At 40.3% G+C, this 144,179-nt stretch overlaps 2 protein-coding genes across 7 annotated transcripts; one reads left to right on the forward strand and one right to left on the reverse strand.

Annotated features, from left to right (window-relative positions):
• The first annotated feature begins 32,091 nt into the window (after window positions 1-32,091).
• On the forward strand, window positions 32,092-82,629 carry RHOBTB1 (Rho related BTB domain containing 1). Of its 4 annotated transcripts, none has more exons than XM_075026873.1 (10): window positions 32,092-32,165; window positions 56,743-56,944; window positions 57,302-57,405; window positions 70,349-70,534; window positions 72,271-73,238; window positions 73,667-73,785; window positions 76,176-76,326; window positions 78,091-78,179; window positions 79,689-79,794; window positions 80,316-82,629. In XM_075026873.1, the coding sequence occupies exons 2-10, from the start codon at window positions 56,753-56,755 to the stop codon at window positions 80,483-80,485; spliced, it is 2,085 nt and encodes a 694-aa protein (XP_074882974.1). In that variant the 5' UTR covers window positions 32,092-32,165; window positions 56,743-56,752; the 3' UTR covers window positions 80,486-82,629. The 4 variants fall into 4 exon arrangements, with proteins under 4 accessions (XP_074882974.1, XP_074882973.1, XP_074882975.1 ...); XM_075026872.1 differs by lacking the exon at window positions 32,092-32,165 and adding an exon at window positions 45,189-45,364; XM_075026874.1 differs by lacking the exons at window positions 32,092-32,165; window positions 79,689-79,794 and adding an exon at window positions 45,189-45,364.
• Window positions 82,630-107,486: 24,857 nt separating this feature from the next.
• On the reverse strand, window positions 107,487-116,931 carry CDK1 (cyclin dependent kinase 1). 3 transcript variants are annotated; one of them, XM_075026877.1, is made up of 9 exons: window positions 116,851-116,910; window positions 115,704-115,829; window positions 115,522-115,572; window positions 113,906-114,062; window positions 112,650-112,773; window positions 112,095-112,265; window positions 111,367-111,530; window positions 111,095-111,236; window positions 107,487-107,855 (listed from the first exon to the last, which is right to left on the reverse strand). In XM_075026877.1, the coding sequence occupies exons 3-9, from the start codon at window positions 115,556-115,558 to the stop codon at window positions 107,742-107,744; spliced, it is 909 nt and encodes a 302-aa protein (XP_074882978.1). In that variant the 5' UTR covers window positions 115,559-115,572; window positions 115,704-115,829; window positions 116,851-116,910; the 3' UTR covers window positions 107,487-107,741. The 3 variants fall into 3 exon arrangements, with proteins under 3 accessions (XP_074882978.1, XP_074882980.1, XP_074882977.1); XM_075026879.1 differs by lacking the exon at window positions 116,851-116,910 and adding an exon at window positions 115,987-116,270; XM_075026876.1 differs by lacking the exon at window positions 115,704-115,829 and having other exon boundaries at window positions 116,851-116,931.
• Between the last annotated feature and the right edge of the window lie 27,248 nt (window positions 116,932-144,179).

Below are 144,179 nucleotides of genomic sequence, written 5' to 3' on the forward strand. Positions count from 1 at the left end.
ACGCAAGCATCTCAGGCAGGTGCAGCCACAAACCTTCAGCCGACATAGCTGTCACTGGAAAAGTTCAGCTTCCCCAGTGAGTGGCAAGAAAAACAAAACAGAGAATACACTAGAATTTAAGAAACAAAAGCCAAAAATGGGATACAAAGAGCTATCTGAAGTCTGCCTGAACAGTGTTTACCTCATCGGCAATGCCATGAAGGCCAACAGCCACTAAACTACCCATGCCACCATGAAAAAGAACTTCTCTGGAAAAACTGGATCTGCACAAATCATACACAAATGAACAAGACATAGCTTTTGCTAGAACAAGGCCAGTAGCCTAGCAGTTGGCATTAAGCATATGAAAGTTTTGATGAAGGCAGACTGAGAACATGTTTGCTGTTTGTAGAAAATGAACAGCTTTGATGCTACCTTTCATATTTCATAAGTTTTAGATAAAGTATTACATACAGTCTTGCCTTCCATGTCACAATCTATTACTTTTCACCTAAACACAGCATTGCTGACACCTCCAGCACATCAAAAAAACCTGTTATTCTGGTGGTGGTGAAGATGACCAATTTGTACCTTCTTTTATTTTGTGCTGGCTATATGGTAGCTGCTATGATGCAAACAACCACTTATCTTGCAGAGCTAAATGGAGAGGATGTGACTTACATGCTCTGATACAGGTTGTTTGTTAGTCATGACCACAACACCATGGTTTTGTGCTATGATAAGCCCTGACTCCTGCTATTCCTATTATGCCCATGAGTTTGTGATGATGATATATGGGAACATTCAGTTGTGAACGAGAACAAGGTGCCCTGTACTGTGATATTATCTGCTGAACTACCGTGCATTTTTACAGATGCTGGTGGATTTCCAGGAGCAACTGAGCAAACAAACCCAGCGCTGTGATCAAATTTGCGCTGCATATGCAGCTGCCCCATTTCTAAGCCATGCAGAATTGTCTGAATGTGGATTTCAGTACCTTTTTTTAAGGCAAAAAGGATAGTTGGATGTTTTACAACTTTTTCATCCTACTTTCAGCCAGTGATTCTCCAGCCACAGTTTTTAAGGCTGTCATTGCTACAGTTGATGACATTTTCAAGCAAGGAGATGGACCTCATGACTTACCAATGCCACTGTCAAATCCATCTTTTATCTTCTGTAGTCTGCAAAGGGAACTAGAGACAGCAAGCAATTACACAGCTTCCATGAACCTGGCATGGGACTGCTGCCCATCAGACTACAAAGAGTCAGATATGTAATGGTTTAAGACAAACATACCATAAACACAAATGGCTACTCTGAAAATGTAAGGCCTGAGAGTGGTTTGTAAATCCTGAGCTGTAAGATTTTATCACTGACGGTTCACCACTCCAGGTTATCCAGAACCTACAGAATCTTCAAGTGTATAAGGCAGATCTGTATTTGGGGCATGAGTTCCAACTCACACCCATCCCTGAGCTTAAGCTCTTCTCCCACCCATGTTATTTCAGTGAGTTCCGAGGCGTGCTATGTCCTGTTCTACTCTGGACATGAGCCCAGATGCACACTTCTATACAGTGTGAATGAACAGGCACACTGTGCCCAGTCCCATTTCTCATATCTACCCTTGCTGCATTGTGCATGGTCACTGGCAGGCACCTGAGTCTGCCACAGAACTCTTCACTGAAGACGTGGTGGGGTTTTGAAGGCTTTCGGCGCTTTTATAGTTTTATGGCCTTGAATCACTAAGTCACAAGCATTTTAATGTAGCAATATAGATAAAAATAGCCACATGAATTTTAACTTGTTCTTTGACCTGATGCATATAATGTTCATGACTGCAGGAGTCAAAGATCATTTAATATGGTCTCTGAAATAAACATTATATATTTCCCCATCCTACCTCTATATTGCTGACAACACTGGTGGCTGTCCAAATATTTTCCAGAGGGCATCCAGACTGGATTAAATATACCAAGAGGTAGAGAATCCATCACTTTACTTAGTATTTTACTATAATTGGCTCACTTTGATTTTTAAAGTTTTTTTCCAGCTCACCAAGTCATTGATTCTTACATCTTCCCTCATCAGACTTGGACGAAGATGGTGGATAACAATAGCTTCAGTGTCACTGTTGAGTTATCTTCTACTGTCAGCAGATCAGAGAAATACATTTGTTCTCATCTTCCAGGAGCAGAACCTTGTTGAAGACTCCTAGGTTTTAATTGATACATTTATTATCAAGAAATTGCAATAAGAGATAAAGATCTTATTTGTGCCAACAGATATTTATGACATAAAAAGTATTAGTCACCACTATATTTATATCAGTTATCATACATTTCAAGCATTCTAAAATGTAAAATAACTTACGTGTGTGTATATATATATGAGTGTAAATACATATATATGAAAAACATATTAGTTGCATGATAAAGGCCTGATTCTACAGAAACTTCAACTTTCTGCTCAACTTTACCCTTTGTAAACAGGACCATGGATTAGAAAGAAAGTGCATTAGATCAAGTGCTCACATAGTTCTTTAGGGGCTATGAGCAGATAATGTGTTAGGATCATTTGGCCATTGGTCTAATTTATTAACTTCTCCCAAAGACAGCAAATTAACATTACCTAAGCAATACACAACCCATGTCAAAACTTTTGCAGATTTCACTGTATTGTCTGACTGAGGTCACTGGGCAATGAAAATCTGTTGTTCCAATTGTTTGTAACTTGCTTGAACTGCTAGTTTAACACATTCAGATACAAGTAACAGATTTTCCAGAGTTATGCTATATATATAGCCATATAATGCAAATGGTCCTACCATCCTTGGATCAAAACTTATTATCTTTCATAAGATAAACTGTATGAGCACAGTCACAACTTGGTTTGACCTCTTCCTGCCACAGCAAGTCTGCACTAGAGTTGCTCTCCAGGTATGCTACAGAGAGGCTATTCTGAAGTGGCCTTTTAGAGTGGCTGTATATAAATTCTCATGCCCTGATATAGTTTCTCCTGACATCTTGAAGCAGTACAGCTACATGCTCAAGGAAAGACTTCACCAGAAAGGCAACATTCTTTGAAAAATCAGTGAGATCAGATGTCCTGACTTGAGAAAGCAAGGAAGTAATAACAAGACCAGAAAACTTAACGTCATTATTTTATTATTCAAAATACTACATATTATTGCACCTAAGCCATTTTTGTATGTTACTGTTTTTAATGAATTTTTAAGACTTTTCAGATGCACAGCACTGATCCCACCTGAAAAGTTTACATGTTAAAGATATATAACTTTTATCAATTTTTTTCCACAGCGGGGATTATTCTCTAAGGGTTGTACTTGAGATATGGTGACAAGCTCTCTTCTATGGAAACAGCAATATAAATAAATATAAATAGCCATGTTAACAGAACAGCCAGATAAAAAATAATAAACAATGTTTTATTTTATGGCATATTTTAGGGAAGTAATATTTCTTTAACTTGCCATATGTTGTCCTCTCAATTGTGTATTTCTACTGCCCTCAAAGATACAGTTCATAAGGCATACTCATACCTTCCATGTATTATTTAAAATGGAAATTATGGCTTTTAATACTTTTCTAAGCAATCTCTGAATTTCTCCATCCCACAGAACTAAACCAATTTTATAATTGATCTGTTATCTAAACAATTAACCTTTTAATACATACAAATATTAATCTGACCCTAGCCTTAACCAAATCAATCTACCAGGCCCAAGTTTGCTTATGTGTGGAAAAGTCTTTCAGCTGCAGCATTTGCATATAGGAATTGACAGAAGAAATTCTTCAAATGATAATAATCTGAAAGAACTAGGATATGAAGAACGAGAATGAGATCATAAAACATTTGGTCTTGTTCTAACCCAAGATTTCTCAAGTCTGCAAACATGTTCTACTGAATCTCTCAGGACATAACAGTCCTCAAATAATCCATATCCACATTTTCATGAAGTTAGAATTTTCTAAAACATAAACCTTTCTTTAAGGGCGTAGCTGAATCAGACTAGGATAATTTTATTGACTGAAATTAAAAATTAAAGTCAGGTATTTGGGAGCTCTGAATAAAATAAATTTCAACTTTTTAATTTTAACTATTTGTTTCCAGAAGAAGTTACGTCAAATAGTTTATCATCCGTTAATTTTTGCAAACTTGGCTTTCAAGGAATGTGGAATGTCATAAATAGCACATGCAGTATCAGATTATTCTAATCTTATGATCATCATAAAAAAATTAGCACATTGTGAAACAGAAACTAAGCAATTCATACCTAATGTACAAAATTACTTTGTGAGGACATGCCTCAACATTTCTATGTATTCATAGCTGACAAAACAAACATCTGTACTTTTTGAAAACATTGGTAGCTAAGGAAAAGTGAGTGATTAAAAGTTTTTTTCAAGATGGCATGACATACCTTATCAGTAACATACATTGTTGGATCATGCATTATAGAAGTCCTTCAGATTGAGGTCTATAATGGAAACAAACATTAATCAGCAGTTACTTTGCTTAGTATGGCTCGGAACATTATGTTGCCTTGAAAATTAATTAATTCATTATCCCCAGGGGAACCTTTAAAATAAGGAACTATGGCTAACCTTCTCTCTGTAATAGTCATTTAAGTACACAGAATCCCGGGATGCCAAACTGCCTATTGAAAGAGTGGTCCTGTGCAGTCACTGACGTCTCTCACACACTGGCTGCTATAGCCCAGCTCTGAAGTGAGTTCCAGGGGATTCTGCAGACCTTTCATTCCTATCTGTTCGGACCCTACAGTCTGTGCAATAGCAGATCTCTTATACAGAGAGGTATACAGATCTTATGCAGATCTCTCTGTACCTCAACAGAAGAATATGGCATGAAATCCTCAAAGAAGTCTTCACATGAGACATTTTCAGCAGACTGTATCCTATCATCTCATCTGTTAATTACCTTACACACTTTGACACTTTATTAATAAATCCTAGTATTAGTTGACTATGATTTTTCAACAGCAAATAATGTCATAAGTTCACTTTAACAAAACAAATTATGTTTTCCAGCCTTTCCACAGCACATAGATTACTGTGTTCAAGGCTCAAAATGTTCTTCACCCTGTGGTCCAGACATCATTGGCAGACCACAACCCATCATAAAGTAGTCTGTGAAAATAATACAAAAGAAATCCAACAAAGAAACTACGCATACATATTCCCACATGTGCAAGGAAGCAAGCAAAGAAGTATAGGGAAGAAACAAACATAATAAATATTCAGAGTTCAGCAGGTTGTGGCCATTATACACAAGATTTTCCAGTACAAAGGAAATAACATTATCATTGCATATATTTAAAATACCAAAGTCAAAATACCAATGTTAAAATGACCAAGGGGCAGGAAATCACTTTAGATTCCAAACCCAACATACAGTTATTAAGCCACTTACACACTGATTAAACCTCATTTTAATGTCTAATATCCTACAGATGGCTTTTTACAGGCTTTTTTCACTGTTGTAGGCTAAGCCTCACCAGATAATACCTTCAGTCTCGTCAGTGGCAAATTCTTTATTGGCAGCTCTAACCCAAAAGCTGGTCACTTATTTCCTATAAAATTTATTTAAAATATGGTCCCCAAGTTTTTAAATTCAAATCCAAGAAATATATTTGCTTCCACTCTCATTTTGTTTCAAAGTGCCAGAATACCCTAAAACTACCATGAGGGATTCTGTATCAGTAATGATGCCTGAATATTTACAAGGGGAAGCAAAGGTGATATAAAATTAAGCAAGGACTTATATTTGTAAAATTGGGAAAGTTCCAGTTTGGGACTTTATTATGTTTTGCACTCCACAGGCCTCCACTTGCACCATAAGTCAGTGTAGGGACTGTTCTCTGGGATGCGTGTGTTCACCCTGCATCCTGTGTGAATCTGTTGGGATATATGACAGTGACATAAATAGTCCTTTTCTCCCTCTTGGAGCTTTGTGCTAAATAATTTGGCCAAACCTCAGAATCATGCTGTTGGCATTCAAATGGCACTGGAAACTGTATCACACTAAACTGCACTGCTGTGTTTCCTGTGCTGCTTTAGAATGTCAAAGGAATCTTTTTATCATTTTGAGTCTAATTGAAGTGAGACAGGGACAACTCTAAAGGTTATATCTTGTGTTCTGTTCACAATCCTGACCTCCTTACCTCATTTCCACTATTAATAGATTTGCATTCCTTAAGACAGCAATAAATGAGGCTAGTCTTGTAAGGGGAGTAGTATCTTTTAATAGCTGCACTGAAATAATGGAAGAAAACAGAGAAGCTTGCAGAACCTAAAGGAGTGGTTTGTGTGCTGAATGCTATTCTGTTTTCTCCTGCTAGAGTAGCAGGTCTAATAAAAGATAATATCATATTACTTCTCACAAATAATGCTTTGTTTGTACCCCCAGATCATCACAATTGCAACAAATCTACTCTAGACAGGTGACAGTTAATAAACCAGTTTAAAACTGAAAGGAATGGTTTAATATGAAAAGATACATGTATATCTTCCAGTAACACTGTGGAGTGAAGTTCCCCTGGTTGATTAAACAAATAAAAGCCTTTCTGTATTTCTTTAAATACCAACTAATTCTAGGAAAAAAGTTATAATTCAGGTTTCCATTTGCACCTTTAATTCACGTGAGTTTTAGCTAGTTTCATCCTCAGGACTTCCCACAGTTCATCTGAAAGTGATAAATCTCAGCAACACTATTATATCAAACTCTTTATATTAAAAAGCATAATTTCCAATTTTTTTTGTTCACAAAGGACAAGATTTACAATAACTAACTTCTGCCACAAATTAGAATCCTAAACTTACGTTGTCCCCTCGGCTCCCCAGTAGAAGAAGAGACAAATACTTTGAGGGGATGACTGACTTGCCTAAGATGTCTAAGACAGACAGGCATACACAACCATCTTCTGAAAGAGCCAGGCTCTCTCTTCTCTGACCACATGAGAAGCCAAGATAATTTGTTTAGGCTATGGACTAAATGCAAGTCCTATGTGAGATGCCCTAGCATAACCACTGCTGCTCCAGAAGAGCAAAGATTTGCCTTAAGTCCTCTGTCATACCTGCCAGCCCTATGTCAGTATCTTACAAAATGTAGGGCATCTCAAATGACACTGTAGGGCATCCGAAATGGCACTATATGTCTTTGTTTAGGCAACTGATTCCTGCTATAGATGTCTAACTAGAAGCAGCTAAAATTAAGTGAGAGAAATTTCAGTCACTGGAAAAATAGTGAACTATGCAATGTTAAGAGATTTTCAGGTTAACGGTGTAAAGATGAGACAGAGAGAAGGACATAAAGCAATGAAGGTAACCCCTTTTTTTCTGCTAAGGCAAAAAGTGGCCTTTTTCCCCTACCACTTCTATGCTTAAACCTGCCTTTCTCCCCAGCATTCCCTATTTCAGATGCTAAGGAAAGAGCTTGCCCTGTTTCAATCTACTTTAACCAGGGTCAAAGCAAACATGTTAAAGCTGAGGAATGCATTTATTTTCACAGGGTTAAATCATAATTTGTGTTTGTGTCCTTCAGCAGTCTCACTGTCACTAAAAGTGGTTTCAAACACTTTGCATTTGGAGATACACAAAGCCAGACAAAGCCTTGGTGAGGCTTGACTCTCCACCACAATCAAAAGCATGTTTATAATTACTCATAATCAGCTGACTTGATGTGAATGGATAGCACATGAGATGGCACGTTTGCCTCTGCACTTGCAATAGCTTTCAATGTTTACTTTTAAAGTAGGATTTTGAAAAACACAGCATTTGCATACTGTTAGAATCTTAAATATCTCACATTTTCTCTGCCCATTAAGAGGAAGAAACCTGGGATGTACATTGCTTTATTTGAGAGCTTCATGGATGTGCAGTTCTTGAATGCAGGAATTCGGGTTCAGAATAGATTTCATTCCATACTTTGGACATACATCTTGATTAGATTATTCTGCATCTACCTCATTTTTAAAGAGGTGTTAAAAAACACTATCAGATTTCCAAATCTGGTTCACACCCTTTGGTATGCTAAGAATTTTAATATGTCTCACAGTCTACACTTTACTGTAAAAGTTATGAATTTCGCATTCACAATCTATGCTTGTTACTAAGTATGTGATTTAATAGTTCAAAAAGAGAACTGCTCTATATCATTTTATACAATATGAGCCATGTAACAACCATTTCTGCCCTGCAAAATGAATCAGGAAAGTCTGCTTTTATTCATTGCAACATAAGTGTTTGAAGGCTCTGGAATTATAATCCCATTTTAAAACCACATGTTTGTCTGAAGATATGTTTGTTTCCTAATATGTGATAAGAATGCAGTAAATCTAACAGACAGTAAATAAAGCAGATGTGAACCATGAACACTTGCTTAGAAAATGTGGGATGAAGTAGGATGAGATGATGGTGTCTTTCAAGCTTCGTGGATACTTGCCCCAGCTCAAGAATAGATGTTTTAAAATGCAAGTATTTATTCTAAATTAGTTGGTCCTCCTTGACCCTCAGACACACTCAGCTGCAGTACAAGCCTTTCATATGCCTCCATATGCTCATTTTAAGTCAGTTTTGCATCTGATTAATGGTACAAAACAGCTCCATTTGCATAGTTGGAACTCCTTAAATGTGAAGATCCACGTTCAAAGGTAACAGGACATGCAAGCTACCCATGAAAGAATATGTCCATTTTGCCAATAACAAGGGGAGTCTTATTTGAAATAACTCATGTGATAAAAGTGTGACAGAAAGGCACACCACACCAGTTTAGCCAGGCCACATTTTCCTCCCAGAATCACATCTCTCAAGGTGAAATCAGAGCAGATTGGTCTAGACCATAACTGCGCTCTAGAAGCAATAACAAGTACAGACCAAATTGACATTGGCAACACACATATGGGTTGTTATCTTGTCAGCGAATATATTCAAAGCTAGCGCCAATCCATCAAATACCTTCAGGGTCCATTACCCTTTTCTTTCACCCAGCTGCTGTTTACAGACAAAAGGAATTCATTGTGTTTTGCTGAGCAGATCAAAGTGTAACAGGCTATATATGGCCTGTAGTGCAGGAAAACAGCGTGGCATGCCATACTACTACAATGACGTAAGGCAATTACAGGCATCAACAGTGACACATGGACTTTTGCACCTACTGCAATATTTTAAGCCTCTTTCCACCATGTCATCAAGTACAGAGTTCAGCCACCAGCAGCCCCAGGCAAAATGTGCCAGTGCCAACCAAAGCGGGCTGGGACACAGAAGGCAACTCTAGATACGGACTTGCAACCTAAGGTCTGACTCAGCACTGCCTAAGCCTCCTGGGCAAGTGACTGACAGGTAAGGGTGTGCTAGCAAAGAAGACTCAATACCCAGCAGGAGACAGAAAGGAGAAATAGCAAGTTTCAACCACAGTTAACTTGATTGAAAACTTGTGGAAGCTGCTCACCTTGCTAATGGATTCTTAAAACATTTTTATTGCACAAGAGTTTTTAAATACTCTCTAAAATCCTTGATTTCTGAATTTAGATAGTTTGGGTACTGCCAGCATAAAGAGAGAACTGTGTTCAACTCTCTGCCAGGCTATGAGAGCACAGAGGAGGAGGAGGTGGTTTATCCCACTCCCCATATCCTTATCCTGAAAGCAGAGACAAGAATTCCAGGCTCTCTATCAGGCCTTGCAAAGCACAGGAACAGACATGTGGTTCTTCATGAAGAATCTACTGCTCCATCAGCTATTGCTAGTCTCCTTCAGAGAAATACAGCCAGAGAGATTTTGTCCATGGACTACTTCAAACCAGTTCCTGTAGTCCTGTGGGATAAACAGCACAGCTTGGGAGGACCTGCTGTGGAAAGTGAAGTGACATTTTAGAAAATTCACAGTAGCAAAGAATTTTGACCTGCAGCCTTTCTGTCATCAAAGCATCATGAAGCATCTGGACTGGAGAACCTGGCCCCTACACAGTATAAACTCCGTAGGGGTGGGTTCACGTCTTTGCCTATTCTGTAACTCAAAGCTGGCACAGTAATCAAAAATGAAGAATCATTACATTGCAAAATGGAATTCTCCTCTTCCTTTCTTAAGGCGTTATGCCAATCACTGAGACATGTGACATTCATTCCCTTCAGTATAATTCTGTGCATGAATTATGGAAACAGTTTGGTCGTAGTCATGAGTATCATTAAAATAAAAGTATAACTGTTTGGCACTTCATTTCCTTTTCACTGGCAAGCTCCAGTACCTGGGGTCTTCAGATTTAATGAAATGTTATTTTGTTCATCCAGTCCTTTTTTTTTTCTCCACATCCGACACTTCTTGTCTTATAAGGTGATAACAGAATATCATAATATGAAGCTTTCTTTAACAGTCGAACCTATTAGTCCTCCACTCAGCCTACTGTACAGGTTTAGCATGATGCACAATACAAATCTTGCTCCTCATCTGACGATGGCAGAAAGTATGCACAGCCACTGTCCATAAAGAGAGTACACTGTACTATTCTTTTGCAATTACACTTGGTCCCTTCCTGACCAGCACAAAGAAAAGTATTGCTGGCTCTGAAGAAGCCCAAATATGTATAAAGGGGTAGCACTATATCAATAAGGGTGAACCAGTATGTACAGATCTGCCTAGAAATGCCTGAAAGACTTTAAACCACTTCAAACTTACCTAAAAAATTTTTTGCGTAAGCACTGAATCTAAGAAGAAGAAAAGACTTTTGATCATGATATTAGTAAATATAGAAACAGCTACTATCTAACAAGGTTCACATCAGCACACACAGGTTGTTAGGAACTGACCCAGACCACTCCTATGTACTTCTCATGATTCCCTATATTGTAAGGCACTGTCCTATCATGCTATAACATGCGTGGTAGTTTGTAACAGTACACAGTTTGTTCATTTGCCTTCCATAAATATGGTATAACAGTTACCTACAGTAGGACAAAAATGTCAAAAGAGCAGAAAAAAGATGCAATAAAACGTGTGATAAACACACCTCTTGGAATTAAATAGGCATTACTTGAAGATTTATATCACTGGAGGACCTAAGCTAGGCTAAAAACAGTGAAATTGCAAGCTAGTTAACGTACCCCATGCAGAGAAACAGCATTGTTTTATAACTGGCTTATGATTAATAACATTATGGGAATGGTACAGTCCTCCAGCTGACATGCGCAACTTTGGTTTAAAAGATTACCTTTTTTTCCAGTCATTGGTACAGTAAAAGTTTGTGTTAGTCAAGCTAACAAAAAGGAAAGAGGATTTGTTTTAAGGGAAAAAACATCTCTCACAATGAATGTTTAAGAACATTTTAGCTTTCTGGTTTTGATCTACATGTCTGGTTTATAAACTGCTTTTAAAACTAACATAGCAAACAAATCTTGTCAGAGAATAACAACACACCACTAAGCTGTAGCAAATGATTTCCCTTAGGGTTAGATTTTTGCCATGTGTCCAGAAAAGACCAAATAAAAACATGTCCTTGCTAAAATAAAGTAGTTTTTCAAAATTCAGCATCCTTCCCATCCGCAAATCTTTTATTTTTGAAGCAAGGTTTTGCTCTCTTCTTGGTTTACGTGCAGAGTATGGCTTTCAACAAATGTCAGTAAGAACAGAGCAACTTCACCAGACTCCTTGGACGATGTTTCATCTGGCTGTATAACAGCTGTATATGCTATTTAAAGCTGAGAAGCCCTAGGTTTATGATTAACAATTTAATGTAAGTTACATCATGAGAGAGGCACCTTGTGCAATCTTCTTACATAATTTACTGTACATGGTATTCATTCCAGTGTGAGTTATAAGTCATCCATGAGTAAGTCCTGAAGAATTAGAGGAAGCTGTAAGCAATACACAGGGAAGCCTGACAACAATGAGCATTTGTGATTTGTTAATAACTTGGTATTAACCTTTAAGTTTGAGGTTTCCAACTGTTAAGTGCGATCATCAGAAACCTCCAGACTGATGTCATCTCTCACATTCCTAAAATGCAGAATGGGCCTTTCAGCCAAATCTCTTCCAAACTGCTGTCTGTCTTTGTTAGTGCTTGCTGCAGAAAATTACTATGGATGCATTCATAGTTTTTGATGGCAGAACAATGAACTTCTGACAAAGCTGGGGTTGTACATGATCATGATCACGTTCACTTTATATGTATGAATGACCTCACTAGACTCTTATCTTTTATGACTTCTTATTTTCACTCAACTGGGACTACTTTTATCTTGTATACATAAAGTTGCTAATGCATTTGAATGATTGAGGTTTTCATTGAAATGAGTAGTTTCCAGTAACATTCATAATACTGTAGTGACTTCCTAAGCATACCAGCAACAGTCTACACTCAGTGGAGTTAAGTGTTAGGGAACAGTACAAATAGAGATAGAGAAAAGAAAAACAAAATTTTCCAAGTGCAGCAGTTGTGTCAGGCTTTCGGGGGCCCTTTTAAATGGAGGGTTGTTAATGAACTGAGGGAAAATGAAACATGCTTGGGGGCTACAGTAACAAGACACAAATATTTGCCATCAGAAATAAACCCAGAAAATGTACTGTTCAATAAATACGTGCCTCACTAATACAAGTGCAAAGCTTTATCATTCAACTCATATGAAAAAAAAGAAAAATTCTCAAATCCCATCCCATGTGTGAAGGGGACACTCCTACAGCTACTTTCCACTCATAGGCCTGCAAATTTGTTTTTGCTCTTAGTTTTTGTACACTCTTTGAATTACAAGGCTGATGGGAGTAGGAACTTCCTTTATTTAGCTCTGCATACAAAAGGTGATTTACACATAACAGTATCAGCAATGTATTGTATGCCTACTATATATTATGTATTAAATGTTACACTACAGCAGAGAGAGGGTATCTTTCCATTTAAAACCTGCAGGCAGACTCCAAGTATCACCGCAGTTTCCTGATGAAGCAGGAATAGCTGAAGTTGTTTTGAATTGTTGTGCCCTCTACATCCATAAAGTGCTTAATTCAAACATCTCTTTTCACACCAAATTTATCAGGCCCCAGGGATTCCCTTGGCATCAGGAATTCTGGCTCAATAAAGCAAGCAAATGGAATGGAAGTACTGGATCACTGATCAATTTGTTCACTGGGATGCTCAAAGCATTCTTAAGTCTGCTGAATTTGACCATGTGAGTGAACTTTGTTGCACAGAGGAAATTCTCAGAGGGCATGGAGCTGCCAGAGAAGCTTCCTTCACCGTCTCCTCCAATGGGCCTCTTTTATTGCAAGAGGCACAGATAGGAGAAGGCAATGTGCACTCTCTGCTGGTACAGATCCCAAGGGCCAAGGCTGTTATCATTTGTGCTAGAGACCAGCTGGACATTGGATGGCCGCAGCTCTGCAGCCCAAGAGTGGAGCTTTCTACCAGCCTCAACCAGACTGTGCACTACTCTGCTGCAATGTTTGTGCAAGTTGCCAAATAACCAGTTCTCCTTTATACTCAGTTGACATTAATCATAGTAGGTGGGATTGTCAGGAATGATTTATGGCACACCTGCACAGCCAGAGTACAGTGATAGAAATCTGCACATGAAAAGTGTGGCATTGCTGGTGGTTTTTTCCAGGAAGCAATTGATTCTTTGTGTGTGGATATATTTTTCTTTTACATAATTACTTTAAATGTAGTTTTTTTGGCTGAAGTTGCCATCTGTAGCTACACGCTATATTTCACAAAACCCTAATTCTGATCTGATAATTTAGCTTAATTTTCCACTGCCTGTTCACTGACCTATTTTCTTCCCTACTGTTTCCCTTAAAGGCTTAATGTAATTGTGATCTTATGGTATGTCTACTTCTACATAACAGTGTATGTAGTGGAACCACAAATGAATATAGCATGATATTCCATACAGGCATACATAGAACATGTATGTGCATACAGAAAGACTGACAGAGCCAGACATAAAGGATAAACCCTAAGAATCACAGCCAGGAATTAGTGATTGTATCAGTATCAAGAGATCACACAGCCAGGCTTTGTGGTGGAGCAAAATTATAATACCACATTCAGTGTTCTTCTTTCAAATGGCCTGTTCACTATGGCAGAGATAGAAGATGGTAATCTTATGTCCTAACAGAATTAGATGCAAGACCTGCATCTTGAGGAAAGTATAAGCTGTCATCTTCTCAGTCTGCCATTCCTGTTTCTGGATCCCAAAGACCATAGTTTATTGGAGTAGGACTTTTTTTCCACTCATTCCGCCCCGGGCTCAAATTCATTCCCTATTTTGCATAAAAATGGTCTTTGTGAGTCTGAAGCATTATACTTTAGTATCAGTAATTAAGCAAGTGAGGAGCTATGTAAGCCTACTAAAGGTACAAGTCATATGTGTGTTCTATATATCTCCAGTGCATCTAAGATATTTAATTAGCTTTGTCCAGATTAATAACGCTGAGAAAAAATAAGGCTGATAAGAGATTCCCACAGCCACAAGTGTTTTCTGACCTATTACTGCAAGAGTTCCTTTCCTCATTATTCTGAAGTAGGTTCTTTCCAGGTAATGTTATTTCTGCCCGGGATCACAGAGTACAAAATGTGTAAGTAAGGAAATTACATGCTGTTTTATAGAGTACCGTTTAGGAAAAATTGGTTTTGGAATGTAATTTCAAGCTTATGGAGTCAACTTGCCATGTTCATTCTGGATTTGTGAGCTCTGCCTTAGGTTTGGCTAATGTGGTTTTGTATTTTAATATGGAAAAGAACAATAATAACAGCTCTGCCTGAGAGAGATTTAAGACTTAAACAGAAATTCATGATAAGGAAATTCTCCACGGTGCAATATAGGGTCACCTGAGCTGAGTAAAGATAATAGCCAGGATTCTGAAGAGTGCCTTAATTTTGGGATGTAAAATTTGAGACATCTTGAAAAGCCTGGGTTTTCAAAGGACAGGTGTTTCACAGTTTTCAGAAAGAAGGCAGCAGGATTGCCAATAAAAGCAAAAACCAGTAAATCTTGGGAAAAGTGCTTTATTCCAAGAAGAAAGATTCTTTATATTAAGGGCAAATGTCCTTTTTCCATTTTCCATTAGGCATTTGAAAACCCTGCCAGCATCTGCAAAACATATGCATTTTAATGATTGTGAGGGAAGAGGCAGCTGTAAGGAAACTGATGGCTATGAAATCCTAAATCAAATTCTACGTAAGATACCTTTATTAGTGGCTGGAAGCTTCTGTAGTTAGAGGAAACTCTTTGCCTTGCTTTGTCCATTGGAGTAGACAGAACCTTTAACAAAGCTTCCTTAGAATCACAATACAGCAACAACTAGCAGACGTCACTAGAGCTATACAGAAGAGGATAATGTTATTCCCCTAGCTTATATCTGCATTCTGCTGTGCTGCACCCAGTTACTGTGTGCAACTAAATAAAAAAATTGAATCAAAGACCTCCCTCTGTGATAGTACCTGGTGCTAAAAAGTTATGTGGTTTATTGGAGGGTGGGCAGGGGCAGGGCAGGTTGAGCCGTGCAAGCCACCTTTAATGTCTTTCTAAGACAAATTGTATTTACATTTCCCCCGAGTCTGGTATGCAATGACCTTGGAGCCCGACTATTCTGTCTGTCTGTCAGGTGTGATGGCAAAAGTATTCAGGTAGCTGCACTCCCTGCTGCAGCAAGCTAGAAACCAAAGGACAACACAGGCTATCTTTCACTTTTAGGAGGATAATGTACCAGATTATACATCCCTTTGCCTCTGTGCCTTTCTTTTTGTATCTCTTTCTCCTTGTACAGAACTGCAGAACTGCTTAGGAATGCATTGCCATCCACAGCTGCCTCTGTGTCCCACCTCTCCTCAGATTCTAAATCACTCTTGGAATCCCTCTAAAGGCCTCTGGAGACATGAAGTTCCAAGTGCCATGCCCCTTCTATTAACACCCTCCATTACCTCCTCACGCTCAGAAAGATTTTTTTTTTTTTCCCAATCAGGTATACATTTGTAAACATTAGTTGTACAAAACTACTTGGTCTGCTCCTTTCTACCACGTTGGTTTTAATGTGTAACTGCCAGGTTGCACAAATATCATATATCCCAGATGTCCAAAAGAAAGAATTTATACCTAGGTATCTTCTGTATAATGACACGACATGCAATTCCTGCCCCCTGATAACAGGCATTCCTTTATCATATGAAGTAGCCTAGACATTCAAGACTTCGAATATCACTAATATCACTAACTCAGATAACAGAAATTGGCATTCACCTATATACGTTGGATGTACAAGACTACAAAAATGGATATTGCTTCCCAATTTTACATGAAGGGCAGACAGAACAGAAGTTGGGTGAAGCCCAGCCATTTCAGGAAAACCAATGTTCTAGCACTGCAACAAAACCTCGAGAGTGAGCCAGCAAATGTGGTTTGTGGATGAACCTGTAATTAGAAGTGCACTTGACTCAGTGCTTCTCAGGAGCATCATATACAAAATAAAAAAATATTTCCAATCATAATGGTAAAAATATGAACTTTGTGCAAACCATTAAGTGGCTACCAATATGCTGAGAGTACTTCACTGAAACAGGAACTGGAAAAGAATGCAAAGAGATTCTCTGCCTCTCAGCTTAAGGTTTAAACTAATTTCTTTTAGCTACTGTACAACGATACCTGTATGGATACCATTGCTAGAACTGGCCCATTAAATCCTGAGCTCCATGCTGAAAAGAATCTCTAAATCATCCTTATCATAATCTTTGGACTATCTAAACATTGGCTATCTTATGTTTTTATGAACATCAAAATCTTTGACACATTTCAGCATCTTACTGCAGAAAAAGGACCAGATTTTCTTTCTTGTTAAACTCTGTTGCAAAGCAAAAGAGTACAAAATGCATAAAGCAAATATATCTGGTCCTTCTATGACCATGCAAGGAAACAGTCACTATTTTATAGGATACAGCCAACGTCCTAGCTCTTCCCCTCTGCCTGCCACCTCAGGAAGAACGTGAACAGAGGGGTTCTGGGTTCCAGGCCTTTCCCTTGCGTTCCTGAACACTTGGGCAAGCATACAGCACATCCTCATACCTGTTAGGGAACCAGCTGCATCCAAGAATCAAAGCCCAGGTCTTCTTTTTTAATGCAGCATTGGAAGACATATTCAAGAGCCTCCCCTCCACCTTCCTCCCTTTTCTTCTCCCCATGACTGTCAACTCTTTTGAGTGAGTATTGTATCAGTGGGATTGACTGCACAAGAGTCACCTGAACACCAGTCAAAATGTTTAACCTTCCATTCACCCACACACTCAGAGACACATGATCTTCTTCAAACAGTCACCCTATGATCTGCAGGTAGGGAAAAAGCGAACAGTGGGGCAGCAAAGTAAGTACAGGGCTTAAAATGAACTGAACTGAAATGTTGCATATATGCAGGCATTGCTAAACAGCAAAGTCCTTGTTTATGATACACCTTATTTTACCTTCAACCCACAGTGACTTTGTCACACCTCATTTGTAAAGTCTGGATATGAATTCTTACAAACCCAATGTATTTCATTTATTCATATTGGTAAATGTTTCCTTAAGGAAGCTGTCCTGCTAAATCTGTTAGGGCTGAGAAAATTGCCTGTAATTGTGCATCAGCATAACTAAAGGCCCTAAGAATGGGCCAGTTATTCCCACAGAACACGGACAGCAGATCAGCACCACACATACCCAGGAAGCTTATGCTGCCCCAGAACCAAAAGCAATGTAACTATATTGGCCCAAGACAGCATTTGAGCTAACGGCAATTTGGTCCTATGGCAATGCCCTTATTGATACCTAAACTACTTGCCAGGCTGCTGCTGCTGCATTATAACAGGGGACAAAAAAAAAAAAAAAAAAAAGGACTTTAGCTCAGAAGCTCCAATCCATTGCACAGCAGAGAAGCAAGACACAGCATATTTTACAGAAAACCAGGCTAGTAAGAAAAGAACCCCTTAAAAAACACTCACTCTTATGGCATGACACTTTATATGTACACACCCAGTCACATCCTAATATGTAGCCAATTTCAGCTAATGAATATCCCAAATGTGGGGAAAATTTTGGTCATTGTGCAGACACTATTAGATCCCCAGAAGATGCAAACGTGTAATTGGATCCTCCTCAGTTCTACTACTTGCAGAACTATTTCTAATTCAAGAGACACAAACTAGACAAGGTGCCCTGGCAGATCCACCAAAATGCTCACTTACTTTCTTCCCTGGTAGCCTTCTAGTTGCAAAAATTACAGCTCTGTTCTCCAGGCATGTGATACAACAACTACTGAAGACATTGAGTTTATCAAAGATGATACTCATTCCAGACAAAAAAATCCCCATGCTGCAGAATTTCTCAGATTTCCACCAATTTGTGCCATGGGATTTTTCACTTTCATTGCCTCATTCTGCCACTAAAAAGTAGATAGGAATCCATATTATTCTCACTATCCAGTTAGCAGTGCTCTTTGCTTTTAATTCCCAGCAGGATCAACTATCAATGAATAATTAACAAGAGTGCTTGATAGCTCAGCCTAAGAACTAAAATGTTTTCAGATGAAGGCATGTGCTTCATTAATCAATTTTACAGTGGCCAATCTCAAACTACTTCTTAGTTCTCTTTCTAATGGCCCAGATTAATACCAAAATACAAATGCCCTTGCCAAATAATTCAGAAAGCCAATCATGTCACTGAGGCTACACCTTTTTTTTACCTCAGAGATCAACTTCAGCCTAAGAAAAGAAAAAGTCATATATTTAAAAAAAAAAAAACAAATCCAAAATTTAAAACCCTGGCTTTTAACTATGGAGTTTGTCAAGTTTTTCCACTGTATTTTCTGTTCTTGGGAGCCACGATATGTAACAGTACAAGTGATGTGATAGAACAGATGAAACAGATGACAGGACAGACTGCCATGTTACCTTTCAAAGAGCCAAAATAGATTTGGGGTGGAAAGGAAGGAAAATTTCTATAGCCTTTCTAAGGCTGAGAGAGTTGGTGTTGTTCAGCCCAGAGAAGAGAAGGCTCCGGGGAGACCTTATTGTGGCCTTTCAATACTTAGAGGGGGCTTATAAGAAAGATGGGGACAGATTTTTTAGTAGGGGCTGTAGTGATAGGAAAAGGGGTAATAGTTTTAAACTAAAAGAGGGTAGATTTAGACTAGATATAAGGAAGAATTTTTTTAGAATGAGGGTGGTGAAACACTGGAACAGGTTGCCCAGAGAGGTGGTAGGTACCCCATCCCTAGAAACATTCAAGGTCAGGTTGGATGGAGCTCTGGGCAACCTGATCTATTTGAAGATGCCCCTGCTTATTGCAGGGGTGGGGGTTGGACTAGATGACCTTTAAAGGTCCCTTCCAACCCAAACTATTCTATGATTATTTTGCTATTTCAGTATTTGTGGCTGGATTTAATCTATATCTTCTGTGTATTGGCTAGCAGCTATGTATACAGTCCCAACTGAATAAAATGGTGCATACTTGTGTTGAGAAATGCAAGCATCCATTGATCCTTTTAGTGCTAGCGGACTGTGTTAACCCTAACCACTGACAAGTTCCAGGGTACAAATAGTGAGTCACATTTTCAGAACATGGAAATACTGTCAAGAATTTTTTTCCAAAGTTGTCGAGAAGTTTTCAAAACTCAGATTGGTGAGACATTAGGAAATATTTCTAAACTGTGTATGTCAGTCAAATGGCAACACTTGTGCTTGGAGGTCTATTGGACAAGGAACAGAGAAATTAAAGGTGGTGTTCTTCATAATAGACTATAATTGAAGGGGCAAAAATACTTCAGAAATTTATCACTAAAGTTATAGAATCCTTAAAAGAAAACCAAAATAGTTCATAGTTTCTGAACTATATAGAAATACAAATATAATATTCAAAAGTTCATTGAATGATTAGTATATGTATTAAGCATGTAAAGGACAAAAAGTATTATCAATAGTTATAATTGTAATGGCTGAATCAAAATATTAAGTACTTATAAACATGTATATTAACTCTACGAACTGTTCAAAGTTTACTTCAGTGACCTGCTTAAGAGCTGGTAGTCAAATAACAAGTAACAACATTGCCTGCAGCAACTGGTCTGTATCTTTCTCAGATTTCAAAGCATCTGAATTTTCCTGGAATATTTCAAACTGATTCTTCAAACATTCATGTTTCCTGAGAGTTCTAACGGAGTAGTAATCAATATCTAGAAACGCTGATGGAGTTTTGACAGTGATTGATCTCATTACAGACATTGGAAAACTTTCTTGAGTTGAGTGGCATATGCACTCAGTCTGAAAAGAGTAAGTACTTGGTAACAAAATACAGGACGTTGCCAAAATTTTCTATCTGTACTAAAAATGTCTTCATGCCTTTTTTTTTTTTTAATCTACAAGTACAGTATGCAATGTTTACAGGAGCTAGTTATGTATTCAGAAAACAACCTTTCTATGGCTATCAAAACCTATAGACCTCCAGCCCAAGTGAAGTGCTCTGCAGATGAAGTACTAGTTTGGCATTATTTACTTAATTATTTCCATTAAAATGTAAATCTGAAAATCTGAAATACTCAGTTTTCCCTTTCTGTTTCTCCGTGCTTTCAAATATTTTTAATGGGTTCATTTAAATATATCTGGCATCTTTTCAATGTCTCTCCTGTTGGAAAATGCAGAGAGAAAGTTTTCTCATGCAGTATACCACAATCTTCAAATGTAGAGGTAACACAAGAATCATAACTCTTTCTTGATCCTCCTTTGCTCTCCAGTTCCACAATCAATTAAAATCCAGACCATTTAGAGGCATTCATCTGATCCAACATCTTGCTAGAACAGTGAGGTCAAAATCTGAATCCAGACACAGAGACTGTTTACTGAAGCTGCCATTGTAGTAGACGTCTCTTATTTACAGTGAGAAAAGTCTGGTCTCCACTGGTCATAGCCTGGTGAAACACTGCAAGGTGATTTCTCAACCAAAGGCTTCTGTTAGGGTCTCATAAGCTAATAGCAAATTAGGGATTCCAACTGCACAAGCAGCAAAGGAGAAAGCCTACCCAACACTCAGGTCCTCTGAGATGCCTTCTCAGAGATGGCTTTGTGCTGTGTTGGCTTTGGCTTCTGAGAGAACACCAATGCTTACAGCCCATGAAAGAAGGTAGTACATAAACCTGAGGTTTTGGGTTGGGTCTTTTTAAAAGCAAAAAACTTTTGATGAAAAATTTTATATAAACACATACATTTTATTTTAGCTGATAAATGGGAGACAGAACAAAGAAGTGAAAAAAGACAGTAAGTAGATTAAACAGCGTGAAGAAATACTATTTATAGTTAAAATTCCTTTTACGGATGGTAGCCTATCACAAGGTCTGGAAAAGGATGTTTACATGAGGTTCAAACATTCAACAACTAAACATAATTACAGCAACATATTGTGCCAACTTGAGAACTATCAAAATTGCCAGTGTTGCCATTTAGATACGTGTGTATCCATTTTTGCATGCACATCGTAATCTGAGATATCAGAAGGCACTGTTTTTCCTGTAATTATACATACTGGCTTGTTTTGGCCGAAGTCTTTTGGTACTCTGAACAGTAGTTGAGAGGACAGAAATGAAATCATCATTCATATCCTTAACTGCTTGTTCTAGCTTACAAATAGGATAAATGGGGGGTGGGAGGAAGCAAGCATGGCAGCTCCAATATGTATTCCAGAGTTCTTTTACAGCAACTAGCATTTGAACTGACGTATGCAGTCGCTACAAAAATTATGCTTATGCGAGAGTAATTCTTACAAGAGACTCCCACACATACTACACAAGAGGAGTTTGGCCATAGATGATAAGGGTTGGAAGTAGTGTGCTCATTCTCATCTTACTCACTGGTCCCATACTTCAAAATCAGGAGTGAAGGAAGGCACACAAAACAATTTGATATTTGAATTGTGCTAAACAAAGGAAGGGAGATAAAATTGTATCTTTTTCTTGGAAACTGATGGTCATCAAAAGAATCTGTGCTGGCAAACAAGTAATTTGATTAATCCAACATACATGTTCAGCTAAACAGCATTTAAATCACAATGGGCCTGCTCTCTGTTACCTCTGATCACTTATGCTTTCCAAAGCAGAGTAAAACTGTGCTGTTCTACTTTGGTAGCATTCCACATTCACTGCATGGTGAAAGGTTATGATGAAAGGTTGCTGAGGACTAAGTCTAGGTGGTATCACAGGCCTTCGTTTGTTATAACAGAGGATTTGCTAGGAATGCAGCTACATTGGTGCAAATCCCCTGTACTGGCAGAGTAAACAACTGCGCACACTATGCATTGTTGCAATCCACCTTGGTTTCAAGCGGGGATTAAATTCTGCAACTCAGGCTAGGCAAGAAGAAGACTATATGGACACAATCCTTCTACCAAATGTTACAGGAGCACACAGCCCCACACAAATGGAGGGACTTAGTCCCTTCTCCTTCCCCATAGCAAATCCCTCCCTGAGCTCTGTAGTTACAGTGTAGAAAAAGAATAGGATACGAATTTTTGGTCAGTTCTTGCTCTGTCTCCATTTTACATCTGAACACAAGGATGGATAAGCTTCAGACAGTTTAACATTCTACATTAGTTTAGGATCCCTTTTTGCCTGGATCAATTTTGTTTAATTATAAAGTCATATAAGCTTTCCTTGCTGAATTTTGTACTTTCCAAAAGACTAGTTGGGTGTGGCTAAATGTATTCCCTGACTATGTTTAATGAAACTGCAGAAATTAAAGAGGGAAAAGGTTTGTCTTTATCCTCCTGCCATAGCACTACTGTTCTTTGGAGTGTATTCTTCATAGATTTGTCCAACCTGGCTACAAGCTTTTTTATTTAAAAAGAAGGAGCTGTATGAGGACACCATTTTGAGTGATGCTGGATAAACAGAAACTGTCCATCAAAGCAGAGTTAACAAAAATGTATTTGTTAGACCCACTAGACCTCAGGAATTCTGCTGTCATTCCACTCCTGCTATTTCTGAGCTCCAAAGCGATGGGAGATTTATACAGGTTTGCCAAAAGTAGGAATGGATTCCCTCTGCATGACTTTTGTATGTTATAGATTTGGCATTGCCACAACCTAAGTAGCGTTTCTGCTCAGGCTAAAATATTTCACTGTTAGAACAAACTGCTGGTGAAATCCTTTCTCTCTCATGTAGTTTTCAAGCTAGTATCTTTACCCAGACAAACCTCAGCCAGTCTTATGTAGAAGATTTGTCTAGTACGAACACAAAGGGATTCACAGTGGTGATTCCTTCAGTGTTTAGAATTTTATTTTTATAATAGCCTATAAAGATGATGTAAACCTTCAGCAAAGGGTTATAGCATGCCTTCTGAAGTTTTATTCAGCTGTTGCTCTGCTCACAACTCCCACTGAACTATGTATCATGGTTTAGGTGTTGGCTTGCCAAAACTTTGTCAGAAAGAACTAAAACCTCTCAGTACTCTGGAATGATTTGTTGTATTACAGCTTAAAGCCGTAATAAGGCCTTCTAAGAAAGGCTCTGAAAGCCCTCAGTAGCTAAATCACTGTGATTCTGATGTCTCTTGGGACAAAGAAGCTGCCACAAGGCCAGTACAATCTTTGCCACGCAGAGATATGGAGAACAGGAGTTCCACCTGCCCTAACACCAAATGACAGGGAATAGGAATGTAAGCCACAGCTGGCTACAGCCTGCTAGAGGCTGTGGGCAGAGTCAGAGTATACTCAGTGATAGAATGCCACTATCTGAAGCCTGTTCCTGTCTGACATGGCAGTAAAGAGCTACAGTAACCACAGCCATAATCCTAAGACAATAGAGACTGAAATATTAAAAGCATCTATTTGTGACTATAGAGGGTAAAATATTAAAAACATCTCAATAAATTGTAGCAAAATGAGCCATTGGCTTCCAGGCCTATCTGGAAAGGCCAGACACCTGCTCATTGCCACCTCCCATATGACCTCCCTTGTCACCACAGCTCAGTTAGCAGAACTGAGTGCACAAACACTCCCTATACCACCATGGCACAAAGGCCTATGCTCTATTAACTGTCAGTGAGACCTAACGTTTCGAGGCACTGTTTGAAAAAAGGTGTTAGGACTTTCAGAAAGTTCAGGCAGTCTAGCTCCATCCTGTATGTTTAGTGGGTGCTGAAGAGCACAAATGCACCAACCATCACAGAACAGACTTTGTATCACTTTTCTGCAGAACAAAAACCTCTCCCAAATCTATTGTCCTTTAAGAACTCAGACATATAATGGAAGACATGAGTTATCTGGAGCTACTATAGTCAGAATAATGTAACTGCAGCTCATCTACAATGGTGCAACAATGAAAAGACTCACAACCATAAATATTTTTGTACCACAGTATCTTCTGTGAATGGGGAGCAATGTAATCACAATCTTGACATCATGACTGGTATCAGACTGTCTTATGACTGGGTTCAAGATATGTTGTCATAAAAGTTACACAACTGTCAGCCAACAATTATTCTTAACAGCAAATTTAGTAAAATGCTTTGGCATCCATTCCTGGAAGCCTAGAACTTACACAGCTTCTCCTCATCTATTCCATGTGCACTTTGAAGGATAATATCACACTCTCCATCTCTACTTATAGCTTCAACACCTGCAATTTTGCACAAAAAGAAGCTGCATCTTAAAAACACAAATGAATTTGTTTGCAAAAATCAATAAAGACAATAAATGACAGTTGGTGAAAAGAGGGCAAGTGTGCTGTAAAGACCATTAGCTTTCCATACTACTACCTAACTAATTTAAGGCTGAAACAGAATAATCATATTTTAAAAAGCAGATGACTTACTAAATACTTGCTGTTTTCTGAATTAAACACACAGCCTTCATATCCAAGGCATAGTTCTAATGTAACAAAAACATCCCAGACCCAGTAACTACAGGGCAGTGAAGAAACAGGAAATCCTGCCTTTGCTGGCATGAGAAAGTAAGTGAATGGGACTATCTTCAGCCTAGTGAAGTTTCCTCCCTGGTAGCATTAAGAAGCTTCCTTGTGCTGGACCCAGTCTGGGATTATACATAGGAGTTCGGTTTCCAAAACTGTTAGTCAAGAACCTTTCACACAACCTAAATTCATTTTGAAGTGCTAAAGCAAATACATGAAATAGAAGCAACTCATTCAGTGATCACAAAACCCAGCTGATTTAAAGCAAACTATATAACCTGTTGCATGGGTTGACTTTTATCTCATGTGGGTTTAGTTAGCAGAGCTAAGAATGTTAGCTAACACAAGGTTTGAGGCCATCTTCTGAACAGATGCAGATGATAACCTTGGGAGCTCAGCTGCCTGCTCCAATAGTCTTGCAAATGATGTTTGTTTCCAAAAGTGTGTTTCCAGCACAGGTTACAGGAATTTAGACTGTTTGTACCAGTTGAAATTGCACAACTATATGCTTCTGCATGCAAATGCTGTGGAAGCACTGTGGAGGCTTCCTCACTGGGGCTCTAAATACGAGCTACCAGAACTCTGAATAAACTCTTCCCAAACAAAATAATCCCTCCATTCCTAGGGAGTAACTGTGGCCCAGCAATCTTTCTTTGCTCTTGGTACCACACATGCAACAAAGGTCATTCTTTTTCAGGATTTATTCAAAATCCTAAAATTTAGCCAAGTTGTTAACACTTTTTCTTTTTGTTCCCTTAACAAGGGGCTCACAATACCAAGTGTCATTTACTTTAAAGGCCCAGCTCCTGGAATCCTGTGATTATCCTCCCACATTTCTTTTACAAAGTTAAAGCACGGGGTATGCTGGTGCTTGACATTACTCTGAAGTGATGATTTATGTGCTGAAGGCAGTCTATCCACGGCAGCATGGAGTTCCACACAGGCTAATTCACTCTGCTGCACAGTTCAGCATATTGATACAGCACTGTATTGATACAGTATGCATGTATACAGCAGTACTGATACAGTATACAGCAGGTAAATTTCAGGTCTTCGTGAATCCACAGGAAACCACATGAAATAAAAATGATCAAAAGAAGAAAGTAAATTCAAGGAACCCCCCTTTTGTTCTGGTTTTCATGATCTGGGGGCTAGATTCATTAGTTCTAAACAGGATGCCTGATCTCTGCCGTTCAAATAGGAGAGCATTTTGACAGCAAGCGTAGCCTGTCTCTACCTTCCATACTGCCAGCTCCTGCTGTCTTTAGGCCCTATATCACTTCTTCTTTAGCCTAGAAGAGCTATGTTGTCAGAAACCCTCCATAACCAACATTAAATGTCACTGCTGAGTGACATGAAGCACTGACAACCACACAAAGGCTGAGTACCTGGTCTCCACAGTCCTCCAAACTCCTCCTGAACCCACAAACAGAAAGACCTAGGGCAGAAAATCAAGCCCGAGACATGGAGTAAGAAGGGACTTCCTTTAATACCAGGCTACTGAGCCATTCCCCAAAGTTTGCCTAAGCATTTCAGCAATATGCTTTACAACCCTTTTAAATACCATACAGCGCTGACTTATTTACGATGTCCCACCGTTGCTCTCTTTAAAGAGTCCTGTTAGCATTTTATTGATAGAGAGGTCAGACACCCTGAGGACAGTGTAAATGGGAAGCATCCTGGCAGGAAAATGGACTTAATGCTGCTTTTTAGCTACAATCCGGCATGAATATTCTTTGTGGGGAAACTGAGGTGAACAGTGCAGTGTAGTTGACTCAGCAGATAGAAATGTTAAATGCAGAAGTATACCCACTCCAAAGAAACGCCCAGACCCCGGTCCCGCAATCCGATTCAACGTTTCATCACGCGTGCGCTTACACAGAGCGCGGGTGTCCTCGCTCGTCATACCGAAGCGGGGGACAGGGGACCTCCCCACCGCGGGGACGTCCGAGCCCGGCCCCGCCAGCGCGGCCGCTCCCCCCGCAGGATTTCCTGCCCCGGCAGCCCCTCAATCCCTGGAAGCGATTTCTCCCGAGGAGCAGGAAGGGCGGCGGGCGAGGGAGCGAAGAGCCCCGCGGGGGCCACGGCTACACGCGCGCCGGGGCCGCCGGAGCCGTCGCACCTCACCTGAGCGGCAGCGCGCGGCACCACAGAGAGCAGCCCCGCCCCGCCCCTTCCCCCCCTCCCCCGCCTTTCCCGCCCCGCGCCGCTGTAACGGCCGTAACGGCTGTAACGGCCGTAACGGCACCGCGTGCTCGAGCGCGCTCACGTGACGGCCCGGCGCAGCCCGCCCCGGGGCGGGCGGCTGGCTGGCTGGTTGGTTGGCTTGGGCGTGCCGGCCGCTCCGCTCCCCGCCGGCCGGGCCGGGCAGGATAGGGCAGGGCGGGCCGGGCCCCACCGCACCGCACCGCACCGCACCGCACCGCACCGCACCGCTGAGGAGGCGGGCCGCCCCGGGCAGAGCGCTGCGGGCGGCGCCGGCGGCTGGCAGTTCTACCCTGTCTGTCCCCCCCAGCGGGTCCTGCTCCGCGCTCAGGTGAGATGCGCGGCCCCGGTCGCGCTCCCGCGGGGCGGGCGGGCGGGCGGACGTCAGGCGGGGAGGGAGGGAGGGAGGCAGGCGCCGCTGTCAGGCGCTGCCCGAGTCTCTCCAGGGTGCTCGCCGGGCCGGGCGCGTCGGGACGCGGGTGACCCAGCGGGGCCGGAGCCGGGCGCGGTGGCAAGCTCCGCTGGACCCGAAGGGAGAGGGAAGCTGCGGCGGAGGAAGGAGTGGCGGGCGGCTGAGGCACCGCGGGGCTCGGGGCGGTGTTGTTGCCGGGGGGCGCCGGCCGCCGCCGCCCTTCTTCGAGGGCAGATCCTGACAGGAGCTCCCGGCTCCTCCGGGCTGCTGAGCGGGGCCGCCGCGTCTGGCTTCCGCCCCTGGAGGAGACCCGGCACCTGCCTGGCCCGACCTGGTGTCCCGTTCCCTTCCCCGGTAAGGCTAAAAATGCTGACAGCTCCCTTGGGTGTGCGGGCGGTCCCGCTGCAACGCTATTGAGCTATTAGATACCGTTAGACGTATTTATTATTTCTCTGGTTGAACACGGTGTAAATAGTGTGCTGGGGGCACTACACGTGATAACGACTTTTCCTTGTTTGTGCAGGGGGCTTCTTTATACGATTTATTCTGGCTGCCCCCTCTCTTTGAAAATTCGATGGACAAAACTAAAATCTGTCCGTATTTCTCATTCTGGATATTGATCTAGCACATTCACCATAAAAATTAAACTTTCCTCTCATACAGATTCTCCAAGCACTTTCTGAATGCACTGTGTTTGAAAAGCAATTTACTGAATTAACGTAGCATGCACAAAGATAACTTGAGTTGACGTACTAGCAAAGTAACATCTATTGCATGAGCAAAAATGGAATATTCCTGCCCTTGGGTTCCTTTTTAATCTTAAATTATTAATGGGTCTCTGCATTACATGAATGAAATTTGCAATCAGTACAGAGTGCAAATGCATGTAGAAAACCGGATCCGAGAGGAGCTGGTTACGAAGAAGGACGTGTGTCCAAAAAGACTAGCAGGAGGATGAAGTTAGAGAGCCCCTTCTGTTCCTTACAGTTGTTGAGGACCTCTGGGGGAGAAGCAGCAGGCTGTACCCAGCCCAGTTCTTTTGCAGCTCTCAGAAAAGAGGAATGAAAAAAGAGCAAAACTTTTCCCTACTTGGGGAGCGTAGGAAATTAGAGCTTTAATACATACGCTTTTGTTTAACTGACTCGTCATGGATCCTCTTAAGGCAGGGTTAGTGGCAATCATAGTATCCTATCTTCTTTTAGAACCCGATTGCCAGCTTCTCACCAAATACCATCATTTGTACGTAGTTAAATAAAGGTATTTACATCACATGTCATGGGTTGCTTTTGTCTATATAATCAATAGAGGAAAAAATTCCTTTATCTCTAAGGGACACCCCAGAAAAAACACAATTGTCTAACTGAAGTAGGAAGGGCAAAACGCTTGCATCTACCATGGATTCTGGAACATTAAAGGTTTGAAAATATGTTGAGGGGAAATGTTAGTTTAGGTATCAATGGGAAGTAAAATTTCTACTGTCTGTTCAACCATGTAATGTACAGTAAGTGAGGTGTGTCATAGTAAAGATTACAACAGTGAACTAAGGTTCTGCCCTTTCTTTTACTTGAACTTCTTCCAGTATTTGAACTTTTATAGGCAAAAGTTTGAAGTAAAACCATATTAAACAAAGCAGAAACATCATACTTATAAGCAGTTACTTTACTTCTACATAATCACTCAAAGTTTGTTCAGAGATTTTGGGCAGATGTACTGAAAATGTGTGACATTACAGACATATGAAAGCAATATATAGGGATGATAGGCTGGTAAATGGAAGCTCTTAAGTAGGTTGAGAGGATAAAATTCTGCAATATTGTTAGTTTGGTAATAATCTAAAAACCAACCAAACAAAAAAAAGCCCAACAAAAAACTGGGGAAGAAAAAAAGACTGCATCAACTTAGGCTACTGAACAACCCAAAGGTGGACCTGGGGTGGATTTGAGCAGAAAATTGGGCTGAGTTTTCCCTGAGTTTTCTCTAGTGTCATTGTGTTAGAGGAGCGACTTGTCCATAGCAGAAGAGGCTCCTAGGCCAGATCACGCATGACTGGTTATGCGTTGGCCCCAAGGAGCCATCCAGGGAGCCCAGTGTTCCACATGGTCTCGTCTGCATTCCTTCTGGGCCTGGTTTGCACTGTGCTTGTATCACCTGCCAACCTGTGGCAACAACCACCTGCTCGTCCCCTTCCTGCCCGTTCAAAGGAAGTTCCCCACCTTGGAGAATTAGACCATATAAGTACATCCCTCACTGAATTACTCTTTGTTCCAGCTGGCTTTAGTTTCCCTCAGCTTATCATGACCTTACTGCATGTCCTGCAGACAGCACCAAGTGCGGTTGCAGTTGTGGGTGAGCATTAGTTCAGGTAATGCCTGCCCGGGTGAGGAGTGGATGGGAGAGAGAAGGAATTGCACTGCCATGGCCAAAACTGATGCTCTCTAGTGCAGGCACACAGGATAAGAGTCACATAAAGCCAGCTGTCTTTTCAGCTGTGAGTTCCTGAAGACTCAGATGAAGAAGTTGCACATAAGGTTTAGCTGCTCTATTCCTCTGAGCGCAGATTGCCGTCACAGAAATGGAAGATCTGCCTCTGCCACCATGGTAGGGAAGATGTTTACAATTTGGAGTTGTAATCAGGCAGCACAATGCTAATTAGGATTAGAACCTTTCTTTTGTGGTCCCAGCTATCTTCAAAACCAGAAAGCCGAACCGAGGTTGAGAGGCAGGGGATAGAGGCCAGGAACTTTATTTCTGTGAAGTGGAACTTTTAGGCTTATGCTTTAGTAATGATGAAAATCAGGTTTAACTACATTTCTATCTTTTTACACTCTTCAAACAACTGGTCTGACTTTACAGTGTAACAATTACAAAAATCTCTCAGCAAGCAGAAGAGTCTCAATGTGGCCTTTAATAGGACAAAAATGTAAATAATTAATGATTTCTGAAAAAGAATTATGAATGAGCTAGTGGAAGGGCTTTACATGTCTGTTTGAGAGTGAGAAGGATCTTGATGTATCAGTGGAGGCCATGTCTGTGGATTTTAATGAGGGCAAAGCAGAGAAAGGCTGGTTGAAATGTATGAGATCTTGGTGAAATAAAACCAGGGAAACCTCTGAGTTTATGATCAGTTAAACCAGATCCCTTTTTTTCTGAAAAGGGATGTTCTGAAAGAAGCTGCAGATAACTTCTAATCTACCATCAGTACTGAGGAAACAAATGAACAGTTATGAATGGTACAGTATCACATAAATAGGTATTTAAATAGTTTGAAAGCCCTGGGTGTGCTAATGCCACTACTTAATTTATTATTTGGTGTTTTGTTTCATTGTGGAATAAGGCTGTTATTTGTAGGGCTCACAAAGGGAGCTATGTGTGGAGGCTCTAAGGGCCTGCCTTGGAGAAAGTCAGGGTGAAGACAATAGAAAAGATGGTAAGTTTCTCAGCAGTCATAGCGCCATAAAACATGGTAGCTAAGGAAGACTGATATGGTCTTTGCTACTAAAATGCTTACGGATAAGTAGCAAAGGTGCTTCTATGGAAGGGAAGGACTTCTAGAAGGATATAAATATCATACCTCTAGCTCTAGTGTCAATTCCAGTGGCTTGTCTATTCAAAGGTGGAATGAGGTGTTACTTCAGTTTCTATGTTCACCCTCACTGTTGTCTTGTGCATGCTATCTACAGAAGGTGGGAATTTCTGTGAAAAACTAACTTCAGTCCTAAATTCAACTCTGAAATGTTGCTGATAAGGAGGGAGAAATACCTAGAAAAGCTAAGCAGGCCGCTAGTCCCTTCAACTGAAGAATCTGCATTTCACTTCTGCTTTTCAAGCTAGCATGAAAATTCTGAAAGCTACTTGTGTCATTGAGCATTGCTTTTAGGGCAGCATCTGAGGTGAAACCAATGTTGCTCCCACCTTAGGTTCTTGGAAAACCTCAGCCTTGCTCCTGGATGGGACCCAATTGACAATAATGCAGACATTTACCAAACCCAATGAAGCACTTCTATAATTAATTTCATTTGGGACCAAAGGTGGAAGCAAGACAGAAGTCCCAGTTCACCTGTCATCAGGCTGTCAGCTCATATTTTAGGGTCTTGTCATCTTCTTGAAGGTGGGCAAAATCCCCATCCTTAGACCCTGTTAACTAACCTATGAAGAGCTGGTTAACTGTGATACAGCGATGTTTGGTTCTGACACATAAGCTGTTTTGTTGGGTTTTTTTAAATCTAAATCCAGAGGAAAATTGTTCAAGAACAAGCTTTATTTGACAAAGCTGTGTCAATCTCCAGTTATGCTCAAAAGCTCATCTATCTACCCATGATTTCTTCAGTGCATTGGAGTGAACAGTTAATACTTTACTGCAGATATTCAATTTACCTGTTTGAAGCTTTGAAAGACTGTTTTGTTGACCAAGCAGTCTGTTTTACAATATAAAATAGATCATAAGAGATGTCTTTGGTCTTGCATGTGTTACAATTTTAGATTGAAAATAGTAAGGTTTATTCTCTCTCTTTTTTTTTTCTTTCTTTTTTCTCCTTCAGGAGTGCCACAGTAGGAGAAATGAAATATCTTTAATGGAATTCTGCTTTTGATCAAGCTGTTAAAAATGGATATGAATGTTATTTTCTCCTGTGAGGTAAGTATTCCCAAGGAGAAATAAAACAAACCCAAACAAAACAAAAAACCCTGACTCTTTTCACTTAGTGTTGCCTGTCACTGCTGCTGTTCTGTCCAGCAGCTTTTGGTCAGGTATTTTAAAGTTATAACATCTGTGACTTGGAGAACTTTGTACTGAAAGTCTTAACTGAAAAGTTCTAGAATTAATGTTTTCACTTACAGGATTAGTCAGCTTTGTTCTGATATTCCAGTAGACAAAAACAAATATATAAAGGATCAGCATTGTTGAGGAGTTAGTGTAATGTGTGGCTTCTGCACATAGTAGCTTTTGACCAAATGTCAAGCTTTTCTTCAAAGCATAAAAGAAATGGAAGCTGCTAAGTCTAATTTTCAAGAGTGAATACTTACACAGACTAACTCCAGATGCAGGAAATGAGTGAGATCCTGGGATGAAGAAAGAGTTTGTACCATAAATACGCAGGCAGTCTTTCATGCAACCAGGCAGCTTGCTTTTTGCCTGCTCTGTGCAGCCTAGGGAAAAGGTGGAGCTGTTGTCAGCCTGAATTACAGGTGCATATTACTAATGCTTTTGCCAAGTCCCCCACCCAGATCTTCACAGGTTCATACAGTAAGCATGTAAGTTAGAAAAAAAAAAAAAAATCTCCTTAATTTAGGATCACAGGAAAATTAAGGTTGTAAGGAAACTTGGGAAGTCATACAGTCCAGCCCCCTGCTCAAATTTTGGAGTAGTCAGTGAAATTAGGTTGTTATCACCCATTGGCCTTCCCAGTCTGTTATATGTTCAGAAGCATTAACAAAAGGTGGTTTTATATCTTGCCATATGTGTTAAATGTACTTTATAGTAATGCAGCTAGGAACATAATATGCTACTAAAATTTGTCAGAAGGGAAAATATTTTAATTAAGACAGGATTGTACAAGAATGGTCTGTTTCTCTGAACAAAGGAAACGATAAATCTCTGATGTATTTATTTCTTGCAATTACAAATGAAACCTCTACAGGTCATCTAACACAGTGACATGCTGCCAATATTTTCAAGACAGGTTCCCTGCAAGAATGACTCCTTCCCAGGCATCTCTAGAGAATCTATTTATTTACTTTCTCATGTAAGCAAAATTGCTCTCTCATAATAAAGGGAAGGGAAGTGAACATGTTTCTTATCCTGCCTGTTACATGTTACTGAAACATTTCCTCTGAAGTATAAATATTTGTTCATGGGAAAACATAGTGACAATGTGAATAAAAATAAGCATCTTGTCAGGAAGCTTAAGGAGCAATCTCTCCCCCGGGATCTCAAAGCAAACACAAACCAAGCGTTCCACCCCCCCATCATTATGTACTACCAAACAGAATGTTTTGTGACCCCTAGGAATAACTACTTCAGTGTTTTGGCCAGGGAGGGTCATACAAAGAACAGGTTAATGCTGTCAGGAGAAAGAGATTTCAGCATTCAGAGCCTCACAGGAGGGTCACTGAAGTGAAGAGACACTTGGTTTGCTTTGGATTTATGCTTATCTCAATGTGCTTTGAATTGATCCCTCAAAATTGGTAATTTAATAGCTTTAATAGTTACATTAGTAATTTAATGAGCCCCCTTGACAGACAAACATATACTTTGTGAACAAAAATAGAAGTCATTTTATAGGTAATGCAGTTCCTGAAAGCCAGTATATAATATTACATGTATGCAAGTTGTGATGCTATGAATTATTTAATGTACACTGAGTGATCTCAGCATCACAAAGTACTTATTAAGGCAAATGGCACACCTAAGAACTGCAATCTCTCTCTTCACCTCTGCTCCCAGTGTCAAGTCTCACTTCCCAGCCTGATTTTCTGTCTCTAAATGAATTTCTGAGTAACATGTGTAGCTTATGTAATTAAGTTAGAGAATAATTTTCTTGGAAACTTGCCGTTTCCACACCAGTTTATGTTGCTTCTGTGATTGGGTCTCACTTCTTGAAGAGAACATATCAGCAGGTCTGGACAAAAGTTAACTTATGTATTGTCATGTGCTTGAGTCAGAAAATGCTATATCTGTGGAAGGCATGTCTTTGTAGAGGTGTTATTTGCTCCTTAACATCCCGGTCACAGCTTATTTGCTTATGGGCTTCTGTGTCACTTGAGGCATTATGAGACAAGTCGTAGTAAATTTAGCTCTTGGGTTAAAGAATCTACTGCCCTCTCAGAGATTACTTTCTCCACAGTCAGTGGAATAAAATAGGTACATGTATGTTAGCCACTACAGGAGAGAATCTGGCAATTTAATTTAGCTGACAATTCAGACAGGTAAAAACAAAGTTCTGGACTGTGCAAAACCAGCTGAGGTGGGGGTGTGTGAAAGAGTAAACTTCAGTAGAATTAAATGTAGCAGAGCAAATTTTAAATGTTAAAACTGCTTGATCTAGTTCTTCACACGCTTATGATTGCTTGTGACTAGAGATTAGAAAATTGGGGAACTGTTGTGTTTCTGTGGTTGGGATGTCAGGGAAGGGGCAGTGTTGCTGTTTGTTGCTTTTAATCTTTGTAATTAAATTTATGTTCTCTATAACTGTCTATCACACACTGTTGAAATCCTGTACTAAGCACATTTCTAACTTCATCATGGGATTTCCTGTGCTTTTAATAAAGGAGAACGAATGATTCTCACAACATCTATGCAGAATTGGGAAACAATTCTTTGTTATTGTTAGGTGGGAAATGAAAAAGAAATTATGCAGTTCTGAAATGTCCATTTATTCAGGGAGCTTAAGCGACAAGGTATCCAACACAAGAAGTCCAAGTTGTGATATAAAAGTAGTACTGTCACCCGAGTATCCTCTTGCCAACTGGAATTACCTGTGTCTCACACTTTTGGGCCTAGCACTCAAGATGAGGATTTGCAACTATAAAAACATACGTAGTATGGTAATGGTACCTGAGCTTTAGATACTTGCTTGTTTTCACCACTTTGTCAGTGGTGAAATGTGCTTCTACACAGGCTCCTAAGTAGGCAGAAGTTCCAATAATTGTCCTGAGCAACAGGTACTGTTTATACTTGAGACAGATATATATGTTGTGGCTCTTATGACTATCCACATTTCAGTTCTTGATTTATGGCTATTGCTTAACACTTGAACTCCTTAAATTTGGCTCTTCTATTTCAGATACATGTTTTCAACTGTTGTACGTGCTTAGGCATATATGTAGATTATTGGTCACTAAATAAAGAGGAACATTTCAAAAAATGCTTCCCAGTCTTCTAAGGAAAATACCTGTAGGTCAGGCTCTTCTTGAGGTGATGCAACTGCCTCCATTGGAATTTTTCCAGGGGTGAATTTGGTTCTTTTAATCCTCCTTTCTTTGTGTGTTTGCAACAGTGGTTCTCACTGGTAACACTATAATTAAGGAACTCTCAATATTTCTCTTACAATAACAGTACAATAACACTTTAGCTGTAGTTCTGAATTTCAGCTAGAAGCCTAATGTAAAAAATAAGTGCTGTTCATCTATTTTAAATTGGAATGGTGGAGAAATATTTATCTTCTGTAACAGATATAGTTTCACAAAATTTTATAGGCAGTTGCCTCTGTCAATAATTCATATCTTTTCCTGCAAAAATATTTTGGAGATGAGATGGGGGAGGCATTCAGTTCACTTGAGGCTTCTATAATGCTACAAAATGCGCCCTGCTCTAGCACTTTTGCCAATATGTATGGGAGCAAGTAAGATTAATATCTTTGTAGTTATTCTCTTCTACCCTTACCCAGGAAAAGGACTCTTGCCTGACTCAGAAAAGACTGTAAAGGGTTCTTTAAAAATAAAAAGCTATGTGCCTTGCTACTTTATTGAAAAAGAAAAAAACTGTTAGTAGAATTCGTGATGCTTTGGCAATATGACTTCCAAGCAATGAGTGCATGAGAAATTTCAAGGCACTGGAATACTTCTGATTTTGTTAAAGCTCCCTGAGTGACTGATTATGTTCCAAACCACTGCTGGTAGTTCTAGTTTGGTTTTAATTTTTCAAAGGTAAATTCTGCTCCTGACATATTTAAATGCTGCAGTTATCTGTTTGTATATGTATAATTGGAAAGTGATGGGTTTTTCTCCACACTTTGCAAATCACACAGTATACATAGTAACTTGAATCCTTTAAGCTCTCTGTCTTTTGCTTAATCTGTACTTCAAGCCTGTAACAATACTTTGACAGCTCTTGAAGGTACTATGTTCCGCACCCTCAGTAAAAACTGCAAATATGTGCAAGAAAGATGTGCTTTCATGGTTGATGGCTTTTGAATGGTAGCATTAAAAAAGAACAGAATCCTTTTGTGTAACTATTGCTATAAAACATCATTTGGGAAAGCCTTATCAAACAGCCTGCAGTGAAACATACAAACTGTCTTCATTCCCTGCTTCTTAGACATGGAATCACTTGTGTACCTTCACTTGGATGGATCACTTGTGTGCATTCCTCTGCAATTTCTGCAGTTACCATTATCCTTCAGCTACACATCTTTGCTAGAATTTACAGAAAGTGTTTCAGGGGGAGAAAGATGTCCATCAGAACCAACCCTGCTAATTTTCTTTCTGCATATGATCTAAGGCCTTGACTCAACGGCGAAACAAAAACCTGGTAACTAGATTTGCTTAGACATATTGAAGTAAACTGCTAAAATAGCTAAGCAGTGTTTGGACAGTGGAAACCTTGTGTTGATATAATCCTGTCTAACCCAGTGAATTTAAGTTTGTGTTGCAAAAGTGCAGTCTTTGAAGGCAATCTGTGCTAGTGTAACTAACTCATGTCATGAAACTGGGGTAAATGGTTGTAAGAGGCACAAGGTCTTACCTTCCTGGAAAAGCTTTCTCTTTCAAAAAATGTGTGGTTCAAAAGTAGAAAATGTGCAGAATATAACAGGTGTTTGAGACTTTGAATTTGGATCTTGAATGGTTAAAGCCACAGTGTTGCTACTATGCAGAATCACACTATTCAAAATAAATGAAGACTCGTACTGTAAACTTGGAGGGGAGGAGAAGGAATTGTAACCCAAACCAGTACATTCTTTGAACAACCTAGTGGAAAAAATATTAAAGTGATAGGTGTTTCATTCGGTGTTGTTTTGCTTCAGCTACTTTAAGTTATATGTCTTCATCTTTCTAAGACAGGCATGTTGCAACTAATTTGATGGATTTTTTCTTCTTGATTACCACCTGAATTGAAGCCCAGAGGAGTCAGTGGAAGCTTTTCCCCATCAGTTTCAGTAGGATTTATATCAGGTTCTTAAACCATAATTGGGGTCTTTTACTTTCGTGTCTAGCTAACTATGGGACAGAGGTGCAGAAGAGTAAGTTGTAGGTAATAAGGCTGTTTCTCAAAGATTAACGGTGGTGAGATTAAGTTGCCCTTGATTTTAGTATTTAATACTGCTCTGTTGGTTTGACACCCTATAAAGATCAGAATATGGCTGCTGTTCTTGTATATAAGCAGTGATTCAGAGACCAATAATACTAGTCTTTGGCAACTGTGAAAAAAGAGAGAAAATCCACTTTGTTTCTCTTCCTCTCATCAACCCTACCCTACACCTTCCCATTCCTGTAATTAGAGATCTGTGTTCAAGACTTCTCCTTGTGATCTCTTTATAGCACCAGTATAAGCAAATCTGAGCAGTAACAGCATGTCGTTGCAGAGATCTCTATTTATGTATTGCTCCTGTAGAATTTGTGCAATCTCTGACCAATATTTCAGCTTCTAAAATTTGGTCTACCTTTTGTATCCTTCTGCATATAAAGCTACTAGGCTTTTAATACGTTAGGTGATTTTCACAAGCCTCAAAAGGGAGAACATTTATAATGCTTTAAAGAATGAGAGCTGATCCATTTATATACGGCTTTTAAAGCTCAATACCTCGGATCAAAAGTGAGAAGCAAAGACTGTGTTTGCCATTGAAAACCTCCTCTTGTAGTATACAGGGCTTCCAAGATACCACTGTCTTTGAAACTCAGTACTCAGACAGAAGTGCATTTTGTCTGATCTACATAGAGGAGGGACAGAGACCGACAGCTAGCCAGAAGGTCAGACGGACATAAAATCTTCCCCAGCTGACTGTTTGCTATGACTCTCATTTCATTCCACAAAGAAGTTCTTTCCATTCCATTAACATCTGATTAGATGGCAGAAACATTTTAAGAAACTCTTAAACAGTTATACAGATGCTAGCACTACAGGTGAGATAATTGTATAACATAGTACAGACATGAAATCAGTTCTTCAAGGTGAGGCTTTGCTCCTGGGATTAGCATTTCATATATGTGTGAATGTTGTCCTGTGAAGTGGAAATAAAGGGTTATTCTGGTATGTCCCAGTCTGCGAAAAGAGGAAGTAGCTAGGGACAGTATTGTCAAGAAATTAGAATAATTCTTCTCATATTAGTCAAATTTTCACTGCTGCATTAAGCATAGCATTACCCTTAATTTTGGTTAGTGAGCTTTATAAAATATAACACTCTAATAGATTGCCGTAAAGGGCAAACCATTGATTTTGAAGGTGAATCTCCTGTACCTTGGAAAACACTGGAAAATAAATACTGGAAATAGCTGATGAAACAGGCATGCTTTGAATAGTTGGGAAAAAGTCTTATGAAATTTTGGTGCATTCACTTCCAGTTTCATTCCCTTGCCAAACAGCGAAATGACACACATTCAAGAAGAAATCCTCCTACTAGTCAGTTCCTCCCATTTAGCTTCTGTTTGGAACTGTTTTTATAAGCTAATTAAATCTTTCTTACACATGTTGTAGTTCTGAGGATCTAGAAGCATGGAATATAGCAAATACAAGCTGTTGCAAACTTGTTGCCGCTAAAAAAAATTACACATCTAATACAAAACTGTGCTGTACAACAAATACTTAATACAGCCTTGTCCTCTCTGGGCTGTGAATGCAACGAGCCATAACTGCCACTTCTTCCCTTGGGGATTCTTACATAACTACTCAGCTGTTTCTCTTGCTGTTCTTCATATTAAGCCAAAATTTTATTTTGCTTAATTGTATCCTGGTACACCTAACTTTGCAAAGAGGGACTACTCAAACGAATCCACTCCCTTTTAAGACAAAACTATGCAGCCTGTAGGAAAAGAAGTGCAGCAGCAAAGGCAGTAATAGAGTTTTGTAAGGTTTCACGAGAAAGACCGACAGCGCAAGTGAACAGGCTGAGATGTACCTGAGTCAGTAGAGTGCCCTTCCAGCAACAAAGGCTAACCACGTACTGGGCTGCATTAGGATGAGTGTAGCAAGGAGGTCAATGGCAGTGATTACTCCCCTCTACTTGGCACTTGTGTGGCTGCATCTGAAGTACTGTGTCCAGTTTCAGGCTTCACAGCACTGAAGAGAGATTGACCAGCTGAAGAGAGTGCAGTGAAGGGCCACTAATATGGTTAGGGGACTGAAACATAGGATATAGACAGAGAGACTGAGGGAGCTTTTTATCTGGCCTGGAGAAGAGAAGTCTAAGAGGGCATCTAATTACTATCTCAGGGACCTAACAAGCTGTTGTAGGGGAAACTAGACTCTTCTCACAGTTGCACAACAAAAGGACAAGAGGCAGCAGTCACAGGTAGCAGCAAGGTAAATTCTGACTGGATGTAAAGAAAAACATTTTCATAGCGAGTGGCTAAGCAATGGAACAGGCAGGTTGGAGACTGTGGACTTACCATCCTTGACATGATCAGGCTTTGAAGTTAACTGTGCATTGAGGAGGAGGTTGGACTAGATGACCTGCAGAGGCCCCTTCCCACCTAAACTGTGATTCTGTTGTGGTGTGAGGTGAGGAGAGCAGGGTTAAATATGGAAGCAGGGGAAGGCAAAAGCCAACATCCTACATGAGATTAGACTAAAAACTAAAGCATTGTTGAAATATAACCCTCTGAAAAAGTGGTAGGTATCTAATTTTTATTTCAAATTATAAGTATTGGCATTTTCCTTCTCTAGACAGTCCCTTTCTTGTTTACCCAGCTGTTTAAAATGCATGCATATATCCCTCTTCTAGTGAAAAAGAATGTGGAAATACAATTTATAAGGCAAACAACTGGTGCTATATGTCATTCACAGAATGCTCTAACAAAATCTGGTGCACTGCAGGCTTCTTAACTGATGATGGTCTTGCACTATATTTAGCATTCAGTGAGTAACTGAAAAAAACCCTAACAAATAGATGCATAATAGTCTATGTTGATGTCTAATGCACACAGTGAAGATATCATTGTATATGTTACATGTCTCCATCTCTGAGAATTGAGACAGTTGTGTGGGATAGTATCAAAAGGGATGGAACTGGCCTAAGCAATTTGCACAGTTGGCTGAGAATAGATGTTGACATCACTAAATAGAAGCACCTTACGTCAAATGCTAAACTCTGTCCTTATTACACCAAAGAGAATAAAGGACTGCATACAATAGATAACAGTTTTGAAAAGAAAGCTAATTGTGAATGCATAAGCATTTGGCATGGGTACATTACAGTTCTGAATGCAAACACATTAATACAAAAATTGCATTGTCAGGAAATGACTTGAATTTTATTTCAATGTGTATAGAATATACATTAACATAGTTTTTTCAAGGCACTTATTCTCTTTATGAATTTTTTTTTATAAAATCTAATGAAATATATCCTAATCCATTACAGAATTAGTTAGAAATTATTTTGATCTACCCACATAATTAAAGCCTCTAAAACTAATTGTGGGGAAAAAGTAGATTTCAATAACAGGAACTGGGTAATTCTGATATTTTCATTCACATGCTGCCAGTTGGCTGAGATTATGTATATCACATACAATGGGTCAATGGTGAAGTCCACAACTGAAGTACCACATGTCTCCTTATTTTGGCTGTACAACAGTCATTCTTGTTCCTTTGAATTGTTGAAAGCAGGTTTCACGGACTGTACAGAGTACCTTCTGTCCCTGTGAGATTGCCATATGCAACATGGAGCCCATATGGGATAATTTAACTTACTTTGTTTTACTTAATTCCTTGTGCATTTAAGCTTATTTCCACCAACAGATCTTTTAATCTTAACATGCTCTTAAAGTCTTCTAATATGAAGGGCCCTTGCATTCAGGGATAAGGGATAGAGAGGAACATTAGTTTGTCCTGTACAATAGATAACAGTTTTGAAAAGAAAGCTAATTGTGAATGCATAAGCATTTGGCATGGGTACATTACAGTTCTGAATGCAAACACATTAATACAAAAATTGCATTGTCAGGAAATGACTTGAATTTTATTTCAATGTGTATAGAATATACATTAACATAGTAATGTCCAAAAGTTTCATTTTTGGACTGTCCTAGGCTGCCTCTGCAATGTCAGATCCGTGTTCTCTCAGTGCATACTCAAGCCCAGGTCTGTAACTGTCCATGCTGACTGTTATCAGTGTGTATAACTTGTCTTAGGAAACTGTGTTCATGCTTGGGCATTACTACATAAAACAGAGGGGAAATAATCTCAGTTGTATTGTATTAAAAGTTTGAGTGGGTCCTCAGAGGTAGCAAGGGGCCACATGACTAGATTTTATTTTTTTTTAAGCAGGCATCCGTGATAGACCCTACCTAGACCTCTTAATACAGGGAAGAATCCCTTGCTTCCACATGATCTTGAGTCTGGGATGTAGACTTTTTCAGAAGGCTGGTAAACAATATAAAAATTAAACTCCAGACTTACTTACCATGCTTAGACTATCATTCTTCTGCAGATACAGCAGACTTAGATTATGATGGGGTGGTAAGAAGCATAGACTAGTCCATTTCCTCCTCTTCCAGAAGAGTTTTGACAAAGAAACTGAAGTAAATGCTTGCAGTCCCTCTTCCTGCACCTCCTGTTATCCTTGACTGGTATTTTTTCAACCCATCTACTCCTGAGCCTTTCTCTGGTGTCTCAGGGGTGCAGAGGATGAAAGGGCCTAAGGGTACTGAACTTCAGCATTTCTGAGCTGGTAGAAAGCTCCTTGAGGAGTTCTGCTAACACTGCATGTTGGAGCAGCCTCTGAACTTTAACTCTCCAGATTCAGGAGTAGAAAGGTTATTTGTAAATTCAGTTACAGTTTGATGTTCTCTCCTGATGTTTTTTAATCATCTGAGAAACATATTCTCAAAAACAAAAGGTTAATTTAGCCCCAGAGTAACAAATAAGATGTTGGAGCATATGGGAATATACCTTTACATTTGTACTTCCAAATGCATTTTGTGATTTAGCAAAACTAAAATAATTCTAAGTAAGTAGAATTCTCCATGGGTGTGAATGCATGTTTTAATTTAATATTTATTTTTTTTTAATCCATTTGTTCTCTAAGTTGTGTGATAGTGTTAAAAGCACATAATGGAGATGCAACAATGGGCACACTTGGCAGCCCATAATCATGTTTTGGAGAACTGTACATACATGGCAAAAGCAGACTCTAGTTAAATGCTAGTCATCATCCAATGCCATGTCCTTTAGGATTGCTTGCAAAGATGGAACTTATTTCCTTCTCCCTTTCCCTCTAGCTGTCATTCTCCCCTGAAAACAAATTAAAAAAAGAAAAATCCAAGCTGGCTATCTGGAATACTTAAACATCTAATTGAGTAAAGCTTTACCATTACTACTCATATATTTTTAATGCTTATGCAAAGTCAGTGGGAATGCTCGTGATTTATTACTGTGCTTTCTTGTATCAAAGCCTTGAACCTGTTGGTTGATCTACACCCTATTAGAGATGCATTTCAGCCACTTCTCAAGGTGTGTCACTCAAGTTTATGGTCAAAACTCAACCGTTTGTTTAAAAATTTGGAAAAACATAAATACGGTTCAATAGGATTATGTGTCAGAGAACAGAGTGCTTCTAGCTCTCCTGGAGTTTTATTTTATACTTTGATGGAAAAGCTGCAATCTGAATTATATAAGAAGTTACATGTTTGTGGTGGGGAAGGACTGAATGGTAAAAGTTGCTGTAGGTGGTCATTAAAGTGGAAACTACATAGTAGCACGTAGCTGTTTCCACAGCTGCGGAAGCCTTTAGGTTCTGGGTACCCTTTGATGAAACAGAAAAAAGAGAGAGAAACTTGAGACCTTTTCTTTATCCCCATCAAAAGCAAAGCCCTGTTTCTCTTTTTCCCATTTTAACCACCTGACTAATCTTTGTCATTGCTGTATTCTGCTAAATTTACTGTTGTGCACTAAAAAAACATTCTCTCTTTCCTGCCCTCTTCCTTTATTCCTGTAGAAAAGCTCTGTAACAAGCTTGCAAGCAGATCTAAAGGTGGTGGTGGCGTTTATTGCAGTCCAATACTTCTTGAGTCAGTATCAGAGCAAGTCTGGTTGCTTTGTATCAATTTTCTCCCACATGATGCTAACTTACCTGTTCTGGCAATAACATTTACTCTGTTTGCAGCAGTGACAGTCTAGGTGTGTTTAATAGAGACATGGGGTTCTAGCTCTGTGATTTGTCTTCAGAAAGTGATCATTTAGACTGTAAAACAAAAGTACCAATAAGGAATTAAGATTTGCCATATGGAAACAGTCCAGTAAAAGGAATACCCTTTTTATCACCCTGCCAATTTTTATCAGCCTGCTTTGCTCAGCCCCCTGAATTAAGTGGGATGAACCTGGGTCTTATTGTTTTCTGAAAAGTTGCATGACCTAGAAACAAATGAATACACACGGATTGTTGTTCTTGCATAGAATGAAATTTTTTAGCCCTCATTTGTGGAGAAAAAATAGTTCATGTAGAGTTTGAAACTTATCTGTTGACTTTTTTTACTTTTTGTTGCCTTCATTATCAATTTGATATTTCTTTGATTGCAAGCAGATGTCTGAGTGAGGGCTGGTTTAGTTTTTGATGCATTTGTCTTGCCCATCCAAACACTGTGCAAAGCTAGGAAAGTAACAATATTTGCAATGATGCACATTGTTCTTCTGCACCTAAAAGCGTCCTGTGATATGAAGTTGCAAACTGTAATTTTTCCTGAAGCAGATGTACTCAATTGAAAATTGTTGCAGTCTGACCTGGTTAATGCAAGTTTGGCTTCTGGGAATTTGAACAGTGTAAGTAATGGACTATAACCAAACGCAGTTGGATGCTGTTAACCTATTATTGGAACTGTTAACTGTTATTGGAAGTGGTGTTTTTAAAACAACTTTATAACATGTTTTCCAAAAAAAGGACTGTATTATTGCTACAAGACTGTGCAATGCATGAGTCCAGGTTTCTGTAAGAGAATATTTTGTTTCCAATAGTCACAACTGTGTCAAAAAAGTTCCCTTAGCTGCAGCAGTTGTGCCCATGCACCTTACTGGTTAGTTACATTTTTGTCGATGTCAAGTGGTAAATAGAAGAGCAGGAGAGCAGTGTTTTAGCAGGGAGCCTGGTCTGAATTGTGGGTGCTTTTCCCTGTTACAGACAGGGACTTGAGCCATCTTCAGTGGTTAGAAAACTTCAAGTCTAGAATGTCAGCTTAAGAGAAGGGGGAGTTGTGGTTTAATTGTGCGTGTCTGTTTTACATAAAGGGTTCAAATGTTAGTGAAAATGGAGTATCCAGGGAGGCCTTCAGGACCTTTGCATGGTGTGGATACACGGTATTTACAGGGTGTGTATGCGTACGGGGCGGGGTGGGGGGGAGGGCGGTATTCATTTATTTTCGACCAGTTTCGTGTCCGACCTTTTCCCGTGCGGGGCCGTGGCAGAAAGCCCCCGCATTGTGGTGGTGCCGGAATGGAGGAGGAGGAGGAGGAGAAGGAGGAGAAGGAGGAGGAGGCTGCCCCCCCGGGCTGCCCCCGGCTCACGGTTGCGACGGGCCGGGCCGGGCCGAGGCGGCGGCCGGCGCGGCTCCAGCCGCCGCCCCTTTACGCGCGGCGGCCCCGGTTTCATGAATGAAATCCAATCGCCGCGCTAAAAATAGGACGCGGGGCTGCAGACGTCACGGTGCGCGCGGCTCCCGCCGGCCTTGCCGCCGCCCGACTCAGCGCCGCGGGGCGGGCCGGGCCGGGCCGGGCCGGGCGGGGAGCCGGCGGCATGCTGCCTCCCTGCCGAGTCGGGCTGGCTGCTGGCACTGCCCCGCCGCTGTAAGGAGCAGCGGGAAGGGGGAGCGGCGGCGGCGGCCACCCCCCCGCCCCCCTCCCGTCCCGCCGGGGCCGGGGGGCCGGCCCCGCTGCGTGCACCCCGGCTGCCGGGCATCCCGCCCTCCCGGGTAGGTCCCGCGTCGCCCGGGCGCGATCGTGCTCCAACCTGCCGGCGCAGCCTCCGCGGCTGCGTGTGCGGGGACCGGGTCGGGCTGGCAGCCAGTGGCTCCGCAGGGCGCGGGTGGCGGTGCCCTGCGCGTCCCGTCTGGCCGCAGGTGCGCTCCCGCCTCGTCGGGAGAGAGAGGGAGAGGCATCGTCCCCTTCCCCCAGGACGGGGAGGGCCGAGTCCTGGATGAAGCAGATCTGCCTGGCTTCCTCTTCCAGTGAGGCCACAAGGCGCAAGGCAAAAATAGAGGGGTGCGATGCGTGCGAGGAGCAGAAACCTCCTGGCGCTTGGTACTTCTGAGTGTCATTTACTAAAAACCTGAAGGATTTCTCTTTCTCCCTCTTTTCCCCCCCCTTCATTCCCCCTGCTGCGTCTGTGGAGTCTGTTGTGGGTTGCTGTGACAACAGCCAGAGGCTGCTGGGGGGTCTTGCAGCACACCTTATCAGGTATCTGTGTCGGGACCTGTTGGGGGGCCTTAGAAAGGGGCTGTAGAGACAAACCGTAGTAGACTTTAATTTGTTAAGTCAACCTTCAGTGGGTGTTGGGGCATCCAACATCTACAGCAAAGAGAAATCAGTCACTGTACAGACTGAGGCGCACTAGTTGGAGAGCTCCGAGTTGCCTTCTATTGGTCAAGGGACTACTCAGTTTTCTGAAGGCAGCAATATACTTGTTTAAAAAAATGATAATAATAAAAGAAAGCCCTTGAAACTCTGCATATGGTCACAGTGAGAGCAAGGAAGTGATGCCAGAATATTCTCAATGACTTTGTTCATCCTCAGTTTGTGTACTATTTCAGGACACACAGCTGACTCAAAGCCAAATGTTCAGCTTGAGCTGTAATAGAAGCTGAGGTGGAAATTAGTTTGTTCAGTGTGCTCGAGGGGAGTTCTTAAGCTACTGGTCTTTCTAGGCAAAAATAAAGCATGAGGGGAGAAAACCACCATTGTTAGGACTACATTAAAGAGTTGCAACATGACTGCTCAGTCTAAGTAGCAGTTGAATGGCACACATCTCTGTACAGGCTGTATTTCAGGATTGAGAGTCAAAGTACATGGAAACAGAACAGCTTAATTTCTTTTCAATATTTTTCTGAGGTCCTTTCTCATTAGTTTATGCTTTTCTTCTATATGCACATTGGACTTGTATGCCTGATTCTATGTCTCGGGTATACAATGTATCTATACACTATTAACAGGAAAAAAAAAAATTTAAAAAAAACAACCAAACTTGGTGACTTCAGTATTTGTACTAGGGTTCTTTATCTAAGTGACATAATACTTAAGGAACATAAGATCTGGGGCAGGCTGATATGCGTAGAAGTATTTTTATACAAGAAGAAATAAACATCAATTTTAGCTCTGGGGAGCTTTCTTAAACTCCTGCAGTTTCAAAACTCCCAGCTTCACAAATACTGTAGAGCATTAGGCTGAGAGGAAGAGCTGATCACTTGACCAGTAAATCCTGATGTTTGATTCTTTGTTAATACATTTTATTCGCTGGAAAAAAATGCTTAAGTCCTGCATCCAGATGTTGCCCTGTGCTGAAGGAGATGAAAGGACAGAGAAGCCTAGAAGTAGGAGAAGCAAAGGAGCAACAGGTGTTTGACATGCTCCTCTCTTGCTTCCATCTATCCTGCCAGAAGAGTACCCAAATGTTGTAGAATGAAGTATGTGCTTGGGATGGAGGGAAAGGAAAGGCTGAGCAGTCCTTGCTGCATGCAGCAGACTTGCAGAGCAGCTCATAGCAAGGCTAGTCCGACTGGTGTGAATGTACCCTTGGATCATTGATTGGGTTTCCATAAAAGAGCTCAAAACCTTGTGCTGAAGAAGTGAATGGTGGCAAGGTGCATGACCTAGAATTGGTGCAGCCTGCAGTACATGTGGTGATATTTGGGCCCTTTGTTACTAGGGGTAGGTTCATGAAATAAAGGTATGGATTGCCTTTGGTTCCCATCCAGCACCATCCTACTTTTCTGTTTTCCTCTCCTTTCTGTCTGACATGAAAGATGCAAGATGGCAATTTCTCTCTTCTTTTTAAATTTTTTTTTTCTTTGCAAATGAGTCTCTGTGTGGTGCTAGGCATTACAAGTAAACTCCACATTTACTCGTCTCCTGCACAATTCAGTTAATGTCACTGGATTTGCATTTGGGACATAAATGCAGAACTTGACCCAAGATCTGAAAGTACCATTTATCTGAAGTCTGCCATCCTGAAGTATTTACTATTCTAGTCAGTGTTTAGGTATTTGGGGGGTTTTTACCTGCTGTCATTATGAGATCTCACTCTCCTTGTGTAATTTCCTTGTAGCAATCACATGTGGGAGTGAATAAAATCACATATAATATCTTTCTAAAATCACTGATTAACAAAGAGGAGAATGCATGGGAAATATCACATAAAGTTCAAGAAACAAGAGCCTGACTCGGTCTTTTGGAAGGAAAACAGCACAGAAAGTGAATTCAACAGCGCTCTGTGCTAGAAGGTCACCAGTGTCTCTGGAATATTTTTCTTTGTAGCTCTAGCAAAACTTGATATGTATTTTCCCCACAGAAATGCGCAAAAGTTGGGAGAATGCCTTGTTTGGTGGTTATTGTTGTATTTTTCCTTCTGTACTGTCGGGAACACTGCTCAGAATAACGTCCTTGCCAAACAGAGCATACAATGCCAACACCTGTCTTTATAAATGGGTAAAATCAGTAACAACCTATGCAACAGTTTCAGTAGTTTAATGCTGTACCAACTTCTGATGCTCTTAACCACATAAGAGTAAAATCAGGGATTTCATGGAGTTTATTACCATGAAACCCAGTAGTGTTGAATCAGGCTTTTCCGGTGATCCTTCTCCCTTTAATCTTGAGTTTTACATGTTATTTCAGATACTCTTGAGCATCACAGTCACGAAGGATTCAGCTGCAGCTTTGTCCCAGTTATGTTGATCCAAACCACAAACCAGGAGCCAGAGCATCTCATGCGCTATCTGCATTAGCAGGTCATGTGATGTGGTAGCAGGGGACCTGGGGATGAAAAAGTTGGTGCTGAGAACCCAGTGTCCACACTGCACACGTTTCAGGGGCAAAGGTTGTTACTTCAGATTACCTTTAATCTGGCCCTATGGACTGAACGCTCACTCATTAGTGGTGGGTGGAGCATCTTTTACTTCAGATTCATCTGAAAGGAATTTGGTTTGTGCACTCTGCAGCTGCACCATGTGAACCAAAGCATGGTAAGTGGTGATGACTGGGATATTTGCTTCAAAAATGTATTATTGATCTGAACTAAAATGCTAGTGGAGGTGCACCCTTAATCCACTCCTGCAGTGTGACCTTTTGTTGCAGAAGGAGGACTAATCTAAGGACTCAGTGTACAATGACATTTTATGGGTGGCTGCTTTCTAAAGTACCAGCTGTTTGGTGATGGTTATCACCATCAATGGGTATTGTCTGTTCTTCAGTTACTTGGTTCTCAGCCACTTTTATTAATGTCAGCCACAGTTAATTTCCGTTTGTGATGATATGACAGATTATGACCCACAGCAATGCCAGATCTTGGTCACTGCCTTCTCCCCTGTGTCTGCTGTGGTCATCTCTGGTAAATGGAAAGAGCAGTCAGTTGTAGCCAGGTGTATCCGGAATCCTAACAAAATGCATCTACAAACCCAAAGTGTGAGCCTTAAATCAGTCATGTACCAGCTATGGATTATTTCCCTTTTTCTAGGTATGGGCCCAGTGTGGTCACCCTTCCTCGCATCTCTCTGCACAGTAAGAAGAAACAAAAGGAGGCACAAGGGACTGCCCTGTGTTGTGGCCTGTTCTTGAGGTAGACTCTGAAGAATTAGTGAAGGGAGGGCTGGCAGTGTTGCAGGCCTTCTTACCATATAGAAAACGCTCATCCCAGATTCTCACATACAAGGTTCTGAAATGGTTAAATGTCCTTCACCTGCTGTATGGATTAATTTCTAGAGAGGTGATCTCATCACAAAGGATATCGCAATGTATGTCACAGGTCAAAATAATACCTAAGCGGCTCAGTGTAATCAGCTTCTTGATTTCTGCCCTTCAGGTCTTCCAGAACTTGTCAGAAAATTGACATAGTTCAAGTCTAATGCTGAGCTTTGCATTTGGATCTCTCTTTGGTCTGGTAGACTGTGAGTGTGTATAGCACAAAGACAGGTCCTTGTGGACTGCACATTTTCAGGAGGTTCAAGAGAATCAGTTATTGTACCTAAAACTGGATGTTATCATGCTCAGCTATTGAGCTTCAGGGCAGTCTGTTTTATACAGTAATGTGGGAAGAATTTGTATTTTGCTAGTATCTCTGACTTTTGGTCATCTAAGGAAGTGCTCCTTCTTACTGATCAAAAGGTGTTGTGTCATCACAGAGGTAGATTGGGCTTGACAAAGGGTCCTAATAACTAGCCTTTAGAAACAAACAAATCTGGAGTCAAGCAGGCTCAGAAAGAGCAGACTGACAGGCTTCTGATACTACAAGCCATGAATTATTATCCCTGTCTCTACAGTTTCTGCAAAGGTTGTGGCGATGATATGACTGAGAAGTTTTCTAGGTAAACATAGAGATGTCTGTTCTGTCTTCAACTTTACATCTTCCTTAGAGGCTGCTCCTTTCATTTCTGTGTGTGGCCATGGTCAATTTTTTGCTTCCTTTTAAACTTGATGGATAGAGCAGGGATTATAGCAGCTGAATGGAGGCTTTTGAGAACTTCTTTCTTCCAGCAGGTAATACAAAGTAAGGTGTAGCATCCAGGAGTAAATCTGATGCTTGTTGGCCGAAAGCTGTCATGAAAAAAGCTCGTTCAGGCAAGCCAAGTAGAGTCTGTCTTGATGACAACCTCAGTACCTACCTTTTCCAGCTATATCAAATTTTAGCAGCATTCTGTGGGATTTATTTCTTTGTTGATACTGGCTCTAAGATGAAACCCCCAACTATCCCAGAACAGCTGAGAAAGGGTAGAACCAGGTTCTGCCATTGTGGAAGATAAAGGCATCCCTGCTGACCTGTGCTCTCCTTTTGTGGGCAGCAACAGCCAGGGTTATCTCATTTATCACCTCATGCAGTGAAGCAACATTTCAGTCAGCTACCCTTCTCTTTCTACCCATGGTAGATCCAAGTATCTCATGTTTAAGATCGGGTTAACTTCAGAATATAAGGGCTTTTCTCCCATTCCCAGTCATTGGCTGTATCTGTTGTGTTCTGTTGATGGGCCAGGTAGTTGATAAATTCCAGGGTTGATCTTGAATTTCTTCTTCCTGTGTCAGTCTCTTCCTTTTCAGTCTTTTTCTGTAAACTGCCAGAACTTTAAATAATGGCAATAGGGCAATGCTTCTTCATCCTGGGATGAGAATCCAGCCTGATATGCATCATGCCCATCTTTGTCTCCTGGTGACCTAGTGATCTGATCCCACCTTGCGTCTTATTACCCTTTGTCACCAGCTGGTTCTTTGATGCTGACAAGTAATAGTTTTTCTTCTTAAAGCAATCTTCCCATCAGCCCTCCTGCAATTTAATAAAACACTAATATTAGTTTAAACCTTGTGAAAAATGTTTTGTGATGATCTTTCAGCAGCTGATATAGTTTATCTGTTACTTGATACCATGTTGTGATTTATTTCACAAATATACTTGGTGGGGCCCTAAATTCGTTGATTAAATTGAGCCAAACCACAAAGCAGCCTTTTGTTCCTTAACCTTTTCCCAAATTAGAGCTGTCTGTGAATTCTATGCTCTTGCACAAATGAACAGTAAGTCCCCTTGCTTTTTCCCCTGGCATATATGTGTTAATCCATTAAGATTCTGCAACAACACATGGCAGGTTATATATTGAGAATGAACATTTCACAAGCTTGTTCTGGCTCATGTGCTCTTTGGTCCTTGCCAGCATGCTGGTGCCTTGGGATTCTGCAGTATAAGGTAGTGACTTCAGTGCCTGAAGAACTTGGCATTTTGCATCTCCTTTTCCAGTTTCCATAGTTGCAAGCAGTAATTTTGCAACTTGGGGATGGAGGCAAGAGCATTGCGTAGTCTTGTAAATTTTCTTATACTGCTTTTGATATCTTGTTGCGTAATGGTTCTCTGAAGGAGTCACTCCAAAACTATACTCAAAAATACATCTCCAGAATAGATTGAAATGTGGAATACCAACAAATGGTCTTTCATATAGTTTCAAAAAAGTGTGCTTTTCAGGGATAAATGTTGATGGTCTTACCACCTTACTGGCAGCCTGAGTCTTAAAAATAATTCCCACTTACACCATTCATATTAAATAACAGTAGATTTTGGTGTCTCTTTCCATTCGATTCCTTTAATAAAATTGTGACGACGTAATTGTGGTTGGCAATCTGTTTGTTTTAAGGACTTCCAGGTTTGCATGTTTGGTCAGATTACTTGAGACAGGTTGGAATTATTAAATTTTTTTCCATGGAATAACTTAAAGAAAAACTTTACTGAGCTGGCAAGGTTCTTACATGCTGTCATGCTGAACCCTCAGCTGAAGAGTTTGCTCTTAACACAAGAACTAAGTGACATCCTTGCTTGTTTTCATGCTAAGAGGTGCTATGTCAGTCTTACAGGGCGTGTTTAAGTACTGAGCTAAGAAGTAAATGCCTGCAGGATCACTCCATAATCACTGATTAATGTAGACACTCTTAGTGATTTGTTTGTGGTGTTTTGCTGAAGAGAAAAGGGTTGAATAATTAGCTACTGCTCTTTGAAAAAAATCTTCATTATGTTTGTATATGCTAAGTGATGATTTAAAATATCTGGAAATTCCAAAATGGGCAGTTAGTGGCATAGGCAGTGAGATCCATAGGGGTGGATTCCTGATCCTGCACAGGAAACTCACTGTAGGGTTTGGATCTTCATCCACTTTCTTTCCAGCAGAGAAAAATGCAATTATAGCTTTAAATATATTAAACTGCATTCTTAAAACAAGACAAGTTCATGGTTAGGATCTGGTTATCTTTTCTTTATGAATACACCTACATTAATACAGAGAGAGAGAGAGAGAGATTGTGTGTGTGTATTGTGTTTAATCTGTGTAGCAGTGGACTAGATCATCAAGTGGTATGCTTCAGCTACAGATCTTTTGGAAAATTTAGAAAGGCAGTGTTTCATTACTGAGGCTGACTAACCAGAAGGATCTGCATGCTATGGCAACCACAACTGTTTTTTAGTGATAATAATAACAACTCATTCATCAATGAGGAAAAACTAAACAAATAACCAAGCACTCTACAGCAATTTGAGGTGAAGCAACAGAGAAAGAAATCAGTGACCGTAACAATCTGCAAGCCATGGTTCAGAACAGTAACTTTATACTTCTTTGGAAATAAATCAGCTTTATTTGGAATAGTTCTTTTCTGTTAATCAAGTCGATTAATTAAATGGCTTTATCTTAGATCTTGAGTCTACTCACATCTCCTGATTTTTGGCTGCCTCTTTCTCCTCTTCATCTGCAAACAATCACAGGTGACAGTGTAAAAATAGAAACATCCTAAGAGATTTTTGAGATCCTGTGTTATTCTTGTGGGTATCTTTTTTCATTTCCATCCATCTGCTCATCTTTCTTTAGAACTGGATTAAGCAGCTGAATCTTTTGCTGCTTTCTTTTGGGAACAACCATATTTGACCAGGTCTTTCCCCTAGCAGGTTTCTCACTGCTCTTCACTTGATGGTCTTTCAGTCTTTTTCTGGCTCTTGTGGCAGTGTCCTCTCTGACGCTGGTCACACTTCCAGTAACTTTCCTCTTACTTTACCCTATTTTGTTTTGTTGGTAGACTAAACTATTGCAGGTTTTAGGTTGGTTTTAGCAAGTTTTTCATTGGTCTTGGAATTTTATACTGTTTTTTTCATTAAGCTTTATATACACTGGTTTGCTCTTGTCTAACCAGTTTTGTTTCAGTTTCAGTTGGTCTTCCCAGATGTTACTAGACTTTCAGAGCTCAAATCTAGATTTTTTTTTTTTAATTTAAGTTTTGTAAACACATGTTTAGCATTTTTAATCAGTGTGATTATATAATAGGTTTAGCACAAGCTTAACCTAGAGGCTACCTTATAAAAAACTAACTGTGGCTGTATTTTTAAGATCTTGTACATATTCCTGGCTTTAATCATTCCAGTAGCCAGAAGGCTTCTGGCTACATTTGTAAGCATTTAATCCACACATTTTGATAATTGTTTATACCGCAATTTGTTGTTAGCATCTGGTTTTATTTGAGGTGTCTAAATATCTGCCCAGGCTTCTGTCTGTCAGTCTCTTCAGGAGCTATTTCTGTTTTAATCCCTTTCTGAAAACTAGTGAACAATATTAAAATGATCTGCTCTTTTAATACATAGATACTCTATATATACCTGGAGTGGATTTAAGAACTTTCCTTAACATAGCCAAAAAGTTCTAGTTTTGTTTTTATTCCCAATTTATTTTAATCTCTGTCCTGTGCAGTATTGAGTCATGCAAAAAATATCTTCCTTAGACTGCCATTGATCTACAACAGGGCATTTGGGCATGCTGTGTCTGAGTTCTGTGATAACTTTGCTTTAATTAAGTTAGTAAGTATATCAGAAATTTAAAAAAAAAAATTAAATTTTATTTTCATGTGTTCCTTTTCTAGGATTCTCAGATAACTGCATTGATTTATCTTACCACTTGTATTTAGATTTGCCTATTAATTTTAAACTCTGTTATCCTCTTGGAAATTTTTTTAAGATTCCAGACTCTGTGCTTAATACATATTTTGTGACGGACTGAAATGCATTTTTGCAGAACTAACATTTAAGAACTTTTGAAGACTTTTAAAATCAGTTTTTTATATAAAACCTCATCTAATCTGTGTAACAGCTTTTTAATGGAATATTGGGTTAGAAGAAAAATTGGTTTGGCATCTCTCTGCTTGGTAGTTTAAAACCAACCAGACACACTGGCTAGCCACGCTCCTTCATTTTGTTTTCCAGCCTTGTAAACATTTCCACATTCCATCTGTGATGTCTAGTCCATGCATGAATAAAATATGAAGTAATTTAATACCACATATTATGTCAGGGGGTTGCTGTTTATTCTCAGACTTGAAATGAAACTTTTTTAGATCACATACTGAAACCCCTTGGGTTTTTGCCACTCATTCAAGGCCCTGCCTTTGAGGCCGTGGCGTACAAATATGTCTCATTCTCTGTACTGTGGAAAAAAACATATTGTTTTTGTACTTTTTTTTCTATAATGACTGTATTCTTGGAAAGGATGCGGAGGAGGAAAGAGGAGTTAGCTCTCATTTCTCTTCTTGTATTTGGACACATGAAGATGGTATAGAGCCCATGGGCCAAGGTATCAGCCTTGTGGGAGCTTGCATCCAACAAGAAGCTGTGGTTGGATCGCAGACAGGTAACTGGAAGTCTCTGTAGTCCTTTACCTCAATACTAGTAACATTTCAGCATGCCAGTTACAACTCAGGTGAAGGGATAAAGGCAATATCTTAATAGCTTTGTTTCCTTAACAGCTAAAACCTCTGTGCCGACATAGCAGGTTAGTATCACAAGGCCATTAGGCTTTACAAGTGGTATATACTATGCATGTATGTTTGAAGCCATGCTGTTTGCTCTACGTTTGGCAGATTGCAAAGCTCTACTTGTGCAACCATGTACTTGTGCCAGGATGAAGAGTTTCTGGGCCCATGTCTCAGTCTAGTGTAGGACAACTCTCTAAAATGTATTCTTACATCCTAGTCTGTCCTGTAGCATTTCCAGAATCATTCAATGTCTGTGAAAAGATATTGGTGTGACACAGTAGTGGTATAAACTCACCCTTGCACCTTGCTGTCTATGTGGTCCCTACCTCCTCCCGTCTACACATGAAAAAAGATTATAACTGCACCTGAGCCATTATAGCTATTAGCATGCACTCCATGCGCAAAATTTTAAATAAATGGGTAGCATTTAGTTCTAACACTGACTTTTGTTTCTTGGTTTACATCACTTTAAATAATGAAAGAATGCAGTTAAAATTAGTGTTTGGCTAGTAATTACTAAACATGCCTTTTCTTAAATCAGAACATAGTGCCTCTGACAGTGAAAAATGGACACCAAAACAGCTTGTATCTATTATTTTAAACAGCCTGACAGTTAATATATATTCTATGTTTATGTGTGAATGAGATGTGAATATTAAAAAAGATATTAAAACAAATAATTTTGTTTCTTTATCTGTAGTGCTTTCTTCTCAGGAAAAGTATACCATCACTCCAGATGATGACCTGTGTTTTGTCAATTAAATTGCTGCAGGTTTCCTTGCCAAAATAATTATTAGGCAAGCCTTCCTGAACATGTTTGTGCCTTGCATTTTCCCTTTTCTTCCTCCTTGATTACAATTCCCTGGCAGAGACCAGATTGCTCAGCAGACTACTAGACATTAGAAAACCAAAATCAGATATATCAAACTATGATTCCACATTCCTTTATAGGAAAATCCCACATTTCTTTATATGAAAATGACAGGCTGTAGTAAACATGCAGGAGTTGGTTTTAGTTTTTCAAATATCCATTTTTTCCAGCTTTCATTCATATCCAGGCAGTTGTTCAATATGTTGCCAAAGAATATGTAAATAAATAGTTTCAATAATAACTTTCCATGAGGTTAGTATCTTCAAAAATCTCCTTCTCTTCACTTTGCATTGTCATGTCAAAAAGAATTTGTAGGTATAGGTAAGTATATTTGCAAGTTCCTGCTGGACTGTTTGGTTTCATTTTAGTCAATGATCTGTACAAACTTCTTGGAAAATTAACGGTGTGTGATACATGCAGGATACAATGGGAGTTGTGGTTTGTAGAGAGCAGAGTCTCTGGAGTCATCTTACAAGTCAGTTTTATTGTGTGCATATAACGAAAACCATCTGCGTGACTTGCTGTTAGCAATATTGTTTGGACAGCCCTAAATCAAATCCTGAATAGGCAAGATTACAGAAGGCAGGTTTATACTGGTATCCTTCAGGTTAAACCCACTGATGTCCAGTCTTTTTTCCTTCTTGGCATAAAAAGTATTAGCAAGAGGTAAGTTTGTGCTAGCTGTCCTTGTTTCACCAAGATCTATCTTCTGCAAACAGGCTTGTGTTTACAGAAACCAAAGTGAAAATAGCATGTGAACAACCTAAACCCACTGTGGTCAAAAGAGTTGTGCATTTGCATAACTGTACGGTATTTAAAGGAACGGCTAGCTTACTTTGGTACAGTTTACTACAAGCTTTTCCTTATGAGTTTGTCCTCTTCAGGTATCTCTCAAGAAGTGGAAGTAGAAGGCTGTAATTCTAGTAGAAAACAAGTTTAACTGTCTTGTTACAGTTTTTGATAAATGGACACTGACATGGACTACGAAAGACCCAACGTTGAAACTATCAAGTGTGTGGTGGTTGGAGATAATGCAGTGGGAAAGACTCGTCTAATTTGTGCAAGAGCATGCAATACAACCTTGACTCAGTATCAGCTGCTGGCAACTCACGTACCAACTGTCTGGGCCATTGATCAGTACCGTGTCTGCCAAGAGGTAAGGACTGCAGGTGTACAAAATATGGAGCACATGCTGTGAGGTTGTACTATTATTTATTGGCAAGCCTTTCTTTGTCAGGATGCAGCAATGAGCTCACAAGTATTTTATGCATGGTCTCTACTGCAGCCATGGTCTGATACGCATCTGCCTGAGTCTCTCATTCCAAAGTATTTTTTTTTTTATCAAACCTACTCTTAGGAAGATGGATATTCTGCCTGTTTTATAAAATACATTCGCTGAAAACTATATGTGAGAGACTCTTGATCTAGTATGCTTTGGACCTCTTTAGGGGGCAAAATAGAAATGTACTTGTTTGATAGAGGGAAAGAGAATGTCTTGTGTGTTCTGTTCTAGGTCCTTGAACGCTCAAGAGATGTTGTGGATGAAGTGAGTGTGTCTCTCAGGCTGTGGGATACTTTTGGGGACCACCACAAAGACAGACGCTTTGCTTATGGAAGGTAAATTGATCCAAGCAAAATTTTAAGTAATACTTGTAGTAAAATTTTAGGGCAGAAAAAATTTGCAAATCTTAATTTTGAAAAGCAAGGACTTAAAAACAATAAAGGGTATTCATTTTCCTGCCTACTGCAAAGAGGATTATCTGCTGCAAGGATTAAAAAGATATAAATATTTTAAAAGCAGCATAGTTTTACTATGCTACATTTCCTTGAACAGTCTGCAAAGCTCTGTCAACAACTGCTGTCCTATTTTGAATTGTAAAGAACATTCCCCAAAATCAGATTGTATTTTTACAAAATTGAACATCAGCATTCCCCGCCTGTATAAGCAGACTATGATATTATTGCCTAACAAGCAACTAACAAGAAGAGATGTTGGGAAACATCACTCAATTAAATATTTATTTTATTAAAGCCTGTGATGTTGAATGGGCAGCTAACCTTTTGAGAGCAGAGCTGATTTCATGAAAGGTGAGGTTCTTCTGTATTTTCTTAATTAAAGCTGAGGAAAGGAAAGGTTTCTCTTCTATAAATGTCAAGTATCTGCTAGTGAATTGATTAACCCTGGAAATTCTAAAAAAGAAAAAAAAAATTAAAATGAATGTAAGCTAGATTTTTCCAGCATGTATAATATGACTTCAGCATAGTCTCAACAAGGACTGAAGCCAGTGATAGTCTTTCTGTTTTCTTTAATGGTAATTAGAGGCCTTGTGGCAGTACAGGCAGCAGAACAACTGAGTAACAGGCATTTGAATACACATATAATGAGAACAGATTACCTGTACCGGGCGAATACTGAGCTGAAGATGGATTTTGAACAGATATTTTCATAACTGATATTTGAGCAAGATCTCAGTCCTCACTGTCTTACTGTTTTCCTTCTCTCCGTGCTACCTGATGAAACAAGTGACTTTGAAGGATGACAGTCTTTTCTAGTGTCTGCCTCTTAGAACCGCTCGAGAGGGTTCTGTTGGTGGAATCCACCAGTTAAATTTTCACACTGTAAAACTCCATATGCAGTTTGTAAAAACCTACCTTTGTATACAGCACTGTGTTAGTTGTGTTTTCAGAGTGAGTCATGAATTACCCTGAATTTTGTGTCAGGAGCTAAAGCAGCAACACATCTGGGCTACACAACCAGTACCATTTGTAAAAAAGCTTTGTGAGTGAGGGTACTGACTCTAAGGTAATATTGACCTTAATATTTAGTGCTACTTGAGTATGTGAACAGATACTGTTTTACCTTTTGGCAGCATATGGAGCCTACTTTGATAAATATGGATGTAACTTAACGTTTCCACAAACTGTTCCACTTTGATATGGCTGCCTGATATTCTGCAGCAGATCCTGTGTCACTGAGAAGATTACTAGAGATTAGGAGAACAAAATCAGGCATGTTCTGAACTCTGATCCCACATTTACTGACAGGACGGGAGAGGGGGGAAGCAACATACTTAGATTCTAATCCTGCAAACACCAAGGAGGACATGAATAACTTGACATCTCGTGGGATTAAGCATATGAACACAGCAATTCATTTGTGATGCTAGCAGAACTGAACCTGTGTAGAATCAGGCTTGCTATGTGCTGATTAACTTAAAAAGGCTGTTCTGGAAACCTGCTGTTCTGTTAGTGGTTATTCTGTAAGTCTGTTAATGCAGAAAGTAACTGGAAACTAAGAAGAAACTATTTTATACACAGAATTTCAGTTGTAAAATTTCCTAATTGTAAGCACTGATTAGGTACTTCATTGTTTTGAAAGGTATTAAAGTTTCATTTAAAACCAACTGGTTAGTATTTTATCTATTTTAGCATTTTAGAAAGAGATTTCCAATATTGAATGTTCACATCTATAGGAATTGATTTTAAATCACGTCTGTACATTGAACTATACTCTACTCATAGCTGAGTCAAATCTTGCAGTACAGCAAAAGGCATAGTTTATGCCAAACTGCTCAAGGCTACACCTACAAGTGCCCCATGTTTCTGATTGTCTGAAGGATCATATAATAATATAACCCTCTGATTCCCTTCAAAATTTTTTATGTATATGCCTCTTGTGCAGGGGAAGGCTTATTTCAGCCAAACACTCAGCCAAGACCTCTAATTGTCCTAAATGTGGTGTAACAATAACTAGCAGGTCATTATTTCACCTGCTGCTCATTGGAAAAGATTGTTCCATACAGTTGTACAAAATGTTACATAAATAGATTATGCTATAGGTGACAGGGTGAACAGTTAATAGGACTTGCAGTAGAGATAAATCCTTCTTCATTCCTTATTTTTCACAGATAGAAACATGAAAGGAGAAGGGCAAAAGGAATGTGTTTTGCACTATTTTTGTGTGACAGAAAGAGAGAAACATATTTGAATGCCACTGAGGATGGAATAGTTAATGTTTCTACTGCCATCCTTTAAAATGGGAGTATGGAGAATGAGATCCAGCTTGCATTCTATTGTGTGGTGTTTAGTTTAATAATCACAGTCCTCCGGCAGCTTTGGGAAACAGTTCCTAACAGCTTAAGGGAGGGAGGGGGATGTGGCTGGAGGGACTTATGGAAATATTTGTTGCAGTTTTATAGCATTACATGTTGGGGTTTTTTTTCCTTAAACTAGCACGTGTGCTTTAGTTTTGGAAGTATCCTGTTCAGTTCAGCTTAGGCACTATGTGATGCCAAACAGTCATTTGTTGATATTGTCCCACAGGGTTTCATTTGATGCAAAATCACTCCAAAATGTTGTAAAATGGCAATGTCTTTGTTATGATTAGCGTATTGATTTCCAGCTCCTAGTCACCTCTTTGTTTAATAACAATCTAGTCTCAATGCTATTCTATTCTCTAAGTCTGCAAGTAAGGTGGGGACTTCATATAAAAGTTGTTGTTATGTACCAGTTTCCCTGGGAGGCACAAAATTGCATGTGCAGAGACATGAAAACATCTTAATTTACGTTTCAACTTGTCAGGATTCACTATCCTCTATCCTCCTGTCCAATCTGGTTTTGAATGAGAGTGTCAACATATGTTTGTGTTCAAACTAATTCTAAAAGCAAAATGGGGAAAAGACTGGCTTGCTTTTTTTTTTTTTTTTTGCATACTTTTCTTTTTATTTTTTTCAGGTAAACATGTTTGACTACAATTTGATTAATATCCTACGTATCCTGGTTTTTTATACATGCAGCTCTAGTATGTGCAAACATGAGCACAAATCTGCAAAGAGTTAATTCAGTCCCAATCAAATATTTATTCTCAATACCATGGATGTGGTTTGTCAGCTAATTCAGCCAGGATAATTTATTTGCTTGCAACTTAAATATGAGCTGTAGACCAAACAAAATCTGTTCATACAGCATGGACAGAAAACAGCTTTTTCCTTGTGACTTACGAATGTGAATGAGTCTTGCTGTGAGACTGCTGACAGAGCCTCTTAAAATGTTTAGAATATTTCCTCTGTTGTGAATGGATTTCATAAGCCTTGTGGGTGTTTCATGTACACAGAGGAACACATGCATTTGTCTTTTTCTGTGTGATTACAATTCCCTTAACCAGTTACTTCAATGTAATCGAATCCATAGAAATATACCTTCTGAACACTGCTGAAGAGTCCATGAGAAGAGGGGTTTATCACTGATATTTGAAGAATTCCACCGATCTTTTTAGGGTTGTTTTGTTTTCAGTTTCTTTTTCATAAAGGACAGTGATGATGATATTTCTATAAAAACAAAACCCAGTTAGCTTTGATGTAAAATGGTATTTGCATTCAGCAAATTCAGTGAGATTAGGGCAAGGTGGGTGTCTTCACAGAGTTACTCAGTTTGCCTTTAGTTAGGTCGGTGCCCTCTGTCACTCACCACCTGTGCCTAAGCTGAGAGTGGGCCAGCAGCTCCTCTCCTTTCTTCAGAGAAGGTCCAAGGTTTCAGAAGTGCTTGCCCACACTTTCCCCTGAAGTCTTGCTATCCTTGTTTTTATGTCATGATAATTCTCCACCTTCCACGTGCCTTATGACCCATCTACTGGCGTGGGTTAGAGAGCATCATCAGAGATGTGTCTTCACAGCAGTAGCATTTAACAGACACAAGAAAGTCTTTTGCTTTGTTAGCAAAGGGTCAGCTGATGGGGAATCCAGTTGTTTTCAGTTGTCTCTCACCTTGGTTGCTTCCTTTTGCTATGTTTTGCTGCCACAAAAAGTGATATGCAGTATCTTGGAATCATCTTCAAATGCCAAAATTTGTGAGTCTCCCCATCTACTTTACAGTGGTTTATAAGCTATTCAGGTTCTTCATTAAGCAATCCTGAAGAACTCCTGTAAAAAGACATTTTTTTATATATTTATTATGATTTTTTTTCTCTTTTGTGTTTGGCTTGGATCAGCCCCAAGAAAGACTAGAGTAAGCAGAGAGGTTCACAGAGAGATAGCTTTCTCAAGTAATTTTATTCTGATATGGTGTGTGTATGCACTGTAGTGTTTTCTTCTTTTGTTATCTACATTAACATTTGAGGCTTTTTACTCAGTCAATGAGAAAGTATATGCTTTATATACTTAAAACTGTGAAATTAATGTAGATCTACTGCTTTTCATCTCTACATCCCACCATGGCTCCATATTGTGAGTAGAAGGAGGTTGCTATGGAATTGCTATTGGGAATCCTTCTTTCTCTAAAAAGGCAAGTGCTAAATGACTGTTGGTGGGATCTGAGGCTCTACTTGATGTATGTGTAGTCTATCCATAATAGAGAGACACCTGTAATGCTCTAAGCCTTCCTGGACTGGAGTGAAAAATTATTTATCAAATGTTATCTGTGGTATTACATAATTTTTCATTTTTCCTTGCTCTCCTAAGTCAGTGGCTGAGTGCCTGGGTGGGAAGAGGGCATTTGGGCTCTATCCTAAAAGGTTGCAAGACAACATTAAAATCTTTTGGATATACTAAACCTGGGAAGTGACTTTCCATGAAAATCTTGATCTTGGTGAATTATTTCTTTGTGAATAGGTGCTAGGTGGATTTCTTGAGCTGTTTTCTACTCCAAGGGTCTCAGAATCTCAGTCTGGACTCCCTCATACATATGTCAGAATATGGAAACCACTCTGCACAACCAGATATAACTGTTTTAAACTGAGTTCTTATCAATAACTTTGTGGCATCAACTTGTCAGTTAAAATTTCTCGACAGTTTTTTTTAAATAAAATAGAGGAGGCGGCTGGTTTTGGTGATAGCCCAAAGAAAGCAAAAAATATGAAAGTCCATATTTTCTCCCCAGAGAAAGAGATGCATCTAGCATCTGTTACTGTTCAGTTTTCATGTCTTCTGTGACTTCAGAAGTCACTGTCATACTGGATGCAAACCAAACCCTATCATTCTTCCATCTTCTCTGGATTTTTACCTCCCTCCTCTCTCTGGCTTCCTGTCTGTGTTCTTCAACAGTACTTACAAGGAATCATGCTTTTACTGAATTTTGGAACCTAGCTTTGGCTCTTCCTTCTTCTTTTTTTTTTCTTTTCTTTTCCATCCTTACATCCCTCCCCTACCTTGAAATAATTTTTTTCTTCTAAACATGTTGCTTCAAATGATGTTTTAACTAAATCTCTTCTTAGTCCTTTTAAACTCAATATGTTTTTCTGCTTGATCATTGGTTCCTGAGTTTTTTTAGAGGATAGGGCCAGGAGTAAAGAAAGGATTCATTTCTTATTTTGTTTATTCTTCTGCAGTATCTTTGATGAAAGTTAGTTGGTTCTCTGAAGAGAGATAGCATATAGTTCTCATATGTAAGCTGCCTCCTTACAATAACAGAAAATAAGCTCGAAATTACCTTTCCCTACATTTCTGGCTTCTCCATTGTTTTGTGAATTTATTTCTCATTATTTTATTTTCTGACTGCTATCTAGAGACAGCAGTCAGCTGATATGTCTTACAAAAGCATTTTTAGCTATATTCTTATCAGTCCCTTTTTATGATATTGAGAGTTTTGGTGTTTGCCCCGGGTTGATTAAATGTGTTCCAGCTAGCCCTGTACCTTCTCTTGCTTTTTCATTTTCTTTCGTCCTTCTCCATTTTTTGGCGTTCAGGCTTTGTGTCTTACTTTTATAAACCCCAACTTTGCACATGATACACAGAATATTTCAGTATTTCAGCCTCAATTAACTATCACTAGAATTCTATTTATCACAGAATTTTTGTTCCTGCATTAGAAATGCAGTAATCAAGCTCTCTGCTCCAGCAAAGGGGAAAAGGCATGTATTGGTATGTTACAGGGGATGTGTATACTGCAAACATACCTCACTCCAAAGAGAGTTTTACTGAGTCTACTGGCAAAATTTGGCCCAGAGTCATTCTAGGGTACCTTGCAGGCAGCCTGTTTTAACTACAAAGTTCTATTTAGCACTAAGATGGAATTTTTCACATGTAAATGCTGAACCGGAATTATGGGTGAATTTACTTCTTATAGCCAGCAATGAAATTAACCAAATTCCAAGACTGTGTAAGCAGTCCTTTAAATTAAAAAGAAAATTGTTTTCCTCTTGTTACATAGTTCCACACAACACTGCCATTCTTTTTAGCACTATTGCTGGTCAGGGATTTGTACAGTAAGAGTAGCTCTTACATGTTTCTGCAATGGAAATTTAGATATTTTAATCATTCTTTGTGATATCAAAACATTTTTTGTCATTCTCTGTAAATGCGCCACTGTTTTCCCATAAGTACCTCAAAGGAAATAGAAGACATTTTAAAATGCTTAGCTTTTAATAATGATGTATTGTTTGTAAGGAACATATGGGAAAATTCTTTGCACTTTTGAAGCACAGTCTTGAAATATGCAATTTTCTTAAAGGTAGCTTTATCTTTTTTTAATTACTGTTGTTTCCTACTAAAAATGACGTTACAGAAATTTTAGAAATAGATCTCCATGTTACTCACCACAAAATCTGAATATATTTCAGGGCATTTTGACAGTTTCGCACATTACACCAGTACTTAAGAAGCTTCACTGCTGTCGGTAAAGTATAGAACTAATTGATTCTCCTGCTCACATCCAGGGCACTGCATGGTCTTGCCCTGCCTTACCTGGATATCTTCAGTTCTTCACATGCCAGGCACCCCCTGCATTTTAGTTTTCCTAGCCTCATCTGTTTTGAGTGTGTGCACGTAAGTCCTGTGTCTTCAGGTCATTTTGTTATGCTCACCAGTCACTTAATGAATTTCTTCTCATTTCATGTGATGGCTGCAATTGCGTTTACTAAAAACTGAGTCCACTTAAAACATTATCAGCCTTGCTTATCTGCACAGTTTTTTTTTCAGCTCAGTGAGATGCATGCATGAAAAATGTTGTATAACTGAGTGAATTTCTCTCTTCAAAATGTATCTGGATTGACATCAAGATGTAGCAGGGTTTTGTTCAGCCATAAATGAGATTCTTAACTGAATTCTTAGATAGCCTTCTACTGCCTGAACCTACTGCGTTTGGGAACTTGGGAGCTGGTATTTGCACTCAGGCTGCTGCCCTGCACAGTCTTTCCTTTCAGATGGTTGAAGGACTATGCAGGTGGACACTAGAGATAGCTCTTGTCAAATTCTGGTCTCAACTGGGGATAAGTTCAGCTGTGATGCAGATCTCTGAGGAATCTTGGGAAAATTATGGGAAGTGTGTAGGGAAAAATATGAGGGCAGAAGGAGTAAAAGCAAAACAACTTTTTACTGGTAAATAAACATCTAAGGATTGGCTGTTGAGGTAAAGTCAAGATAGTCTAACAATTTGGATGAATTTCTACCAAATTGTTTGCTCTGTAAAATTCTAATAGACTCCCTTACTTCAACCTCGCTTCTGAGAGAAAGCTGATATCTAAAAACAGGGAAAAATAAAAACTATAATAGGAGAATCCACTGGGGTTCCTCCCCGCCCCCCCAAGTCTATTCTTAAAGTTTGATTTGATTAAATATGTGCAACAGACTTCTTGTCAACCAAACTATAATTTGTCTATCCTTAAACTGATCCTGTCAGATTTAACTCTTGGGTCTCGTTCAAGCTCTCTGAAACAAAATATGTACTTTTGACTTAGCCTCTAGAAAGAAGAGAAGATAGCATGGCAATACAGTTCAGTCTTCCTCCTTTTCCTCTTTCCCACTCCCTGCATTTATTTCCAGGTCAGAGAGATCTCCTTTTCACGTTCTGTATTCCTCACAGCTTTATTTCTCCCCCTTTCCAAACCCAACAGTATTATCCCATGACTGTATGGCAAATGATATCCCTTACACATGACCAGCAATTCTTGTGTGCAGCAGTTTTTCCCAGTAACTTGTAAATTATAAACTAGAGGGAACAACTTCTTCCTAGGTAATGCAGTGTGTACATTTCAGAAGGCAGCCTGTTTCTTTAATGAGATATAAACCCATGTTAGCGTATCTGCAGCCAGCTCTACAGTTTATAACTCTAGATTCAGACTATGAAACATGAAACTTTTAAACACCCTTGCCATGGAATATATGAGATATCATTTAATATTGCTGTCTCCTTGAAGTTCTGTCTAAAATAAGAATATTAGGGAAGATGGAAAATATGTAGCAGTTTCGCATTGAGAGATGGATCAGCAGTGTGGTGTGTAGGTACATCTGCAGTGCAGCTCATTACACCAGTTCTGGAACACACATAGCATGTAAGCAGATGAGTCAAAATCTCAGTCCCAAACCAATGCAGTGCTCTGTTACACAAAACAGCTCAGTTAGAAAACTTTAACTTCTCTGCTGTTTCTAAGAGCTCCTCCATCAGAAAGGCTTGTTACATAGCTAATATACTGCTTTTTCTCCCACACCTCCTGAGTTTCTTATTGCAGCAACTGCAGAGTAACTTCCAGATGGTTACAGTGGTTACCTGTAGCTTGACTACAACTGAAGCCTGAGGTTGATAATTTAAAGTTGTCTTGTCTTCATCAGTGCTATACTGCTTGCTTTTCAGCAGCGACTTGGACTACTCTCTGTACATCTGATACAGTTCATAACTCACACACTAGGAGCTCACAGGGTGGCAGCATACCATGTGCTGATTCCTGCCAGAGATTTGGTTGTCTGGAGGGTTTCCTTTCATTCTCTGAAGTCTAAAAAGGGTTAGTTGCTTCCATCAAAAGTTCTTATCCAAGTTTGGGAAAATATCACTGAATGCATTGAGGTAATACCTACATTAGCTAGATGGGTTGCGTCTCAAAATGGTGGTAAGTTTCCTTCTTTGCCCACAAAAGCCTCCTATAGGAAGTCCATAGCTGTGTTTAGACCAAGCTGGGCTGACTTCAGATGTGTATGTTTTGCATTAAGAATTACTTCTGCAACTCCAAGGGGAGCATTTGAAGTGCTCTTAGGCTGCTCTTATGCTATAATGTGAGACTCCAGTGCAGGAGTCTGGTCAGCCAGGAGGTGACAAACATATGAGTGGTGGTTGACTTGCCTAGAGCTGAGAGAATCTGTTCCCCTTTGCCACCTGCCAAGTCTCACACATCTACGTTGTGTTCTCCCCTGGTTGGAGCCCCAGCGAGTAGAAAGAAACGTGTTTTCTTACAGTGGTGATGCAGAGTGTTTCACTGGTGGTTGATCACACGCTAGGGCAAGTCACAGAATTTATGAGTTTTGATGATACTTAAGTATGTTCAGATGTTTCAAATGAGAGTAGATGATTCACAATTTCTTCTGATAAACCTATGAAAAGCAGAATGTAAGAATAAATCAGTTCTGCATTTCCAGCATGTACCACTGAATCTACAAGACAATGTGTTGGATATCCAAGCTACCATTTCTCTTTGCTGAGTTATTTGTAATACTTACCTTTGTTTCTTGTGATACTTCAATATCAAACATCAGTATATGCAGTAAGTGTAATCATACACTTTTGTTGTATTTAACAAAGGTGGATGCACAGTGCTTTATCTATTGTCCCTCTCAATTGGGTGGTGCTCTAGGAGGAATGTGATTGAGAAATTCAAGTCTATGGAAATGTTTCTTGAATCATTCCTGAATTTTAACGGGAAATGGTTATGAAATTTCTTTTTAGAAAAAAACTGCTTGTATTTGTGAATATATTGCTGCACAGAGAAAGAAGAAAGCAGGAGTAAACCTGATTCATCCTTTTTTGTTCTCCAAGTAACCAAACTGCACAAAAATGGCAATAGATCAGATTTTTTTTTTTAATCCTATCCTTTTATGTTCCCTGAGGATATTAAAATAACATTGGTAAATTTTTAATGTTTGGGAAATATTAATGCATTATTTTAACCTGACAGGTTCTGGCTTTTATGAACAAATGTCAAACCAAACTTTATACTGAGGTGTTAGCAAGTTGTAAATGTGCTTTGACATTAAAATGAATTGTAGGTATTTTAATTAAAGTTTCCAAAGGACAGTTTTCCCCAAACGTTCACAGTCCTATGTATGTAGACAGTTAATCTTCCTCGTATATTCCTGTGTCCAGCTTGTACTAATAGTGCAAATCATGTTTATGACTTGAATGAAAACTTAATTCATTATGATTACGTGGATGTATTCTGTGAGCTAGCAGACCCAGCTGTGGTGCTGGTTTGGTGTGTGAACTCTGTCACTACCCAGTGATTTCTCATCCATCCTGTTTATGGCACAGGGCCATTTATTTCTCCCTGTTCAGTACAGAACTCTCAGCATGTTCATTTTATGGGGAAGTCCAGGTTTTAACACAGGATAAATAATATGCAAATCATTATTTTTTACCTCTTTATTCTGTTTTTCACTTTATTCAGAAGCCAGTAAGATGGAAATGTCCTGTTAGTGCAATGCTATGTGTGTTGTGAGTTATGGGTAAAGAAATCAGCTTTCCCCAGCTCAGTTTTATGGTTGCCCAGGGAAGGTCAGAGGTGATGAGTTGCTCAAGAACCAAATGCAGCACTGTGGCAAAAACGTGAGACTCCCTTGGCAAGGGCTGTAACACATGCAGGGCTGTGCTGGGGCCAGTCTGCTGGATAGTCTGGGCCTGTCCTGTCCAAGGAAACAGATCATCACTGGAGCCCAGATCCATGGCCAGCCCAGCATCAGTCAGCTGCAGCACCACAGGAGAGCTATTGTCATCTCCTGCCTATGAACTCCTTCTGGAGCTCTGTTTCCTTTTGGTTTTCTGAGAGATGTGATGAGTGTCTTGTGGTTTGTAGAGTCAGGAGGGTTGGATACTCCTGAGTGCAATTACCTGGCTTAGGTATTAATTTCTGAAGGACGCAAGAGAGTCTGTCTCACTAAGATGCTTAGCTGTAGTTAGGACCAGCCAGACAGCCGAGGATTGCCGCTCTGGCAGTCCTGATGATCTTGAATTAAATAACAATTTACCAGATTAGAATATGTGTAACACAGATTTTTATTTTTATTTTTTTTAATCTTAGCTGTACATTAAGTTCTCCTTTTGGGGAGCTAAGCAAATGTCTGCTGGGGCTTAGGTTTTACTGTTACGTGACCTTGAAAAGAGCAAGTTTGAGTTTAAAGGGTGTTTGCCTCAGTTATGTGGAAGACCAGTGTATTAGCTGCTTACCACTTCACTACTTAGTAGGTAACTTTTCAGTTTGAAAAGGCCTTGTTTCTATATATGACAGATGTGTTGCAGTTTATATAAGATACAAACTTGGAGCAGGAGCATTTCTCTTGCATTAAATTTATGCTCACAGCAGTACCCGTATTGTTTGCAGCTATCTTTAGAAACAGTCTTGCTGGATATATCTGTGCCTTCAGTGAAATGTAGAACGCAGCAGTACTGAGGAGGTATTTCATTATTTAAAAGGTGAATGTTAAGATTCACTGCTGCTGCTCTGTACACTACACAAACTGCAGACACCACACATTTGTGCTAAATTAAAGAATAATAGAAGTGAGACAGACATGGTATTGCTGAGCTTATCCTGCTGACAATTCTGTAGCAATAAGTTGCCTCCTCAAAATGTCCCTTCCCCTCAATTTTTCTTAAGAGTTTCAATTCAACTTTTTTTTGTCTTGTCTTTTTTTCCCATGAGAGACCCAAGAGCTTGAGAACTGCTTTGTAACATCCCATCCCAGTTTATAAATAATGAAATTGCCCCAAGTGAGGAATGCCCTGAGACAAGTATTCAAGCATTTCTCTGCCTTAGGGTGCTAGCACTGACAAGAGTTAGGTGGTGGTTTAGTGGATGAAGTGTCAACCTTAATCCTTATATTTAGAATTTATAAAGTAAGTTTATTTAGTGAAGTACTTTTTGTTTTCTTAAAACCTTTAAAAGCCTGCAAATATTGTCATGCTTACTCTGATTTCAGCCACTGTTCTATTTTACACTTTACTGACCTTATTTTCATGGTAATGTTTATTTTTGCTTATATTGAGAAGTGGTCATTCTGCAGTAATTTACCCTTCTAACAGGTTATCTATTAAAGATGTTAAAGAATTGCTGTGCCAAGTGCATTGCAAAGGAAACCACCTCAGTATCTAAAATGGTGCAGTAAAGGTATTTCTCCATGACAAGTTCAGAAGTGATCTGTGTCTGCCTGTGTAGCTGTTCTGAAGTTTTGCATAACTCCTCTCTAATTCCTAAGCGCCAATGATCTTTGAATTGCAATTTAGGTGTCCAGTCAGCAGAATTATTTCTTGAGCAATGACAGCCTGTGAATAACTGTAGTGTAAAAGTAGAGAATGGCAAGCCCTACCTCTCTTCTTAGCGCTCTGTTCATATGTGCGGGAATAATCTCTCGGCATAGAGGGGCAGTGCTTCCTAGGTATGTGGCTTTGTGCTCCCATGCTTTTGTGGTGAAATGTGTAGCTTCTATCAAACCTCTTGCACGAACAACTTATATTCTGACATCTGGGCGTCAGCACGTTTTTCAAAGTGTAGAGTGGAGTAGCTTTAAGCTGGAGTGATGAAAATAGGTGAAGCTGCAGCGGAAAGCATGTTTGTTGGGTTTAATTGGATATTTTCTTCTTGCCTTTCTAGGTCTGATGTAGTTGTTCTGTGCTTTTCAATTGCTAATCCTAATTCCCTGAATCATGTGAAAACGATGTGGTATCAAGAAATCAAGCACTTCTGTCCTCGCACACCTGTCATTCTGGTGGGCTGCCAGCTAGATCTCCGCTATGCTGATCTTGAGGCTGTTAACAGAGCCAGGCGGCCTTTGGCAAGGTAAAGTTTAAACAAAAATAAGAATTAAAAAAAAAAATCACCTTCATAATCAAGTACAGTACTTCTAAAAGAGAAGTTATAGAGTCTAGTTTCTTTTTTTTGTAAAATGAGAATATATGTGCTTTCTTTTTAATTCTGTTGTCTGAGTTTGTTAGTTCTTTAACACATGCAGTTATTATGTGTTTCCCACAATATTTTTGCACATTGGACACCTAAACTTGTTTGGGTGCCTGAACACTATGATAATAAAGAGATAATAATGATTACTGGAGGTTTTCATATATGTCTTTCTTCATCTGAACATGTGTATCATGTCCTACCCTGTCACTACTGTCTGGTACTGTTTTAAACTGACAGATTCTACTCAAGTTTTCTTAATTCTCAATTATTATTTTTAAGTAAATGTAATCCTATATCATGGCAGAAAATAAAGTGGTTGCAAATTAAATTTTTCAAAGTTCTGAGATACAAGAGAGTTTGGGGTCATTCTGAAGAAGCTTTGTTTTTCCCAGATTCAAAAGATAAGCATTCACATGTTTGGGCAAAACAGTCCCACGATTACCTGTTCACTTCTAATTTCCTCCTTTTATGTGAATTTGAATGAGACCAGATTCATGGAAATAATATCCCTGGTCGTGTAATTAAAGACTCTATTGTAAAAAATTTCCATAAAGGGATTGAATTAATAAACCATGGACTCTTAGAAAACTTTGCATTGCATTGCATTCAAATTCTTAACTCAGCAATATGATTTTCATAGGTTGGTTTGTTTATTAAATATTTCTTCACTGTGTGGGTGGGGTTGGCTTTTTGATTGACTCTGTAAAAGGAAATGTTTTTTCAAAACTCAGAATTCTTCTGCCCTAATCCTCCTTTCTGATTTCACCATTAATAAAGTTTAAATCAGTACTCTGCATGTCTAGCACAGACTTCTGCCACCTGAACTGATTATTAAACCAAGCTGTTGTCTGGAGTGTGTTAAGTCTGTGCCAGCTTGTGTCTGCCCAATATGATATGCTCAGAGAATGCACTGTTGGGTCATGTCTTCTGGTGAGATGATTTTTTGTTGGGAAAATGGATCCTAGCCCAGACTTTTTTCTGGTTTGTTTACCCTATGTCATGTACTAGAGCTGCTCTGGAAATTCATGAGTTCCCACATAATGCTTCTACAGCCAAAACAGGCCTAACTCTTGAAGTCTGTGTTCAGTTACACTTTTGTCATAGGCTACTATGATTTTCTTGAAAAAGCATAAGCTTAAGAAATATCTCTCATTTCATACTTAGCTATATTTGTGTCATTTCTATGTCACGAGAATTTCCATTTGAGTTTAAATGATGATACTGACAGAATACCTGAGTAGAAAGAGATGTTAGTAGGTTTTTTTAAATAATGAATGTTCTCAAGCATCCTATCAACTTTTTTTTACTGTAAATTTCCCTTTAACAGAGAGAAGGCTTGCTCCATTTTGCGCAAATGATTTCTACATATTTTTAATAAAATTGCAAAGACACCACCAAACTTAAACAAAATTACAAGTATGTCCTATTCTAAAACTCTCTGGAGTCATGGTTGTAGATTTCCAAAGGTCTTTGTGGGCTTAATTTTATATTTTGTTTCATCTGAATGTTAGTTATCTAGAATTGGTGCTGAGACATTTTTTTAAATTCCATGCTTTCTGGAGTAACTTTGTGATGATCGTTGAGTGTGAGAAGGTTTATTTTTTGTTTAACCCTAGGCCGATAAAAAGAGGAGACATTTTGCCACCAGAAAGAGGCAGAGAGGTTGCCAAGGAACTTGGGATACCATACTATGAAACCAGTGTATTTGACCAGTTTGGGATTAAAGATGTCTTTGACAATGCAATTAGAGCTGCTCTGATCTCCAGAAGACACCTGCAGTTCTGGAAATCTCATTTGAAGAAGGTCCAAAAACCTTTGCTTCAGGCTCCATTCCTACCTCCAAAAGCCCCTCCTCCGGTTATCAAAATTCCTGAGTGTCCGGTACCGAGTATGAATGAAGCTGGATATTTATTGGACAGCCCACTGTGTGCAGATGTTATGTTTGTTCTCCAGGAGCAGGACTACATTTTTGCTCACAAGATTTACCTAGCTACCTCCTCTTCAAAGTTTTATGACCTTTTCTTAATGGAATGTGAGGAAAGTCCAGACTTGGATGAAACACAGTGTAATAAAGAAAATACAAATAAGGATGTTCTGGCAAGTTGCCTTGAGACAAATGGTGACAGTGATGAGACATCCTTGAAATCTGATGGTGTTAAAATTCCCCCACCAGAAAGTACTGGCTCTTTAAACATGCTAGAACCTGAACCCGATGAAACAAATTCTGCAGCAAGATCTCTGTTGTCCTGGGGTAAGGGGTTTGTTAGTGTGCATAAGGAAATGCAAGTGAATCCTGTCTCAAATAGGACATGTCCTGTAACTGTGGTAAAAATGGATTCATCTGTGCAGGCCGGACCTTTTAAAACTGTCTTGCAGTTTTTATACACAGGGCAACTGGATGAAAATGAAAAAGATCTCACAAGACTGGCTCAGATTGCTGAAATCTTGGAAGTATTTGATTTGCGAATGATGGTGGAAAATATTATGAATAAAGAAGCCTTCATGAATCAAGAGATTACTAAAGCATTTCATGTCAGAAAAGCTAATCGGATAAAAGAGTGCCTTTGCAAAGGGACGTTTTCTGGTAAGTAAATATATGCTTTAACAGGAAAAGCACTAATTCTTTTCTCATTCATGTTACTGTCACTTCACAGACTTCAAAAACTGTGATAGCTTGCATTGTTCTGAGAGGAAGGATGAGCCCAAAATTATAGTGTTACTCAGGCCAACTGTTCCAGCCCAGGATTCTGCAGTTTAATTTCTCAAAATCTAGACACAAGCTTTTAAATAAATGACCCAATTTTCCAGTGTTGAAAATCCAATATCCCCCTTTTGAGTGAGGCTTTTTCATTTAACTATGTAAAACGCTAGAGTTATCTTCAGGATGGGGGTCATGGGAAAGTGAAAGAAGTCCTTGGTTAACAATGTGCAGGTGAAACATACATTCTTGAGAACACAGTTCCACTTTAAACGCAGACTTGCAGTATGCCTGTTTCTTTGTTCCCACGGCAGATGTGACATTTAAATTGGATGACGGAACCATAAATGCCCACAAGCCGCTGCTGATCTGTAGCTGTGAATGGATGTCTGCTATGTTTGGAGGATCATTTATCGAAAGCTCGAACAGTGAGGTATTTGTCCATTTTGCTTACAATGTCTGATGAGAGTGATGGAAACATCACTCTGTATCTATTTGAAAGGTTGCAATAATCCCTGGAATGATTCTTTATTTTTCCCTGGCAGACTTGGGATGCTTTTCTTCTCAAGGCATTAAATTAGGATGCCTAAGAGGATAACATATTTTCTGCAAGGCATGAGACTTCCTGCAATGTTGGAGCATGTGTTTAAACCTGAAATCCTTTAAAATATTAAATATGGGGGGGAGGGGAAATTAAGTCTGAATTTGTGAATTTCTTTAAAATAAGTTTTAAAGTTGTGTGAATATCTATTTATACAATCAGAAGCATTACAAAGAACACTTGGGGCAGGGGCATTGATGAAGGATTTAAAGGGAAAAAAGGGTTAAAGAGCATGGAGTGTTAAACTAGAAAAGGAGTGTAAACTAAGCTCAGAATCTCTAGTGCATCAGCTTGTCCTCTTGAGTAAAGCAGGTATGAAGTACAGTGTAAAAGATCTCAATGCTTTGAATTAAGATTTTGCAGCAGAAGCTTTGTATTTTCAGGTGCCTTCATGGTCTGTTTTTCAAATTCTAAACACTGCTAGTATTTTTTTGTTGTGTCTTATCCATACCCAGGTTTTGACGTTTGTTTTGATTTTTTTTGTTCCTTTCCATATTTACGGGTCTTTCTCATATGAAGAGTTCAAGTTTTTTGTGTTTAATATTCTGGAAGACTGTGTTCTACTTAGATTTTTCTTGCTTCTTCTAATATAGCTGTAAACATAATTCCTTTCCCAGAGGCATGCTCAACAAATGGTTCATTAAAAATACATAGTTTGATTCTAGTAAGCAACATTTGGCAATGAAGAATACACATTTATTTTCTACCAGCCTGTTTTTAATGATTAACTTAACAGTCTTAGCTTATCTTTCCAATTTAAAATATTTAGCTTCCATTTTGTAGAGTTTAAAGCATTCAGTAATGCTTTTGGAAGTTTTAAAATATAAGTAGATATGAATTTAATGGTTTCCTTTGACTGGTTTACAAAAAAATAAAACCATCTACTTTTTACATACTACTTTTTCTGTATTTGGGGCAGATTTTATAAACTTATTCACTGAATTTACTGTTCTCTGCACTAACAAAAATATATTAATAATGAATGAGTTTCACAACTAGCTCCTCTTACCTGGAGAACTGAGCCACTTCCCAGAGTGGCTGATATGCATAAGAGGATCATGCTTTAACAATAACAGATCTGGGTTTGAATCCCACCCATCCAGGCATAGCTGAAAGAAAAATTCACAAGCCCCCGAAGGTTAACAACCAGCTCTGTGACAATGATTAACCCCCTTCTAGCGGGAAGTACGTGCTGACTGCTTCCAAGCAGTCAGATGAAGTTGCACATACATTTAATTTCCCATCATAATTTCATTATTATTTTTCTGCTCTGCCATTCTTTTTACTGCAAGTCCTTCAGAATATCACAGTGCGTTCTTCAGTGCCAGCATCTCTTTCTTGAGTTATGAAGACGTACGTTGCAAACTGCCTATTAATGGGATCAACTAGCTTGCATATTGGAAGCAGACTTACCTGCCGCAACCCGGAGCCCCGCAAGAATCAGTTTTACCCTGTTCTTTGGAGGGATGGTTGTGTGTGCAAACTGTAATGGAGATGCTACAATGATAGGTTACAGTGAGGCTTTCTAACTCTCCTTCCTCTTCTTTTAGGCTTCCCTGCAGTTAAATAGAGTTAGAGTTGTTCTGACAAGAAATTAGATAGCTTTTGTCCTAGTCTTGGTAGTTTCATTACATGGTGGTTACACTAATTACACGTGTGTGGCAGAAATGGTTTACATTTTCTTTGCCTCCTTTCATCCGTTCTCAGTTTCTTCCCAACCATCATGTATTTGGATAGTTTGGTTATTTATAAACAGGCTGAGAAGGGTGGGGTTTCTGTTATCCTTTGGTTTCTGTTATTCTCAGAATCCCCAGAATATCCCTTGTCAGAGGCAGATAGATGACATTCCTCAAGAAGTCTACCAAGGGAGTTTTGTCATGGGAAGTGTTCAGTGGCTTTTCTGTATCCGACATAGCTGTCCATTTGCAGGCTAGAAAGCATTGAACAGATTCACTGTTTGATGTGGATCCAATTCCAGCAATTTGGTACCAAGTTGCTTGTATGTAAGCTGGCAAAGGATCTGACTCTGGAGGTATGCTTACCTGTTGGCAGCTTCTTGAACTTCAATGGGAAATTTCTTTTTTGAAAAATATTTTCCCTGCATTTCTAAAATGACTTGAAGAGAAAAAGAGACAGTCCAGCAAAGTGACAGCAGTGAAATATGGGCTGTATGTGAAAATTCCATGATTATTAGACACTTTTTTCTTAAATATCTTTTCCAGGTAGTTCTTCCCAATATAAACAAGACTTCCATGCAAGCAGTTTTAGATTACTTGTATACCAAGCAACTGTCCTCTGGTCAGGAACTGGACACACTTGAGTTAATTGCATTGGCAAATAGGTTTTGCCTTCCTCACCTGGTTGCACTAGCAGGTAAGAATTTGTGGCCTTGTCCAATGCAGTGTCTTCTGCAATGGCTGAAACATGTTTTAGTAGTTTTGGAATGCACAGGATTTTCTCAAGTGTCAGGGAAAAGAAATATTGTTTTTTTCTGAAAAAGATATTGTAATACAAATTTATATATTCACTTAGAAAAATGTATTTACCTTTCTCTTGCCTTCCTTAGTTTGTGCTAAACCAGCTCAGAACAGTAAAGCATTCTGTGCTTTAAAAACAGAAAGAGTAAACCTTCTCTTTAGCATTGATAATAATGTCTGTGGTTTGTAATATCCATTCTGTTGCTGTTCAATTCACCTGAAAACAGGATGGACCCCAGGCTTTCCATTACATAATGAATGAAGTGCTCCATTATACATTTCTATTCAAAGACAGTAACTGAGCCAATTCAAAACTGATCTAGGTGATCATATTTTTAGAAATGCTGTCTGGATCCCTTTTCACTGCCTAGATGGGAATTGGATATTTTGGTATGTACATGGGGATTCAACCCTCATTTCAGGAAGAAAAACTTTTCAATCACATATTTAGAGAAAAATTACAGGATAGGATAGCACTTAGTTCTAAAATGAAATCCATACACATCCCAGACCTCCAGGATATTTTGGGGGGGGGGGGGGGAGGGTTGTTCATTTATTTCTCTCTATATATGTAACTTGGCATTGTGCTGAAGACACAGCCAAGGCCAAAACTCAGAGACAGATGAAGCAAAGCTACGTGTATTTACAGGACAACATTTAGGCAAAACTTAATCACATACCAAATCCTAGCTGCCCTTAATTTGTGCATCATGACTGCGTGCCTTGTCTTCACTGGTTCTGACTGACCAAAACTCTATTGCGTGATATTATATGTGCATTTTAACCGAAGTCTTGGTTATTTTTTAAGTAGTTGCAGCATAAACATACATATAGTATTAAGAATATTTCATTCCATTTAATTCTTGATGAAGTAATTTTGAGTCCAAAGGCTACTGCCGACAACTGAACCCAGTAGAGTCAAATCAGCAGACAACATTTCACAAAAAACACTCAAACCTCTAAGATTCTAGGAAATGGTTCTAGAAATGGGTTAAGGAGACTTTTGAACTGAAGTGGCTTTTGGGGGAGCTGGACAGCCTTCATCTGGATCCCTAGGAACGACCAATCCAAGAATCTGAAGAGGGCCTGAAGTGAACTTTTCTGTATCAGTGCTGTGGGTATACTCATTAATAAATCCACAATGCAATGGCAAGTGCACTGTTGCCTAAAAACTTGGCTATTGCTTTTGTATTACCCAAAAGAGACAGTTGATCCATATTTCTAATTTACATTGAATACTGCAGCCATCTGTTCCACCAGAAAAAGACTAGTGGCTGCTAAACTTTGTCCTTCTATAAGTGGTTATTAACTGCAGGCTTGCTTTCTATAAGAAAGAGATAAGAATTGTGCGTGAAACCAGAAATAGGTAGTTTGGGTTAAGGCAAAGGGGCAAATCCTCATGTGGACTGTGCTCCACTGGAGCAAGACAGTTTATACCTGTGATGCAGAATCTCCAGCCACAACTCTAAAGGCCTGAATTTGACTTCACCCAAATCTGCAGTTGCTCAGGATATCTGGGTGAATGTGCCACCTGCATAATGCTAGAGTTAACACTAGGGGGAAGGAGAACGTGCTTTCTTGGTTCTTTGTTACTTGTGGATGACCTGATCTTGAAATGTGACCATTTCCCATGTGAGTGATGAGTTTTCTCCTCTAACAGAACAGCATGCAGTACAAGAGCTGACAAAAGCCTCCATGAGCGGCATTGCAATAGATGGAGAAGTACTATCCTATCTGGAATTGGCTCAGGTCAGTGTGCACTGTTTTCTAAAGATATTCTGGCCAACTGCAGAGCTTGTTTTAACACCTTACTGGTTCTGAGCATTGCTTCTAAGTGGCTCAAAGTCTGCAGTTCTGGGAGCGACTGACAATAAAACTTAGTTTTATCTTCTATTTCAAAGAAGGTTTTTCTATTAGTTCACAGATGAAACATCTATTTAAGTAATCTCGGAGGAGTTGTCTTTCAAATATATATTTTATTTTTTGATTGATTGTGGAGCTTCCAAGCTCCATGTTCTCATGGCCATGCTTCAGTAACATGAAATGCAATGTAATGAAGCTGTTCAGCTTTGTAACGGTGACTGATTCTTGGGTTCCTTTAAATTCCGTGCTTGTAGATATATTTAGACCTGTATTGCAAAGGCAACATTTTTTGTATTCTTTGACTTGACACTTAGACTGGCTACTCAGAGCCAGTCATCTGATAGTTTGGAGTGAGTGCAAATCCTACTACTTTATGTTCAAACATGTTTCAGTGTTTCTTGAGTCCCAGAAACCACGAAAAGAGAGAACTGCAGCTCACAGTTAAACTGCACACCTCTGTTTTCCAAAAGTAGTGATACAGCAGTCTACTAGATGCAGGAGTACAAGCTAAAATATTTTTTTAAATTCTATTATTCTTGATTTCACACTAATGATGAGTCTGGCTGCAGCTTGGCTCGAAGTCCGGGCTTTAAGTAGCAATGAAATACAGCACAAGCTGGCCACCATGCAAGATTTCCTGCAACTGCTTTCAAGTGCCTCTCTTGCAATACCTATAATGCTGTTGCAAAACCAGGACTGAACCCCTTCCAAGAAAAGGCAGCTCACTTCACTTAATTTCGATTTTTATGAAGGGTGCTTTTTCTTTTTTTTTCTCCTGGTTGAAGACAGAAGTAATATGTTTAACTACTGTTAGGATATCCTCCGCTCCCAGTACATACATCAATATGATGTGTTTATAACCTGGGAAGTTCACAGTAGACAGTCAGAATGCCAGAATTGATACACATGCTATACAATTTGACTTGCATTATAGCTGTGATTCCCTATGACCATAGAAAGCTTGTACAAGATTTTGTATTAAGCTTTCAGTAATACTTGATTCTTGTCAACAAGCATAGTTATCCAGGGAGTTACTTCAGAGTAGGGTTTGCAACAACTGGTAGGGATATATGACTGATACAATCATACCAGAAAATTCAGGTCCAGTGTGCCTTGGGTTCAGATCCTGTGTGGGACTGAATGCAGTTTGCCAGTTGCTGTGCATGCTAAGCACCTATTCATGAGACTTTTGGGCCACTGGTTGTTCCAGCAGAATTGTGCGACAAGGTCTAGGGCATCTAGAGGCTACTTCAGCCTCAAAAGCCCCCTGTATGCTTGGGAGAGTGCTGCCAGATAAAACCCGCTGGGGACCATTCTACCTTTAGTTGTTAATTGGGGCTGCAAAAAGAACTATAACCTCAGGAAATAGAATAAGCTCTTTGGTTTTCTTTACAGTTTCACAATGCTAACCAGCTGGCAGCTTGGTGCTTGCACTACATCTGCACCAATTACAACAGCGTTTGCTCCAAATTCCGCAAGGAAATCAAAGCTAAATCTTCAGGTATGGGCAACGTTCTCTCCCAGTTATTTTCATAAGGTTTCCCCTTCTTTCTCCTCACCCAGTTGATTAAACATGAAGACAAAGATGATCTCAGATAGCTAAGCCATGAGACTGAACCTCTGTGCTATCTTGAGTAGCATTCATGAATTCTTATCTGTAAAGAAAGGTCATAATCATTAGCCTGATTCCTGGGCAAGCATTATGTTCTTTACCTATTTCAGTGATGCTAAAAGGAACAGAACTATTTTCAGGCTCCACAATGAAAAATACATTCTGTAAAGGGCTTGCTTTTTTACAGTCTGTGGTGGACTAAGGCCCCTTGAGCGTAAACACTTTCAAAGTCTTTACACACTTTAAGTAAGGCATATGAGGAAGCTGGGGGAATCCCTGATAAGCCAGCTAACATAGAGACTGGATAAAAGATTAGCTGTATAGCTTTTTGCAGACACTCAAGACATTTCTGGGATTTGAATATCTTACTGGCTTGTTTGGGGGCTTTTTTATTGTTTCTTTTTAATCAGATAATCAAGAATATTTTGAGAGGCATCGGTGGCCGCCTGTGTGGTATTTAAAGGAAGAAGATCACTACCAGCGAGTTAAAAAAGAAAGAGAAAAGGAAGATGTTGCACTGAATAAACACCATTCGAAGCGGAAGTGGTGCTTCTGGAATTCCTCTGCTGTAGTTGCCTGAACAAAGCAAATAAGTGGAAATCAATAGCCAGTGTCAGAAATTAGTCTTATTGTTAGAAATAAGATGTAGTTCAGGTTTTCAGGAAACTTTGTTCCATGTGTGCATTTATTATTGCTAGGGACAAAAGCACAAGCTCACTGAAAGTGAGCCTGGAACAGCTCCTCAAAGTCATATGTATATTTTTGGCTAGTAAGCAGATAAATGTCTACCATTATTACACTTCTTTTTATACAACAACAACAACAAAAAATCCAGCATTAATGTTTCAATCTCCAGTTGGGAAATATTTTTATACTGTCTGGTGTATTTTGTTCAGATAAAATTCTGGATACCATTTTATTTTACAGACCACAAAATGATCATGTAGCAGCTTTGTAATTAGATTTTAACAATTTTTACTATGCGAGTACAGTGAAATAGACAATCTTCAGTCATAAGAGACCGCTTTTAGAGTATCTCATAAAAAGTCATCTTAGGAAAAAATCTAGTTGCCTACTATAGGTTGTCTTTTTTAAACTAAGTACTGTGCACCAGTAATACAATTAGATGGTTATTTCCCCTTTCTAAAGTAAAAGGTTAGAATAGGATCCAATAACTGCAAGATATAGAGTGCTTGATCTTTGCTTAGCTGAATAATAGGCAGTATAATTACCTGTTCAACTGCAGGCAAATGTATTTCTAATATTTGCCATGTAAGTGCAAATAATTATGACTATGTGGGCCATGTGAAATCTAGTGATTCTAAGTATTCAGAGGTTTTATATGACTAGATCAAAGAGGATATTTCTAAAATCATTTAGAAGGGCTTATTAATTTATATCCTTATACAAGTATGGATCTGAATGCAAAAAGCAGTTACACTGCTTGCATTTGAATTACTGCGTGGCAGTTACCTTGTTCTGTCGGATCTTAACCATGCAGCCACTCCTCATGCTGAATTCCTTTTTGCTTCAGTGCAAGCAAATGAAAGGGCTGCAAAAACAAGTAGGAGTTATCTAGTGTTACCGCATTTTGTAAACAAAGAAGGGTCTTCACACACAAGATCACTTCAGTTTGATTCAAATTCTTTTATAGCTTTTCCCAGGTAGAACTCAAAATATTAGATTATTTTTAAGTAGATGATATATTTCCCCTGGACGTAGGTATTCCCAGAAAGCTGGGGGCAAAATGATGGCAGAAAGGCAGGAACCCTGCACAAGTGGTGCAAGAAAAGAAAAGGCCTCCAGTGTTTTCAAAATAGCCTGTCTGTTTATGACTTTTTATCAACCATTACTCCAAAGCTGCAGTGTTACACTAGATTACATAAGGATGAGAGCATTTTTTAAAAGACCAAAACTAAAATACATAGACTGTAGAACATACACATGCAATCCTGTACAGTGTCTCAGGCACAATTCAGTAACCAAGGTAGTATTGTGTATTAGGTTTGTTAATATTGTTTTGTGCTGGCAGCTCAGCATACCAATGTGAAAAGCTGTTTGTTTGTTTGTGGTATTTTCTGTGTTCAAAGGCAAGGCAGTACAGCCAAACCCCAGTACTGTAGGTCAGGAAAGGCTTTGGACTGAAAGCCATATACACCTCTACTTATCTGTGTTCTGAATGGACTAATTCCTGGCAGATGCTACCACAGGATGGTAGAAGCCACCCAGCATGGAAAGTGATGCTGCTTTACAAACTTTTATAAGGAAAGCAAGTGACAGATTCCTATCCCTGTAAGATTCATCACCATATGGTGATAAAGAAGGGCTATAAACGATGGTTGCAAATATGTCTCCTTAATTCTTGGTCAGTGATAATGTATAGCATGGAGAAGAATGAATGAGAGAAGATGTGTCAAGACTAAGATAAGAGAAATATCTGTTGTCACAAAATGTTAACCAGTCACATTTTAAATAAGTATTGCTACTAGGTTTTACACAACCAAAGCTACTGTATGATTGTAATCTTGCCAAACTGTAATGAATACATAAATGAACCTGAGGTATATGCAATAATATCCAGTTGTTCTAGTTATCAGCTACTATAACCAAGTGGCTGGTTCATTTGGTTAATGCTGTCTATGGCCTTTAATCCTGGTGGTTATTTTGTGTTTTTTATTTTGGGGAAAAAAAAAAGTCAATAAAACTGTTTAGTTACAAACTGTCTCCCAGTACTTTGAAGAAGCTTCTTAAATTTTGCATTAGGTGCTGCCCTTTTTAGTGCTGCTTGTAAGCATCCAGTTGTGGTATCATTCATGGAATTTTACTGAACTGATATATGCATGGCGTATTAGGATTTATGCTTGGGGTGTCACAAGGAAATCCGACAGTGTTTGTATATGATGGTGGAAGGTTGGTGCTTGTCACTTACTGTTAAACTGCATAGCAAAAAAATCTCATGCCACTTTTCCCCATGGTTTCTGATATTTAATTAACATGATATTACCCAAGGGACTTGAAACTAATTAGTCATGACAGACACAAGGAGGAAAAATGCAGGTAAACAGCAAGAAGTCTGTAAGGTTTTCAGTATGCTCTAAACTTTGTACAAACACTGGTTTCCCTGCTTTCTCACTGCCTTAGTTGTCAACCATTATACAGAATCCCTCATTATCTGTTAGTACTCGGCAACTACCTCCCTGAATATAGGTTCTTTAATTGATAGAGGTAGAAAGCCAGTGATTTTCTAGAGGATTTTTGCAAGATGTCATGCAAAGAATGTCATGTTTGTGTTTTTTTAAAGCTCTTAAGCAATGCCAAGGATGTGGAAAGTAAGCACATTCAGCACACAGTATACTTTTTTTTTTTTTTTGAAGTGCTAATTTATGAGAATGTTACATATCTCAGTGACTTATTTTTAGAAGAAAAATTTTATTTCTTTGAACTTACCATTAGAAAATGTAATGGGCTCAACAGAAAGAGTGGTGACATTAGATGTAAAAATGTTTCTCTTGATTATGATAAAACCAGTAGCATGGAAGGAAGGAGCAAATAAGAAGTGTTGCCCTTCAGGGCATTCTTTTTTAAATATTATGACCATTTAGGAGAAGTTGCATGTCCTTTATTTCTGGGGAGTCTCATTCAGCCTATTTCTTAGAAACAGTGTTTTTCTATTCGTTCTTTAAGACAGAATTTCTGCAAGCAAGTTCCTCTGCATCGCAACACAAACCAGTTTCTGTGGCTTGCCACCCACAAATAGCACACCAAAGCCAGAAACAAGTGTTTTGTGAGTAAGATGGGATTGGCCAGACTACAGCCACAACTCACTAATTTCATTCACTGAAGACCTACTCATCACTGTCTTTTAGTCAGATCAGGCCTCAAAGTATGCAAAGGTAAGCTAGATAGTACTAAATATGTGCATACATTAAGAAGGGTTGCCTAGTAGGAGAGACTTATCTGGACATCCCTTCTGAGCACTGAAAGCAGGATTGTACCATAAAGGAAAAGCAGCACAGTGCTTTATTGCCCTAATTCTTCAGCAACTTACCCACAGATATCCCTCAAGAATAACTTATGCCTAGAAGTGTTTGATTTGTAAAATCAGGGGTTTATTTTCCATGTTCCAGTAACAACAGCACTGGGAAACCAGCTGAAGGCATCTTGGAAATCCTTCTCTGAGGGCCAGGTCTTCCATCTTCTGTACAAAGAGGTTAGGTAAAGATCTGATGTACTAGATGATAGGATTAATGTTGCTACCTAAACTCCAGGATGGTGAAATATTTCAGTTCTTCCAGACTTTTTAAGATTACAGTCTGGTGAAGAAAATTTGCTTTGTCAGATGAAACTACAGTTTTGTCCCTATTCTGTCCCTTTTTTTCTAGATCACAGTCTTTATACTCTTGTCACTGGATAGGCCAACATTTATTTACTCTGGTTTGGAGTCCAAAGTATGTACTGTGCAGTGAGGTGTCTTTAAGGTAGTTGCTTGCCAGTCCTGAATCGCCTTAGATTTTTGGTCTACTAAAATGATCTAACAGCATTTGCACGTCTACTTCTGCAGGTAAAATTCCTATTGAAAAGGATGAGATACCACACACACACAAACACACACTTTGGGCTTTGAGGTGCCACCTATTGAATTTACACGTTATCACTTGCCTGTGTTCCAAATCTGCTAACAGAAGTTTGCTCAGTGTACTGCATGCAGGATAAGGCAGTGTGTTAGAAGCAATAATCCCCATCCTATAGGCTCTACAATAGGACAATTATTTGTCAGTTAAATTATGCCTTTGCCTTTAGCTAAGAGAATATAACCCATGTCATGGATTCACTTTGCACTAACAGCCAGAGTAGTGAGACTATTGTATATTTATACATGCAAACTAAATCCCTCACTGCTGCTAAAAATCTTGATTTCTGGTAGAAATATGAAAAGCTTTTGGATCAAGGCTGCAGGAGGCTAAGGAGAAAATTTGAACACCAGAAGTTGCAAGAACAATTGTGCTAATGTATCCCAGCTCTAGAGAAAAATCAAACTAAGAAGATAAAAATGTGATTCAGAGAAAGCAGTTAGCATGGGACAACAGATGATGGCTCCTTTATAATTGTTCAGCCTTCATTTCTAAGCAGGCCGTATAGCTACAACATCCCGCTGGGCTGTTCTGCAGCAGCAAATGTTCCCAGATGCAGGTCCTGCATCCCATGCCCACAGCATGCAGGGGCGGGCATAGGTTACAGTGAAAATGTTATATTATATTGCTGATTTATCTCAAGTCCTTTGCCATTCAGCAGTGGTACCCCACAATCTGTCCTTTGGCCTGCAGAGGAGCCCAGTACCACCTGCTGGACATGTTACATCTATTTTTGTCTCATGTTGAAGGATATTCCAGAACAGCAAGGACCTTACCCCAGCATATGAAGTATCTCCAGCCAGTCTCCTTCACTGGGACAGCACATAGTGGAAGAACAAAGCTCTGTGGCAGCCAGGTATTGGCCTGTTTAGGGATTTCAAGATGAAAAAATATAAAATAAACAACTTTCAAAAAACACTCAGAAAATCAGAGACTGAGTCACAGAACACACAGGGACCAGCTGTGTGACAGCCTGGACAGCAGTATTTCAGGTACCATTTAAAGAAGCTAAACTGGGGAGGGGTAGATTCCCTGTAGATAGCAGCTCTGGTTTTCAGCTTTAAAGAAAAGCAGCCTTCCCCACTAGATAAAATTAGCAAGCTGGGTGCCATCCCTCTGTATCGCACAAGTCTGAGCAGCAACACCGGAGGACTGTCTCTTCCCCCCACCCCATTCTGGCTGCTCTGAAGTTTTAGATAAGCAGCCAGGTGATGACACTTCACGGGGAGGATTTTCTTAAGAAATTTTCTTGCCATTAACATTTTTAAAAAAGGATTCTTTATTCCCCATGGAGATTAATTTTTTTTTTTAAGTTATAGCTGTATAATAAGGATTACATGGCATTCCAGGTATTAGTGCTGAGTAAGTCAAATTATCCTCACAGGTTAAAAAAAAAAACCTGCAATTATCAGAAGTTTAAGAGTATATGATTAAATTTGCATCTTAGTCATTAAATATAAGCTGGTCATTGTGACTGGATGATCAGATGTGATTGCTCCCTGCTATTATAAATATTAGTTGTGCATTACATATTACAAAGAAATTTGAAGATTTCTCTCCTGGGTCCTCAATTAGACTTACAGGCTGCCTGCAAAGTTTTGTGGATCCCTGTGCTGATTATATCACCTCTACATTTTCAATTGTAAAGTGTCTGGTGTTAATTTTTAAATAATTAACAGATCTCATCATGTGATGGAAATTTGTTAGATGATGATGCCTTTTCCCAAAAGCAGTATAAAGAAAGGCTGTTTCTAAGGAGTGCCTAGGGACTCTCCAAGGCCAGGGAAGCTCTGTGAATCCTCCCCATTCCTGCAGAGCAGAGTCCATAGGAAGAGCTGCATTGGCTTGCAGGGGATGTGATAGAGTATCACTAGTCCTGTGGGCTGCCAGACATCTGAGAGCACTCTGTAAAACCACCTCAATCAAGCATAAGTACTCACACACTTACTACTCATCTTCAAAGATTAAGACTTGCCTCTACTTTGTAGCTGTCCGAGGGATACACAGAGTGTTTCCTCCTGCCCTCAGGCTGGTCTGCTGAGGCAGGTCTTCCCCAGCTTTGTTCCCCCTTCATTTTGGCTGGCCAAGCACAGTAAAGTTTGAGTACGCCAAAGCGATTTCTGGCCAGTGGGAGAGTGCATCTGTCTGGCAGGTGCTGCGGTCAGTAGAAGACTGCAGTTTGCACAGCCTTTCCTTTTCTCAGGTTTCCAAGGCTAGAAAAGGAACAGTGCTGTAGAGACATGTCTGCGCTTAGTGGTTTTTTTTATTTGCTATGGGGAGGGTCTGTTTGTTTTTTTGCTGTACTCACAGCAAGGTTTGTTTTGTGGAAGCTAATTTCTTAAGAAGATAGGAGGAATAAGAAATAAAAGTGACTGCATCAAAAGATAATTGGGTTATTAAGTTAAAGACTTGCTTTCCTTTCTTCTTAGGCCTTTCCGGTATGTCTGAAGGTGAGGAGGGGACTGAAGGTCAGTGCAGGAGTTGCTGGGCAGAATTTTCCTGTTAATAGAACTGATTGCTCTTCCATAGCTGAACAGAGGGGCAAGGAGACTGCTGCCTCCGTTTGTTAGAAGCCATAAAATGATTCACCTTCAATCTTTTCTGCTACCTCTTGGGTAGACACTACAATAGGTGGTGTTGGTCTGAGCTTGCTGTAGGGCTCCAGGAAGGGTTCTGTGGCCTGCACTGAGTAGTGGTACATGGAGCACATGTGCCATGCACCCGTACAAGGCGGGCACTTGCTGCATAAGCTGCAACTACAGGGACAGCATTTGATGACCTCGCTGTTCTCTTCTACCTCCATGGCTTTTGTTTTTCTCTAGGAAAAGACACCAGGGAGACATTCCTTACTCGCCCAGCCCATTAACACAGGGTGAGACTTGGGCCAGGGAGGTAAATTCTTGGTTAGAACTACATTCTCCCCTCAGGCTTCAGAAGCTTGTTTCCTCAAACCCAGGTATGCAGACACCAAAGAAAAAGCTAGCCATTCTGCCCTTTGCACTGCCGTTTCTTCTAAGCTGTTTTTCAGTCCTCGTCAGCCAGGCTGCCCACATAGAGCAGCAGAGCTGCAGAACTTGCCACGTGACACTGGGAATGTGAGGAGCTTGCATGAGTCCCCAGGTAATCTGGAAAGGTTCATGGATGAGAAGTTTACTGGGAGTTAATAAATACATAGAAAGTATGCCTGACTGAGCAACCCAAGTCAAACAAATAGCTGGGAATTTTCAGAAGAGGTATCCCTAACTGGTCTTGCTGTCCTTTGTTTCTCTGAGCATCAGGTTTTGGCCACTGTCAGAGACAGCCTAAGGGATAGATGACTCCTTGGTCTGGCCCAGCACTGCTGACCTCTAGGCTCCAAAAATGTTGTGATGAAGGATCCAGTGCAGGGGGGAGTTTTTCCCACCTATCCATGCGCTCCTTTGCAATGAGCTATCTAACAGGAGTTTTTCCATGCCATTTTGCTGATCACCTTCCATTATTGGAAGTTCTCATGATGATCTAACACTACTGCTTTAATGCTAATAGTACATCCAGGTGAAATTGATGGTAGCACGCATTAAAGAAAAATCAGTGACCTGCTTTTTGCAGGTTAACATGCAGCACTTCAGTATACCTTTACTGCACCCCCTGCTCTTAATGGGATTATTGCCCATCCACTAAGCCACATCTTGACAGGCTGTCCACCACCCACAAGAGTCCATAACCAGTCTAGCACTCTTTACATCTCCTGGATGTTTATCCAAAAGCTATACCACACTGGCTTTGGATTGTTATCTTTATGTTGCAGCAGAGTTGAAACAGAAGTGGTTTTGCCAGGATCATGCAAGTGATTAAGACCTGCCCCTGATCTCTCTCCTTTAGGTGAACAGCTAATCAAAATCAATTCTTGAATGGACTGTCAGGTGTAAAGCTACAGGTTCAACTAATTTTCTCTTTCACTGTTTCATCCACCGCTGTTTTCTTTCAGGGACCCATCAGTGTAAGACAGCTTCTCTTTGAATGCCCTTTTGGTCTTAATTGCAGTACCTAGGGAGAAAAATGCAGCCACAACATTTTCCCCTTGTTCCTTCAGCAGTCAACTACACTGTCATCTTCTGATACGGTAGCATTTGCGTGAAGCACTAATCAAGTCAAAGCCATTTGATATGGGCACTTGACATTTCATGAGCATCCTCATTCTTTGATACAGGCTATAATTGGGCATAGGGAGGTCAGGTTGGCACAATCACTGTATTTGTGCTCAGTTGCCTGCACACTTGTAGGGAGTGGCATACCCTAGGAAACCAGAAGGCTTTTCAGGAAGAGTTCGTCCTTCTAGCCTGCCAAGAAAGCAGGCATCTGTATTACATTAAGGGCTGTGTTCAGCCTGGGTAGGGCAGTGGAATTGGATAAGCCCAAATTCATGGAAGGTGGAAAGGCTATTGGGGAGTAACTAAGCATTCCCATAGTATAAGAGTTGAATGGCATCAAATGAAACCAGCACATAGCAGGTTCACAACCAAGAGCATCTCTCCACACCAGCATTAGCTGACCTGCAAAATTTCTTGCCAGAAAACACTGGCTGGAAGCTCACACAGCTCCTGAAACAAAATTTTGGGGAGGAAAGCTGTCCAATACAAGATCATCACCTCTGCTTCAGGGACTTAAGCCCAAGGCACCGAAAGTTGGGAGTATACCACCAAATACCATTTCATGCTTACCTTTGCTTTATGTTTCCCAAAGCATCTGCTGTTGGCCGCTGTCAGAGGCAGGATTTGGGAATGAGCAGAACTTTGGTGATCTGCTTCTGGCTGTTCCTGTGACCCTCATTAAAGACACTCCTACTTCACTGCAGAAATATCCAAGTCTGGTCTTTCTCTCCCTGTGCTGCAGGCAGACTCCCTTGTATTTGAACAGGTTGGTCTTTTATCTGGTGTGAGTTCAAGAGCTCATCCCTTACCTGTTGGCAAGGACAGACTCAGCCCATGAAGGGGGATGAGGGAAAGCAGAGGAATTCATCCTTCATCCATTCCTGGAAAATTATAGTGTTCCTGCATCGTTCTGTGCAAAGGATTAGTCTTTTAGAAGAGGTCACATTCATGAAGTGATTGTGTCTACAGGCAGAAAGACTGCAAAACAGAAGCCCCTTTGAGCAGAGGAGTCAGACCCAGGTAACAGCTCCTTGGAGTAAGATAGCCTAGTCCTGCCCAATACACTTAATGATGAAATCTGGCCCCATGGTCTACAGCAAACTCTGATCATTGGTCTGGATTATGCTAAATCACATGAGAATACACAGCATGCATACAGTGTCTGTCAGGGATTTTAAAGCATCTGGAATCATTTCACCCTAACCAAGTACCTAAGTAACATGTTAGATTCAGCTCTTTGTGTTGTGATCCCCAGAGTCACCTATGCTGCCCTGCTCTTTAGGACGCCCTTTCGCCTGTTGGGAGTTAATCAGTTTCCAGTTCTGGAGTTGCACAGTAGCATATTTAAAAAAAAAAAAAACAAAACACTGATGTGAGCAGTTATAGTAGGGAGATATGGAGATATGTCTTACCTTAAGCATAGCCATCAGCCTGTTGCGGACTGTAGAGAGCCAAGGTAAATATCTTGTCCAGCCACCACTTCTGCCTAACCCTCTTTGTCTTTCTTCTTACTCACTTTGCTTACTTTCACACACAAGGCTGACAAAGTACTGTCACTTAGTGTGATACACATTTCTTCTATTGCACTGGGAATAATCTTTGATTATTGTAAGCTTTTTCAATTTTCTTAAGGCATTTTACCACTTTGCCAGTGTAGCATTATTTTGTTGAGTGGTTTACACATTGAAGTGTGTGAAGTTGTATTTATATGTCTCTGATGAGTTCTTTGCTGGTTAGTGGATGTGTTGTGCTTTTTTTTTTATTGTAGCTCTCTGCTTTTGCAGTGCAGTTTTTCACCTAAAAATGAGGCTTCAAACCTGCTGACTTCTGACACCTCACACCAGTTCAATCACCAGTTCAATTCTCAACTCCAGATAGACAGGGTAGGGTCTGGCACCTTCCCTGCAGCAGGAGCTTCTTAGTTCTGTCCAGAGCAGCTGAGGACCCTTCAAACAACAAGCTGCAACTGTCCCTCTGAGTTGCTGTCTTCTGGTTTTCTGGCTCCATGGCCTTAGTTTAAGTTACATATTTTTATCCATATATTTTATAGAGAGTTTAAAGAAGTTTAGCCTCTGTCTATCATTGCCTTTAAAATTGAAATGGTTCTTTCGTCCCCTTACATCCTCCTCCCTCTTGTAGTTTAAGATTTTCTTAAGCTATGTACCAAAGTGTGGGCATTAAGCATGATTAAAGATGACTAGGTGTACTCACATCAGAGTACAGGGAAAATTTAACTCAGTTTTGCGCAAGTGCCATTACTGATGGAGATCTTGTGCAGCACTTCAAGTAGGACAGAACAAGGCACAGAGCCCTCAGAGCAGTCCTCAATATTTCTTGTGAAAGAAAAAAAATAAAAGGGCACAACACACAACACAGAGGCTGATACCAGAGTGCAGTTACAGCACGTTACTTGATCTACCATAAATGCCTTTTGAGAAGTGCGCAGGTTCAGCTGAGAACTATGTTTATGTAAGGCTTAGTGCCAGGTTTTTTTTACTGGAGACCCAAACCTTAGGCAGAACACTTACACTGGTCAGTAGAGTAAACATTAAGCCTATTGGTACTAAGGTGGTTAACAAAAACCACAGCTTTTTCTTAAAAAAAAAAAAAAAAAAAGAGGTGGGGGTAAAGTTCAGGAGGAGTAGTGCCTTTTGTCCCTGCTCTGCATCAGTGGCATTCTGTTTTGCAGACTGGGCCCGAAGGCTGAAGAGTAGGTGATAGGCAACCCCAGGAGAAAGTGGGGCTTGTTAGTACATGCACAATCATTGCCATGAGTGGATTCACCTGCACTCACCTTAGCTGAGAAGGGTGTTTGCAAGCCTGCATTCACACAGCTCCTAATCCTTCCCCTTGCACCACCACCCTCTGACCTCCAGCTGCAGGAAAGCACTGGAGGAGCTCGTCAGGCAGTACCACAGGTGAGCCGTTAGGACAAGCTTGACACCATTCCCCTTGGACGTGTGCCACCTGCCCAGAGGGCTTCTTTTTGGCTCTGCTTTCTGCTGAGTTGTACATATTAAAGCCTGCCTCAGATCAAATCTGCCTTTGCATAGCTAGCTAGAACATAGCTGTGTGCCTAGTTGTGAAAGAGCATCGCATTTCCTCATAAATACGAGGCTCAGTTCCCCTGTTTGGGGATATTTTACCCACCTGCTGAGGGTTTTGAAGGTTGCCAGGAGTAGAGGAAAATGTGTCAAACAAAAAATGCATTGCAACATCTAACAAGGGTAAATAAAAGCTGAGTGGGCTGTTGAAAGCCTGATTCAAGCAATAGGAGTGGCTGATTGTTAACTTTTCTGTAGTAGATGAGGCAGTGCTATAAAAGCATATTACTTGGATTAATTAATTTAGCACCATAACACCACTTTTAAGTAGGTGGATTACCCCACTGAATAGGGAAAAAGTAGTAGATAAAAATAGTCTGTGGAAGCTAATTGTAAGTGCATCAGCTGCACAGAGAGCCCCATGCCGATTTGTCCTCAATCATTTTACAAAGCTCCAGCAGCAATACCACCTAAGTTTGAGCAAGGCATTTTCCCTGCTACTAGCGATCAGCTAGGATTCACAGTCAAGATATCCCACATGACAACTCATCCCTACAGTTGTTAGATGTTTTACTACTCATTCCTTAATTAAACACCTCTTTCTTTAGCACAGTAATGTAGTGCTAAAGGAGCGCAGGCAGGGAGCAGAGACTGAAGTCTAAGACAACAGGAGCTTACAACTGTTTCTTTCCAACGGGCATCCTACAGCATTACAAACTAGCACAAGGCCAACCCCAATGAAACTAGAAAGAGAAGGTTTCTAGCAGACCAAAGCCTTGGATGCCAAAACAGGACAGAGAAAGCTGTAAGGAACGCTTAGCTCAGTCTGTGAGCAAGCATACAGGTTAAACAAACATGGACCTAGACTGCTAACAGCATGCAGCTACTGACTTGGCATAGGATGGAAGATTTCATGCAAATGAAGAAAGGTTCTAATAAACTATGGAAGCTATAGATCTCATTTTCTAACTTACACAACAGAAGAAAAATATCAGTTTAAGCTAGGTAAGTGTGAAGCAGTTTACCTTTTGCTTCCCTTAGCTCTGAGTACTACTTCTCCCCTCTATCACAAGCTCTGAACTGGCAAGCTCTTCTGCTACTTCAGGTTTTATAGCACTCCTGTCCCCCAGAAGCCTTTGCAGCCTCTCCTCCTCCTCTTCCTCCTCCCCAGGCTGTATTTCAGTGGTCTTTAACCTACTAGGAGAGTAGGTTTGTTTCAGGTATAGCATAGGTTTTAATTCTTGTTTCTTTCCATCTTTTTCTGCTGAAATTGTATTCTATTAAATGGAGTAATGTCTTCTTGCTTTCATTGTGCAAGATAAAATAGTTTACATTAAAAAAAAATTAAGCTTGTTTTTTAGTGGAGATCTATTCATAAGCTTTCGCATGTTTTTCTGTAAGGAGATGTCTACTACGGCCCTACATAAAATTTGGAGCTTGGATCTCAAAGAGGACCTCAAACAGGATCTTGAGGAAAAAAGGTAAAATAATTCTGCTGGCCAGAAAAGAAAGCAATAGTGGTGTTTAATCCTTTTCTGTGTGCTGCTGCTTCTCCTTCAGTCTCCAGCTGAAGTTTTCCTCAAATTGTTCAAGTATAACCTTTTTTTCTTGGTTACATTGGGCAGCAAAGTGTGAGGGAAAAGTGTGTTTCAGTGTTATTGTCCTCTGCAGAGTAAAAAGAAAACAATCCTTCCTAGTTGTTCTGTGACCTGCTGTACAGGTGGCAGGTTCACCACTTCCTTGGTGAAGCGTTTCCTTTGATGTTCTAGCTACCCATATCATACCTGCTGCATTTGTTAACAGCCTACAGTTTTGTAGGGAATATATACATGTGACTAAATATATGAAGAAAATATTGCGGACATTCACACGTTTTAGATCTGAGACTCTCTGGAGCTACATGTTTTCTTCAGCACAATGAAGCTCTCGGGGACGCTGTGTCAATCTGGTGTGTGTGCTAGGTGAATGCTCCTTATGCTGTAATTTTACCTGCTGGAGGGAAGATGCCTCCTGCTGTGAAAGTGATTGTTTGGTGGTTTAGAACACAGGTCCGTATGGGTTTGTCTGGGTCTCTTCCCTTTGCCTGCTCCTGCTGGCTCCTTTCTTGCCACAAGTGGGGTTTGCCAGTGGGGCAGCTCCCTCCGGAGCGCACCGCTGCCGTTGGACACGAGACAGTCCTGGGTGGCAGTGGGACCGAGCTGCTCATGAACCTCAGAGCAAGAGCAGCAGGGAGGCCAGTCCCTGCCTGTGGATGAGGCGGCTGAGCCAAGCCCCACGTCCTCCTCCCTGGGCCTTTGCAGAGGGCTAGTGTGTGGCCGGGGGTTCGCGTGTCAGTGTGGTACCGCAGGGGCTTTGCACAAGGCAGTGGCCGCCTCCTGCCAGCCGATCCAGGCTGACGAGCCAGAATCCGGTACAGTTGGTTACTGTAACGGTGAGGCTTTTTGCCTTCCAGTCCCTCTGTGAGGCCTAGAGACTTTAAAATGAAACAAGAAGCCTTTTAAATGAGAGCAGAGACCCTGATAATCCCATGTAGCCATAGGACATTAAGCCTACAGGATGCATGTCTCAGTTTGGCTCTTGTAACTGGTCAGGAAGTCTTATGGGGCCAATAGAGATCACATAGCTCATAATTCTATAGCCAGAAATTATTAAAATAATTATAATAAAGTAATAATAATAAACCTTCACTTATTTTAATGTCAAATCTTTCTGATGCTGACTGATTCCTCCAGCTTGCACATAACTAATGTAGCCTGAAACTCTTCTGAATGAGTCTCATGCTCTTATTCCACAATCCCATGGGTAAAATCTAAAAAGCTGACTTTAACTCCTCAGCAGGTGAAAGGCTTTTGGGGCCCTTTTAAGAGATTTCACTGAAGGGGAAAAGCTTTCCTTTGGAAGCCAACTTATTAAAATGGCAAAGTCAAGCACTGTCAAAATCATGGCAAATGCTGTGAGCCTGTCACTTTGAAATTGTAGGTGCAGATGGTGAGAAACTTCCCTGCTGGTCAGAGAACTTTCTGAAGGCTCAGTTACTTAGACCGGACTGATTTTTTAATGTATATTTTTTTTGTAAGAACTAAACTTGGATTGCCTCCCATTTGTCATAGGCTAAAAGCATATATCACCTAGTATAGGCCAGCTGCTTCATGGTAATGTCAGGTGCCAGAATAACCTTTTCATTTGATCATGCCTTTGGTGAAGCAAGGAAGCCTGTGAGCTTATTCCTGATTCTGCGTCCCCCCTCAGTCTTAGCAAGCCAGAAATGAAATGCAGTGGCATGTTGGTTTCATTTTGTTTGGGTTTTTTCCCCCAAGAGGGTTGAAGTAATAGAATATTTTCAGGACAGGGCTTAAGAGCTAGACAGCAAGACAGTCCAGGTTCAAACACAAAGAATGACTGGCAGAATAACCATTGCTGAATGTGGGCTAGCAACCAAACTGACAGCCACCCTGAATATGCTGATAACATGTTTTGAGGCTGTTCAGAATTTGGGGTTTTTGGTTTGGTTTGGTTTAACTAGTTGCTGCTGAAGAAGCTTTCCTTTGCCTGGTATTTTAAAGGCATGTGTCGTGACCTGTCACTTGCTAGATTTGTTTGATGTGAAATTTGAGTCTGGCCATGGAAAAGCACACTGCAGGAATGTGTTTATTTTCCTCTCTCTCTGTTGGACTAACACTGAACAGCTTAGTTTCTAGTTTCGTTGAAGTTTCAGCTCAGATTTGTGTTGTAAATGTAATAATCACATTTTAGGAGGAAAACTGTCATGTGTGGTCTACAAACAGAAGGCCCAGAGCCTGCAACTTTGTTTCAGCTTCCCCTAGACTGTGGCTTTCCCCAGGCAAAGAGCCATGTTCACATGAAGCTTATTGCAGAAATGGTGCTAGAAACACCAAAACCCAAATTCACAGCTAACGTAAATCTTCCCTCAACACTAAGGGTCTTCTCTAAATCACATCTACTGAGACTGTTGGCTTTGTCAGCTGGGAGATACTCTCTGGGTTTCAAAATACCAAATGGATTTTAAGTCCATTTACTCCTATCCTAAGAATTAAAGAAATCAAATCAAAGAAACAATGGAACCAAAGCAAAAACATTTTTTAGTGCTGCTTGGTGGCAGAGAGGTTGCAAACAAGAATCTTTTGCTTTGCAAACACTGTCTCTATTTAAAATAACTGGTAGATATATGCAGAGAATACTCTCAGTTTCAGTTCAAATGACAATATAGAAATGTTGAGGGCTAATTAAAGCAGCTGATGTTTGTTCAAAGCTTGAAGAAGGGAAAACCTGGACAAGCACTGCTTTTTGTTATCCATAAACTTGCCATTTTCTAAGCCAGGGCTATTCTTAACTAAGAAAGTATTTTCAAACTGTGTGACTTGCATTACATGAGAAAATTATACATAGCAATTTACTCACCTATATAAAATGTTTTTTAATTGCAGTAGACCACAATGACAGAGCTAAAATTTATTCTTCTTACTGACATGAGGGCAAATTAAACTCCACCTTATTTCTCTAGGTTGTTTGCTTTGAAGAGACAGGCCAAGTTTTTATTGTATATGGCAGGAGCAGTCAGAGGACTCCAGTTAGGATACATCTAATAATTTCCTAAGAAAAAAAAGTATCTTCTGTAGATTTCTTTCCCGTAGCCTTTCACTAAGAAGTTGAGTGATGCCACGAGCTCCCCAAACACAGGGTCATTCCCACCCGCAGTGCTTGCTAGTGCCTCTCCTGCTTCTGAGTTTGTGTGTGGTGTTCATTGCATTGCAACATGTCGTGACTGAGAACACATCTCTGGAACAACATATGAAGCTGTGAGGTTTGGCATTCCTGTTGGAAAGGAGCACAGCCTCGCTTATGGTCTGGGGTTTTGAAGATGTGCAGTGAGAGTTAAATCAGAGAGTCAATCTTTGGCAGGGTTTCCATGAGTTGGAGAGTGATGTATGGTGACTCTCTGAGTTAAGCCAATGACAGATTTTACTAAAGACTCTCTTTTTCTTTGTACTCAATCTCTGTCCTTAGAATTGATGTTACCTGTGGAGATGGGTATGTTATGTAGGATTTTACATCTCTTTCACTGAAAAACACCCCGTTATAAAGCAGCAGCATTAGCATTTTTCCCCACTTACCAGAAAAAGTACTTTGACAGGGCCACAGCAGAAGAGAGGATACCTGCTGTATATTTACATTTATTTATGCTCTTTGACTACGTGTAAAATGCACTTTTACCTAGACTATATCATGAACACTTGAATGAGTGTATTTTTCCATTCTCAAGGATACCTATCAAAGTACATCTCCTACAGCTCAGCACCTGCATTTCTGCCTCAAGCAGCTCAGTGAACAGAATTATTAGTGTAAACTTGTGTTATGTATCTGTACATCAAACTGTACATTGAGAGAGGAGAGAAAAAAAATCCTAATTATTCATGTACCAGCACCGGGGTGATTTTTACCAGGCATGTGACTGTATAATCCCACACCTCTGAGAGCAGATAGTCATCTGGGGAGTATTTTACATAGTTCTGCTTTTAGCCAAAAGCTTTTGCATTTAGAACACCATATCAACAAATAAAAACAAGACCTTATCTTTAAAGTCAGCATTGAGGATCAGATTCTCAACTGCTATAAATTTGACTTTGTTATTTATTTATATTTTTACCAGCAGAGAATCTAGTCAAGCTTAATTGAAAGTACTTGGAAAATGACAGATTGCAAAACAAAAGCAGAGGCACAATTTTGCACACGCATCTCAGGTACAGAATGGGAAATCTAGAGATTAATTGTGCAGACTTCAAAAAAATCCACTGCAAATCTGGCCACTGTGGACAATTGATAGGGATTTGTGAGGCTGATTATGAGCCTGTTGTAGTTTAACTATATTGACTGGCACTTCTGTGATACTTGCTTTATTAAGCATAGCTATTCTGTTCATTAATTTCAGCATAAAATAATTTTACAGACGCTTTTGTGTGTAAGCCTAAGTGATTCTTCAGTAAAGAAAGAAATCAGTATGTTGGTATGGTACTGGACATCTTTGAAGTTAGCGAAATTTAACTGCCCAGATGTTCCATGAAAGGCTTTCAATTCAGATAGTATTTTCAGCCTGGCTGCCTACCAGAAAATAAATACCCTTCAATTTTTCACGGAGCCAGGAGAGCCTGATGGAGTTTTTTTCCTCTTCCCTGCCCCCCCCGCAGTGGTTTTCAGTACTGAGGTACCAGAGTGGCACCTAGTGGTCAAGAGGGAGGCAAAACAAAGAAACTTTAGGCATAATAAGAGAATATAATTTTTATACTAAATACACACGAGGACTTTACTACATCTTGTCATAGTTAATCTAAAATAATGTTTCCTACAGCTCCATTGTTTTTATTGTCATACATTTATGTATTAAGCCCCGAATATTAAGAAAGAAAAAAAAAAAATTAATTACTGATTCAGGGAAAAGTGCCAGATTTCTGCAATGAGATTAAAAAAAAAAAAAAAAAAAAAACAAAAAACCAAACAAAAACCCCACACTTCCCCAAAGTCTTTTAATTTTATTTAATGATTAAAATTATTATTATTTCTCAGACAAGTTTTAAGTAAGGCTTCCCCATAAATCTTTTTTTTTGCTCCTTATGGGAACATAAAATAGTTCAAGCATTCTCATCCATCTGCCAATTTTGTATGTTCTACACCGTTTCAACTTCTTTTTATCCCTTTGCCTATCACCAAAGGATGCTGAGTAACTATTAACTTCCCAGCAAGTCAGTAGTCTCAGTACATCTCAGGATGAGATTCTGAGCTGGATGAGGTAATTCATAGAAGCTGTAATTCCTCATCCTTGGATTATAGTTTTAAAATAAGATCAAGACAAATCTAATAGACAAGAACCTCTCCTTCTTTTTTTGCAGCTAGTGAGTTAAAAGACATTTCAGAAACGCATGCTTGCATTGAGGGAAAAATATTGGCAGGTGTCAAGCACATTTGTAGTACAAAGTATTATATGTTCAGAGCCCAGAGCAAACAGTTGTGAAATATTTACGCTACTGTCCACAGTTTACACAGCAAGGGGTTGAAATCGAGCATAGAGGCTCAGGGACTTGCTTGCAATGAGTGACTGTTCTGAGATAACACAGAAAAAGTCAACATCCTGTGGGAGGCAACCAAAGATGACCCATGAAGAGGGACACTAAGAGACTTAGTCTTTTCCCTGCCTTCCTTCAACTAGTCAAATCCTTTCTGATCCCCACAGGTGTCTGAAGACCTGCTAGGTCACAGCAGTAAGCTGTTCACAGTATGATCCATTAAGAGAGCCTACAGGGTGAAAAGGACTGACCTTTCCTTTTATACCCCTATGCCACCAGTTGGGAGCATTTAGGGAGCATCTGACCTCTCCTCTGATACGAAAGAGTAAAGATGGGACAACCTCAGGTGTTAGATAGCCCTCTTCATTGTCTTTAGTCCCTGTTGGAAGCAAGACAGGCAGAGCCAGTCCTTGGTTTGGTTACGATGTTCTTCCTCTAATCACTGCCAAGGAGAATGGCCTTGAAAAAAGGTCCATCTCTGATGCCTCTTAAGTCAATAGGCTTGGATAACAAAGGGGAAGAAAAATAGCACTGAAGAGCAGTTGGAGACGGAGAAAATAGCAGCTAGGACTTTTAATGATACAGGCACAAAATATCTCTTTTTTTTTGGCAAAAATAACTCTTCTGAAAGACCAACAATTGGCAGGAAAAGTGATAATTAATGGGTCTTGTACAAAGAAAAGCAGTAGGTGCAGAGCAAATAAACAGGGAAGCTCTTTGAGCCCCCCTTGGATTAGAAGGGCCCATGGGGCTTTGCTTGTTAAGCAAGTCTAAGCTGTCATGGGAAAAGCATGTTCCTCCAGGAGTAAGGATCCGTGGTGGAAACTACCAAGATCACGGGTTTTGACTCTCAGTCACAAACATGTTGCCTTGCACATACTGGATATTTTGTGAGTTGTAGGCAGGACCTCTTAAAAATTAGAGGCAATAGGTTACCACTTAAAAGAATTTGGGAAAATATTTTCTTAAACAACCCCCTCCAGCAGTCTAGTCTAAACCCTACTGAGGTCAGCAGAAAGGCTTTTGCTAAATTCAAAGAACTGAATATAACAAATCCTGTAAAGCCACTAATTATCCCCAAAGGCATAATACCTGTCCTTTTAGCAACTAGGAGAAACCAGCTACCACTTCCAATTCTTCCATTAAAGGCAGGCAGCCACCTATACTGGATGTATATGTTTAAGATCAGTCAATTAATCAGTTAGCAGCAACATCAATAGAGACTGCTATTGATTCAAACACAATGAGAATATATTGAAATAGTCAGCAGACCATGCTGAAATAAAATATGCCCAACAACAGAGGTGAACACCCACTACCCTGCTGACGTTTACATGTGAGGAGACAATACATTATACAGGAATACACAGTGGGAACAAAACCAAGAGTCATTACCTGAAATCAGCCATTGACACAGCAGATGTAAACCAGAGCAGCTGGTGGTCAAAGCAATGGGAAATTTTTACATTACCCCATAAATTGATGTAGTTTGTCAGAAAATAAGGCAAGGAGCTTGGCTGAGAACGAATAGTCAGGCTTAATGAAGTATGGTCTCTGTATCAGTGTTTCCTTATTCTCACTCAGTCTTTACAAAGCTGATGCAAAATAAAATCAAATAGAGCCAGTAATAGTGCTATGTCTTCATGCAGATCTGTGAATACCAAACAGGAAATATTGCTGTTCAAGACTGGCTATCCAAAAGTAACCCCAGATACTGATATGGGAACGCTAGTAACTTCTCAATCATTTGCTGCAGAAGTTTTATTTGCTGCTTGAAAGTAATTTTAAGTGTAGCAAAAGCAGCTGCAGTCTGGCTGAATAGGTATCTTCTTTATGACTCTAGCAGGTACATTTCCCATCCCCTCTGCACCAATATAAATCTTATACCAACCCCATGCTTCAACAGATGAAGTAGCAAAGGAGTACTTTATAGCACACGTTCCAGGACAAACAGGCGGTTCCTTTGGTAATTAATAGAGGACGACGTTGTTTACATGATCCTTTTTAGCAATGTCACAATAGCTTCACATCCCCTCCCTCCTGGAGAAAACTGATTATACAGATGCTGAAAACAGACCTACATACATCAGTGAAAAGCTAAAGTCAGGCCCCTTTTAGCACCATAGGAATTAGACCAAACACACATTTACCAGCTGCTGCAGGACCATCCAAGGCAGTGCCTCTTCAGCCCCTAAAAGCCTGGTACCTCCCTGAGCTGCTCTATTGATTTAGTTAACAGCAGCTTTAGTCTTCAGTCAGAAACAAACTTATGCATAAGGGACATTTTCCAACTTTAATTGTTCAGAGGTGTGCAACATTTTCCTTCATTTAATAAGATCTTTTTTTAATCATTAACCTCCTTCCTTTTGTCACACACATCAATATCTTAACCTTATTCCCTTTGGCACTAACTGCACACAGTGTAAAGCAGCAGGTAACATTCTCATTTCCTGGCAAATTGCACTGTGTTCCAGTGGACTCAGCTTTGCCAGTGTGGTGGGTTGACCCTGGCTGGATGCCAGGTGCCCACCAAAGCCATTCTATCACTCCCCCCTCCTCAGCTGGACAGGGGAGAGAAAATATACCAAAGAGCTTGTGAGTCGAGATAAGGACAGGAGAGATCACTCACCAATTACTGTTGTGGGCAAAACTCTTGACTTGGAGGAAATTAATTTAATTTGTTACCAATTAAATCAGAGTATGGTAATGAGAAATAAAACCAAATCTTAAAACACACACCCCCCTTCTTCCCAGGCTTAACTTTGCTCCTGATTTTCTCTACCTCCTCCCCCCCCAGCAGCACAGGGAATGGGGGTTATGATCAGTTCATCACACGTTGTCTCTGCCGCTCCTTCCTCCTCAGGGGGAGGACTCCTCACTCTTCCCCTACTTCAGCGTGGGGTCCCTCCCACGGGAGACAGTCCTCCACAAACTTCTCCAACGTGGGTCCTTCCCATGGGCTGCCGTTCTTCACAAACTGCTCAGCGTGGGTCCCTTCCAAAGCGTGCAGTCCCTCAGGAGCACACTGCTCCAGCATGGGTTTCCCACAGGTGACAGCCCCTTCAGGCATCCCTCTGCTCCAGCGCGGGGTCCTCCACGGGCTGCAGGTGGAGATCTGCTCCACTGTGGACTTCCCTGGGCTGCAGGGGGACAGCCTGCCTCACCATGGTCTTCCCCACGGGCTGCAGGGGAATCTCTGCTCCGGCGCCTGGAGCACCTCCTCCCCCTCCTTCTGCACTGACCTGAGGGTCTGCAGGGTTGTTTCTCTCACATCTTCTCACTCCTCTCTCTGGCTGCTGTTTGTGTTGTGCAGGGGTTTTTCCCCCCTTCTTCGATCTGTTATCCCAGAGGTGCTACCACCATCCTTGATGGGCTCAGCCTTGGCCAGTGGCGGGTCTGTCTTGGAGCCGGCTGACATTGGCTCTGTCAGACACAGGGGAAGCTTCCAGCAGCTTCTTACAGAAACCACCCCTGTAGCCCCACCACTACCAAAACCTTTCCACGCAAACCCAATACAGCTAGTCACAGTAAAGACACTCTTCTAGTTCTAGTAACCGCAATTACATTAAGTGTTGAAGTCTTTCTTTCACAGCTCAAATTGACAGCAGCCCTTTCCTAGTACTGAAAAAATTACCATTAGTTGCAACTTGGGTTGGGACAGACATTTAACATTTCTGCAGCATCTAAGGTTGATATTATCAAACTTTCTAGGTGCAGCTATAATCCACCTCGTGAGGGACATGGATAGGGATTATGAGATACCATGCTTAGCCTTACTCTTTCTGAGCTGGATCAGTAGGTAAATTATGGGTGAGGGTTGTTTTGTTTTGGGTTTGGGTTTTTTTTTTTCCTCTAAATCAAATATTACCAGATGGCCTGGTAGAGCAAACAGAGCACATCACAAATAAGTCAGCTGCAACTCACTGACCAGGCTCAGAACAGTCATGTCAGACCAAGCCTTAAACAGACACTACTTTGAGGAACAAGTTAGTTGGTTAGAGCAGAGGTCAGCCCCCTGTAGCATGGGTGCCAAAGACAGCATGCAGAACCATTTGGACAAGAAAGCACCAGGATGGTGCACAAAAGCCGGGGCAGTTCAGGAGGGGAAGTTCTTGACTCAGCTCTGAGGAGCTTCTGCTTTCCGGGGGGGCGGGGGGGGAAAGAAGAAGAATCTTCCCTCTATGAGGTGCTTCCTGGCTCCCACTATGATTTAAATAGTGCTACTGTTCTCCAATTTAGAGATTAATTCTTCTACACTACCCTTAGAAGGGTTCTAACATCAGGTTTAGACCAGAAAGGAGAGCACAAGTCTCAAACTGAAAACTTTCTCCACTGAAAAAGTATCTAGGAAACTTCTCACATGTCTTTCACACTATTCATTGCCTTCAGATCACCTTTTTTTTCCACCTTGCATTATTTCTGGTGCTTGCCTTTCTTTTGTCCTATGCTCTGAGCAGCCTCCTACCTGCTTAGAAAAGCCCTTTCTTTCTCATCAATAAGAGTTCCTCTTCCAGATAGCCCCAAGAACTCTTCCTGTCTCTCCTTCACAAGCAAGGGGGGGTACGGAAAAAAAACCACAAAAAACCCCCACAAACAAAAAAAAAAACCACAAAATACCACTGTGTTACACTACAGGACTTAAGAGTGAAAATTTTGTTCTCCTCCAGACAAATCACTAAACCTCTTGCTGCCTTAGCCCCTGATCACTACTCTAAGATGGCACACATTAATGCAGACCAATCCAACCTATGGGTGGGACGTACTAGGTATTAATCTTCCTGAACTTGCCTTTACCTGAAACATTCTCTTTACTCTTTCATGAAGCTTCTCGCACCTCCTACACCAGTAAATACCAGGCAGAGTGTATGATTTGTAACAGCATGCACAGCCAATGGCTTTTGAGAGCCTCTGAGAAAACTAGAGACTTACACTTTCAAAAGCAAACATGACTCTAGAAGTGGCTGATGTATATGACAGGGGAAAATATTTAAGACAAGAAAATAAGCAAAAGAGATACCACAGTTACGATCAAATTGCTAGGGATTGTCAAATGAAAATCTGGATGAAAGGAAAATGCATGAAGAGATGACTTCTGTGCGATTGGTAGCAGCAATTTCAGGAAAAGGTATCTGCTGACACTGTTCCATCTCCAGGTGCCATAAAGGTGCGTAAACAATGGCAGGAAAACACCTGCAAGGAGAGAAGTCACTAGAAAAGAACAGATTGTAAATGAAACTTTGTTTGAAATAGGTTAAGCCTGCAGCAGAGCACACCTATCAGCTAACCCTGCTCTACCTGTTCAAATTAAAAAGAGGATGGATTCATTGAACACTGCAGCATTAAGGCATTGCTAGAAGGGCTGGCCCAGGAAGGACCACTTCTGACCCTGACATCTGCACCAGAACATGAAGAGGTACAAGTTTCTTTTTACACCAGTGTGGTGTAAAGCTTCTACAATATTTACCCCATTCAAGGATTTAGAAAGTGAAGTTCTTCCCCTTTTCTTTGTTCCCTCTAAAATCTCTGTTTTTAAGAGCCACTTATTTTAAAAGCAGCAGATGGTAATACCGTATTCTCACTAAAATGAATTATGTCTGAGTAAAATAAAAGCAGATGAGCTCAGCCTGCAAGTATCTAGTAGGTGGGCCATTTTGAAAAGAACAAAGCTTGCTAGCACTAGGAAACATAAAAAAAAAAGAAAACCACACCAAAAAAACCCACACCACCAAAACCCTAGTTTGATCCTGTGTAAAATCCCATTCTTGTGTACACCAAACTTTTTCATCTGCTCTACTTTTTAATGGGATGGAGGACAAGCAAGTTAAGTAAAACAGCAAGTTAAGTTTATCATTGCCTACTTGGTTTGCCTGTGCTCTAGTAAAAAACTTGTTACTGAGCAGCAGCCATAGCACCAGAGGTAATACTGATGCAACATTATGGAACTTTATTTCAACCAAGAGCAGACTGCTTTTAAATAAAGTAATGTCAGCCCCAGTTCTTACAACATTCAGAAGAAAGCTACTGCAAGCTTATGGAGCTTTTGCTATCACTAATAGAAGCCCATAAAGGGAACTTTAAGTTCAACATTGTTACATTATTTACTAGTAATAACAGTAAGCGGGCACTTAGTAACTTAATTACTAAGTAACTTAGTACTGTCTACTGCACATATAGTGGGGGGAGGGAAACACCTAATAAATTGACTTCTGGTCACTTTGGAAAAGGTGCAATGTTTTCTATTTTCAGCTAATCATTCTCCATCTGCAGTTATGAAAAATATGCTGGCTTTTGCCTGTGGGGCCATATCCAACTGTTAGTTTAGTACAGTTCAATTGTCTAAACATCCTAATAAAAACTATGAACAGTGAAACCCTGCCAAGCACTACAACGTCCTCAATTGAGGGACAAACGTTGTACTACAGCAATTCAATTCTCACAATACACAGCCAAAGCACTATCAATAAATATGGCTGCCAATTATTATCCACAGTGGGGTAAATCCCAAAAGTGTGAGGCACCTTGAGTTTTCACCAGTATAAAATGGAGTTTCAGATGGCCAAAACTTGAGCATCACAAACCTTCTACATACTAGGTCTAGACAGCAGGGGAGTTACAAAGTATAGATGATGTATTTTTCCTTAAGATATTTGCATCATTGATAACTTTGCACTGTATTTCAGAATGGAGCTATTAAAAAGAGTCATGTCCTTGGGTATGATATCCATCACCTTATCTGACCTTAGACAGAGATGGACAGTGTTATGTTCCTTTCTCTGTCCTATTTGTTAGGAGTACTATAATAGTTCATTCAGAGCTGCAATGCTAGCTATGTTGCAACACCAGTCATAACAGTGCCTAGGTAAAAAAGAAAGATTGCAGACTTGTAGTAAATTGTTTAAAAAGCAGCTTTCTTTAGAAATTTTAGTCCTGAAATCTTTTAGTTAAGATACAGTGAACACTTTAGCCCACCACATAAAACTGAAACAGACACCAGTACTTATGTGTCAAAAATAGGCCTTTACCAGTATTGTAAGCAACAAAAATCTGAGTTTGCCTAGCTGAAGTCGTCTTCTCCACACAAAGAACTTAAATAAAAGTCTGTCCGCTATGAAGAGACACTAAGTGTTAGGGTCCCCAGTACTTGCTTGAACAGATTAACTTCTGATTTTCAGAGCAGTTTCTACTACGTTCTCCTCATTATTCTACACTGAGGTAACCAGCTAGCACCAGCAATACTATCCCTTGGCCTGTAAAGCTCATGTCAAGTTACTATATTCAAAAGTAGGTAAGTTAGGTCCCTAGTTTAGTTTGTCTTGAAATTGCACCCCATCACTGGTATTAATAGAAAGGAGTCAGCTATAGCAATCTTATTCCTCTCTGCCTTCAATTAAGAAGTAACTTTCTGTACCAGCAATTTCAAAAAAAAAAAAAAAATCTCTCCTTCGCTCTCCACTGCTAAATGATTCCATTAAGCTAACAGTACCCAGATACTTCTAGAGATTCAGAACCACTCTGCAGAGAACAATGCTAACACCCCAGCTGGTATTTACATCTAAAAATACTACTTGTTAACAAAAACTAGGTCTAACACTAATACTTTCGGCTACTCATCAATAGACACAATAAGCAGCTGAGGAACAGGATGTCATCATCTCCACTGCTTTTGTTTCAAAGTCTTACTCTTCAGCAGCCGTAGGACAACTCTTAAACCTCACTGTTTATGAAGAGTTCATTTCGTTCCTTTCACATGCCTGATTTAGAAACTTAAATACTTTCATTCCTATTCCACACTTTGCTGCAAGCTTTGGCCCCTAACCAGCAAGTAAAGGAGCCCCACAGTGCTTAGATCCAATAAAACTTAAGACAGATGTGCACGCCCTGCCTATTGATGTATCTGAAAGCCAAGAACAGAGGTAGCAGTTGGAAATCTAACATAAAATTCATTATTAGTATATACCTTTGAATTTTGTTTGAACTTTTTACAATACTCTCACCTGTAAAGTTAAATGCTGAGGAGCTTTATAAAGCTCCTGCTTTAATCATGGGAGACTATAGACATGTAGCATCTAAGTGTGTGATTACAATTTCTGGCAGTCACATTAAGTCAACAATTACTTGACTATTCCTATATGAAGACAGAATAGTTTTCAAATTCAAGTATAATCCAGGGTGCTCTACCTTTAATAAGAATCAGAGAACTACATTACTATTAGCAGTTGGAAGGGGCCCTGTTAAGCAGTTATACATTAGTATATAGACAGTCCACGTAAAATTTAAGATATCATACCTTAACTGGTCCAGGATTTGGAACTATGCCAATTCACAAGTTAAAATGCCAAAATCTAGGTAAATTCTTGGGCCTTCAAGATAGAGAGCAAGGATTTTTTCCAAATGCTGTTTTGCAAATACCTTCAAAACCTTAAAATGAGTTTGGTCATCTACTTGGCTTCAGTAGTAAGCTGCAATTCTTCAGTTCAAAATATCTTAATTTATATGTCCTTTGGCACACTGATTGCCATGCTCAAGTAAAATTTTAACTGACATCATACTGAAACAACTCAAACTTCAGAGGAATTTCCTATCATATCAAGAACAGCAATTTAGTAGTTTAGGTTAGCAGCTTTTTTTAGACAAGTGGTACCTTACCAGCCCATTCCAAAGAATACAGAGTCCTTTTGTAGAGCAGCCATAGTCTGGAAATAAGTTCAGTCCTTTATTGGATTTAAAGCTTTATTTATAGAAAGTTCACTGCATTAATGGCAGCAATATTTGCATTGTATTTGAACTCAGCACTAATAGGTTAATATTTACACTTAGATAACATTTAAACCAAAACAAATTAAAAACACAGCCACAGTTTTAGAGCAGAAAGACAGATATAAAAGTTACAGACAGACAAACTTAATAAAAGTAATAACGATTATTTCACTCTGGTTGATTTAGTCCAAAGGTCTATCATTTCTTAATCAGATAAGCAGGAAGAGTGGATTTGTCCAAGTTGTCAAAATATGGATGGTTCAAGGCCATTTTGCCAGAAATTCTTTTTGCAGGATCATAAATTAACATTTTCTGGAAGAAAAAGGAAACACATTTACTCCCTCATGAAATGGGAACTAAAATCATGTTAAATAGGTAGATATTTAAGCATAGTAATAATCAAGTATCCATAAAGACAAGTTTTCCCACTATGTTCCATGATTTCTCATAGAAGGGAGAAGTTATTTCTGCCTACAAATCAGTAGTACATCAGTAGTAGTGTATAACATCTCAGAAAGTGAAGAAACACATTTATTCTCCCATTCAATAACCAAGCCCATGCATGTATTGGGGTACCATATGCACTGAACTAAATCCAAAACCAGGCATCAAGTGGCAATACTTATTAGTCTCAGCTTCTCAACTAAAGGAAATTAATAAGCTTTAGGCTGTTAAAGCACAAAATGCTTACAAGGACAAGTGGTCTTATGCTTGTTTTGTTAAACTGACATTAAAGAAGCTGATGTCAAATTGCTTCTACTCAGCTTGGTGCAGCTGTTTACAGTTGAAATACAAGAGTGATCACTCAGTTACAGAATCCAAACAGGAAAGTAGTATACAAGCAGGTAGAACTGAAAAAACCCAGAGCTTTAAAACCTGAGTTTCTTTGCAATAAGTTACTTCAGCTGAAGACCTCAATAATAAAAGTTGATCTGAACAAATAGAGGGGATGCCATAGACTCTAAAATAGCCCCCAGAACTTTCTAGAACAGGCATGAGATTTGTTCTGCTAGCAGTTAAAAAAAAACCAAACATCTACAGTTTATATCATACAAGGGGCCAAAAAAAAAAAAAAAAGGAATGAAGGAATCATTCAGCAGTTTTCTGCTAGACCTAAAACTAGCAAAGTTTCTGCAAATTTTTTGCTTTTGCTTCTCCTTACTAAAGGAAAGTACATTTCCAATTCAAGTAATCATGATTCTACCCACTGCTTCTCCCCCATCCCCACAATATATTTGTCTTCCAGAAAAAAAGCTTAACCAGTATTACTCAGCCCAGTATTCAGTTGACATTTAACTATCTTTAGACTTCATCCTACAGGGAGTCTTCCAAGTTGATTTAAATCACTGAATTTCCATTTATATTCTCTGAACTCCTGCCAAATGCAACACTGTTTCTAGATTTAACCTTGCATGTCCAATTTTACCTTGTGACAGGTTCCCATTAGCTGTATCCCAGAACAACAGTATCCTATAGCTAATACTGATATCAAAGATTCTCTTAAAATTGACTCAGACAAAAATGGGCAAATTTCTCTGGAAAAGGGATGCTGTGACATTGAGGCTACAGCACTTGAGCTGATAGATTAAGTGACCATTTCTTCTCTGAGCAGTCTGGAACATAGCTTTTCCTGCAACTTGGTGTCTGATAGACCATAGCTTTTGATGACAGCCATTAAGTGCTTTGAAACACTGGCAACAGCAGTCATTTAGCTTATAAAGGTCTTAAGTTTACAGCCTCACTCAAGCAATTGGTCTTAACACAAAAACATTGAACCCGTTTTCGAAGATAGCTATTTTACATGCTACTGCCATCTGCAATAGTCTATAGAAAGAGAAATTAACATTTTCATTGGCACATCTCAGCTTGTGCTCTAGAATGAAATATTCAATTTTGTTGCCTTTAAAGTTATATTACTGCTTCAGGCTTAAAAGTGCCATAGGAAACTTAAATGGATTCCAGATGCCTAAGAATTCAGCCATACCATTGTTACCAGGCATTAATAGGAAGCTAAAATTTCAATGTTTATTATTTTAAGGCAAAACTATACAAGATTTTACAGAATTTAATATGCTTTGAGATTAGTATTGCATTAACACCATTTGAGGAACTGGGGGGGGGGGGGGGGGGGCCTTTATTAGCAGCAGCCCAAAACATTGGTTTTATACACTGAAGCCACAACTAAGCTCAGATGAGTACTTAGCAGGCCAGTTACACAACTGTATCAACAAGATTTACTTGCCTGTTCAATTGCTTTTAGTTTGTAAATACAATCACTAACAATTCTACTTCAAACTAATTTAATAATGATGCTGTCAGTGGACACAGAGGAATTATTCCTGGCTTAAGTCAGTTATCTCTATAAAACAATACTGCTACAAGGTTCAGAGAACTATCCAAAACAACTATATGTTTAACAAATGTTGTTCAGGTTGTCAGTCTGAACTGTGACTATGTTCTCACAAAGAAAAATGGTGAGAAATTGTGGTCATCTGAGCTTCTTGGGTAACACTGCTTCATTCAGAGTATTTTGCCATAGCCATACCAATATGGGTAATAAACTACTTTGTCCGTGACCACATAAAACATGAGCCAGCTACACAGGTAACTGCTGTACAAGGTTCCCCTTGTACCAAGATGGTTCTGAAGTTTCAGCTTACCTTAAGACACATAGACCACCCACCCCACACCCCCATATGCAAGTCTGCACTGCATAAATGCAGCTTTGGGAGAGCCAAAGGGTAAGTCACCAAGGTACATTCTTACATGTAGGTACATCTAACATCACACTTAAGATGTGATATAAATTAGTCCGCAGTGGCAGCACATGAGCTGGAAGAGCATTAAATGGAAAAGCCTAATGAAGACCTTGTCAAATAAAAGCTTAGCATGGTAGTTCAACTGCACAGTCACGGAACTTAAAGTAAGCTCACACTAGACACAAACTGTACCAATTAAAAGTTATACTGCCACAGCCAAAAATCTTTAGCTCAAAATTTGAAGGCAGTTGAGACAGACACTACAGACTGACTTAAACCAAGTCCCTGGTTTCACAGCTAATCAATAAATTCAGCTGTTTCCATCATTGTTTATTCAGGTAAGACCACCACGAAAGCTTAACCAAGATGAGCCCACCAAGATTAATCCACATGCTACCATAAAAGAAAAACATTTCCAACCAGATCAACAGTCATACAGCCACATCACAATTAGTGCTGGCACCAGGAAGGTGACAGTTACAGTTTATGGGCAGGAGCCTTCACTTAGACCTGTTTGTAAAAGCTCATCCTCACTTTCAAGTTGTACCCGGCTTATTAGTATAGAAAAGCTGAGGCATAATTGCTTAATGAGAAGAATAGTAGTCTAGTCATCTACTATTTATGAAAGAGGTGAGTGAATGTCATACAAGATGTCAATTCTACAAGAATGACAGCCCATACCACTGCTGATAGTTTGAAGATCTCCATATCTTTATTCTAGCCAAGACTGATTAGTATAGTTGAAACAACCTGTTCATCTTCTTAATCAGCAGTTTAAGACAGACTACTTACAGACAGCAGATCAAGTCCATCTTCATCTAAGTTTTTGACATGTGTTCCAAGGCTGCCAGGTTTCCATTTGGGGAAAGTGTTTTTATAGTCTTGCAGGGACTCCACTTCAGGCCATACCTCATTGTTAGGGGTCCCTAAAGCTCTATGCAAGCATAAGCAACATATTAAGCAGTTTAGTCTGAAATCCGTATGCACTACTGTGGTTTTAATAGGCACACAGCACTGTTGTGCAATGCTGCACAAGTAGCAAGGAAAGGTTCACCCTGACATACCTGAAGATTCTGAAGAGCTGGTCAATCTCTGAGTCCCCATGGAAAAGTGGCTTTTTAGTTGCCAGCTCAGCAAATATGGTACCTATGCTCCATATATCCACAGGAGTAGAGTAACGAGCAGAACCTAGCAACACCTCTGGAGACCTGTACCACAGTGTCACTACCTATTGAACAAGGAAATTTCTTTTTTATAAGTTTATAGAATTAGGTCCTCTAATTGACTGCAAGCACAATGACTTATTCATTAATAAGCAGCATTCACAGGTTTTTTTTTTGTTAAAATAATAGCCAGTGCTACCAGTTTTAATGAAAAGACTAGTTTCAAACTTCATTTATAGACAAATATTAACTTCATTGCACTAGTTTCTACTGCAAGCAAAGCAGTTGCCTACACCACTTCCCAAAGAGCAGGAAGCCTTTAGCACCTAGCCACTAAAACCCTCAAACCTGACTACTTTGTGAAGCAAAAATGCCCTTACAAGACAATGAGCAACAAGTTCTGGCCCATCTGATGCATTGTCAAGGTAATAATAGTGGGATTCATAAGATGCTTTGGAACCTTAGAGTAAAACGACAATCAGGGAGATGGAAAGCTATTGAGTAACTTTTTGATAGTTAAGTTTATGACTTCAAAAACTCCCCGATTCTATTTTAGCTGTTTCATATTCAGTTATTACTAGGAAGGTAGTAAGCATTCTCTAAACCACCAAGAGGGTGTTCCAACTCACTTCATGAGTGTATACCCGCACTGGAATTCCAAAGGCTCGAGCCAATCCAAAGTCCGCCAGTTTAATCACCCCCTTGTCATCTATTAAGAGATTCTGAGGTTTTAAGTCTCTGTGCAGAACTCTTCTTGAATGGCAGAAGACAATACCTTGCAAGATTTGATACAAGTAACTCTAGAAAGGATGAAGTGGGAGAAAAAAAGGAGTAACCTTTAGTACAAGTTGGTGTTCTGCAACATGAAGCTGTTCCCTCACATTAGCTCTCCCCATAGTAGTAGGAAATAGAGATCCAAAGCATTGCAGATAGAGTTAATATCAATCATAAAGCCACACAAATTAATTCTTTATGTAACCTTAAAGCAGTTTAATTTCAGTAACAAAAAGAATTTGAAGTGGCATTTGAGAGCAAAACTCACATTCATCTTATTATCCACAGCTGGTTCTTTAACCTTTCATTTCTCCTCAAGGAGTTCATTATACTGAAAATAAGAGCTGCTTATACCTTTGCAGGTCATCTTTAGATTAATTTCTCTTATATTAAGAAATTTTCCTCATTACCTTAACACGTGAACGATCCAAATACTGGCCAGATGGAATAGTATCCAAGTATTTCTTGAGATCCATGGAAAGGAATTCAAAGACGAGGTACAATCTTGAATCCTGCATGAGAACATCCTGAAGACTAAAAATCAAGTATACGATCAACTCCATTGCAAAATAAATGGACTCAGTTACATTTCCCCTCTCAACAGCAATACAAGCTGACATTTCCAGGTTCCTATCATGAAAGTCTTAAAAAAGCTTTCGGTCTTCAAAGATTAACAGACTTGGTGAGTTATACTGTCATCTGGAAAATCAAGTACATCTGAAATAGTGTCAGAATGAGATAAAAACCTATATGATTCCCCTTAAACTTAGGTTCCCTCCTGCCTAAGTGTCAGGCACAGGAAGTCTGAGGAAAAAATATTGTTGCCTTTTAAAAAAAAAAAAAAAAAAAAAAGGACTGTGAGTATTGGTGCCTAGCTTCTACCTGAAGCTGGCTTATTACAGCAGAGCCTGAATTATCAGGAGAGTTTAAGGGAATATTACAATAGGAACCCAGTAGACACAGCAGGATTTGCACAGGTTTTTAAGTATCTCCTTCATCCTTAATAGATTATAAGGGTCCCTAAACCCAAGCATATGTACACTGAGACACTGCATGGCTGGAACTTGGCCAGTTTTGAGTCACATTAGAGAGAAAGTATTTTACTGCATCAAAGCGCAAGTAAGTATTTTGTGGGGAAGACAATAGATGCAATCAATTCTACATGTCAAAGAGGCACTGATGGAAGTTTCACTCATAGCTTAGATGTGCCAGCTATGACAGCATCATAACACAACACATAAATCTCTGCTATAGAACAGCAAGCAAGTGACTGATGACAGAGGCTTACATAAGAACACTAAAGTCAAATGGTCTATTCCAAGGTGGCAAATAAAATGCCACTGACTGACTAAAGTAATGGCTTCAACCAGTTTTCATGAGGTACACTGTCTCCATTCTGACAATAACCACTCTGAAGATAATTTACATAAATTACAAAAATCAACAAGAATTTGAGACTACTAGAACTGGAAGAGGCAGCATGAGGAAATCTTAATTAGAAAACTGTAATAAACACAGGATTTGGGACTACAGCTATTTGCTGCAAAGCAGACCCTGTATTAAGCAGTGAGTAGCTCTCACCTCACTAGAATGGTGGAAAAAATTTCTTACCTGAAGGGACCTAGTGCCCTTCAAAGGGTTTAGCTAAATACCAGTATATGCATACCAGACTATATTGGGATGATGCAGCTCTTTTAATAAAGAAATTTCTCGGATAGCAGTACTCGGAACACCTTCCTCCTCACTTTCTAGACGTATTTTCTTCATTGCAACCACTTGGCCTGTGGTTTTGTGCCGACCTTTATACACAACACCATAGGTACCTGAACAAAAAGACAGTGAAACATATAGGAAACACCAGCTTCAGGTACAGATAAGTCTTCGCAAATAAGAACTGCCAACATAGGCAAGAGTCCTTGCAATCAAGCATTTTTTGTTTAATTATTTGGCTTGATTACAAACTACTACTTAGTTTGGGCAATTTTACCATGCAATAGTTTTGTTTGTTTAAAGCATGCCACCCATAAACAGTATCACTTGTTAGGACAGGGTACTTAGTAGCCTAAGTATGAAACTTGAATATGTGGAAGGTGTAGTTGTAAAGTCAGATATTATTTGAGTTCTGGGTTGATTAACTTTCAGGCAAGATCACTATACCTCTTCATCTCCAAGGGGTTATGATTTTGCCATTGATACATCATATTAAAGTGTTAAAGGTTTAGCTGCAAAAAAGTAGTGCTCCCTCTGCAGCTGGAGAAACTATCCATCCATTGGTCAGATCTATAGAAATACCTCTAGCACAATCCTCAGTGCAGGAGAGAGGGTAGTGCTGTGGGTCTCAGCAGAAGCTAAAATTAGAACCAGTAGTAAATTGCAAATCAATAACCTATTTTAATCATCAGTGTTCACAGAAGCAGAACCCTCAACAAACCAAGACAGCTTATGTATTCTCTTTTCATCCTTCTTGAAGCATTAATCAGATTAATCTCAAACAAACTAGTTTCAGGAAGAAAGATTCATGCACAAGGCTTCAGTTACAAAGCTTTGTTATAAGATTCAAGCCCATACATTTTGCGATTACCTTAAAGAGCGCCTTCTTAGAGTAAGGTACCGCAAGTTCTCAAGTCTACATAAGGCTAAAGCATTATAAAACACACTACATAAAGCTTCTACATTTAACTTAGGCTAAATTTCCAGTGAAAAGGGGGTTTGTGACTAACATCTGCAATGAAGCAATCTTCTTAGTGCCTTACAGCAAACTAATTGTTAAAATTCACTTCTCCAGAGTTTACAATCTGCTCTTTCTCTTGACAGCCATACTGACCAGATATGATCTGAGCAGAACAAACCACAAGCCACTACTCCCTACCAGCAGCTCCAAGCAAAATAAGTATACCGTGCAGTGCAACTTCAGGAGCAACTGGTAAAAAAAGTTCATACACAAAGGAATGGAAGAGCTTCCTAAATTGATAAGCTGGTTTCAGGCCTCAGAACATACTTTTTCCCCCCTCTTGGAGGAAAATTACACCATTAGCCATCAATATAAAGGTAGACTTCTCTCAACACTGATCAGTTGTTTCAAATAGGTCATGTCATCTTCAATAGAAGGGCAGTCTGAAAGCTTTCATGTATAGAGATAATTACCGCAGTAAGCCACAGGCTTATTTTGCTAGTTAGTTGAATCTCAATAGTTCCTCTAATAGCCAGAGTGCACAGAGCTTCTATGACACTTGATAATTCAAATCGTGGGGCATTACAAGCCTCATGGTTCTCCATACTTACCTTCCCCAATCTTCTCTATTTTTGTGTAATCATCCATTGCTATGGTTATCCCTGAAACAAACAGGAAAAAAACCCATGAGGGTGAGTTGCTGTCCCAAACACACCCAAGCCACTGAAACTATGCCAGGTCTTTAGAAGCTAGTTTTGTCTTACATAATTAGGATGTAACATGGAACACTTACCGTTCTCCTTAACAAAAACACAGGTTTTTATTCAGGGTTCTGACTAGAAAAACTACATCCCAAAGGATGAGTGGGCACCAACTCAAAGGAGAAAGATGCTTTTGTGAAGAAAGCCCATCCAAGCAACTGAAAAAAACCACACCCTACTCATTAGTTTTATGTAGTTACTCACTAGCGGGAACTCTACTATCTAAAATTCACGGGGTTTGATGTTAGCAACATAAGGGAACACCAGCCCTGCACCATTTGGTAAGTACACAGCACAGTCTTCAGAGCTACAAACCTAAACTACGTTAACAGGCACAAGATGCTAGGAGCCATCAGCAACTGGTGGAACCGGCACTTCACGCCTTCCATGCTGCTCTTGACCTCCTTCACTGAGCACAGCTGAGCTTTAATACCAGGTTCGGAGGCGTTGCGAGGTAACCAACGAATCTGTAGCTACCTGCCGCTCCAGAGGAGGTTTCCGATTTCAGGCAGTCACTAAGCAAGCGAGGAAGGGCAGCGAGCGCTCGCCCCGAGCCCGCTAACCGCGCAGCCGAGGTCAGGAGCACGCTTCCATTTCGGTCCGGCTCCTGTCACAGGTCGCGTCGCCTCGAAACCGGGCCCGCGTACCGGCTGGAGCGGCTGGCGCCCTGCCCGCCTCCCCGCCAGCTCTCACGGGCGACCTCGTCCCGCTCAGGCAGGGACCGGGGGGGGGCCGCGGCGCGCCCCAGCACGCTGTCCCACCGGGGAGCGGGGTCCCCTCCGCCGCCCGACCGGGGGGGGGCGAGGGCCGAGAGGCCGCACATGCAGAAAAGCGCCGACACCCCCCTCCCTCTCTCCCTTCCCAGGCCTGTCAGCCCATCGGCCGCTCGCCCCGCTGCCGGGCCGGGCGGGGAGCGGCGGGCTCAGCCCGCGACCCCGCGCGAGAGGAGGCGAAAACCAACCTCCCCCCTCAGCCGTTACGCGGCCGCGCGCACCAACGGCCGCGGAAAAGCAGGTCCCCCGCCCCTCCGCGGGGCCAGCGCCGGCCTGCCCGGCCTCAAGTCCCCGGCACCGTCCCGTCAGGGCTCCGCCGGCCCCCGCTCCCCCGGCACCGTCCCGTCAGGGCTCCGCCGGCTCCCGCTCCCCCCCACCGTCCCGTCAGCGCTCCGTTCCCCCGCACCTGAGGAGGAGCCGCCGCGGCCGCCGAGCCCGCTCCCCACTGCAAAGAGTTTTCCAGGCTCACTCAGGGGCGGGCGCGACGCATTCGAACTAGCCGCGCGCCGCCACCCTCCGCCAATAGCGCCGCGCTGAGATGATTCAAAGCGGCCAATCAATGCGGGGCGCTCCGGCGGCGCGAAAGCGAGGCTGAAAGGCGGGTTCTTGCCTCCGTGGTAGAACCGGCGCGGCCGGGCGCGGCAAGCTGAGTGAGGATGTGCAGGGCGTCCGCTTGGTTCGCGGCCGGTGCCGGGGGAGGCAGGGCTGTTGGCGCGGGCGGGTGGTTGCCTGTAGTCTAAAACCACTCGTGCAATGAGCTGCTCTGGGACGGCGCTGATGGGTGAACTGGTCGCTGCTCCAATGACACATTAGGCTGTTTGCACGGTATAGGGAACGTAATCGTACTTGGATCGAGCTAGGTTCGCGGCTGCAGCTGCTCCTTTTAATCAAGGAAGCCTTTTAGATTTAGATGCCACGGCCGGCTAAAGCGTAAATTCATTATTTGTGGCTGCAAGGCTGCTGATCTGTGAAGTACTGCTGTGACTTTTGAAGCTGGTTTTAAAGTACATGCATTAATAAAAGGTCATTGGGTAACTTAATTCCCCAGAAGCCAGGACATATGTCAGTAGGCAAATTAAAGTTCTGTATCACTGCTCCCAGATTAAGAACAATTAGTCCCTATGCTATCACAGCTTCCGAAAGAGGGATTGGAGGCTAGAGAGGCATCTGCTGGCTTTGCTCAGGGTGTGCTCTGGCAGTTGCAACCTCATTCCATCAGTAGCTGGGGAAGTATTAATGCCATACACTTATATTAAAAAAAAAAAAAAAAAAGAGCCTGGGAAAATACTATTCCAAACATTGCAAAATTGTGTTACTTAGAAATTTCAATGCTAAATAGATTTGAAAAGCAAATGTGTTTCTAGTTTTATAGGTCTTTGCCCTACAGGATAATTTCACTGTGGATTTTGTGATGCTGCTGACCCATTCTGCCACCCATTTCTCATTGGCACCAACACCCCTGGGCCAACGTGCCCCTGTGGAAACCTACGGTCCCTGCAGGAGTGAGATACAAGCACCACTCCATGTTATTGAAGTAACTACATTTTTCAATTACTTCATTGCTCTGGCTTACATCATCCTTGAAGGACGGCATTGCTGCTCCTCTTCAGTGCAAGCAGGGCAGGCTGCTGTATACAAAAATGTACAGCTTCTCCCCTTCTTCTCCTCTTCTGTGCATGCTCCACAGCTTTGGGGGGATTTGCTTTCTACAGTCAGCACAGGACCAGAGCTACTGCTGCTGGCTCTGCTGGACTAATCCTTGTCCAGAGACCTTAGAAAGGTGGCCAAACTCCACCTTTTCCTTCAGATAAAAAGAAAACATGTCTGGGAAATCCCAGACATACGGTAACCTTTAGTTAACTTGTGGGAGGCAGGGGAGGGGTGGTTAGCAGTCTCATGAACGTTTAGTACTATAAATTAATATAAGTTATATTAAAATATATACAGATTATATTTATATATAAAATACACTGTGTCTGGAAGTACCAAATATACGGATCTGAATTTTCTTGAAAGTGACATTTTCTTTGTTCCAGTTTTAACCAGATTTAGTTTAAATATACATATGTATACAATATAGCTGTGCTTATACAGTCATTTCTGTTGGACACTAACCGTTCCTTCTCAGAGTGCTCACTGAATTTTCAAATTCTTTGAGAATATGTCTTTTTCCATATATCCTATTGCCTCATGAATTTTGAGTGGCGAAGACCAGGAGGCACCAGAAGGAAAGCTGGTCGAAGGAGAACAGCTCGCTCTTACCCAGGAGCCCGGCAGCCTTCCTTCTGTTTCACACATGAGGAGGCTGCTCCACAAGCCAGTGGCATGCAACACCATGACCTGTGCGAGGCGGTGGTCCCCTCAGCTAGTGCCTGAGATGACAAGTTTAGCCTTTACTGATACCATTAGAAAAAACCTAGGAGGTGGATGGCTTGGAGATCCATCCGACTGCCATTGCACACGAAGCCCAGCATTAACTGCCCCTGCCTTCGCGTCTGCTCTTGTGATTCTGCCTCACTGCACCGATTGTGCTGGCTTAATCACAGGTAAGCAGCTCAGGGAAATTACTTTGCCACGGTCTCCGTGTTCAATGGACTAGTAGCTGCGTAGCAACACCTTGTAGCAACGGAGAATGCCATTGTGTGCAGTGGTTTTCTTCAGGAACAGCGGAGGCTGCTTCGCCCTTAGTGCGTGCTGAGAGTGCTCAGTGGCTGTGAGGGTGGGTATAGACCAAAAGCAGCTTATGACAATTTCAGCTTGTCCCTGTCACTTCACAGCACAGTTGTGCATGGCATAGTTGCGTGTACGCTGACAGACGTGCTTCGTGCTCCATGCCCACGCTCTCTGCACTCGCTTTCTCTGTCCCTCTGTATAACAGTAAGCTCTTGCTTATGAGGCAGAGCACATGTAAGTATAGGCCTATCATGGCATTAATTTGTCAAATATCAGCCTAACAGTTCTGCTTACCTAGCGTTTTCCTCCCTCTTGCTGCTGTCTGCGTATCCTTAAGATATAAATCACATCTCCGTTTTGACTGGATAGTGCTTTATCTTGGGTTGATCATTGCTTTAGATATGGCAGTAGCTAATGATACTGCTTGAGATGAGTGCTACAACTACGTTTGTGTTGACTTTTGCGTTTGAAGGGATTTACTGTTCTGCTTGAAGGAATAGTAGCAGTGAGCCTACAGACAACTGAGTCACAGATGGACAGATGTGGGAATCCCTAGGACTGCTGCTCCCCTTTACAGCAAAACATGGATCCAAGTGCAAAACGGAGGGAAAACTCAAAGGTAAACAGCAAAGGGACCTAGGTCTACCCTGACAATATGATGTTAATTACCATTTTATTTATATAAATGGGCAAAGGGCATGTGTATTAAAACCTCTTTGGCATCTAAAACTTCCACTTGGTTGAACTGCAGTGCTATTTGTGTAAGGCATATAGGATCAGACCTACAATGCCAAGCTTGTATTATAGTGTTCCACTTGTATTCGTGGCTAAGAACCCAGTGTAATACTCTGAACAACTCCTTCTATGCTGAGTAGAGGGCAGCTGCAAGAGTCAATATCGTCTTGTCTTTCATATATTAATCATATTCTCCTCAGTAATAGCGTCACTGTAAGGAAGAGAGCAAGTGTATTCTGTCTTTTACATAATGATGTGATTAAAAAAGGTCAACTGGTTTGTGAATACCAGTGAGGGTATCTAAAATAGGTTGTGTTCACTGTACTCAGAAGCAGATAAATACAAACATTGATTAGCTTCTTTTAACATTTATTAAAAAACAAAAGATTGTTTTGTTAGTATGACAATGCAAAAGTACAGTAGGAGAGATTTGGTACTATTTAGGAAAGCAAGATAATATTAGAGGCATGATGTCTCTTTAACACATAGCTCAGATGCATTCACAGGCATTCAATCTGCTAAATGCCTCTTGTTATGCAGGACAGTTCCTGCTATCAAGAAACATGGAGACTTTTTTTCCTAAAAACCCCTAATCACTGATATGATTACAATAACAAATATCATAAACCATCCCTTCATTTCAAATTATGCAATTGTAGGTAAAAGGAAACATCACTGTGGTGGTTATTCATGGGCTTGTATCTTCCTGGAGGAAACAGTGGCTGAATTTGAAATCAGTGGAAGTTCTACCATGAACTTTGCAACAGCACATGAAGAGAAGCGAGCAAAGAGCGTGGTGCGCAAGGGAGCTTGTGAGAGGGACAGCGGGCTGCGCAGAGTCCCCGGCGAGCGTGTTGGGGTTGGCCTTCGGAGGCTGAAGCATGTGCAATCCCTGGATGTAAAGTCCGAAACTTTCCCTCAGCTCTGGCTTTGCTGAACTCCTGTCCCACAGTAGGGAATGCTTCACTGTCACTGGAGCTCTTCCTTTTGCGTGAGACACACAGCTGGTTCTGGAGAAATACCTACAAACACCCAACCTGGAATTTGTTTTAATAATTGTAATTAAACAAGAAAGGTGAACAGGGCATAGGTACCAAGCCAGGGAGGGGAGGGGGAGGAGAAGAAAAAGAAAAAAGCACCTTTTGTTTCTCTAGAGAATCTGGGCAAAAATCCAGGCTCCACCAAAGTCATTGGCAAAACTCCCATTTACTTCAGTTGGGCAAAGCTTTCACTCCTGACCCGTGTAAAACCAACCTTAGGAAAAGGTGGCTGCTTCCTGATTTTAGTTTTTGTATTTCACATGGCTTTCAAGCCGAGAAGAAAAGTGGCAGAAGCTAATAAACTGCTTTTTAATTGCTGTTTGGGTGTACGAGAGCAGGAGAGGTGCATTCAGAGTTACACATGGAGTTCAGCTCTTAGCCCTGATGTAGGTGAGCAATCCCCCATGGCTGGAGGAGACTGGTGCTGGGGTAAATGAGAGGGCTGGTTAGCAGAGCCCTCCAGCTGAACAACGAAATCTCAAGCCCTATTCCCTTAGGCTTTGTCCAAATTTAAGGCTCTGTCAGTATAGCTGTAGCCATATAACTCTGTCAGCAACCTTCCCCAGGTAGAGACAATTACGCTAGCTAAATATCTGTTTGCTGGTATAGCTGTTTCATTTCAACAAATAATACTCTTTTTTCTGATTACCTCAGGTTTTCTCTGCGCTCATTATCCATTTATCCTTTTTTCATCTTATGACAACCACCTGCTACTGTGCTCTACCAGACCAAATGCACTGCAATAACATATTTAAATTCCAAACCTCCATCAGGGAAGCCTGACCTGAAACCTCTCTTGAAGTAAGGGAATTTAACGTTTTCTTCCCTCCAGGTATCATTTCAGCTGCCAAAAAAGAAGATGTACTCTTCCAGGTGAGAGTATAGACGAGATAAGTGAGGTATGTAAGCCTGTGGAAATGGACTCCGGATTTACATCTACATGTCACACTTGAATTTGTTTAAAAATTCTTCTTCCTATTTGTTGTGAGAGTAGAATTACAGAACACTTTTCACTTCAAATAAAAATGATATTTTTTTTTTCCTTAAGGTGTTATTTTCTTTTACAGTCTGCAAATTCCATTTAAGTCTTCATAATTTTCCTTCCCAAAGAGCGATGGAAGGTGGTACACAGTGATGGCGTGGTATGTGAGTTGTATAAAAATAGCGTGTGGCCCAGCCACAGAGCTTCTAATTGCCACTGCCAGCGATAGTACCGCTCATTCCTAAACATGGCCAGCCTTGCTTCATGCTTTCTTTAAGCCAACGTGGAGGTTGTGATCCTTTTTTTTCCCCAGCTCCTCTAGCTCCTGGTTCCCCGAGTGGGCTGAGGAAATGAGTCACATCCAAACTAAGAGGGATAAAGACATTTGGAGGAATTAACTTCTCCATATAGGACACAGCCAAGGTCTTTGGTTAAATATTTTTATTTGGCTCTATATACCAAGAAAAAAGTATACACTTTATAGAGAGAGTGAGAAGCAATTAGTTACATAGTATCACAAAGATGTGTAAACACCTATAGTCAGTTTATATATACAGCTGGGTGTTCACTTTGTAAATTGCATCTACAGGACTAAAGCCCGTTGTAGTAAAAAGTAACTGGATTAAGCTGTTATCAGTAATATTTCTAGGTAAACTAGCACTTAATAGCATTTGTTGTGTTTAACGGCTGTTAATTAGCAAATCAAGTTCTAATGAAAACAGGAGAATAGGTTGGTGCACCAGAACAAGCTTTTGAGAGGGGAGGAAAAGTAAGATGATGTCATTTAAATCAAACCTAAAATAATCTTAATTGCTTCTATCAATACTTTCACAATTGCAAGTGCTGTGATAAAACACACGTCAATAAGATCGATTAAAATATTTTTTTAATACTGAGAAAAACTACAAGCAGAACTACTGCTTTGATCCACGCAGCAGCTCGTGTGTGAGGTTTGCACAGCCATCAGCTTTGACTGAAGGGGGGGCAGCCCCCCCAGACCGACTGACCCAGGCTCAAGCGCGTTATGAGCGGGCATCAGCTAATCGTTACCCATAGGAGCAGCTCCCGATTGCGCCCAGTGCGTGAGGTGTTTGTTCTCCTGTTGCTTTTCACACGTGAGTGACTTTGAATTTGCATTACAGTAAACACACTACACCTGTAGGACTCATTATGGAAAACCAGCGGCAACCCTTTAACTTCGGCGAGGAATTCATTAGCGCCAAGCTAGAGGATTTGGCTGGCTTTTAAATTTTCTTCAAGAAACTACAGCCGGGCTCCCCGAACCGCATCCTCCAGAGCGATCCGCAGGCAGAAAGGAGCGGTAACCCAACCGCCCGACCTGCCCCGCCGCAGGCCGCCGTTTCCAGGTGAGCCGCGGTGCAGGGGCGGCTCGGCCCGGCTCTGGCCCTTCAGAGCCCCGCCGTAGCAGCCGTCCTCCCGCGGGGGAGACTTCGGGGCCTCCCCTCCCCTCAAGCCATCCCGTTGCCGGCGCTCGGGAGCGCCGGCAGCTCCCGGCCGTCGGGGGCGGCAGCCGCCAGGCCGCGCCCCGCTGCCCAGCGACGGGGCGGGACGGGACGGGGAGGGCGGCCGGCCGGGCCCCCGGAGCGGGCGGCCGGGCCCCGGGAGCCGAGCGTGCCCGCCCTTCCCCTGCCTGCCGCGGGAGAAGAGGAACCGGCGGGGCCCGGCTCCACCTGAGGGGGCGGCGGTAAGGGGCAGGCCCGCCCGCTGGTGGGGGTGAGCCCGGGACGGCTCTGCCCCCGCGCTGGGCGAGGTGAGGTGCCTGGGAGCGCTGCAACATGGCCTCCTCCTCCTCCTCCCGTCCCGCGGGACGGGGCGGCAGAGACCAGGTGAGCGCGCAGCCCTCCGTCCCGCACCACTGCCGTCGAGCGGGGTGCGGGCAGGGGCGCCGGTACCGGCGGCTCCTCCTGCTTTTTCCTCCTCTTTCTTCCTTCCTCCTCCTCCTCGCCGCTCCCGGGCAGAGCGGGGTGAGCGCCCGCTGAGGCTGCGAGCGGCGACACCGACGGCGGCTCGCGGGCGGCGGGGCGCGCGCAGCGGGGGGGTGGCTCGCGCTACAGCCGCCGTTAACGGTCGCCCCCCTGTCAGCCCCGGGCAGCCCGCCGGGAGGGGAGCGGGGGCGCCACGGCCGGCTTTGCCCGGCCCGGGTGTGAAGGCTGGAAGCGGACAGGGCGAGCCGAGCCGCCTCTCCCCGCCGCGAACGGGCGCCCCTGGCCGGGCTCGGCCTGCCCCCCCCCCCCCCCCCCCCGCTGCCTGGCTGCGGGAGAGTCGCGCTGCTCTGAGTCTCCTGAGGTAAAAGGTGGCAAAAACGTCTTTGAGAAGAACAGCGTGACTGCACGTTAACGCCTGCCTTTAGGAAATAAGGCGCTTCAACGCGCTGGTAACGAGTTAGGGTATTGCATGTGCTTTGCTTGTCTGTTTTTCACACCTCAGTCAGGAAACAGCAACGTCCTTCTGGGATGGAGGCTGAAAACCCTCTTGGGTGAGGGCCAGAGTTGCAGCCATCCTCACCTGACACCCGGTCGCACACCCGGGCCTGCGGGTCGCTGTTGGGGAAGCAGGTGTTGGCTGGCTTACACCCCGTCACTTGGGGGGCATCGAAGGGGTGTCCGACTCAAACTGGCTTCAGCGTCACTTTTGCTGGCAGCGGGGTGGGTGAAGAGAAGGTGCTGTGGAAGACTTTGTTGCAACGTGGCGCAGGCAGCTATGGGAGTTGTTTTTTCGCCCCCATCCTCCCTCCTCCACAGTGGTTAGACCCAGGCCACAGGGTCAGGCGAAGGAGTTTTGCTACTGTGTTGTGTGTCCCTTAGGTATTCAATGTGATCATTTTCTGTTTATTGCTCTTAAAAATGCTGCCTTGTGTCATGAGTGAGTGGACTGGGCCAACGTTCTTCTTGCTGAACACAAATGGCATAGTCAATTTTAACTGCAAAGACTTGTGTTCTCAGGGGAAAAAAAGAGCACATGTTGGCCTATTACACAATGTCTGACCAGCAAAATGACGCTTGTCCCAGCTGAAGTAAGTTTTAAGGGATTGGGAAAGTATGATAAATGTGAATGACTTTGGGGGGTGGGGGTGGGGCTATATGCCCAGAACTCCTGAAACTAAAACTGAAAACTCTAAGATTAAAGCTCTAAGATTAAAGGTCTAATTAATCAAGGGTGAATAAGCTTTATCCTTGTAACTTTTTTTTTGTGAAGTTAGTATCTTTTGAATCATTAAACCTCCCTGCTTTTACCATCAGTTTTGCTACCACTTGGAACATTTAATAGCTGTCCAGTTATATCTTTCATTGTAGAGCACTATGGTTTTTCATGCTTTTCCCTCAAATCTGTCCAGTCTTCATGCTTTAAAATGGAATGTAAATTAACACCCCAAGAGGACTGATCAACTGTAAGTAAAGCACTGCTCTGGTAGTCAGGTCCTCTAAGTTCTGGCTCAGCAAGCTGCTGTTCCCCCTGCCCATCACTTCTTCATTTCCCGAGACCTGTGTTTGAAGGAGAGCTTCTAGGATGTGAAGACAGCATTTCTTACTGTGGTGTTGGTAGTCCAGGCATTTTTGCTTCCTCTCTTTCAACAGTTGGCTCAAGGATAAATAGAGATGTTGTGACCTGTTGTGGGTTCACAAAGTGGGCATCTTCCAAATTTATTCTGAAAGGTTTATAACCTAGGCTATGTTGAAAGCATTGAAACACCGAGTACTTAAAGAAGGTGACTGTGCTCAGTCTCCAAACTATGTTACATCTCGGGCTTGGACTAGCCTCTGGACTGTTGGGGAGACTCAGCTTTATCTTCTGGACTCTGATCTTTCAGACCATCAGGGGCAGCAGATTTCCCATTGGTTTGAGAATGGTCAGGCTCTAAACATTTTGGGTGTCTCTTTGTATGGCGGTTTTTGGGGGTATTTTTTGCCCTGAAGGGTGGTGGGTGTGTAAGATGCTCCGATCTTGAGACACTATTAATCCCCAGTGTTGGAGATGGGGGCATGCTTTGAAACAGTTTTTTTGGTGAGTTCCTTACAAGAATCTTTTCTGCTATCATAAATCTCACTCTGATGTCCTAGATACTTTATGTGGGAATTTGCTAATGCTCATTGCTTGATTTCTGTTACAAAATGATATCATGTGCCATTGCTCTGTTGATACTTGCCAGAGAATAAGGTTGGGGATTTTTATTACTGAAAAAATTATCACCTCTCCCATCTTTTCCAGATACTAATTTATTGGCCATATTTTTTTTGAGAGACAATGAGATCTAGCTGCTATAATGCAGTCATTTGCAAATTCATGTGAATAATTAAATGTGGATAAGTATTTTCCTTCTTTTTTTAAATTCTATTTCTAGTTTTTTCTAAGATAACTTCTAAGCTCTGCAGAGGGAGTCAAAATTGTTGTAAAGGCATAAGAAAGAAGACAACTTGCTATTAAAGATATTTTTATATTGCTGTACTACTTTGCTGTTAATTATTAGGATGGCTCTGATTGCTCTTTATTTCATTTCAATGTATTCTAAAATGTTTTGTTCAGAAATTAGTATTTTTAAAAAGCAATGGGAAGAGTAGAATGCACTTTTTAGTTCTTTTGCTGTGACAGTTCTGAGCCTCAACACTGAGTACTTTTAAAAGAAGTCAACACCTAAAAGTAAGTTAATTGTGCTTGTAGGTCACTGACAGTGCTGTGTTTTTATTCTGTAGTGTTTATATCTGGTCGATTTACAGTACTGAAAGTTTGGATATTGTCTATTGCTTGTAGTAGATCTGACTTTTAGTTCTAGAAATGAGAAACTTATACTTTTTTTGCCAATTAACTTAAAACTGAGGCATTGGTGGGAAATGAGAGGAGACAGTAGTCACACTGTTGTGCAGAAGAAAAAAAAACCCAAACTGTCCCAATATGAAAGCCATGTTATACTTGCATAATAAAAATAATTTACTGTTGCAGTAGAAAACTTATTTCACAAATAAGCTTTCAAGTGTGACCTGTAAGACCGCAAGTCCAATCATAGCTGCTCTGAAAAACAATAATAAACCTAAATTTTCTCCAATCAATGAAAACTTCTGGGAAAATGGTAGTTCTGTAATTAAAAAAAAAAACCCAAACAACCTTCCCAAGCCCTGAAACCCTCTGTCTGTGTAGTATACAGATCAGACTACCTGAGTCTTAATTCTAGACAAATGTTCAATATAGGCAACTTCCTGCCACTGCTGTCTATTCTAGTTTTATCATACATTTTTAACAGTTTAACTTTGCTTTTTTTTCTCTACTCCAAAGTTCTTGGGCTTCTGTTCTTACATACTGTTGTTTCTCAAGATTCAGCGTTCTTGATACCATGTAAAAACTGTTGATGTACTAATCCAGTGGTTGATTACCCATTAAAAGTTATTTTTGCCACTCTCTGTGTTCTGAAGTGTGAATATTTGCCATATACATTAGGTTTCATGATAAGCTGTTGACAGTGGTACTTGTAATCCTGTTGGCATGGCTCTCAGAATGACAAAATAAGACTTGGCATGTTACCTTAATTCTGTGAAAAGCAATATTTAATCAGGCAAAGTTTCATTAGCTCTTTGAGGAAGTTTGACGACAACTTGGTCCAAGGAAGCCTTTTTTTGTAACAGCTCATGGCACTTGTTAGCTTTTTCCAGAGAAGCAAAGAGTGGCATAGAAGCTGGGGCATGAGGGTAATATAAAATATTGCTGTGGGTTTTATGCTTGAATTCTGAAATGTATAATGCTAAATAGGTATTTATGATGCTGACATGTCTAAGAAGGAAAATAGGAGTTTTGGAGTTTGAATTTTCTGAAATGAATCCTTCAAAATAGTTTTAAATATTTTTTTTCTTTAATGTGATAAAACTAATTTGGATTCCATTCCTTTCTTCCCTGAAAAATTTGAGAAATTAGGCAAAAATGGGAAATAAAATATTGCTTTTTCTTTTTCTTTTTTTAATCTAGGGAAGAGGGGGAAAAGAAGGAACTCCAAACTGTTACTCTTATCTTCAGTAGTCAAGAAATGCCAAAACTTTGCTACTCTTTTGATAACTTGCATGTACTGCTTGGTGACTGGTGCTAGTAGCTCTTGCTCTCAACTGTTGAATTACTTTAGCATTCACATAAAATACATAGCAAATAATAGTTGCTTGCACTATATGTTTCTGCTGTCCTTGCCATTGGGATGCAGTATGACTATATAGAGAGGATATGTTACAGGTTGAGAATAATGAATGAAGAGGACAGCAAAGAAAATTGCTTTATTGAAATATTGACTAGTGCGATGGTGAAATTCTGATGAACCGTGCTCAGCTTGTTTCAGTCATTGCCTCATTGTTCATGTGATGACTGTATACTCTTACAGTCTCGCGCAGTTTTAGTAGTGTCTCGAGTAAAAACCATCCCATTTTAGTCTTGGAGTAGTGGCTGCTCTTCCTTCTATGCTCCCCTGTGACATCCCACAAAAATGAATTTAGTATTAGCTACTTAATTACAATATAATTTCTTCTATTAAATCAGTTTAAAACTTCAGTTCCTGCTGACTTTTTGAAGAAAAAAGAGTACCATATTTCCTTCAATCTCCTTTTAAAAGTCAGAAAATTATTCTCCAAGGGCATACTTAGGCTGGTGCCCTTCAAAGGAGAAATTGTTCAAAGTTTCCATATAATATCTGAAGTATGCATCATGACTTTATCACTAGCTGTTATCGATTCTGTCTGTCTGATAATGACTTAGAAAATGTTATGAGCTAATGAAAGGAGTTCTGCATAGCTGTAGTCAGGAGCATTTGCAGGCTGAAACCTTCCCATCTGCCCTGTGTGCTAGTGATGAAGCAAGAACTGGCTAAGCTGCTACACTGATCTGTATTATTTTAAACAGGTTGTGATGACAGCTTCTTTTAGTAGGAGAAACTAAAGTAGCATTCTGCAATGGCAGAATAGTTGATAGCAAATGCATGTCATAGGAGAGCTTGTTTCTTACTGAGAGTCTTCCTAGGGACTTGGTTTTAGGTTTTAAAACCTCTGTGATATAACATCTGTTTTGGAAAGTATTTTTAAAGCAATCCTAATAGAGGTCATTTTCAGATAACTTGTGTAGAACAGGTGTAAGTTAGTTTTGATCTTTGTGTGCTACTGTTACTAGTACTATATTTTAAGTGTATGTTTTTTTCTTTTAAAGAAAGGAATATGGATTCTCTAGCTTCCATGACAGCTTGCTCTATGAAAAAGTAGAAATTGAAAAGGTTATGAATGACCATACCCTGATCTAATAATCAACAGAAGTTGTTCTGCTTTTATTTTTTGTGGGGTCAGAATTTCTGCCTGTTATTGTATTGAGGGTGCTGATTATGCAGTTGGTGAGGAATTACTTGGCATTAGGGAGATGTTCAGGCAGCTGTCTCTATTTTTCTTCTGAATTTGGAAGTTAGAAATCTGAAGTCTTCTGTGGTGGGAAACCTCCATTTTCATAGAAATGTTGTATGCAAATGCCTCGTTTGTTTTTACTTCAATTTACTATTCTGTAAATTTTTGTTGTGTGTCTCTTGGTCTTAAAAGATTATCTGCTTTTCTGTTTCTTGTTCTCACTTTTGTGGTGGGGGGAGTTTTTCATTAATTTCTCTTCTCTACTCTCTAATCGCAGACTCGTTTCTGTCATGTTAATAGTTCAGTCCAGCCTCAGGCAACAGAGCAGTTTCTGTGCAGGTTCATTTTCCTCAAAACACCTGTTTAGCTTTAGGACTGGTTCAAAGAAAATTTGTCCTGAAATCGCTGGACTTTCTGTGCAAAGAACTCCCAGTCACACCAGAGAATAGATGTGACAAAGCTGAAAAAAAATTGATAATTAGTTTTACCCTTTCCTTTTCTTGCTGAGATGAGTCTGCTCTGTATGTGAACCCACAATAGATTTTAAAAGCATAAAAGTCAGGCTTTTGTAATGGGAAAGCAAGGCTTATTGGGGAGGAGTGGAGAAGGTAAGCAGCAGAACTGCAGGTGTTGCTTATTGAGTACAGTTAATTTGAATCATTAGAATTTTGCTTGTTTCTTCACTTCTTTCCCATTATTTTGGAGCTTCCTTTTTGTGCTGTGGAGGAATCCCAAGAAGCAGACTGTTTTGCTTCTGTACTGCACAAGAGACCCACCCTTTCATGAAGGTGTCTTTGGGATTGATGCATCAAGTTTGTTGAGGCATTTGGGTGAGGTGGTAAAGAATGAGTCTTGTGAATGGGGATGGGGAAGTATACAAGGCCAAGTGACCCTAGTATGCTCTTTAAATTATGTCTTTGGGGCATAATAAAACACTAAAAACTTAACATAAAAGGTGAGTCATCTGGCCTTCTGTTCTAACAATCAATACTGCATTCTTGGGAGAGAAAAAAGACTTCTAAAGAAGAGTCATCCAATTATAGCTAGAAGCATTCTGTAATATTAAAAAGTAAAAGTGGTAACATATATAGTAATAGTCATGTGATGGGTAAGGGAGCGGTTAATTAACTTGGCAAAACCAGAAAGAGTAGTAGTGACTTTACAATAATCTTTGAAGGAAAACCTATAGCAATGAATAAATTTGGTAACTTTTTCAAAACTTAAAATTCTTTATTGCTTACCCTCCAGTGGCCTCAGTGGCCTTCTATAAGGGAAAACATTTTATTGATAACTGTAAAAATACAGTTATGGGGGGGGGGGGGTCACCTCTGAGTTCTAGAACTTATTTACAAAGAGAAACTACATGGGGTGTGTTATTTTGGTGGTGGTTTTGGTTTTCTTTTGTTTTCATAGGTATCTTAGGCCATTTCTGTAAGCAACTATCTCTCATCAGAGATTAGACTTCAGGCACAGTAATTATGTTATTGCCCCATATATCTACTTGTATGACTCCTTTGTGTAATATGAGGTACACAAACTGGTACATATATCACCCAGAACTGTGGAGCAAGTTGCCTTTACGGTGTGGTAAGTGATGAGGTAAAGGAAGTCAAAGATGGAAGACACTCTTAACCAGCCTCTTAAAACACTTCACCTGAGAACATTACATGCACCTAGACTTGGTCTTAAAGTTGTTGGAGATTTTAGGCAAAATAGCAATGAAGCGATTGTGTTTAAGTTTTGTTGGGCTTTAAATTAGGAAAAGTTAAATATCCACATGGCTTCTGAGTATCTGGCCTTAAACTTTTTGTTATGTGTTTCTTTAATCTTCACCAACATGTCCAAAGTTCTTGCTTTTAGTGTCCTTTCTAGTACAATGTGGAGCAGCTGCTCTGTGCTCTGACTGAGGTAGTATAGGCAGCTTGCTTTTTACTTAACCTCAGTCTCCATAACAGCATACTTTGCCTCATCACTTCCACACTGTTGAATAAGAAGCTGCCTCTATTTTTTTCGGCACAGCTTCATAAGCCTTCGTTACTTTATTTGGAGAATTCAGCTCAAATTCTTAGGGTACTGTACCTGCAACCTGGCAAAGATGAGAACAAGTCCAGCATGTTTCAGGATGTGGACTTGTTCCTTCTGTGACATTCACTTTTACAAGTAATGACTTGTTGTGCCACAGACATGACCCCATTTTGTAAGTGAATGATCTGTAGGTGTGATTCAGTGTTCTAAATCTCTGATGGCAGAGCCAATTTCCTTTTTTATTCCTCTCTGTGCCTTGATTCTGCTTGCTTCTGCTCAAAGAATACTGCAGAGAGAGCACGTACGCTTGTGTCCGAGAAGGCAAATCATTTCACAGGTCATGAGTTTGCAAATGCATGAATCAGCCTTAGTCTGGGATAGGAGCCTCTGGTGGAAACAAGTTACAGTGAATAAGGAAAAGGCAAGAATGGCATCTGCCTCTTAAAAAGTTTGCCATGTTGGAGCAGCACCAACCAGTGCAGGTGCTCAGCTTTTATATTCAGGAGCATATGTAGCTCGCAGGGCTTAATTAACCTGAGGCTTGCTTGGTCTTAGACTTGGTGCCTGTGTTCTCAGTCATGACCTCAACCTGTAGCTTCAACATCCTATTCCAGTGCCCTAGTTCCAAATACCTTAACACAGCAGAGAACTTCTATCTTTTCTGTGGTGTTTTTTTCTCCCCCCCCCGCCCCCCGCCCCCTTCCTCCCTTGGTGCATTAAATCTACTGTGCTCTGGTGATCCTTGCAATCCTTTGCTAAAAAGCCTGTCTGTTTACTGTCTTCTTTCACTCTGACATCAGTTTGTGAAAAGATTTGAACTCAGTAAGGTACTCTTGTTCTTGAAGTTATTGCTTTCCTTTATATTGATACAGGTTAAACTTTTTTTTTCAGCCTTTAGTCATTTTGATGATGTGGCTTACAGCACAGTTTTGAAAAGTGTTCTGTTTCTGTAGTTGGGGAGAGATGGACTGTAGCAATGTTGTGGCAGGGAGTAGTAGGGGAGCAGGGCAGATACTTTGCTACCTGGTTTCATTGCTGCAGAAAGTGTTATGTAAATACATTGAGACTTTTCTCTGATTTCTGTGTTGTAAAGTTTCATAAATAAGCACTGTGTTTAAAACTCAGATATCAGGTAGCAAGCTGAATACATTCAGAAACAATGTGATGAGTCTGAGGAGTAATAGGCTTTTTCCAATGATCTTCATGTAGGAGCTAATCCTGCATTCTGGGGAAACTCACTGGAAACAATATCTTTCTGGAAGGGTATGAAAAATAGCTGTGTATTTACCTATTTGGTTTAGTGGTTTGAAAAGTCTGGGACTAGCAATGCAATAACAGGGTCAGTAAGTCCTAAATGAAGCTGGTTTATCAAGTCTTGTGAAAAACAGCAATGGTCTCGATATAAAGATGACATAGTCTACTGTTTTAATACAGTAATAAATCAAACAAGCCCCCCCCCCCCAAAAAAAAAAAAAAGAGGGGGGCAAGGAATGTATATGCATCAGTCTGTGTCAGTTCAGCATACTTTCCTGTGTGTGGCCTGTATTTCTTTTCATGGACTCCATCCCTGCAAAGCCACTTTGTGATCTCAGCCTTGATGTGGGTCAAAAGGGGAAGATTGTTAACATTCCTCCTGCCCCTCTCCATCACCATCAGTGGCTTTCGGTGGATATCCATCCTTTGGGCTCGTGTGGGAGAGGACAGTGGAATTTTTGTGCTGCTTGTAATTGCTCTTCCAAATATTTGTCTCAATCTGTGTCTCGTGTGGACAATAACCCAGCTTCCAATTTTTGGTGATTATTATGAACTGTGAATTATTTAGTAATAGGAATGCCAATATTGCTGGCATGCCAGTATTTTCATATTTTATTAACATTCATGTGCCCATCAGGAAGTCTATGATACAGCTAAAGAAACAACTTTTCTCCAAGAGAATCATAATTCTAGGTAGTGTTGCCTGAAATTGCCCTTTAAAAGTTGTCTTGTCTTGTCCCTGTTTGGCAGGTTTAATACTTTTGCTTATCTATGTGGCTCTTTCTCCCCACTTTAATGATTGTGCCATTTGTTTTGATACTAGTATAATTTCACTGTGACAGATTTGGTTTTACAAGATAAACAACCACTTTTTTTTTGGCTAAATTTAAACTGCTTTCAAAGTGAAGTGTCCTTTATTCTGCAAATGCATTATACTGGATTGTTATAAGCAGTTTAGAATTGCTTGTTACAATGATACAAGTAGGTAACAAAATGCCTCTGAAAAGATTAAGGACTCTTCATTTTATGTTGCATTTGTTCCAATCATCATAATTCTAGCAAAATGCATGTCTCTTCTGCAGTCTCTTTCCTTTGTCTTTTAATGTGTCCATCTTCCTAAAGAACTTGTTAAAGAATTTGGTAGTATCAAACAATATTCTCTTGATCAAACTGAAATAAAAGAAAATATAATATTCAGTAGTGATCTATAGCTTGAAAAGCAAATGTACTGAGCTCAAATATATTCCCTGCTGGGGGGGGAGGGGGGGATATGCCAAATAAGGTTATTAATAAGGTTATTGCAAAGGCTAGATATTGGGGAGGAAAAAAAGCTTAGAAATGGGACCTGTTTTACATATCCACTATGGATAATCTTAAGAGGAATATGTGTAAAGAGATACTCATGAGTAACAGCAAATTCCATAGAGCTTGTGCATGTTATGGTTAATGTTTCTTTTATGCCCTGCTTTTGCTATGCTTAACAAAGCCAGTGTATTGTAATGAAAGAGTCTAAAGTATGATAATTTTAAGTCAGATGCATGGTATGTTTAGCTGGACTGTAACAGTTAAGCAACAAAAAGGAATACCATTCACATTGCTCCATGGAAGGAGAAGTAATTGTCTTGGACACCTGTAATTTCATCATCTGCTTATTTTTGTGCCAATTCTATGCACTGCAGACTATTTTGGCAGTTTAGCATGATAAGCATGTGAAGCTTTCTGCATGAAAGACACTAGTATCTGAAAGAACCTTCAATACTAGTGTAAATAAACCACTTGAATGTTTTGTGTTTTATTATGTAAAACCTCTTTGTTCTTGTTTGTGACAGTTGTTGCTGATGTAAGTATAGCAAATCCAGCTGCACTAGTCACTCAAAGTCCTTGCTAGTGTTTTTTGTCAGTTAAAACTTTGTACGGTACTCTTCAGAAGAACTCCAAACTTTAAGAATTTAAGAACCTTGGAAAGCACTGATGTAAGTTGTGTATTTTTAAGTATAATGTATGAACAAATTTAACCTTCCTGGAAATGTGTCCTCATGTTATAGTAAATTTCATACAGCAAATTCTGTTAAAATAACAGTAGTGGGACAGCTACTATAATAAAAATATACTAAAAAAAATTAAATTTTACTGTGACTGTCTCTAACTAAAGGATGAAAAGAAACTGTTGTGTGGCTGCTGCTGTATGTGATCACTCCCATTGGCTGAAACAAAAAATGCAATCCGTTATTTCTTAGCAAGACTTCTTTAAAGAAGTTGCATATTTGTATTTAACGGGTTCATAGCCTTTAGTTGTTGACATCCATACTCATCACAGTCAATCACTATGTTAAGCCTTTCTCTACTCTTCATACTGTGGCAGAGTATGCACAGCTGAGGAAGTGGAATTGGCTCTGTCCTTTGTGTATGCAGAGCTGCTGACTAGTTTGACTTCTCATAGGTGCTGAATGGCAGTGACTGTCACCAGAGTTGGAAGAAATGCAGCTCCTCTTAATAACAGACTATATGATCCAGTTGTGGGATACTAATTTAGGTGATACAATGACCAGGGAAAATAGTGATAGCAGTATTGAGGAAGGATAGATTTTTTCTTTTTAAATCAATGTCTATTTTTTCAGATTTGATTGGAGAAAAGATTGGAATGAAATGTAGAACAACTTTTCAGAGCTGCTGGAATTCTAGAGTTGAAATACTTAGAGGAATAAGTGAATGATATATGTATATACATAATTTTTATATATAAAAATATATTTTAAAGTATGTATTTGAGATTTGCATAATAATAACTGGGAAAAGTGTCATGGAGATATGAAACAAAGGGAGCAGATAACCAGTCGGTATATGTGGCCAGATCATTAGGGTGGATAATATCGGTAGAAGATCTCAGCAGCCAAATTATTTCTACCATCATGATGTTGGTGCTTGAAACTGACTCCAGCTGCTCATCTCTGTCCTGCTGGCTTGTATACCTGCTTGGCAGCCACCTTGCAAGAGTTTCAACCTAGAATACTGGGGCGTGTTAATGAAGGAAGGAGGGGTCTTATAGGGCATGCGTTCTGGAAGATGAGCGATTCAACAGAAGAGGGGGTAGAAGATGGATTAATCTCAGTCTTTCCTGTTCATCAGTGGTACCTTCAGCAGTTCTGAGTATTTGCTCTGCTAGCACTTCTGTCAGGTCCTGAGTGTTCAGATGCTGTCTTCTATGGTTGCATGGAAGCTTTATTGTTTGTTTTTGCTGCTTGCGATGGAGATGTTACTGTTGCCCCTGTATACCTAAATGTATTTGGCTGTGCTTGCAGTTAATCTGGAACAGGAAGCTGGTCATTAAGAAATAGCCTTATATTTAATGAACCATGCCAAACAAAGCTTGGCGTCAAAAACCTGCTGACATTGATAGAAGTCTTGAAGCTGATTGAGGGTGCTGGAGTGGGTCTCTTTGTAACTGACATTACAGGAGCTGCCTTTAATTCAACATCAATTTTTTTTGTTCTCTTTCGTAGTGATTAGGTAGATAATGATAAAACTTGCACTGTTCAATGTTGTTGTCCTCTCTGTCCTTGAGTAAAAACACATACAAAAGTAATTCTGTTGGGTTCAAACGTCTGTTCATACAAAGCCTGTAAGAGAAAGGCCATCCTTGAATTTATATTACTAGGAATCCCCCAACTTCTAGTGAAATAAGACTTGTGTCCTAGTGGAGTAAGCTACAGTCTTACCTTCCCAAGCCCACTGAATCTCCTTCCAAAAAAAAGGAGAAAAAAAAAAAAAAGAAAACTGATGTTTCCTTTCTCTTCTGAAATCTTGACTCTTTTTTCCATTAGTGTTATAGGGAACTCCCGAATACTACTGTGAGTGAGCTCAGGGCTTTCTGGGACTGCTGTATGCTCTGAAGTCTTATAGTCTTGTGAATGCCAAACCAGAGAGGACCATCTACAGCATTGCTGTCAGGTTTTCCTAAAATCCTAACCTTTTTTTGCAAAGTTCTGTGGTGAAAAAGCATGTTCTGCTCTTTGAGATTTGCAGAAATGCTGTCAAGCACTCATCTGAAATTTTTCTTCTTGTCTGTTTTTAACTGTGACTGTTTAACTCCTGGTGCTCATTGACAAAAAAATCTATCTCTGCATTTTTTTGTATTTAGTGTTGTGGCCTGCGTAACAGGGCAACCCAATGTGAAATGAGGATATAGAACTTAAGATAGAGAAATGTGTACTGCATCTGTGTGGCTAGTGTATGGGGCCAGGAGAGCAAAAGGGGAGGCTGAATCTTTATTGCCAGTCACTGACTGTGAGCAGTGCCTCTAGGACTGCAGTTCCTCCAAAAACCTCTACCAATATGTAGGTGTCTTGCACTTCCCCTGACAGGAGGAATGTCCTTGCAGTTCTACTTAAATTTGTCGATATAGCTGCCCCCTCCTGTCCCCTGGCAGCTTGCCAGCTGCTTTGTTGTGATCTCTCCTGCTTACAAGAGTGGATCGATGTTTGCCACTCTTGTCATAATGTTTCTTCTGCTCTGCTTTCCCAGCATATGCTTGTACCTACTGTGTGGCTGATGATTCTCTGAGTCAGAAAGCTTGTTGAATGCTGGTGGGGCTTTTGTCCATCTGAACTTGTGATCCCCTGAAAGCATGGGCTGGAGCTTTGTGATATTCTGATCACACTAAATATAAAAACTCTCCCATTTTGCAGAATGTGTTCTTTCCTATTTTTAGTAACTCTTCCAGTTAATGATTAGTTTACTTTGTTACAAGTATCAATGTCTGTATTGTTTCAGTCTTGCTGGTAAACAGATCTTTGTATACTGATACATGGTAGTTTGGGAGGACAAACTCACTGGAATATCTAATAATGAGCAAATGCTTTTATTAAAGATGCAAAGGCCACTAGACTGTACACCTGCTAGTTGTAGAAAATGAGTTTAATTTGAAAATGGATCCAGAGATTTGTTTCATTTCACTACCAGTTAAACCTGTTAAGAGCAAAGAAATTAGGTACCACTACATTACTTAATTTTTTTAAATATCTATCTTAATGTGGTATAAGGTGTTTTATTTGTATTCAGACTCCTAGGTCATTGTTCCTATAATGAAACATTGTGGTTTATATTTAAGTAACAATTACTATTAAAAAAAATAAATTTAAATAACAATTACTAAAGAAAAGAATGAGCTGCACTAACTTTTCTCCTTTCTCTATCCACTGCTACAGCTTGGTGGGGTGGGGGGGAAGGACCAAACAAAAACTGTATGAAAACTGGTCTTGTTTTGATGCTAGTCAGCAGTAAGACTCCATTTAACAGCTTTCATTTCTTTGACATGGCTGACTTCTAATAAGTGAGCTCCGTGCTCTTCAATTTAGACTCAGTGATGTGTGTATTCTTGTTTCATAATCATGTTTAAATGATTAGCCAAGTAGAAAATTACATGCTTAGTAGAAAAATAAATTGAAGAGGGTAACATTGTAATATTAATCTTCACTAAATTGTAGTAAAATGCTTTGAAATAGAAGAAACAAGTATTTCATGATGTATTTTACTACCAGCAGAAAGTTCTGTCATTTGTTTTTGTATACAAGTAGTTTTTCTTCTGTGCTTAATTAGGCGAACAAGTAAAAATAAGTCTTGAAATTCAGGACATATGTAATGTTTGGAGACTTGCACCCAGTTTCTGGTTTGGAAATCTTCTAAATGTGTAAACTTCAAATATCCTAGGTATTCTGTCCCTTCTTATTGCTTATCCCCTCCCACCCCAACACTTACTAGCGAGTATCAGATTTAAACAAGTGCTTTTGGCATGTTATGCGTTTTCCCAGTCTCTTCAGGAGTCTTCAGGATCTTTATAGTTTCAGTAGGAATTCTAAACTATCCAGGACTGCACTAATTTTGGCAGATTTTCTGCTACTCTTAGGACATGCTGAACATCAGTTATGTTCTAAACAAGTGACTTCTGGGTGCTTTAGGGCACAAATTATACCAGCCTAAAGACAATGGTGTTTATGGTCACAAACAGCTCAGGTACATTCTCTAATGTTCACTCTGTCATGATTATAGGCAGTCTGCACTTCTTGTCTTTCAAAACACTGGATGTTTAGGTCACGTATTCTTGTTTTTGTTCCTCAGAAGGATTTTGAACTTTACTGTTGTTATTCTCAGTGTGAAGTTCATCCTGCTGCCTGGCTCAATAGCTGAGAGTGATCTTGGATGGGGTCTGTGTACTGTAAAATCCTGTGACCAGAGGTTGTCTTAAAACACAGTTATTGCTTTAAAGTGCAAAATATTTAGGAAGAGATTGATTTTTAAATTGTCTTGAGAATAGAAATCCTACACTGTCATAGAGGTACCAACGCTTCTCAAAGTCCAAGGGTTCCTAGGGATAAACTGTGGGTTTCTGCATTCAATTGACTTCTATAACTAAGGGCCTTTCATCTGTAGCAATGTTTCTTTAGGTGTGTAGAGGGATTTTTGACTGGTGTGTGGATGCTCATGCCAAACTGGTTAGAGACAGGCTTAGGAAAGAGTCAGCCACAGGTATGGGACTTGAGAGAGTGTAGGGAAGGAACTGGAGTGCTGCAGGAATTGCATCTGTTAAATGGCCAGGCAAGAGCATGGTTAGAAACAAAGCTAAAGACTAGGAAATTGCAAAATGGCTATCATGAAATAGGGTGCAGGGGAAGCAATCAGGACTTTGCTGGTGAGAGGGAGGGTGAGACCTAGAGTAGACATGAGAAAGATCAGACTTGTGAGCACAGCTGTAGGTGAAGACACTCCCTCGTGTTAGATCCTGCTTACATTCTGGGCCTTGGTCTCCTGGCACGTGTTTGACATTGGCCATGTTGTCCAGATGGTATTTGGCCAGTGTGACAATTCATTGGATCTTTAGGGACCTGTGCAAGACAAGGTGAAGGTCTTCTGAGCCCTTTAAAGACATGGTGCTATTTTTGTGTGTGATTTGGTCTCTAACTTCATTGACATAATGGGATTTTTTTCTGTTTGTCATAAGTTTAAAATGGTAGCCAACATATGTATGAAATGAGATTTAATTTAATGGTCTTCTACTGTGAGCTATTGATTGTGATATGATCTTGTTGAAATGAGATGTTTTGATTACTTTCTAATCTTGGATCATGTGCAATACTGGCAATAGCAACTTCCCCACCCCCAAGCAAACATCTTGCAATGTAAGTCAGATCCAAATGTCACTGTCTATGAAAATGTGATGCAGAATCTTCTTTTTTTTTAGCACATTCTTTCTTGTCTTACAAAACTTAAAACATAGCTGGTTGAGTGTTGGGGTGTGCTGTCAGCCAGGATGGAACACTTCAGGATTAGCAGATGGACTTTGCTTTTGATTGAGAAAGGTTGGGGTTTTAGGGGAGGGGGGAGGGAAAGGAAGATTCTTTTAGTCCTCAAAAACTTTCATTTCTTTTAAAATAGTCTGAGCCTGGATAACTGTAGGTGCAGCACATGTACATAAGCCAGAAATGTATATGATTATTAGTTTCAGATCCATATTTGTAATGCTACGCTAAAGCAACAAGAATAGGGGGAGGGAAAAACACCACATTTGAAAGAACAATCTATTTCTTGGTGCTAATGGAAACCCAGGTCAAAGTAGTGTAAGTTAAATAGATGGAAAATATAAAAAAAGGCAGAAAATAGGCCTAGCTTCACATTTTTTCTAAATGAATGATGAATGTTTTGCTTCTAAAAGCCATATTTGTATACATAAGCACTGACTGCAATGTGTTAGAAATTGTCAAAGCATCAAAACTGTTGTAGGGTTGATGTTTAGAATGTATTGTATTGAAGATGTAGTGAAGCCATTGCAAAGCTAGGCAGCATGGACTGGTTTGATCTGACATCTTTTCTCAAACCAGACCTGTTATATTTGTTTCTCGTGCATCGTTCCCTCCCTGTGCCCAACCAGGTGGTTCTAGATGTGCCTTCCTCTGAAGGAACCCTAGAGTTTCCACATAAAAAAAAAAAAAAAAAAGGTGGTGCTACCAGAGAAGCTGCAACATTGTTTTACTTGCATTTTCACTAACACCCATATTTATTTGAAAAGTAAAACACAATGAGTTTCTCCTGTGGTAGAGAGAACATGGGAAGGAAGGTGGGAGATTTTTACCTCCAAACTGTGATGTGTCACTGGTATTTTATAGTTTACTGCTACCCCAATGCACTGGATGTGCTTGGGTGAGAAGGATCTAGACAGAGTATTCTGAGAGATGACTTGAAAGAAACTGAACAAGCAACTGGTGTCAGATACAGACCCAGTTTGTGTTTTCTTGTTTGGTAAGCCTATTATAAACCTTAAAGAACTTAAACTTCCACATGGCAAGAATAGACTTGCTATGTTCATTGATGTTTAACTAGTGTGGTTAGCAATGCAAATGAGTCTGACAATTTTGGAGTGCTTTCACTTTCCTAGAAGTGACAAACACAATGGATGTGATGTTACTGAGGAACCTTCCAGGTAACTGCAGCCCAAAAGAAGTAGGAAAATCCCAGAGCCAGGGGATGGGATGGGGGCTTGCTTCTTTCCATGTCCCTCCTTCTGTCCTTCCCTCTCTCTCAACAATCAGTTTGAATTCAGGCGGCCCTAAGTGAACAAGCAGTGAAAAAAATTCTGCTGTGTACTGAGAGCTGACCTGATACAGGACATGGAGCAGAGATAAAGCAAGAACCTACAGTTTTGGGTAAACCACGTTATGGTGGACTTCAGCCTTAAGATTTAGAAAATAAGCAACATTAAATGATGTTTAGTGGTAAACTTTGCAACTGTATCCCAGACAGATACCTAAGAGACTGCTGGCTTAAGATGTTTATCAAGCCTTATAAAAGTTGGTTGCTGATTTTAGCCCTATATAATAGGTCAACAGGGAGGAAGACCAGAAGCCTATTTTGCAAATAGACCTTCCCCTTCAAATTAAATGTGGTCAAAGAAACACTTAAAATGCTGGTGGTCAAAGAGGAGACTTCAATGAATTATATTTGTGAACCTGATTCCAGATTTCTGGAGTCACTTCCTGAAAATTGTTTTTGGTTGGTTTTTTTTTGGTATGTAACCAAAGCTTGTCTAGACTGTGATTTAGTAAAGGGTTATTTTGTTTTCTTGTTTTTTTGTTTTTTTTTTAATCACAGTACAGATTTGCTAAAGGAGAGGAAAGGGGACTGTATGATCCTTCGTCCCCCTGCTAACTTCATGTAGTGTAGCACGTGGGCTCAGCTCCTGTGAAGGGAATCCCTTCCCTTTCCTTTTTGCCCTGTGGTTCTAGACATTCCTGGATATGGCTAAAGGAAACGGTTTACTCAGTTCTGTAGTGTATATCTTGAAGTGAGGCCTTGTTTCTTTTGAACTGATGTAGGATTCTTTTAGTTTGTTTTATTTTTCTGTGAAGGGGGTTGTCCCCACCCTGAGAATAAAATAAAACCAGAAATCGGCTTGCTCCAGAGGCTACAGAAGTTAAAAGTGGGAAATGCTCATAATTTATCAGTGAGAGAAGGTTCCTTATATCAGAAATGGGAAGTATTTTTGGCATAACTGCAAAGATGGCAACAGCTATTTTAACTTAAATTTAAGACTTTGGCCTTAAGCTGTTTGACTGTGTTTGAATCTTGCCAAATTAGGTCTGGTCTATTTTTCATCTAATTTTATCTAATTCCAAATAGTGCTGAGAGTTCCTTCCAACAGCTGCATGAAAAGGCATTTTGGGAGCCACAAGTGGTACAGATGAAGGCTGTGTGTCCTTTTGTCAAGTCAGGCTTCCAAGAATCAGCTTTTATGGAAAAAAAAAATAATATATTGTGCATTTCTGTACTTGCCAACTATTCTCACCTCCCCATTAATTTATTTGGGCTAATCTGATCCCTTTTAGTCATAGGATTTTAAGGCTCACTTTTTTGAGAAAGTGAGCAAGCAGGAGTACAACGTAGAGAGGGATTTGAGAAGCAAACTCTTGGGGGTCTGTTCATAAAATGTAAGCTGATATAATGTCTTGCACAACTGTGGTGACCCCAGGGGTGGGGAACAGAATTTCAGGACTTGTGTGGACAGTTCTGTATGCTGAAGATCTTACCTAAGAAAATTCTGTACATTTTATTTCTCTTTGCAGTTTTATTTGTAGGCTAATTTAATTTGGAGAGTTATCTATACTTTTATGTGTAAATTTCATCAACGTGATTGCTTGCCTATAAAAAGTCAAGCATGGATTATCAACTACAGAGCCACAATCATTCTTGCAGAACTAAGTTTTTAGGGGAAAATATAAAAAGTTACAGGATAAAAGCTCCCTCAGAGCTGCTGCTTTTTTTTAACTTGATTTTTGTGATCCAAGTTTATTATGTTGCTTCCTGAATAATTATTCAGAGCCTGGAGTGGATGCTTAATTTTACACTGAAATTAATGGGTTCTGGATCACTTTCTACTCTTCCACTGCAGCATCCTTCAGTACAAACATCTGTTTACCCGCTGACAAGAATAGCAGAGTAAAAGAATTGCTACATAATTAATACTGATATCATGCTGTTTTTCTTGCATTTGGCTGTCTTTCAGGAAAGTACCTGAGAATATCTGTGCTTTCTGTTGGACTATAGCACCCGAAGAATCTTTCTCCAGAACAAGGATATGTTCCTGAACTGGAGCTGGAAATTAGTAGCAGTGCTGTGACTGTAAATCGTAGTCTTCCTGGAAGATTCAGTGTAAGATACAAAAAACTGAATTGAAGTCTTAAAACTGAAGCTAAAACATACATCTCGTGCCAAGTCCGCTTAATAAATAATAGGGCTGTTAATCAGTTACCATAAGGAAGTTTGGTTCAACTAAGTATTGTAGGCATGAAAAATTCTCTACTATATTTTTGCTATAAAATCTCTCCAGCAGAGAATGAAAGGAAAGAACTTACCCTTTTTTTCCCCAAAACATAAACTATTCCAGAGGTAGCAGGTTGAACAGCTCCAGGACTAGGAAATTACAAGTTCCTTTTATTGTTGCTTGTTGCTATGAGTTTTGTTGGTCATTAAGGATGCACAAGAACTGTTTCATGTGAGCACTTTGAGGTTGTTGAATCACAGTACCAACATTCAGCTAAATCACTGTTTAGCCTTGCAGTTGTTTCTTTTGGGGAGAAATTGCAGGTGGGAGGTAGAAAGGTCAGAGTAATTTCTCTATTGTGTTGAAAACAAGCTCTATACCTATTGTATGCACTTGCCTCTGAAGTATAAACAGTTTATACTGTTGAAATGTTTTGGGAAAGCAGTGAAGGTATTGGAGGAAGAGTGTGATTTGTTGCTGTTTAAACTTCTGTATTTAGTCAAAGGAGAACTATTATTTCATTTCCATTTATACTTAATTGATTCAGCTCCAAAACTGATGCTAAACCAATGTATGGATTGATCTAATGTATGGGATCTGATATGTAAAGTCTCTTTAGTTGCACAGAGGCTGAAGAGGTCTGAAGAGCTTTTGTGGCAACACAACTCTCCTGTGAGGTGGTTGATGGGAGAAAGCTGTGAACCTTGCTGGTAGCTGCTTCCAGCTGATTTGCTGTTTCCCACAGCCTTCTCCAGTTCATCTGGCTGCTGTCATCAGCTTGGTTGGGAAGGCAGCAGCCACTGCCACAGGAGCCTGTGAAAGCTGGGGGAGAGAGGGGAGTGCACAATA

This window comes from Buteo buteo, chromosome 4 (assembly GCF_964188355.1).
Source record: "Buteo buteo chromosome 4, bButBut1.hap1.1, whole genome shotgun sequence".
NCBI lineage: Eukaryota > Metazoa > Chordata > Aves > Accipitriformes > Accipitridae > Buteo > Buteo buteo.

Coding starts and splice junctions, on each gene's coding strand:
- RHOBTB1 (XM_075026873.1), top strand. CDS start 56,753: ATGGACACTGACATGGACTACGAAAGACCCAACGTTGAAACTATCAAG. Junction 70,535..72,270: donor GCCAGGCGGCCTTTGGCAAG/GTAAAGTTTAAA, acceptor GTTTAACCCTAG/GCCGATAAAAAGAGGAGACA. Junction 73,786..76,175: donor TCGAAAGCTCGAACAGTGAG/GTATTTGTCCAT, acceptor TATCTTTTCCAG/GTAGTTCTTCCCAATATAAA.
- CDK1 (XM_075026876.1), bottom strand. CDS start 115,558: ATGGATGATTACACAAAAATAGAGAAGATTGGGGAAG. Junction 111,531..112,094: donor TGCGGGTATACACTCATGAA/GTGAGTTGGAAC, acceptor CTTGTTCAATAG/GTAGTGACACTGTGGTACAG. Junction 107,856..111,094: donor ATGGACTTGATCTGCTGTCT/GTAAGTAGTCTG, acceptor TTTTTCTTCCAG/AAAATGTTAATTTATGATCC.